Source organism: Pteronotus mesoamericanus, unplaced genomic scaffold (assembly GCF_021234165.1).
Source record: "Pteronotus mesoamericanus isolate MK-2021 breed Mesoamerican mustached bat unplaced genomic scaffold, CSHL_Meso_final scaffold_31, whole genome shotgun sequence".
Lineage (NCBI taxonomy): Eukaryota > Metazoa > Chordata > Mammalia > Chiroptera > Mormoopidae > Pteronotus > Pteronotus mesoamericanus.
Window position 1 is genome coordinate 29,185,342 of NW_026555312.1, and position 144,179 is coordinate 29,329,520.

The 144,179-nt window shown below is 41.5% G+C and overlaps 2 protein-coding genes, 1 non-coding gene and 1 pseudogene across 3 annotated transcripts; all 4 read right to left on the minus strand.

Moving 5' to 3' along the window:
• Window positions 1-3,432: 3,432 nt before the first annotated feature.
• Window positions 3,433-3,596, minus strand: LOC129085790 (U1 spliceosomal RNA). Its single transcript, XR_008530738.1, has one exon. It is a non-coding gene; the product is annotated as a U1 spliceosomal RNA (small nuclear RNA).
• An 11,135-nt stretch (window positions 3,597-14,731) lies between these two features.
• Window positions 14,732-19,895, minus strand: FOXF2 (forkhead box F2). Its single transcript, XM_054592123.1, has 2 exons — window positions 18,713-19,895; window positions 14,732-15,336 (listed from the first exon to the last, which is right to left on the minus strand). The coding sequence occupies exons 1-2, from the start codon at window positions 19,893-19,895 to the stop codon at window positions 15,170-15,172; spliced, it is 1,350 nt and encodes a 449-aa protein (XP_054448098.1). The 3' UTR covers window positions 14,732-15,169.
• A 22,536-nt stretch (window positions 19,896-42,431) lies between these two features.
• On the minus strand, window positions 42,432-86,398 carry LOC129085585 (major facilitator superfamily domain-containing protein 8-like; annotated as a pseudogene).
• Window positions 86,399-132,237: 45,839 nt separating this feature from the next.
• Window positions 132,238-134,841, minus strand: FOXQ1 (forkhead box Q1). The gene has a single exon (XM_054592125.1). The coding sequence runs from the start codon at window positions 134,243-134,245 to the stop codon at window positions 133,076-133,078; it is 1,170 nt and encodes a 389-aa protein (XP_054448100.1). The 5' UTR covers window positions 134,246-134,841; the 3' UTR covers window positions 132,238-133,075.
• Between the last annotated feature and the right edge of the window lie 9,338 nt (window positions 134,842-144,179).

Sequence of the window (144,179 nt, forward strand, 5' to 3'; positions counted from 1 at the left end):
GCCAGTTCGATCCCCCTGAGGAGAGTGGGGTCTAAACCAAAAGCGAGGATCTCTAGCCCACAGCACCCGAGCCCAAAAAGTGCACAGAAAACAGCCAGCTGCGAAAAGCGGCAGGGTTGCTCTCTGTCAGAGACAGGCGGCTGGAGATGCAAAGAACTGTTTAAAGGGCCAATGAATAAATTTTTATTTTCAGCCACTTACCTGGTCTCCAGCAAAGTCAGGGACAGGGTGGGCTAGAGATGTCTGAGGAGAGACTGGGGAAGGAGGCTATGGGGAGAGAACTGGGAGTGTAGCCAGCAGGATCTTGGTGCTGACTCATCTCCAATATGGCAGCAGCCACCTTGCTCAGGCAGAGACCACTCCCCCTGAGCAGCACCAGCACCAAAGGACCCAATAGCTCCACCCCTAAGTGGGATTCCACCCCGCACTGTGCTGTCTAAGCTGCCTGCTGAGTGAAGAATGGCAGCCACAAACAGTAGATCCCTGGCTAAAGGAGGTGAAGAGAGGTCTGGTGACACTTGAGGAGAGACTGGGGACGGAGGCTTTGGGGAGAGAACGGAGAGAATAGCCGGCAGAATTCCAGTGCGGACTCCTCCCCCATACGCACCAGGGTGAGAGGACCCAATAACCCCACCCCCAGGAGGGACTCCGCTCCTTCCTGAGCTGTCTAAGGCAGCCTGCTGAGTGCCAAGTGAATAGATTAATAGCTAAAGGAGACAGCTACAGATAGTAAATTATTGGAAGTCTCAAACAGACTGCCTAAGGTCAGACAGGGTCAACATCTGACATTATCAGAGGCAGATCCAGAAAGTGAAAAAAAAAAAAAAGCAGTCTCCAACCATAGAAGTTCTCCACAAAGTCAGGAAATCAAGACAGATCAACTTAAGAATCAGAAGCAAAAGAGGAATTTCACAAATAATAGAAAGACAAAGAAATACACCCCACTCGAAGGGAAAGGAAGAATCTCCACAAAGAGAACTAAATGAAATAGAGGCAAGTAAACTATTAGATATTGAGTTCCAAACAACAGTTATAGAGAAGCTCAATGAGCTCAGTGAGCTCAGAGAGAATTACAAAAAACTACAGGGAAACTATGAGGAACTTACTGCAAACTATATCAGCATGAAAAACGACATAGGAACTATCAATAAGAGACAAGAGGAAATGAAGAATACAATTTCTGAATTAAAGAACACAGTAGAAGGAATCCAAAGCTGGCTAGATGAAGCTGAAGACCAAATCAGCAAGCTGGAAGACAAGGTAGAAAAAAGCTCCTAGAAAGAGCAAGAAAATGAAAAAAGACTCAAAAAGAATGAAGATGCATTTAGGGAAATGTAGGACAACCTGAAACATAACAATATCTGTATAATAGCGATATTATTATATCGCTATTAATATAATAGGTGGTATTATAACAGGAGTGGTATTATAGGTGATTTGTTTTCTTTTTTTTTTTTTTTGAATTTTAATTAATTTTGTTTCAAAAATGTTTTTATAGCAATGAATAAAAACAATATAATAATGAGGAAGGGATAGAGAACCTGTTTGAAAAAGTCATGATGGAAAACTTCCCTAACTGGAGGAGAGGGAAAAAAATCACATTAGTCCAGGAAGCACAGAGGATCCCCATCAAGAGGAAGCCAATGAGGCCCATTCCAAGACACATCATCATTAAAATGGGAAATATCAAAGACAAACAGAATCCTAAAGCAAGCAAGAGAGAAAAAGGTAACAACATAAAAAGGCCCCAATATGGCTAGCATCTGACTTCTCAACAGAAACACTGCAAGCCAGAAGGGAATGGTAAGAAATATTCCAAGTCATGTAAAGCAAAGGCCTGCAACCAAGACTGCTCAACTCGGCAAGGCTCTCAATTAAAATGGAAGGCGAAATAAGGAGTTTCCCAGACAATGAAGGCTGAAAGGATACGCCTCCACCAAACCAGCACTGCAATATATGCTAAACGGACTGCTTTAAGATGAAGAAAAAGTTTCTATGAATACCTAGTTCCTTTCAGAGTTGCCAATACTTGATATTACCAATATTATTTTTTGGTGTCAATTTTAAGATATTACCAATATTTTTAATACTCATTAATCTGATTGTGACAATGATGTCATTTTAATTGTTCTTTTACTATTTGTTGAAACTAAACCCGTTTTAGTATATTTCTTGCCTATTTCTATTATTTAAAAAAAAACTTCAAATGACTTTTTGGTAGTCTTATCCATTTATTGAAAAGTTTGTAGAACTTTTTTCCAAAAAAAACAAGAACAAAAACAAAAAACCTATTAACCATGTTTTAGATTTGTTACAAATACATTTATATTATATCCCTTGTCCTTTAACTTTTTTTATATGTATATTACTATATAGTTAAATGTTTAATATAGTCATATTGTTAATATTTACTTTATAGCCTCTGGGTTTGAATATTTTACTTCAGGGTAAGAAAAACATTAGTTCTATTTTCTTCTAAAACTCCTTAGATTCTACATATTGATTTTTAACTCACCTGAATATTTCTTGTATAATGTGTGAAATAGGGCTCTATATTTGTTTTACTTCAAGTAATAGTGGTCCATGCACCTTATTTGTTGAATAAGCCGTATTTTACCCATTGATTTGAAATATCTACTTAATCATATATTGTTAGACAGATATATACATTTGTCTCTAGAATGCTCATTATATTTCATCGATCTACTTGATTATTTCTGTGCTGGTGTCATGTGGTTTAATTGCTGAGACTTTATAATGGGTTTAAACTTTTTAAATATTTTATAATTAACTTTGACATTTAAAAAAATAAATAAAATCAATCTGCATTTAAGAAGAAAGAAAGAGAGAGAGATGGAACTCCTACCTTTTGTGACAACATGGATGGAACTGGAGAATAGTAACCTAAGTGAAATAAGCCAGTTGATGAAAGACAATTACCATATGATCTCACCTAAAAGTGCACTCTATTCAACAAAATAAACCAATGAACAAAATAAACCACAGGCACGGAGACATGGAGCAGACTGAAAGTGACCTGAGGTGATAGTGAAGGAGGACAATGGTGAAAAGAAGGGGAAGGGACTAGACAAAGAACATGTATGAATGACCTATGGACACACAACAGAGTGGGAATTGACTGTGGGAGCGGGGTGTGGGGGTTGGGTGGATGGAGGTGGATAAAGGGGTAAAAACTGAAACAACTGTAATAGAATAAACATGATTTATAAATTTAAAAATAAGTAAATAAATAAATAAAATCAAAGAGTGTCTTTTCTTTAGAATATTAAATCTAAGCTTATTACTCAAAAAATTATAAAAATATATAAACACATCTATTTCTTCTCTTTACCCTTATATGGATGTAAAATTATATATCAAAGGTTTTTTTTTGTTGTTTTTTTTGTTTTTTTGTTTTTTTGTTTTTTTCTTCAGGGGAGAGCGCGAACGCAGTCCCCCACTACCACAAATTATGCAGTCGAGTTTCCCACATTTGGGGAAATCGCAGGGGTCAGCACATCCGGAGTGCAATGGATAAGCCTCGCCCTGGGAAAACCACCTTCGTGATCATGGTATCTCCCCTGCCAGGTAAGTATATATATCAAAGGTTTTTAATTGATGAGCTGTCATTTGAATTTAACCTGTAGCTGTGTTTTATTTAGCTGTCACAGTGCTTTAAAAAGTATGATCTAATATTTAAAAATTGGGAGATTTTACATAATAATCTGGATTTGTGACAATTAGCATACCCTGTAGGTCCACACTGACCACAGCGTAGGGCTTCTGCTAGGTCATGCCTTCTCCAGTTTGCAGGCTCACTCTGCCCTTCTAGCTCTTTATGTGTTTATTGTTGAAATTCTTGAAAGAGTGGTATTATAGATGATTTGTTTTCTTTTTTTTTTGAATTTTAATTAATTTTGTTTCAAAAATGTTTTTATAGCAATGAATAAAAACAATAGCTTTTGAGGCACTTGTTATAGGTTTAATAATTAATCTTTCTATATTCTTCTTAGTCAAATGGCACTTCTAGTATCAGTGTACATTTTAGAATGGAAAAGTAAGAAGAGAAATGAAATGATAGCAATTTAGATTGCCAGAGGCTTTCTTGCTCATTTCTTTGTTAGCTAGTTGAGTTATTCTGTGTTTGACTTGCGGTTTCTAGTAATGCCAGATGTAAGAATGCCCTGGAGTAAAGACAGGGGAAGCAGCCATGTTACAAACATCTCCTTTTTCATCTGGGGGAGGATGAGCCGTCACTGTGCTGGGACTCCTCTCGAGTCCCCTGGGGTTTGTTCAGCCCAAACTATGTCTGTGCCTGAGATAGATGTGGAATTTTGATAAACTAGCTGCCATCAAGAAGTGATGTTAAAATCCATGATAAACTCAGGGAACTCTGGGAAAACATTTTATTAAGACTCCCTAACAATTGCTATCATTTATTAGATGTTTTCAAAGTCAAGATGCTTCACGCACAAGAAGTGCCCTGCTGTCTTGTTATGTATCCCATCCTCTCCCTTGCTGTGCAGTGCTGACCCTGGCTGATAGTATCCATATTCATGTGAAGTTTCTCCTTCATCTTGTGGTAGAGATCTGCAGCAAAGCAAGGAATGTTTCTTTAGGTAGGTTGTATTGAGAATACACTTATTTGGGCAACAAGATCTCCCATGATAGGAGCTAACAGAAGTACATCAGTCACCAAAAGACTCAGAAAACTTAATTTGGGGGATACAAGATGACCACAGAGGAACATATCTTTTTAAAGATCTATAACACTTCTTAAAAAGTTTGACTTTTTTATGCCCATATACCAGAGTTTTTTAAACTCTGTAAACTGTGTGATATCTTGGGGCAAATAAGACCTGTTGGGGGGTTGTCCTGTGCACTGTAGTATGTTTCCTGGTATCCTGGAATCTGTCTACTAGGTGCCAGTAACAACTACCCTCCCCTGCAGCATGACAGCCAAAACTGTCTCCAAAGATTAACGAATGTCTCGTGGGGGGCAAAATTGCCCCTGGTTGAGAGTCACTGCTGTAGACCCTCTGAGATCTTTTGGCTTTTACAGAATGGTTCAGATTTTGTCTTCAAAGATCTCAAATGGGACTGGTAAGTCAGGAAAACTGTGTTTCCTCTCTGGACCCCTGAAGGAAAATGGGCACACTTTCAAAGTGGAGAACCCATTTTCCCATCCTGTGTCTTTACTAACCTGCCCTTTTGCCTTGGGTTGAGTTCCTTCATCAGTCCTAGCCTCTTGACCTTTCATTAAAATAATAGAAGACCTAATTCCCAAGGCTGACTGAAGACTAAATGGGGTAATATACGTGAACTGGCAGCTATACTGTAGGTACTTTGGTTCTTCTCATTATTGCCCCTTATGCAGTGCCTATCAGCTCCTACACAGAATGATCTTTTTTAGGTTAAAGCATAACAGAACAATAGTTTCCTGTCTCCATGAGCATGCAGTCAACCTTGACTACTTGGCTACCCAGACAATGAGACCTGGAGCTCCTCTCTCCTTAAACCTGGGTGGATTTATTACTTTCTGAAAAGGCTACTTGAGCTCACCTGAATGGTAACCATGATGACTCAGAGCCCAGGCCCACCACTTGTCATTGCACCCTCCCATACTCTCCTGAAATTGCCATTTTATAATGCAGTTCAATGGTTTCAGATAAATAAAGTGTATTTATTTTTATGATTTTTGTAAAAAAAATCCTAAAGACACAAGATAGTGTTTGAAGCTCCAAAACCTGACTTCAGGTTTCCCTCTCATAGCGCATTCCCTTTCGACCACATGAACACAGCAACTACACAGACTGGGGTCTATTCTAGTGGCATTCTTGAGGCTGAGAGGCGAGAAGTCCGAGGGAACACACTGGGCTTCTAATGTCCTTGTGCTTCCTCTGCTAGTGCTGGAAACCTAACCAAGCTTTCAGAGATGGATGGAATTGCTTTTTTTTTTTTTTTTTTTTTTTTTTTTAAGATTTAGTTTATTTTTAGAGAAAGGAAGGGAGAGAGAGAAAACATCAATGTGCGGTTGTATTTTGTGTGCCCATTGCTGGGGATCTGGCCTGCAACCCAGGCATGTGCCCTACACTGGGAATCGAACCAGTGAGCCTTTAGTTCGCAAGCTGGCACTCAATCCACTGAGCCACACCAGCGAATTCTGGAATTGCTTTCTGAGCCACCTTCCCCTGCAATATGCTACAAAGGCTGTTTGAATTCCTTTGCTTCATGCTCCTTTCCTCTTTCCAGATTCTGAATTTTGTTTAGTTAACAGTTCAGGCAGAAAAAAATCATCAATTTCTATACAATTTCTAAAACATAATTTGTGTGTGCATATGTGTGTTTTTAAGAAAATTCATAGCTCTTTTCATTAAGACCTCTAAGTCCTCATAAGTAAGTACAGAAGAATAAAATGGAAATAATCAATTGGGAAATTTTTGACTGTTTTAGTACATATCAAAATCAGAATAAAAAAGTTAAATTCAACCCTGACCAGTGTGTCTCAGTTGGCTGAATGCTGTCCTGTAAAGCAAAAGGTCTCTGGTTCAATCCCTATCAGGGCACATGCCTGGATTTTGTGTTTGGTCTCCGGTCAGGGTAAGAGTGAGAGGCAACCGATTAATGTTTCTCTGACATCGATGTTTCCATCCCTTTCTATCTCTCTCCTTTCCCCTCTCTCTAAAAACAAATAAATAACATCTTTAAAAAAAGAAATTAAATTTATTTCTATGTATATGCTTTTTAATGTAGACTGTCTCTGGGAGATACAAAGATCATTTTTGCTGGGGAGAGGATAGTGCAGGGAGGAGGCTTAGCTTTCATTCTCTATACTAATGGACCTCCTGCATGTCTGTGATGCCAATGTGTTTGTTAAAAAATATAATAAAGTTTAAAACATAAAATAACAAATAAAAACACTAAATATTAAGACAGAAGCTTCCTAAGATAAGGAGGAAAAAATAAGGAGGGAAGGTTGAGGCAGCTTGCAGACATATATAGGGTGGTGCAAAAGTTTATAATTGATCATATGGAAAATAATACAATAACTAATAAATAATAATACAAAAATAAATTCTGTGTTTCACATAAAACTGGCAAACTTACTTTTGTCCAACCCTGTATTTAACAAAAGAGAGGAAGTCAGTGTTGAGGAAAGATGCGTAGGGCCCAGGATACAAAAAGTCATACCAAATGGAGCTCTAGAGTTGAGGGGGGGTGGCTTGAGGTTGGGTTGAGTTCAGAAATTTTCCCGTGGCCAGAACTCAGAGTGAGATGTGACCATCTCTAGGTGATTCATCGCCCTTGTTTAGAACCAGTGCTTAAATCTGTGCTATAGGATGCCTCAGTGAAACAGGATATATTCTTAACAACTATTCTCCAGTAAATGTGCTAGTGAGAGTTGTTTTCTGTAAGGTCCCTCAATGTGGGCTTCAGGCTAATGCCTAACTATCACACAGAGGGGCAAGTCTTTCCCAAGGTCTTAGCTCGCTGGTGGGCTGGTAAGCTAAGGATGGAATGTAGAATAGATGGACTGCATATCTTTGTGTAATCTCTTATAAGTGTTATTTCTTAAAAACTAGCTTTTGCTAAGACTTGGATAGGAGAGATTAAAGTTATAATCTCTGGCAAGAACTTCAATGTAGAGACTCTGAACTGTCCATAAGGGGCAAATCTATATACTTGTATGATCACCCACAGCCCATGTTAACTGTTGGCCCAGAGAAACATAAAATGATTGGATTTTCTCTCATATGGAGAGGGACAGAGGGGAAAGTGTTTTGTTTTTTAACCTGTCAAAGGCAGACAGAAAAATCCTGACAGCATGTAAAACCAGACTGTGCTTTTCCCGAGGAAGTCAGAAGTGTGCCTGCTACAGGGAGCTGTAATGGTGAGCTGTATGTTTACACAATTAAATCTGGTTTTACCACAAGTTCTTGCATCAATCAATATTTTGACTTAGCAAAGCCTACTCCATATCAGTTAATCAGTATTATATCCTGCTTTCCCACGTTCCTTTGTCAATCTGGCTGTGCCCCCAAAGGTGGGTGTTAGTATAAATTGCAGATCTGCCAACATCAGGTGCTGGGGGCCCCAAGGAGAGCCCCAGTTCAATCCCTGTCAGGGCACATGCCTGGGTTGTGGGTTTGGTTTCTGGTCAGAGCAAGAACAAGAGCCAACCAATTGATGTTTCTCTGACATCGATGTTTCATCAGTACATTTTGCTGTAAGTCCACCTGACCATAGGCTGTGAAGTGGCGAGGGTCATTGCTGCCTTCAGAGTGCAGGGATGCTGAACTGCTTTGGGGGGTGCTTATGTACCATAGGGAAGCTGAAGAATTTAATCAATCTTTGTAGCCATTTACTGCTTCATATATCACAGAGCAGAAGAGATTATGTCATAATTACACGCTCTTCATTCTGAAAGGCTCGGTACATCTGTGGTGGCCACTAGCACTTAAATCTATGGGAAACATGTGTACCACAATGGAGGTTAATAATGAGTGGACACTTTTCCAGGAGCTGAAAAGGTTTCTGTAATCATGGACGATTGCTACACTGGCTTAAAAAGAGTGACAAGCTGAGTCACTTGACTGCAAATGAGTTGTGGGGAATGTCTGGGTTGGTCTTGAGTTTCTCATGGTGTTGAGGGTGGATATGCTCTGGGGATCAGTCCCAGGGCCTGGCTAGAGGAGCTAGGGTCCCTGCAGGGCTGTGGCCAGAGTGCAGGGCTCTCCCACAGGCCCTGACTTCTCCCCTCTCTGAGGAAATGCAGCAGACATTTAAACATTTCCAAACCAAACAAGACACCCTGAAGGATTCTCCTCCTGTGGCCCCATCATCTGCCTCAGGCCGGATTTGAAAATATCAAACAAGGCAGTGACAGAGGCTGCTCTGCTAGGAAGAGGACTGGCAGGAAGACAGGACAACAAAGGCCGTCGCCGCCCCGTGCTGAGCATCTGCGCTGAGATTCACGGGCTGCGTTTAAAAACTCTAGAGGCAAGAACACAGGGTGGTCTTCCAGCCACAGTCCAGGGAGGGTTGTGATCTCCCACCCTTCCTCCACTGTCCAAAATAAAAGCGGGGGTGGCACTGAGGATTTCAATTTCTCTTATCAGTTCTTTTTAACCGGGGCATACTTGCTTTCAGATTTTTAATGCTTATTTCTCAGAGACCATTCTTGTACCCTAATTTGTTCTAAAAAGCCTCTTCATGCTCTATCCTGCCTTAATAGCTCAATTAGATTTAACATTTCACCTGGGCTTTGATGGTAAAGGAAATAGAAGCCCCAGAACCAAACCTTCTATTTCTCCTCGCAGTTGCCGCTTGTTCCATGAGAACAAAGCCTGCTCAGAAATTCTGAAAAGCCTCATCTGATGTCAGCACTGAATTTGGGGAAGAAAAATGAAAGTTGTAACTTCAGCCTTGTTCTGCATGTAATTGTTAATAGAATTGTGGTTTCCCTTTTACTTTTGTAATCTTGTTTTCCAAATTAAAATCCCTCAGTGACTCAGTCTCTGCCTGGTCTGAGAAACAAAGAGCCCTGCAGGATCATCCAGGAGCACCAGGTTGTGAGAGTGCTTGGGCTTCTGATGCACACAGCCCCTCAGGACCCTAGCAAGCGCTAGACCCTACCCTTTCCATGGGGCTTGGCACACCTGATCTCCTCCAGGCCCGTGGGATGTTTTAATGGTGTGAGCTGTGCCTCGGGTGGTTTATGTGCTTCCTGGACACACAGCTAGATACATGCCATGTGCACCACATAACTTGTCAGGGTGGCTGTTGTGGATGCCCTGGCACAATAGGGATGCCTGCCCTTTCAGCAATGCCTCTCCCATTTCGGCTGCCAGCTTGTCCTCTCTTGACCACCCGATCCAGATGTGTGGAGTCTGATGGATTCAGGTTGGAGTTTCAGCCCTCTCAGTTACTAGCTGTGTTGTGGTGAACAAGTCTGCCCATCTAGGAAATGGCTTTAGCAATATGAACCGCATAAGGCTATTTGAAAAACTTACAGATTTTGCATGCAAGTTAGCAGAGAGCCTGATGCATCAGGAGCCCAACGGAGAGCTGCTTCTCAATATTCATCATACATTAGGAATCATAATTCTTCCCCAGCTCACAAGGGAAACAGCTTTTCCCTGATCTTTCTTCTCTTTGGGAGGTGTGATTCTGGATGCAGGGACTATATCTGATGCAGTTTCAGGAGCAACATGGCCTCCCACAGGGGACTGCGGAGCAGAACCTCTGAGGCTTTGCCCAAAAGAAGGAGATTGGCTGTGGTTGAGCTTACTTACATGCTGGCTCTAGAGTGTTTTCTAGCTGAAGGAAAAAATATCTGGCTTCCAGATCATACAAGCAAGGGGACATGCACAGGTTGCCTTGAGAACCCTGTGCTGGAAGCTTTTCTGGGCTTCGCCTCCATCTCCTCCACATGAAACAATATAAGTGTGACAATAATGGCTTCACAGGCCATGGGAGAGACACCGTGGGCAGTGCTTAGGAAATGGGAGTGGGGAGGTCCTGGATAAAGTACAAATGACAGTGGCTAGAGCCCCTAAAGTGGAGAGTGGAGGGAGCAGCCAAGCTTTCTCCACAGATCAGGGCTTACTTTGGGGGAGCAGGAAGTGGAATGGCCCCCAGTGATTACCAGGAAAGAGAGAGAAAGGAGGTCGACCGTTCCATATATCTTGGGGCCCAGACTCAGTGAAATTCAAACTTCTGGCAGGTGACATGTGCTGTCTGAAGAATAGAGTCTCTGCCCAGGCCTCTTGGGAGTCTTTTTATCTGTGAGAAAGCAGCTCCCAGGCTGGAAGGTAGGATGGAGCCCTTCCGGAAGGCACTGATCTCCCAGCTGCTCCTCAGACCTCCTCTGTCTCTTGCATATACTTATGCCAAGGGGACTGGTGATTCAGCCCTGGGATGGACATAGCCCCTTGGGACTGGAGAGTTGAATATTTATCAGTTGGATTGTTGTGGAATCAGGGCACTCTGAACTCCAGGACTTTTATTTTTTCCCAAATGATCTTGGTGACTGTGTGCCGTGGCTCTCCCTGGCCCAATGTCTAGTCTGTGGTGTTTTTCCTTGCTCAGATAGTGTTTCACAGAGGCAGGTTTGGTAAAATGTATTTCCGTTCTGATAAAATATATTAAAATATATTTCCATTCTAAATAAGTTGGTGCCTGTTTTGAATTAATCACCTTGATGCACAGTAATTAGGTATAGATGCATCAACAAGAGAGTTTTTTCTTTCAGGAAGGAGGTACTAATTCTATTTATTATAGTATAGTGGCATATACTATGGGCCTGAAGATTTTCCCCTAAATGAGACTTCCACTTTCTAAAATGATCCTCCCTAAATTATCTAGAAGTGGCTTTAGCAGTTTAGAAAATTTGAGCATGCACAACTAGAGAATTCTCTTACTTCCCCAGAATCCAAGCAGATGCCAAGTAAAACAAAAGTACGTGAGCCTTTCAGCCAATGCCTGGCAGTGGAGACTTGGAGAGATAACTGTGGCCTCAGAGGACTGCAGTCCAGCTTCAAAGACTGCTTTGCTAACTTTGGGACAGGAACTCTTGAGATATTTTTTTGATTCCTCTTCTCTAGATCTCTCTCTCCTCTCTCTGTCTCGCTCCCTCCCCTTCTCTTCCTACCCTTCTTTCTCTTTTCATCTCTCTCTATTCTTCCATCTCTTCTTCCCTTTCTCTCCTCATTCATTTCCTCTCTCTCTCTCTCCCTTCTCTTTCTTTATTCATCTGTCCTTCTCTCACCCTCACTCTCTTTCCTTCTCTCCTTGCTCCTGCTTCCCTTCCCTTCCACTCCCTGTATCTCTCACTGGGTATCCCTCTTCTCTCTGCCTCCCTTCCCCCGGTTCTGCCTGATTCATTTGTATCTAGGGATCATTATTTGTGCACACTAAAACCTTTCTTTGCCTTTCTTTGCCTTCTTTCTGGTCTATCCTCAAAAGGTTTTATATCCAATAAAGGAATTTTTTTTTTGCCTCACCTGCTGCAGTCATCACATCCTTTGTCTGGAGAATTCTGACACCACTGCTGTGTTTAAGTACCTACACTTACAACTCAACTGAGGCAGGGAGACTTCAGCGATTCCACCTGACTCTTCTTTGCAGAGTTTGGTAGAATAAAACAAGGGACTTCCTTGTTTTGAATAAAAATAGTGAGGTTGTGTTTTGTGGTGCAGGACTCAAAATTAGTCTTTGCATTTCCCCAAGGGCCAGTAATTAATCATAGAAGTATTTGGGTGGGCAAGATATTTTTTAAAAAAACCTTTTAGGTTGCCTAACTAATCAATAGATAAGCCATAAAACACACTCTCCTGAACCTGAAAATATTTGTAATTCCAATTGCGTTTCTAGACCTATGGTTTTCAGAGCGTGGTCCCTGGACCGACATCAGCATTACCTGGGAACTTAAATATTAGGAATACTAACTCTTGAGCTCTGCCCCATATGAACTGAATCAGAAACTAGGGTTGGGCCCAGCAGCCTATATTTAACAAATCCTCCAAATGATTCTGATGTGCACTGAACTTTGGGAATCCCTGCTTCAGAGCGAAGATCGATCGCCTTTAAGCCGGTGTCTGCAATGTTAGAAGCAAAGTTCTTATACGAGATGTTGGCGAAAACGTATGAAATAAACGGAAATCAGAAAACATGGGTTGCACTCCTAATAGAAATAACCTAGTGAAGATCTGTAAATAAGACCAACATCCCCACGTCATCGCGATATGGAAAAAGTAACACAAAATGAGTCTCCTGAGTCCTGAAAGAACTGAGAATCACGGAAAGCAGGTTGGAGGTGGGGAGAGCAGTATGCTTCTTCGTGCCACTAGGGGGCGCGCTGGCTTTTCCAATGTGGTCACTTCCAGAGACGCAGCGTTTTTTGTCTTTGAGGTCCTGTCATTCTTTGTATAAACAAGTTACGTTCAAGTGTTTAGGATATAAATTACGACCATGCCGGCAGCCTCGGAAGGAATGTAAACACAGCACTGTGGTCGGAGCAAACTCTGAAACTGACTTCATAATTTATAGCAGGCCTTGGGTAGCTCAGTATAAAGGGAGAAAAAAGACCTATTTAACTGCAAATATGATAATGGAGACACAAAAAACTTTAAATCACTGCTAAATTTTGGGAAATACAGGGGGAAAAGCATAAAGATTAGAAAGATAGTGAAAACTTTTTAAGAAAAGAGGTTTGACTAGGGAGAAGTCTTTGGACTGAAATTCACTTGGAATACAAAAACCTGTGTGTGAGACATCTACTGGGTGGTATTAGTGCCTGGTAATTGGTTGGGAGAGACCTTTCAGGGAACGAGTAACAAAGGAGAGTTTTCAAAAGCGAAAGCAAAAACAAAACAAAAACCTACCCCGGAGCTGGAGAAGAAAACCAAAGCGTGATTTTGAGAGAGAACCTCTACTCCCGAGATCTAGGTTGCCACTGCCGCTGTTGAGTTTGAAGTGCTGCTGAGACAAGGCTGGGCTAGGTAAGAACAAGTCCTCCTGCATCGTGGGCCTATATTCTCTGTCATTCATAGCTTCACCAACTCCTTGCCCTTAGCATTCATGATTGGGAACTCTTGGGAGGCTGATCAAGAAAAGAACCAGAGCTGTGAGGGGATCCCTGAGGGAAAGCATCAAAACTCTCATGAAAAGGAAGGAGGGAGTATAGGGCACAAAGAAGAGAAATGTGGGGGTTAGAGGGTGCCAAAGCTAAGCAGGGAGAGCCAGGCTCTGAACTGGAGGGTGGGGACAGAGGGCAGGCACAGAACATCTTGTGAGGGCCAGGTTCTGTTATCTCCAAGAAAGGTAAGGAAACCAGGACAGATGCTAGAGACTGCCCACTGCTGCTCCTGGAGGCTTCCCTCCCCCCTGCTCCCCACCCCCATCACCTATTAACAAAATGTGATCGGCATCCATACAAGCTTTGGTCTTGCAAAGGGGAAGCAGGTATTGTTTTTTGGCACCTAATCCTCACTGGCTGCTCAGTCTGGCCTGTCACTCCATGCTGGTGGGTAAGAGGAAAGAGCAAAAGGCAAAACTTTCCTTGAGCTCAAGAAAGAGAACAAAAGGGGCACTTCATTTCTTCAAATCAAACAAACTCTTGCCTTTCATTATCTTGCCTGGGTTTCCTTTAAGTTCCTTTCACCTTCTGGTTTTTGTTTAGCCAGAAAGAGTTAGGGTGAAGGAAAAAAGGAAATAACAGAAAACGTTCCTTCTTCTCTTTCTCTTCTGAGAAGACCAACAATCAGAACCTGGCCTGTGTTACTCACAGCACAGACTTCACACCATGTCAATTATACAACTTGGAAGGGGGGTGGGAAATGTAGAGTTGCATTGGCTGGGTGGTGGAGACAACCTGGTGATTTCAGGATGCTGCAGAGAAAAATGGGTCCCTAAAACGACTATTTGTTATATACATTTTATTGAAAAAATTTTACATCAAAATAGTTTGGCAAACTGTAAAAGTATACATAAGTGCAAATATATCCTCCTTTTAAAATACAAGCAAAGTGTGAGTATACATGAGATAATAAAAATATCTTTAAAATATGGTGGTAAAAAATAACCTGGTAAAAAAAAGTTGTATTGTCACAATACTGAAAACCACATTCTCAAACTAGACACATTGTTCCTAAATACTTTCTTAATAATGTTCTTTGGCACCTATATCCAAACATAGTGTTTGGAGAAACAGAATTCTCTCCTTAGCTGGGCAACAAGGTGCTGCTTTCTTCAAATCTTGTGTTTAGCACTGCCTTTTTGAAAAGCATATAAATTTTCATAGACAGAAAAACACACAAACAACTCGTCTGCGTTTCTCAGACCCTGATAACTGAAGGCAACGAAGATCCCAGAGTTACATGTTTATGTTTTTCATATGGTAACTTTTTACCATCTCTGCTAAGAAGTTGAGTTCTCAGCTCTCCCCCTCATTGGCGCCTGCACACATTTAGGGCACTACCATGCCAGGGCCTGTCCTTCTACCAATGGAGGACAAGTGTCAGTGAACAATGCTTGCCTGGGGATTCTAAGTGACTGGTGTGCTACTGACTGCTATCGGGTGTACTTTATGTGGTTCCATGTCAGCTCATTCAGCCCAACCCCCACCTCCATGGAGAAAGAGGCCATGGCATGGCCTCCATCCCTCCATTCACATGACACAGGGCTTAATATCCTGACATACACTCTGGTGGTGGTGGTGGTGGTAATATGGCCCACTTGCAGAGGGGTGGAAAGAAGAAATGCCGTTAAAGTTGAGGACGAAATCTTTTCTGTCACACACTGGGGTAGAGTGATGCTGGTATCGAGGCAGTCCCACTGAAAGAAAAAAATAAAAACTCTCTTCAGAAACAAATTTGTCCAGGTGAGGTTGGAGTGTATTATTTTTAAAAATTTAATTTAATTGGTGTCTTATTTTGGCTCAGGATGAAAAGGGATGGGTCTGTTGCTATAAAGCTAGTAGAGAAAACCAGCTCTGGAAGTTTTTCAGAGTTTTAAGTTATAAGTCGTACGACAACTCTGGAATCATGTTTTGTTTCGATGTACCCACAAACACAGAGCGCGTCCCCTCTAAACCAGGTTTTCATGTGCTTGAACTCCCTATCAGTCCTGGGGGCCCAGCCGAACGATTCAATCGCAGGAGGAGCAGGAACACCGGACATCGGGACAATTTGACCCAGGCTCTTGTACGGGGTTCCTGAGCACAGGGCTCCTTCCAGAGCACAAGCCCTCCACCCCAGAAACACCACTGTCGCCCTCACATCTTGTTTCTCAACTAACTAGCTCCGTCAGATTAGTAGGCCGCAGCAGGGATATTTCCTGTGCCTAAAAGGGGGACAGAAAACAATCCCAGCGCTCAAGACAGGCCCAAGAAAGAAAGCGCGGTATTCATAGGTCCGGAACGTCTGGAGCTTCCTCTGGAAAAGCCAGGACTCCAGGGAGCAGAGAACGCCCTTGGGTAAGAGCTCAGCTGCAGACCCATCCGCACATCCAGGCGTCTGCCAGCGTGGGGAGCCTCTCAGAGAGGAGGGAGAAGCCCGCAGCCCTCTTCCCCGGGTCGCTCCTAGGCCGAGAGGAAGCCTGAGCCAGGCAGCCACTGCGGACCCACCAGCCAGCCCTTTGCTGTCGCGGCGCCTGCGAGTCCCGAGGCACAATCGGCCAGGGGTGTGTGGCAAGCGCCGCGTCTCCCGGACCGCAACTCTCTCGGTGTCGGACTGGGTTAGGCCTGCTGGCCTGCTAGTCATCCGTGTGGTGTGGGAACCATAAGTTGTACATTGGTGCTGGGTCTGATTAAGTGTTTGAATGCGTGAAAACCATACCTGTCACCCGCGGCGCGTGTGTCCTGCTCGCTTCGCCTCGGCCTGGCTGCATCCCAGCTCTAACGAAGACACCGGGCTGCCAAGTAGCCGGTGACTGGGTCTACGCTTATTGCCTGATAACACCTAATGTTGCCAAACGTGAGTTGCGGTGCTCTCTTAAAGCAGCAACTGGTCCACGCGTTCCCGATGTGCCCCTGTGGCTCTGCACACAGGTGCACTCGGCCAGCAAACTACAGTACACATCGCGGTGCCAGTTTATGGATCTCCAAGTAGCAGGCCCAGCAGGACTCCGAACTAACGCTCACAAAGGCTCACAAAGTCGGCGCTCTCAGCGACCCGAAGGACGATAAAAACTCTGTTTTTTTTGTTTTTTTGTTTTTGTTTTTTGAAAGGCTCGCAAGATTTAAAGAAGGGCCTCTCTGAGCACACGGGACTAAGCTGCCCTGTCCCGAGTGGGAGGGTGCAGCCTTCGTGCATATGCTGAGGGAGGGGGTCATGCTATGCGTGTGTATGGACACTCAAGCGCTGGGGGTGAGGGTACTCCCCTGCCCACGGCCTCAGATCTTGACCTCCCCGCTCCTCCCTGAGCCCTTGACTCCCAGGAGGCTGTGGTCCCCGGAGGGTGGCATATTCCGAACCAGGCCCTGCAGGGCGCAGCGCACTTGGTCCGCTGAGAGATACCAACAAAGGGCTGGGGTACGGGGTAATATTCAAGAGGTACTGGAGCCAGGGGACCAGAGAGTGAGGTGCAGAGCACCCTTCTCAGGCTTGGGCCGAGGCACGGCCTCCCTGTCGTTCCCAGATTAGGCCCAGAGGTCGTGAGAAGCTCCCAAGGAAGGCCGCCGCTGAGGCCTGCCTGCTATGTTCTCTCCAAGGCAGAGTCGTGTTTCCTGATCCCCGCATTTCTGGGGCTTTTAAGCGCGCCCTGTGTGTGGAGTGGGGAGAGGGCAGCCACACGGAAGGTCCTTAGTGTCTTTCCTGAGTGTTTTCTTTCTTTTTTAATTTTAGAATACTCATTCACAGCGGCTGCAAACCTTTAGAGCCTGGGTTCAGGTTGAGTAGGGCCTGCGGTGATGGGGGTGCGGTGAGGACTGCCTGTGGAGCCAGGAGAGCAGCGGGTGGGCGGGTGAGTTGACCAGTGGGCTCCGCCAAGGGTGGGCGGTGAGTGACAGCCAGTCCTCGAGGATAAAAAATATAAGAGGGGAGGGTTGCCTGTATTGGTTACTTGTAGAAATTCCCATAAAATTGAACAAGACTCTGCTTTCAGAGACTTAAGTCAGGCTAAAATCCTCTCCGGTGTGGTCCTGCCGAGACTGTCTTTGTTTAGTTAACCCCTGAGACCCGCATTTAAAAGGCCTATTTGGGAAATTTTACCATGCAGGGAACCAACGTCTTTTGCTCATTTCTGGGTTTCCCTTCACCCCTGATGCTCTTGTGGTACACCAATTCGCAAACATAAAATATATGCATTATCCTGCGAATCATTTCTAATAGAAGGGGAAGGCAATGTAAGTGAGAGCACCATTTGACGGAAAGACATGCCAGATATTAATATGTGGCTATGGGTGCCCCAGGGGAGGTTAATATAAGAAAGTTTATCTCCCCTTTCTTGATAAATCTGGTTAAATATTGAAAGTTCTCCTCCACTCTGTCTCCTCCCACGATAGATTTGGCAAGTCAATAAATTTTCACTATCCTTCAGCAACACAAGTGTTGTCTGAGGGGCGGACATTTCTCGAGGGAGTCATAGTATGGACCTCAGGTCCTGCTGGCCTAAGACAGACTTAAGTGTCATCAGGTGGGTCATTGTGTGGGGAGGAAGGAGACTCAACTGCCTGTGAAAGATCCCAGCACCCCACTCTGCTTTCCTCTCTTTCCCTCCCTCACTTCCCCGTGTCTCAACATCAGCTCAGTTGCAACCTCTCCCCACCCACACCCCCAGCATGCAGAACTTGTCTTTCTGACACTCACTTTTGGACAAAAAATACAGCAAAACAAACTTTACAAAAGGCAAAAGGAAACAGACAGAACTCCTTGGCCAAGGCCCTCAAAGGCTACATGCCTTCTCTCTAAGCTAAGCCAGGCCCGAGAGTTGAGATCTCCAGTCCCTAGGGACACCCAGATACCCCAGGCTGTCAACTTTGCACCATCTTCCTAGGAATGCAAATTCTAGAGGCCCACCTCTGGGCCAAGGGTATGGGGGAGAAAGGTAAGACCACATTCCTCTCCCCTCCTTGAATAAGGTGCAGCTCCCCCCAGCATCAGCTTCTCTCAATGCCTTCAGACCCCCAGGCTGAGGCGACCCGTTGCAATTTGCAGTAGCCAGGGAACCTGGAATCCTAGAGGCAACGCCCCCAGCGGGCTTGGTGCGTTACCTGACAGCTCCTCGCGGGCGTTCTGGTGCAGGTAGCTCTGCTCCAGCGAGTAGGAGGACATGCTGGAGTGCAGGCCTGCCGAGGCCGCGGGGTTGCTGCTAGCCGTCAGGGTGGCAGGCTGCTTGAGGTAAGGCGAGGCGCCAGGCGAGCTCCAGTGCGTTCCGGGGCTCGTGTAGGGAGAGTGGCACTCGATGGCGCTCGCCAGGGCAGGGGATGAAGGCACGGGGCTGCTGCTGCTGTCCGGACCGTAATCCCCACCGCCGCCGCCGCCCCCAGCCGTGCCTACACCCCCAGGCCCGGCGGGCACGGGGCAGCTGGCCATGTAGGTGGAGCCCGGGTTGGGCGACATGTGCGGGACGTGGTGGTGGTGGTGGTGGTGGTGTGGATGTGCGTGTCCCGGGGTGCCTGCGCCAGCGTCGTAGCCCGCGGGCATCATGTCAAGGCCGCCGTAACCGCCCTGCCCGTGGCAGCCCAGCGGCGCTGACGGCGGTGCCTGGAAGTCGAAACTCTGGGGCAGCAGCGAGGCCCCGAAGCCCAAGCCACTAACCACGCGGTGGTACATGGGCTTGAGCGCCTGGCACTTCCGCCTGAAGCCGCGCGGCCGGCGGCGGAACGAACCCTCCTCAAACATGAACTCACTGGCGGGGTCGATGGTCCAGTAGTGACCCTTGCCGGGCCGCCCAAGGCCCTTGGGCAACTTGATGAAGCACTCGTTGAGCGAGAGGTTGTGGCGCACGGAGTTCTTCCAGCCCTGGTAGGCGCCGCGGAAGAAGGGGAAGCGCGCCTGCAGGAACTGGTAGATCTCGCTGAGCGTGAGACGCTTGCTGGGCGAGCTCTGGATGGCCATGACGATGAGCGCGATGTACGAGTAGGGGGGCTTCTCCGGCCGCCGCAGCCCGGAGCTCGCCTTCTTGGCGCCCCCGCTCCCGGCGCCCGCGCCGCCCGCACTCTTGCAGGCAGCGGACGCGCTGGCCGGATTGGAGGAGGAGGAGGAGGAGGCAGAAGAGGAGGAGGAGGAGGCGCAGGAGGCGGACGACGACGACGACGACGAGGTGGTCTCCAGGGTGGCGGCGGCGGACGACGGGCTCATCAGAGCGGCCTGGAGCGCGCCGGGGGCCGGGCTGCACGCGCTGCGGAGCGGGGCCGGCGGTGGGCGCGGTGGCGGCCCGCCCTCGGTGGTCATCTGGGACACGGGAGAGAGGCCGGGCCGCGGGGGCGGGCCCGGCGCCGGGAGCGGAGGCGCTGGAACGGGGTTGGCCCAGAAGCGCGGCGAGCGCCCTAGCCCGCCACCGGGGCTGTAGCCGTGGCCACTCCGAGCCAGCGCTTCGGCGTCGCCTCCCTCAGCTCAGCTGGAGCTTCTGGCGGCGGCGGCGGCGGGGAGGAGACAACGCCCCGCGCATCACTCCCCTGACCCTCGAGTCCCTGCCTTGCGAAACGGCCTCCGGGGCTGCGGAGCCGAAGCGGCTGCGCACCCGGCAGCCGCGCCGACGAACGGGGAAGGCGGCCGGGACCCGGGGGACGAGCCCGATGTCTCCCTTCAGGAGCGCTCCTTGCTCTGTCTCTCAGACTTCCTCCCGCCCGCCGCTCCCCCCGGCCGCCCTCCCTCCCTCCCTCCCTCCCTCCCTTCCTCCCTCCACCCCTACCCCGCCTTGTCCCCTCCTCGCGCCGCCGCCTCGGGGAGGGCACGCTCCGCCTAGGCGCTCAACCTCACCCCCCCAACCCCAACCTGGCGGCAGAGTCCCTCTCTTATCTCTTTCCTCCCTCTACAGGGTTCCCTTCGGTCTTTTAATTCCTCTCTCGGCCTTTTTCCTCTTTCTCACCCACCCTCTTTAAAAGGAAGAGATCACAGACTAATCCCTTTTTTGTTAGGATGACCCCCACCCCAAGCAAAACCGACCACCTATGGCTTTATAAAAACTTTCTCTCTGCCCCTTACAGAACCCCTGCCTCTTATCCCAGACACCAACCGACCCCAGTAGAGCGGACCTACCCCTCCTCTCCTTCCTTCTCCCTCCTCTCTAGCCCTTCCTCCCCCACTCCTCCCCTCCCCCTCCCCCTCCCCCTCCCCCTCCCCCTCCCCCTTCCCGCTCCCGCTCCTCCTCCTCGCCCATCCTGGGCCTAGTGGTGCTGCCGCTGGTGCCTCCGCCGCCGCCAGGAGCCTCCTTAGCTGCCTTACCCTGGGTGCCCGCACTGACACCATCTGTCAACTTCATTTAGACATTGCAGCCCTCAGCACTTCAGGGTGCCAGACGCCCAAAGGTAACGTGCCAGTCTCCTCTCTTTCTGACAGGGCTTGCAGGCCTCACAACGATTGTTAGTAGAGGGTGAGAAGCCAGGGCACCCTAGCGCCCCAGGGTTATGTCCTGGGGCGGTCATTGGCATTTGCTGAACTTGGAGAAGAGGGGTTTAGAAAGAGAAAACTAAACCAAGTTTCAGAGAATCAGAGAATCTGGTCGAAGATTAGGACTCACTTTGCGTTTGTTTCCACTTCCTTTCCATTTTCCACTTGACGTTTTATAAAAAATGGAAAAAGAAAACGGGTGCTGAGTGAGATAAGTAAGATAGCTGTATTTATGTTCAATCCTGAAAGTATGTGTTACTGTCACTCACATCCTTAGTCTTAATGTTGCCCACCAAAAGAATTGTGCATCGGAAAGTTACCTTGTGTGGCAGAATACTCCACGTCAATGTGGCTAATTCCTCTCTGAGTCAGAGTCTGGCTGGGAGAGAAGTTGTGCCCTCAGGAGGAATTACTTCCAGTAAGACTGGACAGTTAGTTATTGTATTGCACGTGCAAGGAAATGTAGTCTCACTAGAAACAGGGGCTGGAAGTGGGAGGTGGAGAGCAAGAGGCCTGGGAGCTGACAGGGCCATGGGGGAGGCCCCGGGGGAGGTGCTGCAGACCTGAGGACCTCAAATGGGAGGCAGTGCTGGGCACACTTCTGTGTCTACTCTGAAAGGATCAAGGTGCAAGTATAAGTGCTGGGAAACCTGGAGAGATGGTGGGGTGGGCAAGACAAGGGGAGACTGTGCTGAGATCCTGTGAAAGGTGGGCAGCAAAGAGCCTTGGGTGGAACAGAACCAAGTCAGGCCTCTTGGGGCCAGCATTAGTGGTCTGTGCCCCTAGAGTACCTGGGGGAATGCTCCTGGCTGAGTGTGCTGGTGGGACTGTAGAAGCAGAGGAGAGGGAAGTTTGGGAGGGGAAGATTGGGGGATGGGCTGGGTCTGGCCCCAGACAGTGACCTGAAGTTGAGTGGAAGCAGGCTTTTTCCATCAAACCCTGCCTGGATACCACACACAGAGACTGAGTGTCAGTTTACTGCCTTGAGCCGGGCTCCTTTTCCCTAAGCTCCACAGTAATTAGACAAAGAAAACCTAAATTAGTTGAACAGGCGTCGACAGCTTCCTCCAGAGCACCCCTGGTACCTACATGGGAATGTGTCCGAAAATGGCTTGATTGTAGCCGAGAGTCAGCTAAGAAAACACGGCCAGAATGAACTCAGTTTACCGCCCATTTCCAATAGAAAAAAGAAACAAGTCGTTCTTTTCCGGATGGGATGTTTTGGTTGAGTTGGGGGTGGGGGGGTTGCAGTGGTTTTCACTTCTAAGAATTTCTGAGTGACTTGTGAGCATTTTTTTTAAAGGTGGGGGAATGGGTCTCTATTTATTTCATAGTAGTTTTCTCTTATCCCCTTTTTGTCACTTTGCATGGAATAATTTAAGTATAAGTAACTAAATATAAAAATAAATATAGCATGTTCACTAAATTAATGCTGTAGATGTCTAAAACGTAAAATAGAAAGTGGAGTGAGTACTGATAGTATCTAAAAGGAGCTCCATTCTGTTTGTGTGTGTGTGTGTGTGTGTTGGGAAGAGAACTGGCCCAGCTAAGAAGCATGGAAAGAAAGAAGGCCACCATTTCATTCGTAGAGGAGGGGCAATAGATTATGAGAAAATTCAGGAAGTGAATGTCACTATCACTAGACCCTCCCTAATTTTCTGCACCTGGGGGATTCTATGTACATTGGATTTCAGGCCCGAAAAGGTTTTAGGACTCAGAGACTGAAGAATAAAGAGCACCAATCTTAAAATGCAGGCAGGGCTAGGAATATTCTATACCAGTAGTTCCCAGTTTGGGTGTTACAAGTGTTTTTGAGAATATAATGGAAGTTTTGGAATATTCCCTCAGAATATTCCCATTTTTGCCTGTGGTATTGGGAGGGGGGTCCACAGATACTCTAAAAAAAAAACCCCTACTCTACATATTGTTAGCTTCTACAATTCTGCTGGTTAAATTATCAAGGGTTTTAACGGTTTCCTTCCCCATCCAAGTGACAGTGGTATCCATTTTATACAAATTGTCTAAACTTGAAAGAAATACCATTGATAGTTTGATGACTGTTACAAGAGGCTAGACAAGTCCTGGAAGGGCAGTAGACATTGGAGAGCGGTGAGAGCCCCAGCCAGGAGCAGGTCAGCTGACTTGGAGCCTTTCCCTTTCTCCCTCTCTCCCTCTCTCTCTCACTCTCTCTCTCTCAGTATTGCCCTCCACTCCAGAAAGATAAAAAGGTTGATGACCTTCTGAGCATGAAGGGATTCTTTGCCAAAACTCTTTCTTGGGGATACCACTTCTACCTATGGAAACTGTGCCTCTGGCAGAGACTCCCATGTCTACAAAAATAAATCTTGGCATTTGTTCCTCACAGACTGCACTGGGTACCTTCACATGATTGTTATCTGCGCCCCCCCCCCCAGCCTTAGAGGTAAGGAAACTGTGTCTTAGAAAGCCCAGATGATTCCCTGAAAGTCACACCTGAGCAAGCCACAAAGCTAACCAATACCCTATACCGCAGGCCTGAGGTCCCGCTCCCATTCTGCTTCCACTATATGGTATTACGACCTCTCTGAACTTTGTTTTAATTACCGATTTATACAAACCTCCTGGGTAAGAATGCATGCCATAATAAATTATGTCAAATTCTTTATCCCTGGCAAGGATATCTGAATTTCTGTTTAACATATGGTTTAAAAGGGAAGTTGTGTTTGTCTCTGAAACAGAGACAAACCATCCTTAGGGCGCTTCCCTTTCTCAGAGTCCCTTCTTCTGGTGGTGAGATCTTCCGGACTGACTTTAAATGCTTCACAAATAACAAAAAACTTGATCTCTTTTCCTTACGTGAAGTAAAGGTATGGCTCGTTAAAATGAGTACAGATCAGCCCAGCCGCTCCTTGGTTAACCAGAAACACACAGCCTCGGTCGGTGCAGCCGGTCCCCTCTCCAAACCGGTGCTCTACCCTCCCCTCGTCCCCCTCCTCCTCTTTGGTGATTGTCCCCGTCTGGGCTGTAGGTTCCCCGCCAGCTCCAAACCCCAAAGCCCCGCCCATGCTCCAGCGCAGGGGAGTATAAACTTCGGGAAGTTTGGATTTGTCCGATTTTGTTCTGCAATCAGCGTTTTATTCTAGGAAATCTCGTCATTATTGCGGTTTAAATTTTGTGTTCTTAGCATGCTTCCTCTGCTTCGTGGGTTTTACATGAAAGGGCTTAGACTAAACCAGTAACCCACAGGAGATGCATCCGCACCAAAGCTGTTTACTGCATCTAAGACCTCGCCTCCTCAGGGCACTTCTCCATCTTCTTGTCCCTCCCTTCCTTCTATCAGCCCCGCTGGAGAAAAAGCGTCCTCCCAACTCAGTTTGAAAGTATTCTATTCACCCTGCGTTTTGATACAAAGTTAATGTGTGTAGAGAATTCTCTAACTCGTGAGAGGATTTCCTACATGGGGATCTTGGAAACTCTGTGCTGAGGTCTAGGGGGTGTCAGCATGTTTGAGGAAACCAAGGAGGACCACGAGCCTGCGCACCACAGAATCCCCTCTAGAAAGTTTAATTTGCGATAGAAAATCCGGCCAGAGGGCCAGGAAGAGGCTCCGAGGCTGGAGTTTGAGAGGGGAACTAGGCGAGGAGGGATGACTGTGAATTCTATATCCTCAGCGTCTGTTCTCCTTCCTCGGTACAGAAACCCAGACCTCCGGGTATGAACGAACATCAGCCACCCAATTCTAAATGTTTATTTGGGTAGATTCTTCCACTTTTCAAATGCCCGTGTCCTGGGCAGGGCTCTTTTTTCACAGGCTGCGAATTCTGCCGATAGCCCCAGATCTCCTGCGCCTGGAGTGAGTATGACTCCATCACCCACTTGGTCTGGTATGAGATGTTTGGCGAGAAAGGCAAAAGGGTCGAATTTACCAGAGCCCCATGGGGAAACCTCGCTTCTTCCTATCCCTCTGTTTCCCAGATTGCGTTTCCTTCGGTGGAGAGACACAACTATGGGGGCCTCCGACAGCCGACCCAGCTGCCCACGGGCCCTGACCGAAGTTCGAGCAAGGAGGTACCAGATGTGACACCTGCCTTAGACATCGGCCACAGCCTGCTGCATTTATTTGTAAGGAGGCCGGGGGTCTGAGAAGAGGGCTTCCATGGCAGAAACGGCCATTCTTCCTAAAAGACAGCTCTAGTGCCTGCGGGAAGGAGAGAAATGACTCAGTGCTGGAATAAACACAGTCTGTGTGTCTCCCGTGGGGGCAGGAATGAGTGGGCTCCCAGTGGCTAAGGAGAACTAGAGAAGCCTGTACCACATGCTCTCAGTCTCAGGGGAAAAAAAGGCATAAGCAAGTGTAGGTTTTGGTGCCCCCCAGCACTTTAATTTTGGGTCCACTTGTGCTTCTGGGAGAACAGTCACTCCTGATGAGACGAAAACTGGCAGAACCGGGCCTTGTCTTGGGAGTAGGACACCTTGAGCTCAGCATCCCTTCCCCTGTGTCCACCTGGTTGTGCGTCTGGTCCGGGTGGCCCCGGGGCCTGCGCCCCGTGCAGTGCGTCCCCAGGCCTTGGGAGGCCTTGTGCCCACTGCTTCTGACTGCCTCCCCAGGCTGGGAGGAAGGTGGTTGAGCCGAGCTTGAGCGGGGCAGGGCTGAAGGGGCCCAACCCTGGAGTGTTTGTGGATCTGGAGGGATTAAGCCCAGGCACAGAACGAGGGAGGGTGAGCACTGAGGGCTGCAGAATGCACCAGCCAAAAGCGTCCGCTAGGTCGAAAGGCCGTGCCTGGGACACCCTCAGACCGAGAGGTGAGGCCGGCCTGCTTCGGGTTCAGGGGCGGGAAGACTACTCGGAGGTCCCAATCCCACACCGGGTAGGGTTTTCTTTAGTGTCTGGCTGGTCTCCTCTTCCCTGACCCCGCCACCCCAAATAAATAAATATCTCCTAAGGCAACGAACTCTTGCAAGGCGCTGGGCCCTGCGTGCCGTGCCTCTAGAGATGAATTTCCTGGAGCATCAAAACTCCCCTCCCGTCCTCCCCGCTGAGCTCAGGATATGGGGCGCGCTCTCTTCTCTTCAGAAAAGGAAACGTAGCTCTTCCAAAAATATAAATCAGCTCTGACGTCCAAATATTTCTTTTGTCCTCCAGCATCCTCTGTGGGGATAAATAAAACGTGCTCGGCGCCCGGAGCCTTACTCAGGACCTGGGGGCGCCCAGACGCCGCCTTGGGGGAGCTGACTTTCGGGAGCCTCCCCTCCGATCCATTCCCCATTACTCCCCTACCCGCCCCCACCCTCAGTCTGGCACTTCGTTCCCAATTCGGGCTGCAGCATGAACCTCGGTCGCGAGAAGGAGGAAGACAGCTCCTTGGTACAACCCCGAAGCCTGAGAAGGCCAAAGGCCCGTGAGGCCGGCGCAGGGGGGAAGGGATTATGCACTGCGCCGGTGCTGGGACAAAAGAGGAGGCTAGGAAAGCACCGAACACAGCGGCTCTCGGTATCCCAAAGCTGCCTCTCCAGGCTGGCCTTGCCTTGCCTTGCCTTCGAGGTTTCGAGTCTTACCAAGCCACTACCACATTCCTCATCGGAGGTCCCAACCCCAGGGCAGCCTCGTCTTGGGGACAGGCCCAGAGGAACCCACGGTTGGAGCCAAGAGAACATGGATTGGGGCATCTCGGATGGGGCACGAGAAGGAAGCGAGCTTTGCAGAATTAGAGGTGGTGTTGGAGTCTTGATCCAAGGGGTCTGAACCCATCAGACCGGGAGGGCTTGAGCAGGGTCATCTTATACCTACCCTCTCCCTCATCTCCCCCCTCATTTGGGAGAGGTGGACAGGTTTTTGGCTGGGGCTTCGAAAAGAAACCTGTACCACGGGAAACCACATGCAGTGAGAGTGGCTGAGGAGTTGGAGTAGGAATCTAAAGGGGTGAAAGTAGAACACTTCCTGGATTAAGATAGCCTGAAGTTGCCTCTGGCACTTCCACTTTCTTCCGGCTCCCCTGACACCCTGGTGTTGGGAGTTCACCAGCCTTTCTGCTGTCCCCTAACCCCTCCCCAAATAAATCACTGCACAGCATCCAGACATCGCAGTCTCAAAGGCTTCGGCTGAAGGTTCCAGGCAAAGCTTAGTCTCCACCTGCCCGGGGCTCACCACCCTTTCTCTCTCACTAGCCACCCTACCCCCCTCCTTCCTTGGCCAGAAGGACTCTTTTCCAGGCCCGGGGCCTCTGGCCTCCGAGGTAGGGGCTGTTCTCCTGCCGTCCCCTCTCTCTCCAGGGGGGTCTTATTGATGAGCTGCCTCAAAAGCCACCGCCCAAAATGTCCCCGAAGGGTTTAGACAATCCATCACCCACCACTTCAAGAATGCTTCCTCTCTTTCAAACACAATCCTCGCACACCAGACGGGCTGCGGTGGGGAGGGGCGCGCACTTGAAAAGAGAACAGCTATATAATCAACGTCAAAGCCATCCCCGCAACCTTTCGGAAACAGGGACTCAGGCCAAAAATCCCTCCAAATAATTTACGCAGCCCTCCTCGCCCTCTCCCCCACCTTCTACTTTCACTATCCCGGGTGCCTGCTGCTACTACGAAGGCAGGAAGGCCAACGCACGTTTCCCTCTCTGCGTAGAGCATTAACACTAAACGCTTCTCCGTGGGAGTAGTTTGCATTTCAGGAAGGCACTTTTCATTTGGGGGTTCAGGGGAAAAAGGGAGTCACGGCCTAGCCGATATGCTGTTGGGGCCTGGTCATGGTGTCTTTCTCGGTGGAGAACATTGAACTGCAAGAGGGGGGCGTGTTTTTTTTTTTATAGTGGTCAAACGGGCGTCAACTCCCTTCCCAACCAGAGTCATCCAATTTTTGAGTGTTGCGGCCTGTCTCGCGTTTCCCTTGGGCGCCAGCACAGAGGAGGCAAGAGTTCTCGCTTCCGCTGGGTGGCGCCAGGCTCTCGGGAATCGAGGTCCGTGAGGCTGCCAGGCGCGCATCTATCACCGCAGCTCCCCTTCACCTGCCTAAGGCTCTCCACGCCCACGGCCAGAATTTGATCGTCAGGTGGACAGATCCTTTCATTATTGTAGCTTACCTCGTGCTCTGTAGGCCACCTTAGGACATACTCTTTTTGTACGCCTCCACCCCGTTAAAATATTAAGAAAACCAGCCACGTCTTTGTACATCTCTATTGAAAAGAGCTCTGTCCGTTGCGAACATGCTTAGGAATGTTTGAAGAAATTCAAATTTGCTGAAGAAATTCAGGGTTCAGTTCAATTATTTTGGTTGCCGAAGCGACAAGGTTATACCTGGAACGGTCCTGAGGTCCCATAGAAAATAAACAGACCACTGGTCCTCAGGAGAAGCCAGTTTCGGCTTGGTTCTGGAGCAAGGTATCCTGGGGAAGGTGCTCCCATTCCGGACCTCAGCGTTGTCATCGTGAAGTGGCTCCAAAACCACTCTTGTCTTCTGGGTACACACAAGTGGACAGGATATACAGCAAGCCCTCCCTCATATACACATCACCTAGATTTAACAGTTATCGAAGTTTCCTCACAGTCACTTCATTTATCTTTTTTTCTATTTTCATTTCTTGCCGAAATATTTTAGGGCAAATCCAGACATTGTGTTCTAAAAGCGCACCTCATTACTCCTCCCCATGCCCTCCAGTTCTAGCTTTCTCATACTTAAAATTACATGTGGTGCAGACAAGTACACTTCCTTGGTGAAGTCCGAAATCGGGCTGGAACGTTGTTCTGGCTGTGGGCTTTACAAAGAGAACTCTCCATCTTGCTTCCCCCAACCCCCAAGTGACTTCCAGCCCCTTTTCTTGGCATTTTCCAGGCTTTGTCCCTACCCTACCCTCACTGGGGCCAGGGGCATGTGCTTTAGCAGTGAACTCTGAGGAGTCCTCCTCTGTTCAACCAGGAGAGTCAATGCCACACCTCATCCATACATCATGCATACCAAATCATACATATGATATTTATTTTGTTGCAAGATCACATGTGTCCTTTGAATAGGGGTGTGTGTGTACACCATATACCATATATGTGTGCGTGCATGTATGTATGTGTGTATATACGTGTGTGTATATATATTTCATGTGGACCATAGAATAGTTTCCACATTGTTTACACAGGCAGTGGCTAACCAGGAAAGAACTTTTTGTATTATTTCAAAGTGCCTGTGGGAAGATTTTGGGTTAGGCTGGAAAAGTGCGGGGGGTCCTGTGTGGGAAGGGACGGTGGACCATGAGGCACTGCCCTCAAACCAGTACACACTAGGACTTTGTACAAATATTTTATTGATTTGTTTGCCTTTCTGCACCCAAACAGTACATTTTACCATAGTTCTTACCGTTTCCCTCACCTTCAATGCAACACTGATCAGATGAATAGCCATGCAATCATCATAGGTATCCCTAGATCATTTTTGGACAACACACCTGCTTCTGGTGACCTTGGGTTAGTCTCTGAGCTTCAGTGTCTTTTTCTTTTTTGTAAAATATAAATAATGAAAATAATAACAGGCTCCTTCCCACGGGGACTATAAAGAAATAAAAATTGTAAAAAAGCATTAACATTTATTGATGTACACACATTTACACTGTTGTTTTTTGACCTCCCACAAAAAAAAAACAAAAAAAAAAAACGCTGTTTAAGCTACCCTGCGTTTCATGTATACCTGGGATCTGTCCTCCCCTGAGCAACCTCTGATATCCACGTTGGTTTTGTCCTTAATAAACAAAACATGTGTCCATTGTCTATAAGTTTAAGCTTCCCACTGCTGGCCTGGGGTCTTTCGGGGTGTGTTCGCGCTGTGAGCGGGGCTCCACCGTGAAACGCGAATTCTCATGGGGTCGGGAGATGTTTCCCTTGGTGGGGTTCACACAGCCAGAGAGGGATCCTACTATTTCGCATCACCCGGGGCAGGCATGGACACTGGCGCTCGAGGCGCTGTAGGTCAGTGCCGGAAGCTCACGCAGGGCACCTTGACCACGGAGGGTGGGGGGCGGGGTGTGTGTGTGTGTGTGTGTGTGTGTGTGTGTGTGTGTGTGTGTTGTTGAGCGCTAGGAGAAAAGTTCACTCCGGCAGGGTCTAGAGCATCACTTGTCCCAAGCAAAGTGTGCCTCGGGGTTGCACTTGCGTTAACCACGCCAGGCATAGGAAGCTGGGCTGTGTGGAACCTGCGCTGACTCACTGGGGGTCCAGCCGCAAACAGCTGAGCTGCACTGGAGGAGTGTCTCGGCCCTTAAGTATCACCGGGAAAGCGTGAAAGAGCAGCAAGAAAAACCTGCCCGCGTGCTGCTGCATGAAGGGCAAGGGCGCCTGGTGGGTTCTTCTCGGGCGTGCGCTGCAAGCGAAGCAGCCATCGCGCGTGTTTGTTTCAGGCGGATATTTCTTCCTTTCCGCCCCATTTCCCATTTGCAACAAGCGCAGGCTCGGGACCGCCCTGTGCCAGGCGGTGAGGAAGGCAAAGTTCCTTCACAGTCCATCCAGACTACAAGGCCCCGGGAGCCTTGCGTGGCGGGCGTGGGTCCCTCAGCCTGCGATGCGCCAGGATACAAAGGGCCACGGCTGGGCATCCCCACTCAAACCCACACGTCTCGGACAACTCTGATTCGGAAATGTAATCTGCGATTTTCAAATACTAAGATGATAAATGCTTTTTTTTGCCCCCATAGATGCATTCTTTTTTGCTGTGTACCTCACGGCCCCAATACACCTTGCACTCACTAGTTGCATGACCTTGAGCAAGTTACTTTATTTTTCTGGATTTCAAATTAGTCATTTCTATAGTGGGGATCATAATAGCTACTCCATAAAGTTGCTGGGAGGATTAAACGAATTAATACACGACAAGCGCGTAGAAAAGTGAGCAGCACCGTGGGGGGTGCTCAGCAAACACAGGCCGTGAAATTGACCGCGCAGATCCCTCCGACCTTGGACCTGTTTTCCCGGTGGTGACTTCCGGTTGTAGCCTGAAGGGCCTGGGGATATTCGGGCCCCTGCGAGCGTTCCAGGCCTAATCAAAATCCTAGGCTTTGTTTTTATTTTAAAACTCGATTAAGAATTAAGAGTTATAAACGGAGCTGAAAGTACTAAAAAGCCAGGGCAGGATCTCCTTGTCCAAGGCTCAAATCCGGATCTGTGGTTGCCGAGGCAGGTGCGCGCGGAAGCAGGACGCTTCTGGGCGTCGACGCTGGCTCAGCTCTGCCAGAAGGGGCCTGGTGACCGGCATCAGACTTGGTTTAGCGCTACCTCTCCGCGATTCAGCGGCGTCATCCCGACGGCTGAATGCGGGCCAAATTGTTTGGTGATGGGTGCTTTGGACCGCGGTGCGCTACTGCGCCCTCAGAGCAAAGGTGTGTTCTGATCGGGTAGGAGTGAAACAGAAATGGGGCACAGAGGGCGACAATTTAAGAAGCTAGGGCGTGGAAACCTGGGAGAGTATTTTCGTTTTAGTGCCTTCCAAGTCTCTGCATTGTGTTTGGTCAGGTTCTTCTCCGGCTGGGATCTGTCTTCAAACACTGCTTGGAAAAGCACACAATAAAGGGCCGCTCTTGGGCTTGAGATGAGCGCGGGCCTCCCCTGGACTGCGGAAGAAAGCGCGGGGCCGAGTAAGAAGGGCAGGCTTGCCTCTCCATAGGCAAAACCAACACCCTGCAGCGGCCGCAGGGCGAGAGACGAGAAACCTCAGGTAGAGCCGCGGCTCCAGGGCACTGACACCCGGACAGTGTTCAGGAGGGGGTCCGGACGCGGCTGCTCAGCTGGGCCAGGACGGCGGGGTGGAGGGGAGTGAGAGGGGAAGTGACCTCTTGAACCTCTTCAAATACAAATCCTATAAGAGGTTTTGTAAGGAAAGAAAAGCGGAAGGACAGGAAAATGGAGAAGCAGCGGAGTCCATCTGAGGCTTGAATGGCCTTTTAAGAATTTTAGGTCCCTGGGGTTTGCAGACTTCTCTGCGGTAGACCAGCCATTGGTAATGAACTTTGGATTTCCCCTCAGGAGCATGAAGCGACCAGCTGACTTCCTCCAATATGCATATTTTATAAATATAAACATCTGCGTAGTTTAATAGCCATTTAAATAAATCATTCACATAAACTCTTACCCTTAAAACGACCTGACACAAATTAGCTTTCCTTTAATTTTTTTTAATTAAAATTATTTTCTTTTACTGATTTTAGAGAGAGAAGAAAGGAGGGAGAAAGAAAGGGAGAGATTCATCGATGTAAGAAACGTTGATCTGTTACCTCCTGCACACACCCCGACCGGACCGAACTCTGCATCCCAGGCGTGTGCCCTCTCGCGGAATCTATCCTGCGAACTTTTGGTCTGTGGGATGACTCTCCAACCAACAGAGCCACACCGGCCAGGGCAAATAGCTTTTCTTTACCCCCAGTCTTTTTCTTCTTTTCATAACTGGCTTTTGCAGCTAAAGTCTTATTTCCAGACTGGTGGCCAGAGTGTTTTTACACTTTGCTGTCTGTTCTATTGTAACGTTCCACCTATCTCACTCTCCCTATCCAAAATAGATTCATAATTTTATCTTTTCCAGTTAGAGAGAGAATATATTTTTTTGGGGGAAAAAGGTCCCTTTTCTTTGGCATTTGTTGGTTATATGCTAGCAAATGACCATGGGTTGGGTGTTCACTGCAGCAAGCCTAATGAGGCATTCAGCTGCTACTAGTTCTCAGTTTTAAAGAAGACTGACACCCCTTGATGAGTCAGATATTCACCTATTTACTTTTCTAGTCTCTGGAGTTAAAATGTAAAGAATTTGAAAAAATGTAAGTTGTTTACATTTGTCAACTTTTCATTCAGCAAAAGGGGCCCTTTTAAAGTTTTCTTCTCCCATTGAAAGGAGATTCTGTTTGGGGACGTGCAAATATAAACTAAACCATTAGAACCCAAATTTTGGAACAAAATGGGTGTGCAACATTAAAACAGACCAACTAGACAGATAGGATTTGGGGGTGGAGGGGACTATGTATGCCTTTTGGACAGAGATCCTCATTTGAATAAGGGGACAGAACATATTTGTGGCGTGGGCTGGTGTTAGAGAGGGGCAAAATAAAGAGGGTAGTGAGTAATAGATTGTCTTTAGGGAGCATTTTCACCTAGACAGCAGGTTTAAGCATCATCCATCTTTGGTCTGCTGCTTTGTGTAAGTAGAGGGTAGGTGTTGGCATCAAGCTGAGGGGATTTGCCCTACTGAGCTTAGCAAAAACAGAATTTAATAAACTTTTTGTTTTGTGGTTTCTGCCTATGGAAAACTTCTGCAGTTGGAGGGTTCTCAGAAAAGATCTGAGCCTGAAAAACTTTCCATCTGTAAATCAGTTACAAAAAACAATGAAGTCAAATTATTGTGCATTTTATGGACATAGGAATTTAACAGAAAAGAAAAAAATGTGAATGCATATAGCAGGTAAGAGTGACTGGAGAAGAAATTTCTAAAAACATGTATAAATTCATAGTGATATGAAAATAATAAATAATTTGAGTGTCTTGAATTTATCACAATGTATTCCCAATCCCTTTCTAACTAGGAAATTGTTTTGAGGCCAAGACTTGATTGATGTCTGTTTTTTGGGTGTGCCTACAAAGTAAAGATCAGATTTGGGCAGTGTAGGTAGCAACACTTAAAAATATTTTTTCCTGGACAATATTACTTGTACGTTTTCTTCTAGTTTTCATTTCTTTTTCTGATATAATGACAGTGCAGTTTACCTTCATACCTTGAATTAAACATAGAATTTCAATTGATTGGACTAGAATAAATGTTACTCAAATAATGCAGATACTTCATTTGCATAATTAAAGCTACCTTTGTCTAAACTATTTCTTAAAGTTTTAAATATTACTTTAAAAAGGAATTTAACTTTGAAAATTTAAATAATTTTAAAAATTCTAAATTTTACTTTCATATTTATGTGATAACTTTGTCTTTTTGAGATAACATGAACAACTTTGCAACTATCTATTAACCATTCAATTACTCCTTTAAAGAGGAAGCAATAAACACATTCTCACTCTTTAAAACTAGGTGAATAGAATCATCAGAAGATTAACAGTAAACTCTGAGGTCAATACAGTTTGAAACTTTCATGAACAACTCAGAGTTTCAAAGGAGAGCAATGTTTTGGAGAATAGGATAAAATTTATTTAAAAAAAACTTGTATTTAAAAAGTGTATTTAAAAAACTATTTAGAGAAATTTTTGCCTGGCATCTTTCCTTCCTTCTACTTGTGACAGCATCTCTTATCCTTAAGAAGAACACTCCTCACTCAGTGTCATCCCAGTACCATCACATTGTTATGACACCCTCAGATGTGGGTTGATGTGACCTATGCCTGTCTATACCACCCATTCTTTGGCCACCCATCCTTTGACCATCCTTCCTGGTAATAGTGTAGGGAAAGAAAAGTAATTTTTCCTTTATCCTTCTAGGTTCTGTTGCTGAGACCCTTCTTAATAGAAGACTGATAAACAAGAGATAAAGGAACACAAGTTTAACAACATGTGTGCTTCCTATATATGTATGAGAGACCCAAGATAATTGAGTGCTCCCTGAAGTGGCCCAAGTCACCACATTAAATACCATCTTTAAATACCAGCTAAATTAAATATGACCACATTAAAATAAATACCAGCTAAAGACAAAAGAAAGATGTTGTGGGGTGGGGGACCCAGTTAAGGAATATCATTTAAAAAAAGTCCAGTAAACAAGGGCAAGGTTGGGTTTTTCCTTAAGGTTTTATTTATTTATTTTTAGAGAGCGGAAGAGAAGGAGTAAGGGAGGGGAAGAGAAGGAGAAAGGGAGGGAAACATCAAGGTGTGGTTGCATTTCGCACACCCCCTCCTGGGGACCTGGCCTGTAACCCAGGCACGTGCCCTACATTGGGAATGAACCAGCAACCCTTTGGTTCGCAGGCTGGTGCTTAGTCCACTGAGTCACACCAGCTTGTACAGTTGTTGTATAGATTTAAGTAAGTGCCTTCTCCATTGCAAAGAGTTTCTTGAGATTTAGCATCACTCTTTTCTTCCTGGTACAGAGAGGGAGACATTGACAGATGGGTATTTGCAGTATAAATGTAAATGTCCCTTACAGAGGGTAATTTCTGCTCAGTTTTCAGAGTGTCATCTGTGTCTTCTGTTTCTTCAAAATGATCTCTGTGTCAAAGGGGCATATTTTGGGGTGGCATATTCTCTGCCCTCTCAGTAAGAAGTCAAGATAATATGAGAGGGAGACGCAATAGAGAAATGGGTGTTGATGGTGGTAGGTCAAGGAAGTCTACCCTGGGGTGACATTGATATGGAACTTGATTGAGAGGAGTCAGCTATGGTAAGATCTGGGCAGGTGGAGCAAAAGATATTAATTCAATGCAAAAGCCCAAAAGAATGAACTTAGGATATTCAAAGGTTATTGAGTGGACCAAAGTACCTGGACTGACATTCTCCACTCTAGGTGCTGGTTGTTCAGAATGAGAAAGACAGTGCTAATAAACAGAGATAAAGTCTGACTTCTGAGCTCTTCTTTTTCTAGACAGTCACCCTGTAAGTACCCACTGTTCTGTAATGGCCACATAACAGTATAGACTTTTTACAATGTAGCACAGTAGATTACAATGCTTTTAACAAATACTTGACTTTCTCCATTTTTCTATGAGGTACTCACATTTTAGTGGAATATGTTTGTAGATATGCTGATTTTTCCTATTTTAGTCACAGTCACATTATTCCTAAACTCTGTAGACACTGAAGTCTGGCTATGGAATTAACATAGATAAGTGATAGATTGAAGGAGATTCTTAAGTTCAGTACTGTTCAAATTGTGGTAGGTAATGTGTGCAGGTCGGGTACTCACAATGCTAGGGGGAGACCTGGAGTTGATTCAGAAGAGGATTATGAGTGATGAAAGGGATGAAGGATGACACTGACGTTGCAAAGATAGCAGAGTTGAGGAGCATTCAGTGTTGAGAAAGCTGAAGAGGAGTTTTACTGGTGGCCTTTAAGTAGGTGAAAGTCATACTTTGAAAATAAAGCTCGTTAGCCCTGGCCACTGTGGCTCAGTTCGTTGAGCCTCATCCCATGAGATGAAAGGTCACTGCTTCAATTCCTGGTCAGAGCACATGCCTGGGTTGCAGGTTTGGTCCCCAGTACGGGTACGTAACAATGGATTGATGTTTCTCTCTTGCATTGATGTTCCTTTCTGTCTGTTTTCTTCTTCCATTCCCCTTCTCTAAAAATAAAGTTTTTTTTTTTTTAAAAACAAATCAAAGTGAATTTTTAAACTATAATAAAAGGAACAGAGAGTGTATCAGGGTGATTCAGACTGCATGGCACTGAAATCCCTACTAATACACTAAGCACACTATCTTACATAACCAAAAATCTTAGTATAGGGCTGGTTCTGGAGCTGGTTGTTTTAGCAGCTCAATGGTATCAGCAAGGCCACAAAGTCTTTCTGTTTTTCTACTCTGCTGGCCGCAGAATCCACTTCACCTTAGAACTTGTTTATGTTCTGGAGCGAAATAAGCCAGGGGGCGAAAGACAAATACCATGTGATCTCACCTATAAGTGGAACCTAACCAACAAAACAAAGATGCAAGGAAAATAAGACCAGGAACACTGAAAGAAAAAAAGAAACCAACAGACAAAAGGGAAGGAGGGAGGGGTGGGGGGGAAGGAAGGGAAAGGGCAAGTCAAGGAACACATAGCAAGGACTCATGCACAAAGTCAAAGTGGGGAAAGATTGAGGGAGGGAGGGGGGAGGGGGCAGGGGAAAGTAGTGGGGTGAAGGCGGAGACAAATGTATTTGAAAAAATTAATTAAAATTAAAAAAAAGATAGCATGTGCTTCACTGTTTGCATTTAGAAGGATATATATGGAAAAAAATCTCAATAGTGGAATGAAAATTATTCATTTTTTAAAAATTTATAAATCATGTTTATTCTGTTACAGTTGTCTCCGTTTCCCTTTACCCCCTCCACCCATCCCACCCCGACCCCCCCACAGTCAATTCCCACTCTGTTGTCCATGTCCATGGATCATTCATACATGTTCTTTGTTTAGTCCCTTCTCCTTCTTTCCACCATTGCCCTCTTTCCTTATCCCCTCGGTTCACTTTCAGTTTGCTTCATTTCTCCGTGCCTGTGATTTATTTTGTTTATTAGTTTATTTTGTTGAATAGAGTCCACTTATAGGTGAGATAATATGGTATCTGTCTTTAATCAACTGGCTTATTTCACTTAAGCTGATTATTTTTTTTTAAAGGAGAGGTTTGGATCCCATGCTTCTCTCTGGATCAGGAGCAACTTCCAGTGAAATGTAATTCACAGATTATCTAAGCCAATGGTAGTCAAGTACAGTGGGATTGACTTGGACTAATGACATCTCTCTGGAACTAGGAATGGGGTAAATCTCCTCTAAGTCACATAGTCTCATGCGTATCATGGGATTAATAAATGAAATTTGGGTTCTTTAGAAAGGAGGGAGGGGAAAATGCATGCACGAGGCATTCAGGGTAGATATAAGGAAGAGTAATCTAATAGAGATGATGTTGAATGCTGGAAAAATGTAGCATGGGAGGATATGGAATCTCTTTCTTCGAAATTATAGGATTCTATTTGTCTGAATCCTGTTATTTTGCTTCTGTTCCTGTCTCCTTGTCAGGCATGGTGGGGTAGAAGCAAAAGAGAGTGCTTCCTAAAATTACCATTAGAGTTACCTGAAATTGCTGGTTAACACACAGATTCAAGTCTCACCTCAGAGTCCTGGCTGGTGAGGCTCAGTGGATTGAGTGCCAGCCTGCTAACCAAGAGGTCGCTGATTTGATTCCCAGTCAGGGCACATGCTTGGGTTGCAGGCCATGTACCCAGTAGGGGGTGCACGAGAGGCAACCCTCGCTTCCTCCATTCCCCTCTGTCTTAAAATAAATAAACAAAATCTTTAAAAAAAAAGAGTCTCACCTCAGAGATTTAGATGTATTTTAGGGTGAGATCTATGGCACTTTGTTTTTAAATAGTGATTCATGTGGATCTGATGTAGCCTATCAGCTGAACTCCATTTGGAAACCACTGGTAATAAATACAGAATAGATATATATTGTTTTTTATCACATAAGGGACAGTCACAAAAATTGACCATGACCTACACCACAAAAGAAGTCTCAATAAATTGCAAAGAATTAATTCTGTTTGAACCATATTCACTCACTACAATGCAATAAGTTAAAGACATTGAGTTACAAAGCTTATCAAAAGGGAAATCATGAAATACTGAGAGATGATGACAGAAAAAGCATTCCATGTCAGAGCAGCTAAAGCACTGCTTAAAGGGTAATTTATAGCTTTCAAACCAATGATCAGAAATTAAGAAAGATTGAGAGCAAATACATTAATGGCTCAACTCAAGAAGCTGAAAGTGAAGTAGTGGTATAGTCCAGAGAAACAATGCATTGGTCTGAATTTTTGCTCAGAAACAGCAAAGCTCACAGTGTCTAGATTCAGCAGAAAGTGGTATTTATTAGAGAATATTTAAAGACTCTGGTTTTGGAGGGCTGAAGAGTCCATTTTGGAGGATGCATTACCAGAACAACATCAAATCCCACCAAAAGACAGCTGCAGAAAGACCCCTCTGTAGTTCTTGCCACTGCTGGGCACCGCTAATAATCTTAAATGTCAGGGTCTTCTTGATCAATTAATGCCCCTGAGGTCACCCTGGCCAGAAAGGAGTTTCTACATTCCATGCGTGGTGCCTGATTCCCCCAGTCTCGTGCACACAGAAATCTCACACAGGTGGTTCTGATTGACAGAGTCTAAATCACAGGTGCAAAGTCTAGCTATGGGGAGGCTGGGAAGAGAAGTTTCTGACTTCCAGCTTGGGAGGCAGAACTCATTATAAGGGAAATTCACGACTTGGGATGGAAGGGTACATGGCAAATATCTTCTGTATTCAAAAAGGAAGGAAATTGTAAAGATGATGACAGAAATCACTGAAATGGACAATCTTCCTCTGTAAAATTTAGATAATTTAAAGAGCCAAAAGATATTTCTTTAAGAACAATAATAAAATAGATACACCTCTGATGACATTTAGGAAAATATTGATGTTACGTGCACGCGTGCGCGCGCACACACACGTGCACACACACACACACAGAAACTCACACCCGGGAAATAGCTAAGGTAGCAAGTTTATAATTTATAAACTAATACTTTCTCATTAGGTCAAGATTCAAAGTCCTGAGAGAGAGAGATGATGATTGTACAAGTCTGATTCAGATATCTGCCACTGGGCATGCTGTGGAGTAGAGAGGTTTTGGCTCTCCCTATTTTTGAGTTGGCAGGCCCTTTCTCTAAACAAGACTGTATACAGTAGGAAATATCCCAAAGGGGCAACCAATCAATGACAGATCCTAATATCTGTAATGTGAGTTATTTCATTGGTATCTTATTGATGGATATTTATATTCTTTCCAAAATTTCATTACTATAAATGCTTCAAAAATATTTTATGATAATTTTTTCCCTAGAACTGAAAGTCCTGGATCAAAAGATATGATTTTAAGTCTTTTGACTGAGCTGTCAAGTTCTTTTCTCTAAAGTTGTAACAATTACAGCTTCACTAGCTGTAAGATAGGGTCATTTCATTGTATGTGTCCCCGCCTTGTTTATTCCATAATGGAGGTTGTATCTCACAGCTGTTTTACTTTGAATTTTTAAATATGCCTGAGGGTAAGCAATTTTCATATATTATCTAATTTAATACATACAATATTTTGTAAGGGAGACATCATGATCTCCATTTTACAGAGGAGAAAACTAAAGCTCAAGAAAAATGAAAAGACTTGCCCTTCCTCAGTCCTTCATTTATTCAGTAGATGATATAGGATTCAAACTGAGATTTTTTTTGACTGTAAAGTCCTCATTTTTAACTGCTGTTTTAGTTCTCAGAAGATAGATATATTAAACAAAATACATAAATTTAAATATTTAAGGGTCAGAAACAAATGTAGTCAGAGTTTCCCAAAAAGTGTTTCAAGGAACGCAAGACTTCGCAAATTCTCTGAGAAAAAACAAGCAAACGATGCAGTGTTTAAAGTGTTGGGAAGTGCTGGATGTGTTCATTTTTGGAGATCCATAGTAAGTGTTAGGATATTTAAGGCTTTGAGAAGTCTTACAACACAGAAACTGTTTAACTCTGTTTAACAGAAAAGTAGTGTTCCAAGGATGATGTTTTGGGAAATGATGCCAAACACTGTATTTCTTATTTGTGTGTCAATTACTCTCGCATTGGCTAAACAATGGTAAATGATATTGGGGATAGTAGATATATTATTTCCACCATTATTTAATGAGAATATTTCTGCTATTTCACCACTATTATGTTGGCCTTGACTTTGAGACAAATGTAGTCTTTATTATCTTAAGAATACTTTTTTATTTTCTGACTTAAAAAACCAGAAATATGTGTTGAATGTGAGTAGTCAGCTTCTCATATAAGGGGGAAAAGTTCAGTAATAGTCTGTTAGTTCAGCAAATGGACAGTATTTTTGATGGACTAGGAGACACTTACCAAAGCTCTTGCAATAACATAGTTCCTTCCCTGGACTGGGGAAAGGCACATGCATTTTCTGTCGGAGGAGTGGCATTTGGATTTTTCACCTTCACTGTAGGCTAGAGAAAAGGGTAAGCACCTACCTTGCTCATTGTTCATTCAGCAAATGTTTTTGAGTGCGTAGTATGCGCCAGGCAGAGTTTGGGTGCTTTGTCTCTAGCAGCAATGCAGCATTTAGCACATGGTGGGGACAAATAAATACTGTCAGTCTAAACCAATTTTTAAAGAATTGGATTTGATGTGGGGCTGTCTGCATCCCCCCTATTGGCCCCCATGTAAGGAGGACCTAATGTGATTTTCTTCTGTTTCTGATCTCTTTCCTCTCTTCCCATTATCTCTCCTCTTTCTCCTTCCCTCACCTTTTCCATGTCTGAAGTCTGCTGACTGCAGGCATTGAAGACATGGATATGTGTGTATCTTTTGCCTAGAGACACACACTCTGACCTAACTGTGGCTTAGCTTTGGCATAAATATTCAAAATGGAACCAGGAAGGCTTTAACTACTGAGAACACAGACCTTTCTTTTGGCCAGAGAAGTGGTTTGAGATGGACTTGATGGTTCTTGGGGAGCTGACAAATGAGTGATTGCTTTTTAGCTTTGGAAACCTTTTTTTTTTTCACCACCAGTTTCCTTGTCTACACATTTATGAGGCAGTAAACAGTCCCCGTATGCATAATGAGTTCTGACATCCTAGGTCTATGCACTTAAAACAGCAAATTAGCCAGCACTTTCAACAGCAGTACCCCCTGAGGCTGCACAGCTAGCCGTCCCTGCCCGAATGTTTTATTATAAACTTTACTATAAAACATTCCCTGGCTTTTTCTCTGTCTTTCTGTTTCATGGCTCAAGTCATTTCCTCCTCTGCCTCTCCAGGACTGATAGAATGATGCAGTTGGATTTAAAAAACCTTGTTTAGACACCTACCTTCCATTTTGGCTGAGGGTGCAAGGTGTTTTTTTAGAAGAAGTTGTGTAATCCTAATCTAATAGGGAGACAGAGTAAGAGCTTTTTTCTCAGATATCTGACAAAGCTGATGACTTCTACCTTCCCTCTTGCTCTTTGTCAGCCAACATGAGATCTGTGAAATTTTGGAAGTTTTATTTGAATGAATGAAGAAAATATAAGTTGAAAGAGAGGTGGATGGGGAAGGGCTAGAAATTAGTGATGAGTTATTAATTCTTAGTCTTCATGCTTTTGTGAGGTTGAAAATGTTTCAAACAGACTAGTATCAGAAACTAATAATTTTCTTATGAGTGGAAAGATCTTCATTTTAGAATTGACAGTAATGACAGTACAGAGAGAGTTGTAACAATGAGATTTTCTATCATCAAACCTGGCTTTCCAACCCCTAAGTTCTTCTGGAACACTAATGAAGAGATGGCATGGCAGGTTGGAGTTTATAGAAGTGAGTTTTTAGTGAATCTTGTTGATATTTACATATTGATCACACAAAAATATCCAACCATTACTTATTAATCACTTAGAATATAAACTTTGGTTTATTATCAAGTGAGCATAAATTCTCCTTTCTTTTTCTGTCCAACTTGATAGTGCTTCTCACTTAAAATGTTATTCAGAAAGTCTCTGTTTTTCAGTTTCTAGATTATAAAATGGCCTTTTTATCTTTCCTTGAAATTAGAAAAGTATACCTAAGGGTCCATACTTTAAGATTGCAGACAGATTACAGCTTTGTGTGGAGTGAATAGAGGGATAGGGGTAGGCTAGTTCAGGATTCCCTTTCTTCAGGCTTGGGAGGGGAAGTTGATAACAATCTGAGCCCTGGTTTCACTCAGTGGTGGTCCCAGTGCATCGAGCTGTTCTTGGGTTGGCTGCTGGGCGGAGTCGTGTCTTTTACACCTGTTTCTCCAGACATGAATACCTGGTGAGGTGAGGGGTCAATGGTGATGGGTTCCTACCACACAAGGGAAGAGTCGAGGAAGCTTTTTCACCTTTGTTTTGCTATGTTTGGCTCCCAGGAATGCAGCCAGTGCTTGTCTGTCCAGTGTCTGCTTTGTTCTCTCGATGTCCTCATTTTTTACTGCAAGTTGCTTTTTTGTAGAAAGACTTCTACAGCCCTGGTTGGTGTGTCTCAGAGAATTGAGTGCCAGCCTGCAAATCGAAGGGTCACAGGTTTAATTCCCAGTGTAGGGCACATGCCTGGGTTGCAGGCCAGGTCCCCAGGAGGGGGTGCTCTAGAGGCAACCACACATTGATGTTTCCCTCTTTTTTCCCCTCCCTTCCCCTCTCTAAAAATAAATACACTCTTTAAAAAAAAAGATTCCTACATAATTTTTGCTTCCCACTTTGAATTAGAGAGAACACTCATTCTTTAAGGTTGTTATTCTGAGGCCCAGAGCCACCCTCCTCACTTTGTTTTTAACATCTTGATGAAAGTTTGCTAAATTCCTTATTTATAAAAGAATTTCCTCTGTATTAGGGACAAAGATTAAAAAAACCCAACCAAACAAAGAAATCAAAGGTTTCCTGTTTTTATAGGTTATCACAATTTGAATGTGAAAATGTGATTTTCAAATACTTTTTGTTTTGAATGAAATTCAGATAAATGGTCATCTTGCCATTGGTGTTTCCCTGAAGCAGAGGGAGGCTTCCAGTACTCCATACATAGTTCAATTTCCTTCTCCTCTTTTGCTCAGGTCTGAGCCTCTGTGGTCTGCACTGCTGTCTTTTTTCTCTAAGAATATGTCTTATCTTGGAAAGTCTGCAGGCTGCATAGTAGTTTCCGTTGGTGGTATCATTACTACTATTTACAGGGGATGGGCACTTAGCAAACAATCTTGATGAAGATCCTCTGTGCACGGGAGGTGAAACTGAACTCACTGCTCCTCTGCGTTTTGTGCTGAGCTTTGCTGAGGGGGTTTCCTCACTTCAGAGCCCCACTGTGAGTTTTCACTTCCTAGTTACTTATGTACTCTGGGAAAATCACCTAACCAAGATTTCCAAAACAGAGCAGACCCATTAAGGCAGAAATCAGAACTATCTGAGATTTCATTGACTTAGTTCCTGAAATACGGAAACACTTTTTTAAAAAGCTTCTTTTCCCTTTTACTTTTCCAAAAGAATCTTTTTTTCACGTTTCATTGTTGCTGAATAGGTTATCTGTAGGTCAGTGTGTTTCCAGGTTGTTTGTATTTCCTAAAATTGTGCCTTTCCCCAACTGTAGCACAAGAGATCGCAAGCTTCTCTGTGAAACAGGATGGCAGACCAAGGCCAGCAAAACTCTGCTGTTTCTGTTTCGGATTCTCCCAATGCAGGTATTTTAGGACTCTTCTGGTGGTTAAGGAGACAAAAATCGGCAGAGAAAAATCCTGTACTTTTCAGCTTCCGGCTAATTTGGTGGTGCTCAGAACAAGTTTTTTTTTTCCTTTAAAGATTTTTTTCCCCCCCATGACCTTTAAGAACTGGCTACATTTTGCAGTACTTTTCCTTTTGATGAGTCATTTTCCAGATACAGTGTGAGGATGACTTTCAGTTTAGATACAAAGACCATACAACTACAGATTCTCATGCACATGCTAATAAATTCATAGAACAGATGATTTAAATGTTCTGTCTTTGCTGGATGCCTTAAAAAGATTATTTTCTTTTCCCCTAGAGAGGGGGAGAGAAAATCCCCCCACCAGATTTGCTTAATTTCCAGCTTTAAACATGCACTAAAGGAGTTCATTTACACATGAAATTGAGTCATATGTGAAGAAATTTTGACCTAAAATGTTTTCTTTTAATCTGTGGATTAAAAAGCATGTACTAACATGTAAACTTATTTCTTTTTTTCCATGTAGAAGGCTTTAGTTCATGTAACTTTACTCAGCAACATTGTAAACTAGTCCTAAGCCTCATTTTGAAAATAATACTTTAAAAGTTTATTTAGCTTTTTTATCTTTAAAATAAGAGTAAAGAGCCCTAGCTGGTGTGGCTCGGTGGATTGAGCACAGGCCTGTGAACCAAAAGGTTACCTGTTCGATTCCCAGTGTAGGGCACATGTCTGGGTTGCAGGCCAGGTCCCAAGCAGGGGGTGTGTGTAATGCAACCACACATTGGTGTTTCTCTCCCTCTCTTTCCCTCTCTAAAAATAAATAAAATCTTTACAAAGAAATAAAGTAAAGACATTAAGTAAGTTCATAGAATAATTTTGTCACCACCAAGAAAATAATTTAAGGCTTATAATTCCATCATGTAATAGTTTTTTGGCTCTAATGCTTTGAGGTGTTTCGTATGAGAATAAATGATTGTTACTATGATGTTATAGAGCTGAGTCACTTCAAGATAAGAGTTCTAGGTTTTGTTATTTTAATCTTTATGAAGCTGGTGGCTCCACAAGTAAATGTTTGTAAAATCTTTATATTTTCAAGGAATATGCATTGAACCATTGCTATGCACAAAGAACCTTTGCTAAGTGCTGTAGACTCAGAGGTGAACAAGGTGAAAAAATTCAAGGGATCATAAAGGGAGAGCAGGAGAGACAGTGATCTGCATTGAATCATGTTCCCTAAAATTCATATGTTGGGGTCCTAATCTCCAGTACCTCAGAAGGTGACTGTTTTTGGAGGTGGGATCTTTAAAGTTGTACATATACATAATAGAATACTACTCAATTATAAGAAAAGATTAAATACTGCCATTTGCAATAACATGAATGGATCTTGAGATTATCATGCTGAGCAAAATAAGACAGACAGAAAAGGTCAAGAATCATGATTTTACTCATATTGGGACATAAAACAGAAAGCAACAAATGGACAGACAAGACAAACAAACAAAACTCAAAGACATAGGCAACAGCATGGTGGTTACCAGAGGGGAATGGTAAGAGGTAGTAAAGAGTAAATGGGGTCAGATATATGGTGATTGAAGGAGACAAGACTTTAGGTGGTGAGCACACAATACAATATATAGATGATATGTTATAGAATTGAAACCTATATAATTTAAATAACTAATGTTACCCCAATAAATTTAACAAAATTAAAAAAGTGGTGATTAAGATACAGTGAAGTCATATAGTGGTCCCTAATCCAATCTGACTGGTATCCTTAGAGAAATGAGGAGATTAGGACCCACACACAGAGGGAAGTTTGTGCGAACACACAAGGAGAAACACCCATCTACACACCAATGAGAGAGACCTCAGAAGAAACAACCTTGTTGACACTTGGATCTTGGACTTCTGGCTTCCAGAACTCAAAGGAAATAATTTATGGTTATGTATGTCACCACATCTGTGGTGCTGTTATGGTAGCTCTAGTAAAGTAATATAGGTAGAGAGTTCCATTATGAAACAGAAAGGCAAATAATGCTTAAAAATGATGGGTCACTTGTCAGTCTCTGTAATCTTGTGGGTCAAATACAATACTGTACAAAGTATGTGCTCAATAAATGCTGATACTTGCCAACCAAGCCTGCACTTCATAAGGTGATGCCTTACTAGTGCTTTCTCTTCTATTAATATTATTGTTTGCAGAGCTCCTGAATTATGGGACTAATGTCATGTGCTGGACCTTATCCTCATAACTTCAAGTTTAAGGATAAGAAAGTAAAGGGGGCATTTGATACCAATTGTTAAGACAATCACTTTCAACACTGAAAAATTCTGTAATGAGCAATGGTATGTTCTTTTCAAGTAAGGGAGAAAGGCAGGTTTTTATTGTGAACACTGGATTCTCCCAATGCAGGTATTTTAGGACTCTTCTGGTGGTTAAGGAGACAAAAATCGGCAGAGAAAAATCCTGTACTTTTCAGCTTCCGGCTAATTTGGTGGTGCTCAGAACAAGTTTTTTTTTTTCCTTTAAAGATTTTTTCACACCATCTCTTTTACTGGGAAGAAGTTCAAGTCCTTTTCAGTCATATTTTTGCCCATGGTAAGTGGATAAATGTAGTTTGCATCATTTAGAGCCTTGCATATGCCTTATGGGATATTTCTGAAATGGGCAAAGTTCAGCAGAGTCTGGAGCCAAAATATCTCTATTACTGAGCCAATATAGTTCAAATGCTTATGATCCACCTCCAGCATAGTGTGCCTATGTATGTCGTTGACAGTGCAGTTGAACTGCCCCTCAAAACTGAGGGAGAGCTGCACAGGAGCAATAATGATATGTGAGCTGCCCATGGAGGTCTTTTCTGTTTTGGGAGACAGAAGCTTCAGGAGAAGTCCCGGCAGCACATGAGTATTTATAATACTTATCTTTTTCAGAGATTCAAGCCCCTGAAGCCTGTTTAGAACCTCAAAGGCTGTAGGAAAGCCCAGGTTCCCTTTGCCTTGATTTTCCTCTTTTCCTTGGATTTCACTTTTAGGACCAGTTCAGTCCAGCACCCCTGAAACTTTTAAAGGGAGTCATCTCAAAATGTGGCCTGTTAACCTCTGGGGTCTCTGGGACCCTTTCAGGTGGTCTGCAAGGTCAAAACTATTTTCATAATAATATCAAGACAATATTTACTCTTTTCACTATCATTCATGCACAAGTGTATGATGGTTTTCCAGGGGCTGCATGGCATGTGAAAACAACATTGCTCACATGACTAATGAAATGTGTATTTATCTATTATGTTTTCTAGAATGTTCCAAAATAGTAGGGTTAAGGGGCATGTGTGCATTTTCAGAGGTAAACTCAGTTCTTAGTATCTCTGTGTTCTTACTACTTATTTTTTATTATACCTACCCAAATCTTCATAAACCATTGTTTTGAAATCTCAAGCATTTTTTGCTAAGAGCTATCATTAAAATTATTTATATTGTGAAATATTAGGATTATCTCTCTTAAAATCAGGAATTAGAGAGGTAACTTCTATAATTTCTAGTATTCAATATTTTTAAAGATCTACTAATAAAAATAGAATTTTTAACTTACAAATAAAATACTGCATACACAGAAAATCCAAGAGATTCAATATCAAAGCATTTAGTTTTGAACAGAACATTTAATATAAATATAAGGGGGAAGGATTCTTATTCACTGCAACAAAAAGTTTTAAGTATATAAAGAGGTCCTGAGATAAAGTGTGAAAAACACCTTTCTAGAAATTTGATGAGACCAGATCAAGTCAGTCCCACTAATTTTAGGAAATGGACTTATTCTTTGAATAGTCTCTAACCACTCTTGACCCAAACCTGTTATTTCAATTCAATTAACATTTCTTAACTCCCACTAAGTTCCTGTCATAATAAGTGATGGTACAAAACCAGAAGTTTGAATTGAAATTTCAAGGAGCTATGCAAGAGTGGTTATTGGATCACAAGAGAGGTTGACTACTTTGAGAACTGAAGGCACAGTGTATATAGGTACAGATTCAGGCAGGTTGATGTATTTGGTATAGTGGGATGAGGAAGGCTATATTTTTTGTATGGTTTCTATTTTCAGAATGAGAATAAGGAGATGGGGGGGTATGGAGGTTTAAGGAAAGAGGAGGTATGAAATAGTCTTGTATATTTCTTGCTTTTACAAATTATTCAAGCCATAATGTAATAATATACATCAACATTTAAAAATACAGACACCAAACTGACAGTAACCAGAAGGGAAGGGGCAGGGGATAATGGGGGAAAGAAGGGGAAGAAGGGTCATCAAGAAACATCTATAAAGGACCCATGGAAAATGTCAATGAGGGGTAGGATTGAGGGTGGGAGGTGGGGGTGGGTAGGATGGGGGAAAGTAGTGGCAGGAAAATGGAGACAATTGTAATTGAACAACAATAAAATATATATGTATATTTAAAATACAGACACCATAAACAAAAGGGGGTGAACTCTGTAATGTATAAGATAGATAAAAGTTTAATACTCATATATAAAATGTACAAAGAGCTCTTATAAGTAGTTAACACAAACTACCTAATAGAAAAATAAGCAAAACACACAATTTGGCAATTTATAGTTAGGAAAGTCCAAGTTACACATCAATATGAAAAGAAGCTCAATGAAATAGGGAAAATGCAATTTAAACAGTGATATTGTTTTCACCCATCAGTTTGATAAAATTTGAAAAGAGTGAGACAGACAGAATTCAGAGAAATAAATTCTGTAATACATTGTTGCTGAGAGTGTAAATTAGTGTACCACATTTGGAAAACAACATGGTAATGTCAGAAATTGGGGAAAAACCCACCCAACTTTGACACAACAATCCCATATTCAGGAATCTATCCTTTTTTTTCCCTCTTTTTTAAAAAAATATAAATATAAGGGGGAAGGGTTCTTATTCACTGCAACAAAAAGTTTTAAGTATATAAAGAGGTCCTGAGATAAAGTGTGAAAAACACATTTCTAGAAATGTGTTTTTTCTTTCTTTCTTTATTTTTAAATACATTTGTCTCTGTCTCCCCCCCACCACTTTCCCTTGCCCCCTCTCTCCTTCCCTCCCTCAGCTCTTCCCCTTATCCTTAATGAAAATTCATAGTATGTAACAATACATGACATGCATAAAAGTGTTCATTACTGCATTTTTTCTTTTATTGCAATGCAATTCACATTCTATTCACATTCATTTAAAATGTACATTTCAGTGATTTTTTTGATTTTTAAATATGTTTGACTTTTTAAAATTAATATTAAAAAATGAAAATTATAGTTGACATTCAATATTACATTTGTTTCAGATGTACAGCATAGTGGTTAGACATTTATATAACTTATGAAGTGATCCCATGATAATTCAATATTGCAATACTATTGTCATTACAATATTCCCTATGTTGTATATTACATCCCCGTGACTATTTTGTTACTGTAAATTTATACTTCTTAATCCTTTCAATTTTTTCACCTAGCCCTCAACCTCCCTTTCACCTGGCAACCATTAGTTTGCTCTCTGTAACTATGAGTCTGCTTCTGTTTTGTTTGTTTATTTTGTTTTTTAGATTCCATATGTAAGTGAAAACATGGTATTCGTTTTTCTCTGTTGGACTTATTTCATTTAGCATAATACTCTCTTGGTCTATCCATGCTATTGCAAATGATAAGATTTTATTATTTTTTTTTATGGCCAGGACATATTCCATTGTATTTATGTACCACATCTTCTTTATCTATTTATTATTAATGGATATTTAGGTTATTTACATATCTTGGCTATTATAAATAATGCTGTAATGAACCTAAGGATGCATATGTCTTTTCAAATTAGCATTTGGGGTTTCTTCGGATAAATACCCAGAAGTAGGATTGCTAGGTCATAAGGCAGTTCTATTTTTAATTTTTTGAAGAACTTCCATACTGTTTTCCATAGGGACTGCACCAATTTGCAATACCACAGTGGTGCATGAGGGACCCCATTCTCTACATCCTCGTCAACATTCATGGTTTTATTTATTGATGGTAACCATTCTGACAGGATTGAGGTGTCAGGATCTTATTGTGGTTGTAATTTGCATTTCTCTGATAATTAGCAATGTTGAGCATCTTTTCATATGCCTTTTGGCCATCTGTATGTCCTCTTTGATGAAGTGTCTATTCAGATCATCTGCCCATTTTGTAATTTTTTTTTGTACTAAAACTCATAAGTTGTATGAGTTTTTAAAATAAATTTTGGATATTAACCCCTTATCAGTTATATCATCAGTGAATACCTTTTTCCATTTAGTAAGTTGTCTTTTTGCTTTGTTGATGGTTTCTTTTTACTGTTTTATGTAGTACCATTTGTTTATTTTGTTTCCCTTGCCTAAGGAGATATACAAGAAAAAATTTCTAAAAGCACTGTCAAAGAGTTTGCTTCCTATGTTTTCTTCTAAAAGTTTTAGAGTTTCAGGCCTTATATTTAAGTCTTTAATCCATTTTGTGTTTATTCTTGTACATGGCATGAAAATATGGTCTAGTTTCACTTTTTTTTGGTAAATACCTGTTCATTATTTTTCTTTTTAAAAGATTTTTATTGATTTATTTTTAGAGGGAAGGGAAGGGACGGAGAAAGAGAGGGGAACATCAATGTATGGTTGCCTTTTGCATGCCTACTGCTAGGGACCTGGCCCACAACTCTGGCATGTGCCCTGACTGGGAATCAAACCAGCGACCCTTTGGTTCACAGGCTGGTACCCAAGCCACACCAGCCAGGGCCTGTCCAGTTTTTTCAACACCATTTATTGAATAGACTATCTTTACCCCATTGTCTGTTTTTGCCTCCTCTGTCAAATGTTAATTGAGTGTAAAGCCACGGGTTTATTTCTGGGCTCTTTATTCTGTTCTCTTGACCTGTATTTGTTTTTATTCTGGTACCATGCTGTTTTGGTTATGGTAGCCTTGTAATGTAGTTTGATATCAGGTAGTGTGATACCTCCAACTTTTTTTCTCTTTCTCAGGGTTGCTTTGTGATTTCATATAAATTGTAGGATTATTTGTTCTAGTTTTGTGAAAAATGCCTCTAGTGTTTAAGAATTCCATTGAATCTATAGATTGCTTTGAGAAGGATGGATTTTTTTGTTTACTTTCTCTTAATATTTATTTCTTATTTATTTATTTGTTTATTGTTTCAAATGCATTTGTCTCTGCCTACCCCCCACCACTTTCCCTTGCCCCCTCCCTTCTTCCCTCCTTCAGCTCTTCCCCTTTGGTTTTGTCCATGAGTCCTTGCTATGTGTTCCTTGACTTCCCCCTTCCCTTCCTTTTCCCTGCCCCCACTCCCTCCTTCCCTCTTGTCTCTGTTGATTTCTTTTCCTTTCAGTGTTGCCGGCCTTATTTTCCTTGCATCTTTGTATTGTTGGTTAGGTTCCACTTATAGGTGAGATCATATGGTATTTGTCTTTTGCCCCCTGGCTTATTTCGCTTAGCATAATGCTCTCGAGTTCCATCCATGCTGTCGCAAAGTTTAGTAGTTCTTTTTTTCTTTCTGCTGCGTAGTATTCCATTGTGTATATGTACCAATACTTTTTGATCCAATCATCTACTGATGGACACTTAGGTTGCTTCCAACACTTGGCTATTGTAAATTGTGCTGCTATGAACATTGGGGTGCATAGGTTCTTTTGTATTGGCGTTTTGGTATTCTTAGGGTACAGTCCGAGCAGGGGAATCACTGGATCAAAAGGCAGTTCCATTTTCAGCTTTTTGAGGCAATTCCACACTGCTTTCCACAGTGGCTGCACCAGTCTGCATTCCCACCAACAGTGGACAAGGGTTCCCTTTTCTCCACAGCCTCACCAGCACCTGTTGTTTATGATGAACATTCGGACCGGTGTGAGGTGGTACCTCATGGTGGTTTTGATCTGCATTTCTCTGATGGCTAGTGATGCTGAGCATCCTTTCAAATGCCTCTGGGCTCTCTGTATCTCCTCCTTGGAAAAGTGTCTGCCCAGGTCCTTTGCCAATTTTCTGATTGGATCATTTGTCTTCTTGGAGTGGAGTCGCATGAGTTCTTAATACATCTTGGAAATCAAACCTCTATCTGATGTATCATTAGCGAATATATTTTCCCATACGGTTGGCTCCCTTTTCATTTTGCTGATGTTTTCTTTAGCCATGCAGAAGCTTCTTATTTTGAGGAGGTCCCGCGTGTTTATTCTTTCCTTTATGTCTGTTGCTTAGGAGACATATCAGTGAAAAAATAGCTGCATGGGATATCTGAGAGTTTCCTGCCAATGTTCTCCTCTAGGACGTTTATGGTGTTGCGACTTATATTTAAGTCTTTTATCCATCTTGAGTTTATTTTTGTGTATGGTGTCAGCTGATGATCCAATTTCAATTTTTTGCTTGCAATACATTCCAAAGATTCTTCACCATGATCAAGTGGGATTCATCCCAGGGATGCAGGGATGGTTCAATATACACAAGTCAAGAAATGTGATATATCACATAAATAAAAGAAAAGACAAAAACCATATGATCATCTTGATAGATGCAGAAAAAGCATTCGATAAGGTACAGCACCCATTTATGATCAAAACACTCAGCAAAATGGGAGTAAAGGGGGCATTCCTCAACGTAATAAAGGCCATATATGAAAAACCTACAGCCAACATCATACTCAACGGGCAAAAACTGAAAGCTTTCCCACTAAGATCGGGAACACGACAAGGATGTCCACTTTCACAACTTCTTTTCAACATCGTATTGGAAGTCCTAGCCACAGCGGTCAGAGAAGAAAAAGAAATAAAAGGTATCCAAATAGGAAATGAGGAAGTAAAGCTATCATTGTTTGTAGATGACATGATAGTGTACATTGAGAACCCTGTAGACTCTACCAAAAAACTCCTCAACCGAATAAATGAATTTGGCAAAACAGCAGGATACAAAGTCAACATTCAGAAATCAAAGGCATTTTTGTACACCAGCAATGCAATAGAAGAAGAAAAAATCAGAAAAAAAATACCATTCTATATAGCAAGAAGATAACTAAAGTACCCAGGCATAAATTTAACCAAAGATGTAAAAGACCTGTACGCAGAAAACTATACAACATTGAGAAAGAAATTAAGGAAGACACAAATCAATGGAAGCATATACCATGCTCATCGATTGGAAAAATTAATATCATCAAAATGTCTATACTACACAAAGCAATTTATAGATTCAACGCAATCCCTATTAAGATACCAATGACGTATTTCACAGAAATAGAACAGACATTTCAAAAATTTTTATGGAACGATATACGACCCCGAATAGCTGCAGCAATTTTGAGAAAGGAAAACAAAGTAGGAGGGATCACAATACCGGACATCAAACTCTACTACAAAGCCACTATACTCAAAACAATCTGGTACTGGCACAAGAACAGACCCATAGACCAGTGGAACTGAATAGAAAGCCCAGAAATAAGCCCAGGTCTCTATGGGCATCTAATATTTGACAAAGGGGGCAGAAGCATAAAATGGAGCAATAATAGCCTCTTCAACAAATGGTGTTGGGAGAGCTGGATGGCTACATGCAAAAAATATTTGTGGATTTCTTGTAAATGCCTATATTAGGTCGAGAAGTTTACTTTTTTTTTTTAGTGCTTTTATTGTGAAAATGCATTGAACTTCATCAAATTGTTTTTTCTGCATCTATTGAGATGATCATGTGGCTTTTGTACTTTATTCTATTGATGTGGTGTTCTACATTAATTAATTTTAGACGTTAAGTCAACCTTACATTTACGGAATAAATACCACTTGGTCATGCTATGTAATTCTTTGTACATGTTGCTACATTTCATTGACTAGTGTTTTGTTGACAACTGCTGTTCCTATATTTATAAGAAACATTCATCTATAGTTTTCTCGTGTTGTCTTTGGTTTTGGCCTCCTAGAATTGTTGGGAAGTGTTTCGCTCTCTTCCATATTTTGGGAAGAGTGTGTGAAGAATTTGTATCAGTTATTATTTAAATGTTTGGTAAAATTTGCCATTGAAGCCAACTGAATCTGAATCCTTCTTTGTGGACTCAGGACCAATTGGACTCATTTTGATTACTAATTTTATCTCTTTATTTGTTTCAATTTTACTGAGATTTTCTAAAATCATTTTTGGTAGTTTGTGTCTTTCTACAAATTTTTCCTTTTTATATAAGTCATCTGATTTGTTGACATATAATTGACTATAATATTACCTTCTAATTCTTATTTCTGTAATATAGACAGTAATATCTCCTGTTACAGTCCTAATTTTGGTAACTGAGTCTTCTGTTTTTTACTTGATCAATTTAGCTATATGCTTTTCATCTTTGTTCATCTTCTCAAAGAAACAACTTTTGTTTTATTGGCTTTATCTATTGTTTTTCTAGTCTGTACTTCATTAATTTCCACTGTAACCTTTATCATTTTCTTCCTTATATTTTCTTTTTGGTTTCCTATTTTTTCCTAATTATTTTTAAATATAGAAGGCTAAGTTATTGACTTTAGATCTTTTTATTTTTTAAATATAGGTATTTGTATGTATACATATTCTTTTGGAAAGTGATTTTGCTGCATCCCATAAGTTTTGATATGTTTGATTTTGAGTTTATTCATCTTAAAGAATTTTATAATTATTTTTGTGTGATTTCTTTTTGACTGATTGGTATCTGAGAATGTGTTACGTAATTTTCACATATTTGTAAATTCTCTAAATTTCCTTCTATTATTGATTTCTAATTTTATTTTATTTTGTTCAGAAATCATATTTTATATAATATCAATTCTTTTACATTTACTGAGACTTGTTTTATGAGCTAACATATTGTTAATCCTGGAGAAAGTTCCATATGTGCTTGAAGAAAAATATGTATTTTGCTATTGGCTGGAATTTTCTGAAGATGTCTGTTAGGTCCAATTGTTTAATAGTGTTGTTTACTTCTTCTATTTTCTTACATCAATTTTTCTATCCACTTTTGAAAGTAGGATATTGAAGTCTCCCAATCGTATTGTTGAACTATTTATTAACCCCTTCAATTCTGTCAGCTTTAACTATACATATTTTGGGGGCACTTTTGTTAAATGCATATGTGTTATATGCATATATGTTTATAGGTGTTATATTTTTGATCAATTGTTTTGATCAATTTGTTATATTTTTATCATTATAAAATGTCCTCATTTATCTCTAGCAATACTTATTACTCTTAAAATAGTATTTTATCTAATGTTGGTATAGCCACTACTGCTCTCTCTTTATTGTTGCATGTTATACCTTCTTGCATACTTTTACTTACAACCTTTTTGTGTCTTTAAATATACGTTGTGTCTTTTTAGACAAATTATAGTTGGGTCATGTTTATCAAATCCATTCTGCCAATCTCTTTCTTTTGATTGGACTTTTTTTCCATTTATATATAATTTAATTAATAAGGTAGGATTAATGTCTACATTTTACTGTCTGTTTTCTATATGTGATACTTCTTTTCCCTTATTCTACCAGTATCACTTCTATGTTACATAGAATTTTCTAAGGTGGTATTTCAATTCCCATGTTATTTCTTTAAACATGTTTTTTGACTTATTTTCTTAGTGTTTCCTCTGAGGATTATAATCAACATTCTAAGTTTTAACCATCAAATTCTGATTAATACCAAATAATTTTGGTAGTATACCAAAACTTTGCTACTGCGTAGCTTAATTCACTTCCCTCTCCTTTTTCTTGTTACTTTTATCTAAATTAATGATGTATGAAGATGTCATACATAGAATGCTTATCAACACAGAATTATATTTAACATTTTATAGAGTGTCTTTTAAATTAGGTAGGCAAAAGAGGGTTACAATAAACATATTTTTATATTATCTGTTATATTGACGTATAGATTAGTGGTGGTCCTTAGTTTTTCATGTGGTTTTGAATTACGGTCTATTGTACTTTCTTTCTTCTGTCCTTTCTTCATCCCCCCTCACTTTTTTTTCTTCTTTCTCCCCTTCCTCCTTCCTTTATTTCCTTCCCCCTTCCCCCTTCCCTCCTCCCTCCCTCCCTCCCTCCCTCCCTCCCTTCCTTCCTTCCTTCCTTCCTTCCTTCCTTCCTTCCTTCCTCTCCTTTTACATCCTTGCCTCAGACAGTATCATCATTAAAAATGATCACAATAATAATATGCTTTGCAGTTTATCAAGGGGTACCTGAACAGCTGAGTACCCTATGAACATTATTTAATTAAGCTTTTAAAAATTCCATGAAGATAGCTGGGAAACTGAAAGCCTGACTTAATCTCTGAATAGATAAGGAGACCTGCCAGGAGAAGCAGGTCAATGGTGAAGAAGCAGAGAGGCTAACAGATTAAGTTGAGAAGGGCTTGATGGCAGATGAGCACAACAAATATTTCTAACCAGACACCAGTCATGTACCTGGAGGAAATACTCATATCTGAATCCTTTTGAAATGTACCAGTAGAGTTTTATTTTTGTCACTCCAAAATAACAGCAATATTTATGTAATTCAATGTTAATTGAATAGACATTAAATAATTAGTTAATTGAATAATTAATATATTTCACAACCCTCTAATTGTCTTTATAACTAAGTGGATTGAAGAGCTAATTTGGCCCTGAAACTATCAGTTACTTACCCAGAAACTAGTTAATTCTTTCTTTTTCCTTGTTAATATAACCTTTATTTTACTCAGGATTTGGGCTCCCTTGTTTTTGTTTTTTTCCCATCTCCCTAACCCTCCCCTTTGGCAAATATCAGCTTGTTCTTTATATTTATGGGTCTGTTTCTTTGTTGTTTATTTTATTTTTTATTTTTTTAGATTTCACATATAAATGAAATCATACAGTTTTGTCTTTCTTTGAATTATTTTACTTAGGTAATACCCTCTAGGTCCATCTATGTTGTTGTAAATGGCAATGTTTCATTCTTTTTTTTTTTTTATTGCTGGATAAATGTCCATTCATTTTAGCCTAAAGATATTCCCATGCTATTGTTCTAAGGCTGGACTTCTAGCAATATATTCTCTCAATTTTTGTTTATCTGAAAAATGTTAACTTCTCTTTCATTTTTGAAAGACAATTTTGCTGGGTATGGAATTTTTGGTTAACAGTTATTTTTATTAAACACTTTAAATGTATAATCTCATTGCCTATGACCTTTATTGCTTTTGATGAGATATCAGCTGTTAATTTTATTAAGAAGTCCATATACACAATGAGTTCCTTCTTTCCTGCTACTTACAGGATAACCTGTTTGTTTTTTACTTTAAATGGCTTGATTTTGATGTATCTAGGCATTGATTTTTTTGAGTTCATTCTACTTGGAATTGGTTGAGCTTCTTGGATGTGCAGATTGATGTTTTGTAAATCAAATTTGGGAAGATTTTGGTTGTTATTTCTTCAAATATCCCTTTTTTTCCTTTTACCTTCTCTCTTTTTTGGATACCCATTATGCATATTTTCATTTACTTGATGGTGTTCCAGAGGTCTCTGAGGCATTGTTCATTTTTCTTCATTCTTTTGTTTTTCTGTTTCTTCTTCCTACTCTAATTAGTTGTTGAGCTCCTCTAGAAAATTTTTAGTTAGTGTAACTTTTCCTTCTAGATTAGAAAATTAGTCTTTTAAAAATAATTTCTCTTTATTGATATTCTATATTTGGTGAAAGATCATTCTCATACTTTCCTTTAGTTGCTTAGTATATTATATTTTACTCTTTAGGCATATTTAAAGTTGCAGATTTAAAGTTGTCTAAAGGAAACAAAGATACAATGTGGTAAAGACAATCTATTCAATAAATGATGTTGGGACAAATACATGCAAATAAAATAAAACTTCTTTTTTTACAAAATGTAAGACCACATTCTTACACCATATACAAGAGTAAACTCAAAATAGATAGACTTAAGTGTAAGACTTGAAACCATAAAACTTCTAGAAAACATAGGCAGTAAACTCTCTGACATTTCTCTTAGTAATATTTTTAATATATTTCATGAAACAAGAGGAACAAAAGAAAAAAACAAACAAATGGGAATACACCAAACTAAAATGTTTTTACACAGCAAAGGAAACTGTCAATAAAACAAAAAATCAACTTACTTAATGAGATAAGGTATTCACTGCTAATATAGCCAATAAGGAGTTAATTCCAAAATTTATAAAGAACTCTTACAACATACAACTTAATATCAAAAAAGATACAATCCAATTACAAAATTGGCAGAGGACATGAATAGACACTTCATCAAAGAGGACATACAGATTAGCAAAAGACACATATGTCTCAACATTGCTAATCATCATAGTACAAATTAAACCACAATGAACTATCACCTCACACCTGTCAAAATGACTGTCATTAATAAATCAATAAACAATGAATGTTGGTGAGAATGTGAAGAAAAGTGAACCTTTGTGCTCTGTCAGTGGGATTGCAAATTAGTGCAGCCACTATGAAAAACAGTATGGAGATTCTTCAAAAAATTAAAAATAGAACTGCTTTATGACCCAGCAGTTTTACTTCTGGGAATATATCTGAAGAAATCCAAAACACTAATTCAAAAAGATATATGTACCCCTATTTTCATTGCAGCATTACTTAGAGTAGTCAAGAAATGGAAGCAATCCAAGTGTTTACATACATACAAGGGGATATTACTTGGCCGTAAAAAGAATGCACTCTTACCATTTACAACAACACAGACGGGCCTAGAGGGTATTGTGCTAAGTAAAATAAGTTATACATAGAAAAACAAATACCATATTGTTTTACTTATATGTGCAATCTAAAGAACAAGATAAATAAATAAAAGAGAAACAGACTTAGAGAGAACAAATTAGTGGTTCTCAGGTTGGAGTGGTGTTGTGAAGCTGGATGCTAAGAGGGAAGGAATTGAGAAATACAAATTTGTAGCTACCAAATAGTAATGGGGATGTAAAGTACAGCATAGAGAATATAGTCAATAATATTGTGATATCTATGTATGGTGCCAGGTGGGTACTAGAATTATTGGGAGGTCACTTCATAAATTATATAACTGTCTAAATACTATGCTGAACATCTGAAATGAATAAACAATACATTAAATGTCAACTACAGTTAAAAATAAAATAAATAAAATAAAATAAACAAAATAAACTTTTGTCTGGTGATTTTAATGTCTGGGCTTCCTCAGATATTTTTTCTTTTGATTGCTTTTCCCGTGTGTGTGAACCCTAATTTCTTGTTTCTTTCATGCCTTGTAATTTTTTTTCAAAACTGGATATTTTAAATACAATGTGGCAATTCTGTAAATAAAATTCTCCCCCTACCTAGTGTTTGTTGTTGCTCTTGTTTGTTTAGTGGATTTTTGTGCTAATTCTGTAAAATCTGTATTCTTTGTCTTGTGTAGCAACTGAAAAATCTGTTCAGTGATCATGTCATGATTGGATGGCAATATTCATAAATGTCTACAAGCAAGAACCTTCCAGTTTTTGCCAAGGGGCTTTTTGTACATGTTTGGGCATGTCTTTAATATCCAATAGGGCAGATTACATCTCTGTGTGAGCCATCGCTCCAGCCAGCAGGGACAATTTAGGAACTTCTCAGGTCTTTTCTGGGATGCACAGGGCCGTGCATGTGCATTTGGCCTTCTAGACTCCCAGGAATATGTTAGAGCTTTTCAAAGCCTCTACGGACATCTCAGGCTCCAGTTTTCCTTTTAACCATTATTGGTTTGCCTGAATTTTGCTCCACCTTTTACCACTATTTTAAGCAGTCATTATGTATTATAATTGCTACTGATTTGTCTTTCATAAATACCCCTGGGAAAAAGGTTTTTAGCACTTTCAGTTGGGTCAAATAAAGTGGGGTCTTTCAGAGAACCACCTGAGAAGCCACATAATGACAGTTTTCTGAGATTGGGACTATGAAGAGTTTCAATTACCTTTCAACCTCCATTAGCAGCTGCCAGGATGCATATTTCACCATGATTTTGGGCTGTTTTCAAGGCTTCAAGAAGATGGGGAAGATGGGGAGAAGGGGAAAAGTCTCCTCCACAGAGCTCTCTATTCTTACCAAGATTCCACTGTTTTACCTGAATAAAAGATACAGCCTTGGCTAATTTCCGGAGGTCAAAGAGTGTTGACGATGACTATTTTTTGCCAGTGTTTTTGTTGCTGATATGGAGGAGAGGATAGTTAGAGGTTTTTACTCTGCCATTCACAGTGACATCTGCATTATTTTTAACAACAAAAAACAACTTTATAACCTGACGGTTCATCAGCAAGAGAGTTTAACATTCCTTGGAACATCCACATCACAGGATATTGTGAAACCTCTTAGAAGAATGAGTTAGAGTTGTGTCTCTTGACTTGGAAGAGTGTTCATGATGTTTTAAATTAGACAAATTGGAGACAGATTAAGTCCATGTGTTTGTGTATGTATGTAGGTAGGTATTTATCTTCCATTTTAAAAAAACCTAACCAAAATCTCCTCTAATTGTGTTCCTTTGAGTATAAGGACAAGTGTGTAAGGATAATATTGGGATGTCAAGATTGATTACAGTGAGATTTTGGGAATTAGTGGAAAGAGGGTGTGTGGGATAGCTTATTAACTTTTTATTATTTTTGCATTCTTTCAAAGACTGTGGTGAGTGTGTGTTTACATTTTCCATTTCTTAAGATATATTAAGAAATATTTATGAGGATAAAGCTATCCACTATTATTTAATCTTAAGGGGTTTTACATTTATAATTTTCTCTGCTTTTTATATCCAGATTAACACTTTTTCACAGTTACAGCATAATTTGTATTATTTTTCGTGTATACCAGTAAACTTCATAGTTCAAAAAGCTAAATATTGTACTGGCTCTCCATGTTTGTTAAGACTTTTTTAGACTCAAGAGAAACGAGCTATTCAGTTGATTCCCAAACACCCAGCTGTGCTTACAGTAAAGCAGAGATAGTCTGAACAATTGGCAGGGTCCTTTGCAGCTTTGCTGTCTGCCAGCCACTTGAAATCTTCAGGATGTAAGGAAAAGAAGGGTAGCTTTTCACGGAGGCTGGGCTCTGTATTGTAGAAGTCTTGGATTCCTGCAGGACTTTGTGTTGTCCTGTATACTCAGCCCTCAAGTGACCACTCTAAAACACTTAGTTACCCAAAACCTCAAAAAGGTACACTTTACTTGGTAACAGGAGAAACCCAAAATGTTACCCTGACCTACCCCTGCTTTTCTGCATGGGGGACCCGCCTGTCCTGTATGTCTGTGCGGATTCCTGGAGCAAGTCAAAGAAGTGCTGAGAGCACTGCCCTACCTAGTGCTCAGCTGGGGCCTCTGCTGTATCTGCCTGTGGTCTCTGGTAAGCCTTTGAGCAACATTTGCTTTCCCCTGACACTCTAGCTGGTTCAGAGAGCTGTATCATGTCTCTACCACATTGGTGTCTATGGATTCATTACATAGCAGGTGTATATAGGTCATAACAGACACTGTAGTACTCACTATCTCCCAAGGCCACCACAGCACCTGTGGCATGGCACTGTCATTTGAGAACTGTGTTTCATGCTGTTACTCTTTAATGTTGCTTCTCAAGCCACATTTTTTGTACCTTTCTTTCTCTCCAAACTCACACATCTCTTTTCTTTTGGTTACAGCAAATATACTATTTAAATGGTGCTACATTCAGGACAATTATGCTGTTCATTATGTTGCTTGGATCTCATTTTTCATCATAAACACTGTTTTGATGTTGATAGGGATGAGGTGGAGGGTGGCTTGTGGGCTGTGGTGGCTACTGCACTGCTACTGACAGGATGTGAATTAGGATCACATTCCAACTCACCACTTCTCTGGAGAAATTCACAGTGTCAACTAGGTGAGGTCTACAATGCAGATGTGAATATGCTAGCATATTGACTTGGGCCCAGGTTGAACCTGGAGGACCATGAGCACGTCAGAGCTGCCAACTATCTATCTGAAGAATTTGTCAGGTCACAAGAGTCAGCCAGGTTAGAAACCTTTGGGAGCAGAGTCTATGACATTTGTTCCACTGGAGTCCCAGCTGAGAGCCTGCCCTCATTAGTTGTTTCATGTGATGTTTTCTGTTATGATAGTGATCACATTTCATAAAGTGTCAACAGGCAAACTCAGTTCCACCTTCCTTATGAGCAGGGCTGCCCTCAGGATTTTGGGGGTCCATGGGCAGGACAACTATATGTTGTAGCTTACAAGATCAGTGTCAATTTTAAACACCTTTCCTGTTATTTCTACAAGTACACCTGTATTTGTTGACATACGTCTTAATTTTGAAACTCAGAAAATATGGTTGGTTTTATGGGTAGGATTTTTCTGGACACTGTTCTCCAAAATGTCTTACCCATCCTATTGGTTTGATAATGTTGGGGTGCGTGGAGGGGTATGTATGTATGAGGGATGGAGGGGAGGGATGGACTGTGGTAGGAGCTAGCTAGAATTTTAGCATACATTTTACTTGACTTTGAGGTTAGGGTTATTTTTGTTTTCTTCTTTATCGTGTTCTGCCATTTATTATTTTACTTGAAACATTTAGTATACTTATTATTAGGTGAGAAAACAGAAATTTTAAATCACTTTCTTCTAAGAGGAATCACACATTGAAAAAAATCTATATGCTTTACATTTTTCTTTGAAGGAAACAATCATATTTTATTCTGAGAGTAGGTTTTGTGTGGGAAAAATGAAGAACACCTTCTGATGCTCTTGAGTAGATAGGGATGCAGAATGAGACATCAGAGTTAACTTTGAAGAGCAATCAGGAACCCAATAAAAAGAGCATGGGACTCAGATGAAAAAACAAAATTTTATCTGTGGTCCATCTTATTTATAAAAACATGAAATTTTACCCTTCATAAGATTAAAACTCAGCAAAAGATGGTAACCACACAGTCAAATGCATACTTAATTCAGAAATGTCCACCAATCATTATTATGAGGATGATTTTGAAAGTTCACCACAAAATCCTTCTAGCATAGTGTCTTCAGTATTTTATTATTTTTATTAACACAGTGTTTTCTCTGCAGTTGAACGTAGTTTTGACTTTTCTTAAGTTTTCTTTTCTTTTTTTTAAATATCTGTGTTCAAAATTGTCATCTTCTTAGGTGGATTTTTGAAGTCATTCTTCTTAGGCAATGGTTTTCAAAATGTGAGTTTTGGATGGCATCATCTACATCACCTTGAACTTATTTGAAATTCAAGTTTTTGGGCCCCACCCAAGACCCAGTCCAAGAATTATAATTTCTGGAATGAGGCCCAGAAATATGTGTTTTCACAAGCCCTCCAATGGTTCTCATGCAAGCCAGAATTTAAGAACTACTGGTCTAGAGGTGAAAAGTAACAGTGTAGATAACAGATAAATGATATACTAGCTACTCCGAATTTGTGAGATATACATACATACATATGTATATTTATGTACACATACAAGGTCTATCCAGAAGGTATCCAGCCATATAACATGAAAAATAGAGATATTTATTGCAGAAGATACAAGATATAAGAAACATTGTACATAGAATAATGACAATTCAGTCCCCTTCAAAGTAGGCACCTTGGGACCTTATATGTTTCTCCCAATCACCATCAGCTACCCTGTCATATTTTCCTGAATCTCATTGATAGTCTGAAATTTCTTCCCTTTCAAAGGTGATTTTAGTTTTGGGAAAAGCCAGAAGTCACAGGGCGCCAAATCTGGGCTGTAGGCGGGGCTGAATCATCTGGGTGATTTGATGTTTCATCAAAAATCACAGCACAAGACATGATGCATAGGTGGGTGAGCTGTAGTGATGAAGCTGCCAACCACCAGTTGCGCATAGCAGCAGTCTTCTGAATCACCTGAATAGTTTCCATGGAAGAATGTTCAAGCTTAATGCAAAATATGATGCAAATTCTTTGCTCTACTCACTCAGCCATTTTGAATGTGACGGCCACACAGTACACATGCTCACTCAATGGTGTCTACTGCCCCCACTAACTAGTATAGTGACGTTGTCATTATCCTCCCATGTGCACTCCAGTACACTCTCCTTGACTGCCAGGCTACATCAATGTCATGCAAACCATTTTCATTATCTTGCTAATGGCTAGACTTTTTCTGGACAGTCCTTGTATATCCACACATAGGAAAAAGAGAAATGAGAAATAGCATTGTTATTCCATAAATGTTTGCCCATAATGAGTAAGCCTACATTCTTGGAAAATTCAGAGCAGAAATGCATGAACAGTGAGGAGGGAATTTGTTTAGAAAAGTCACAGAATTCCTGTAGGGCTTCATCAGGGAAAAAACCTATGACAAAAGGGGACAATTGTACAGAAAACACATTATTAATAATAATTTTAAAATTTAATTGTAAGCTTGTGGCTTTAACAAATGGGTGGCTTAATATGGTATCAATAATGTGTTTATCATGCTAAATTTTCTGCTTTGAGAATTTTAACACTCATTAAAGATATTGGGAAGCTGATGGAGTGATGGGGCAGGAGGAAGAGAAGTGGTTAGAGGAGAATGAAAGTGTGCACATGACAGCGTGTCTACTCATTTCTGGTTCAGAAAACAAGATGAACATACATGTTATTCACAGCCACAGGGAATGTTGACTGGAGCTTTCTATTTCACATGAGTTTCCCACTTTTGAGCTTTCTGTGGGGCAGAGATGGGTCTATGCTGCCACTTTCATTACTTTTTCAAACATGATAAGTTGACAACTTTTGCTGAATATTTAGCATTTCCTTTAAGGAGCATCTTGGCTTCATGTTGGGGTTGGCGATCAGTACTCATTCACTCACTGGTGAAAAGTACTTAAGAGAATATTTTACAAATATACAGATGATGATACAAGTCTCACCTGTGTTAGAATATGAAGCTAGTTAGTTAGGATAAGTTGGGTGTTGAAAAGCAGACCTCCAGATGTGTTTTCTGGGGGAGGGGGGTCATGTCCTGGTTATTCAAAATGTCTGCAGAATTTAGATAGTCAGTTTCTCTGGAGCTTATCTGCTTATTTGCCCTTCAGAAAACTAGCTCTTGGTCCTGGCGCGATCAGTTAATTCATGAAATCACTCAAGAAGTCTGTGCCAAGTGCTGTGCCACTTGCAAGGGACACTGCAGTGAACAACAAAGAAGCTTGCATGCTGTCTAGCCATCCTGAGTTTTCATAACAATAGGCTGAGCTGCATCCCTGCCCTGAAGTGCTCTCCCAGGCAGTATGCCATTGTGCTTTAATACATGGGTCTGGGATTCAGGAAGCAAAGTAGATGCAAAATTGGTTCCTGTGCACAAAGCCTTGGAAAAATTACTTAACTTTCTTACATACAGATTCCTATATATAAAGTGGAGACAATAGCAGTACTGAGACCCAGGGTTCTTAAATTATTAAAAGAGATGATATATGTAAGAACTTAACACTGTGCTTAGCACATAGTAAGCTCTCAATAACTATCAACTATTATTTTTGAACACAAGGCTGGGAGACAGGGTGAAAATGAATTTGCAAAAATTCACCACTACTATTAGAAGCATCAAAAGTCATATTATTCTTTTTTTAAAAGAAAGATTTTTAAACATTATTTTTAGATAGAGGGGAAGGGAGGGAGAAAGAGAGGGAGAGAAACATCAGTTGGTTACCTCTTACACCCGTTCCAATCTGGGAACTAACCTGCAAACCAGACATGTGCTCTGCCTGAGAATTGAATTGGCAGGTGACCATTTACTTTGCAGAACAATGCCTAAGCAACTTAGCTACACTGGTCAGGGTGAAACCATTGTTCTTTTTGTGTGCCAAAAACTGATTATTTGGGCTCCTGTCAATAAATGACTTCTCAGAATTTTGAGAAAGGTTCACTTATAGTGACATAAATACTTACTAGGAGAATTAAACTGAAAATGTAGGGTCTCTTTAAAAATTGACTCTCTCTCATATGTATATATGTATGTATGTATATATGTATATTGACAGAGAGTCAATATATATAGTGACATATCCTTTTTGTCCTCCCCCCATACCACCCTTCCCTTCTGGTAACTAACACTCTGTTGTCATATCTCACTCTGTTCATATCTCACAAATGTGTGATATCTACCATTCTTGTACTTAACCATCTGACTTATTTCACTTAGTGTAATACTCTCAAGATTCATCCATATTGTTGCAAATGGCAATAGTTCATTTTTTATGGCTGTGCAGTATTCCAATGTATATATGTACTACATCTTCTATATTAAATCATCTGTCAAAGGACATAGGTTTCTTTTCCCATATCTTGGCTATTATAAATAATTCTGCAATGGACATAGAGGTAGATTCATTTTTATAGATGTTTTCTTTTGTTTGGAGGTAAATATGCAGAAGAGGAATTGTTGGGTCATATGGTAGCTCTATTTTAATTTTTTGAGAAAACTCCATACTATTTTCCAGAGTGGATGCACCATCAGCAGTGTACAAAGATTCCCTTTGCTCCTCATCCTCTCCAACACTTGTTATTATTTGTCTTATTGACAATAGCCATTCTAAGAAGTGTGAGGTGGCATATCATTGTGGCTTCAATTTGCATTTCCCTTATAGCTAGTAATGTTGAGCATCTTTTTATGTATCTGTTGGGTATCTGTATGCCTTCCTTTAAAAAATGTCTATTTTGGTCCTCTACCTATGTTTTTATCTGATGGGTTTTTTTTTGTCATTGAGTTGTATGAGTTTTTTATATACTTTGGATATTAGCTTCATATCAGAGGGAACATTTGCAAATATCTTCTCCCATTTGGTTGGTTAACTTTCTGTTTGTTGATGGTTTCTTCTGCTGTGAAGAAACTTTGTAGTTTGACATAGTTCCATTCATTTATTTTTGCTTTTACTTTTTTTGTCTTTGGAATCAAATTCTAAAATTCTCTCTGAGACCAAAGTCCATAAGTTTAGTACCAATATGGTCTTCTATGCATTGTATTGTTTCAGGTCTTAAACCTAAGTGTTTGTTCCATTTTGAGTTAATTTTTATGTGTGGTGTCAAATAGCAGTCTAGTTTCATTCTTTTGCATGTGGCTTTTCAATTTTCCCAACATCATTTAATAAAGAGGTTTTCTTTTCTCCATTGTATGTTTTTGTTGAAAATTAGTTGCTCATATACATGTAGATTAATTTCTGAGATTTCAGTTCTGTTCTATTGGTCTGCATGTCTGTTTTCTGCCAACCACATACTGCATTTATTATTGTAGCTTTGTAGTGTGATTTGAAGTCAGGGAATGTGATACCTCTGGCTTTTTTTCCCCCCTCAGGATTGCTTGACTGTTTGGTGTCTTTTGTGGTTCCATGCAAATTTAATGACTTCTGGTTCTATTTCTTTGAAAAATGTCATTGGGATTTTATTGCATTAAATCTGTATGCTGTTTTGGGTAATATGGCCATTTTAACTATGTTGATTCTTTCAACTTATGAACATAGAATATCTTTCTATTTCTTTGTGTCTTCTTCAGTTTTTTTCAACAGTGTCCTATAGTTTTCAATGTAAAGGTCTTTCACATCCTTTGTTAAGTTTACTCCTAGGTATTTTATCATTTTTGTTGCAGGAGCAAATGGTATTGTTTTCTTCATTTTTTCTATTTCATTGTTAATATACAGATTGTACATTGATTTTTATATATTGATGTTGTATCCTGCAACTTTACTGTGTTTGTTAATTGTTTCTAATAGTCTTTTGTGAAGTCCTTAGGGTTTTTTATTTTACATTTATAATAATCTTGTTTATTAGCAGAATGTACATTTACAATGTAAAATACATTAAATAACAAATAAGTCTGCAATAATCGAAAATTGTAAACAAAATATCCTCTCAAAATAATTTAATTCTTGAACAGATGCTGATAAGTAATTTATCCTCTTCAAAACAACAAATTACATACAGATTACTTTATGCAAGAGAAAAGTTTTGTATGAACTGGAGCTTATTTTACATATAGCCAAGTTTAACAAGATAGTATGAGGAAGATTTGTGAAATCAAAAATCCCTACATGTATGATAATCACTTTCTTTTTTAAAAAGATTTTATTTACTTACCTTTTAGAGAGAGAAGAGAGGAGAGAAACATTGATGTGAGAGAGAAACATATATCGGTTGCTTCTTGTATGCCCCCAACCGGACACCTGGCCACAAACCCAGGCATGTGCCCTGACTGGGAATCAAATCATTGACCTTTTAGATTGTGGGATGATGCCTAACCTACTGAGCCATAACAGTCAGGGCGATAATCACTCTTCTTAACAAGCTTAAGTTTAGGTTTTCAAAATACCTTTTCTTGAATATATAAGTATAAAACCATAAAAGTAAAACCACTTTTAGTTTTTCATTCTTTACAGTCTCCTGTCATCTTTTTTCAGTTTAAACTTAACTTGTCCCACCCAAGATGTAAACTAGGAGATTTTTTTTCTCCCAAACTTTCTTCCCTGCCCTCTTTTCAGCCTCGTGTCACTTCCTCTTCTTTTGTGCCAAGATGTACATTGGTATAATCCCTGAGAAGCAAGTAGTCTCAATAAAAAGGTGGTAGTCATTTTTACAAGGTTATAGTTTATCTGAATTTTGTTTAATACTATAAATCTTTAGAAGTTGGGAAACTTTCCCAAGTTTATTCTTGCATGGAAACAGGCTAACCATTAAGATAAGATAGCAGCCCTAGTCAGTGGGCTTCAAAATATGTTTCTGCTAATAGGAGTCACTGGTATAGGTAACTTAATTAACCCTACAATTAGCAATTAGTTAACTGCTACTGCAACTTTCTTTTTTTAATCTTTCTTATTTTTTTTTATTTTTTGTTGTTGTTCAAGCACAGTTGTCTCCATTTTCCCAGTACCAATTTCACCCACTCCCACCGCCCACCCTCAACCTTTCCCCCCTTTGGCTTTTCCATGGGTCTTTTATACATGTTCAATGGTGACCCTTCCCCTTCTTCCCCCTGTTATCACCCTCTCCTTTCCCCTCTGGTTACTATAAGTTTGTTTTTTATTTCAATGTCTCTAGTTATATTTTGCTTGCTTGTTTATTTTGTTGATTAGGTTCCACTTATAGGTGAGATCATATGGTATTTGTCTTTCATCGCCTGGCTTATCTCACTTAGCATAATGCTCTCCAGTTCCATCCATGCTGTCCTGAAGGGTAGTAGCTCTTTCTTTCTTTCTGCTGTGTAACATTCCACTGTGTAAGTGTACCACAGTTTTTGATTCACTCACTTATTGAAGGGTACTTAAGTTCCTTCCAGCACTTGGCTATTGTAAATAGCCAAGTTGTGCTGCTATGAACATTGGGGTGCATAGGTTATTTTCTATTGGTGTTTGAGGGTTATTAGGGTATAAAACCAGTAATGGGAATGTTGGATGAAAAAGCAGTTCCATTTTTAGTTTTTTGAGGAAATTCCAAGCTGTTTTCCACAATGGCTGCTCTAGTCTGCGTTCCCACTAACAATGTAGTAGGGTTCTGTTTTCTCTACAACCTCGCCAGCACCTGTTGTTTGTTGATTTGTTTATGGTGGCCATTCTGACTGGTATGAAGTGGTATCTCATTGTGGTTGTTTTAATTTTCATGTCTCTGATGGCTAGTGATGTTGAGCATCCTTTCATATGTCTCGGCCCTGTGTATGTCCTCCCTGGAGACGTGTCTGTTCAGGTCCTTTGCCCATTTTTTTAATTGGGTTGTTTGTCTTCCTGGAGTGGAGTTGTGTGAGTTCTTTTTATATTTTGGAGTTCAAACTCTTGTCTGAGGTATCATTGGCAAATATATTCTCCCATATTGTTGGTTCTCTTTTCATTTTGTTGATGTTTTCTTTAGCCATGCAGAAGCTTCTTATTTCGATGAAGTCCCACCTATTTATTCCCTTTATATCCCTTGCTCTAGGGGACATAGTGAAAATATTGCTGCATGGAATATCTGAGTTTCCTGACTGTGTTCTTCTCTAGCACTTTTATGGTGTCACAACTTATATTTAAGCCTTTTATCCATCCCCAGTTTATTTTTGTGTATGGTGTAAGCTGGTGGTCAAGTTTCATTTTTTTGCATGTAGCTGTCCAGCTCTTCCAACACTATTTGTTGAAGGCGCTATTTTTACTCCAATTTATGCTTCTGCACCCTTTGTTGAATATTAATTGACCATAGAGACATGAGCTTATTTCTGGGCTCTCTATTATGTTCCATTGATCTATTTGCCTGTTCTTATGCCAGTACCAGGCTGTTTTGATTACAGTGGCTTTGTAATATAATTTGATGCCAGGTATTGTGATCTTTCCCACTTTCTCGTCTTTCTCAAAAATCCAGAGGCTATTTAGAGTCATTTATGGTTCCATATACATTTTTGAAGTTTTGTTCTATATCTGTGAAATATATCATTGGTATTTTAATAAGGATTGGGTTGAATCTATAAATTGCTTTGGGTAGTATGGACATTTTGATGTTGTTAATTCTTCCAATCCATGAACATAGTATATGCTTCCATTTATTTGTGTCTTCCTTAATTTCTTCCTTCAGTGTTGTGTAGTTTCCTGAGTACAGGTCTTTTACCATCTTGGTTGAGTTTATTCCTAGGTACCTTATTTTTTTTGTTGTTGCTATAGCAACTGGGATTTCCCCCCCTGATTTCTGTTTCTGATATTTTGTTGGTTGTGTACAAAAATGCTTTTGATTTCTGAATATTGACTTCATATCTCTCTGTTTTGCCAAATTTACTTATTAGGTCAAATAGTTCTTTGGTGGAGCCTATGGGGTTTTCTATATACACTATCATGTCATCTGCAAACAATGATAGTTTTACTTCCTCCTTTCCAATTTGGATGCTTTTAATTTTTTTTTCTTGTCTGTCTGCTGTGGCTGGGACTTTCAATACTATGTTGAATAGATGTGGTGAAAGAGGGCATCCTTGTTTTCATCCTGAACTTAGTGGGAAAGCTTTTAGTTTTTGTCCATTGAGTATGGTATTGGCCGTACATTTTTCATATATGGCCTTTATTATGTTGAGGTATGCCCCCTTTACTCCGACTGTTCTAAGTGTTTTTATCATAAATGGATGCTGTACCTTATCAAATGCTTTCTCTACATCTATTGATATGATCATGTGATTTTTGTCTTTCCTTTTGTTTATGTAATATATTACATTTATTGATTTGTGAATATTGAACCATCCTTGCATCCCTGGGATGAATCCCCCTTGATCATGGTGGATGATCTTTTTAATATATTGCTGGATGTGGTTTGCCAATATTTTGTTGTTGAGGATTTTAACATGTATGTTCATCAGATGTACTGGCCTGTAGTTTTCTTCCTGTGTTTTGTCTTTATCTGGTTTTGGGATTAGGATGATGCTGGCCTCATAAAAAGAGTTTGGGGGACTTTCCTCTTCTTGGAGTTTATTGAGTAGTCTGAGAAGGACAGGGGTTATCTCTTCCTGAAATGTTTTGTAAAATTCTCCCATGAGCTCATTCACTACAGGTTTTTCTTTGTGCCGGGAGTTTTTGATTACTGCTTCAATTTCACTATCTGTTATCAGTCTGTTCAGGCTTTCTGCTTCTTCTTCATTAAGTGTTGGAAAGTTATATTTTTCTAGAAATTTGTCCATTTCACCCAGGTTTTCAAATTCTTTGGAATATAATTGTTCATAGTAATTTCTTACAATCATTCGTATTTTTCTGGTATCAGTTGTAATTTATCCTCTTTCATTTCTGTTTTTATTTAATTGTGTCCTCTCCATTTTTTCCTGATGACTGTTTAAAGGTTTGTTGATTTTATCTTTCAAACAACCAACTCCTAAGATTTATTGATACTTAGAATTGTTCTTTTAGTCTCTATGTCAGTCATTTGTGCTCTGATCTTGATTATTTCCTTCCTCCTACTGACTCCGGGCTTGATTATTGTTGTTTCTCCAGTTCTTGTAGACATAGGGTTAAGTCATTTATTTGAAATGTTTCTATCTTTTTTATGTAGGACTGTATCATTATTGTCTTTGCTCACAGGACTGCCTTTGCTGTGTCCCATGGTTTTGGACTGTTGTGTGTTCATTTTCATTTGTTTCCAGAAACTTTTTGATTTCTTCCTTGATCTCATTATTAATCCATTCATTGTTTAATACTATTCATTATCCATGAATTTGAAGGTTTTTGAGTTTTTTCCTTGAGGTTGGTTTCTAGTTTCAAGTCACAAGCCCTTGTAGTCCAAGGGAATGCTTGATATGATTTCAATTTTCTTGAATTTGTTGATGCTTGTTTTGTGTCCTATCATGTGGTCTATCTTTGAAAGTGTTCCATGTGCATTTGAAAAGAATGAATATTTTGCTTCTTCAGGAAGAAAGGTTCCATATAAGTCAGTCAAGTGCATTTGATCTAATGCATCATTCAGTTCCACCACATCCTTGTTGATATTTTGTTTGGAAGATCTATCTTTTGTTGACAGTGGTCTGTTAAAATCCCCTACTATCAGTGTGTTGCTGTTTATATCTTTCTTGAAGTCTTCCAAGATTTTTCTTATATATTGGATGCTTCTATGTTGGTTCCATATATGTTTACAATATTCATGTCTTCTTGGTGGATTCTTCTCTTGAGTATTATGAGGTGTCCTTCTGTGTCTTTTTAAATGGCCTTTGTTTTGAATTCTACTTTGCTGATATAAGTATTGCTATGCTGGCTATTTTTCATGTTCATTTGCCTGGAATCTTTTTTCTAACCCTTCACTTTCCATCTATGGAGGTCTTTTGTTCTGAGGTGGGTCTCCTGTAGGCAGCAAATATGTGGGTTATGTTTTCTTAACCATTCAGCTATACTATGTCTTTTGATTAGCATTTAATCCATTTACATTTAAGATTATTATTGACAGGTACTTATTCATTGCCATTTTACCCCCTTTGTACATGTATTCCTCTATCACTGTTTTTCTTCATCTTCTAAAAGCAGTCCATTTAGCACATCTTGTAGTGCTGGTTTGGTGAAAGTGTATTCTTTTAGACTTCTTTTGCCTGGGAAACTCCTTATTTCACCTTCTATTGTAACTTGGAGCCTTGCTGGGTACAGTAGTGTTGTTGCAGGGTTTTGTTTTTTCATTATTTGGAATATTTCTTGCTACTCCCTTCTGGCTTGCAGTGTTTCTGTTGAGAAATAAGCTGCTAGCTGTTATGGGGCTTGCTGTGTGTTACTTGCCATTTCTCCCTTGCTGCCTTTAAGATTCTCTCTTTGTCTCTGATATCTGTCATTTTAATGATAATGTGTCTTGGAGTAGGCTTCCTTGAATTCCATTTGACTGGGATCCTCTGTGTTTCCTGGACTTGTGTGACTTTTTCTCTCCTCCAATTAGGGAACTTTCCATCATTACTTTTTAAAACAGGTTCTCTCTCCCTTGCTCCTGTTTTTCTGGGATCTCTATTATACTGATATTATTATGTTTCTAGTTGTCCTGCAGTTCCCTTCATTCTTTCTGAGTCTTTTTTCATTTTCTTGCTCTTTCTGGGAGTCTTTCCCTACCTTGTCCTCCACCTCACTGACTCTATACTCTGCTTCATCTAGCCTGGTTTTGATTCCTTCTACTGTGTTCCTCAATTCAGAAATTGTATTCTTCATTTCCCCTTGGCTCTTGTTGAGAGTTTCTATGTCCTTTTTCATGCTGATATAGATTGCAGTGAGTTCTTCATAGCTTACCTGTCATTTTTGGTATTCTCACTGAGCCCATTGAAATTCCTTATAACCATTTTTTTGAACTGTATATTTGATATTTGACTTGCCTCTATTTCATTTAGCACTCTTTCTGAGGATTCCTCCTTTCCTTTTGAATAGGGGTTGTTTCTTTTTCTTTCCATTATTTGTGAGACTCTTCTTTTTTGCTTCTGCTTCTAAATTGATCTATTCTGACTCCTTGACTTTGTGGCGTGAACTTCCGTCGTAGGAGACCCATGAGATTCAGTGGTGCGGTCTCCTTGATCTCCTGAATTTGGTGCTCTTGGGATGAACATTAGGCTATTTATGTTGGCTTTCTGGATGTAACTGGGTATTGATTGTTGTTTGGTCATTCTTTGGTAGGTGTTTCCCTCCAGCTGTTTGACTGAAGGTCACTCTACCCACCATGTGTTGTATCCTGTTGTGCAGATGCTGCCAGAACAAAACTACAAAGCCCAGGAAACAAACCCACACCTGCAAAAATAGCACCCCTCAACCCCACTATCAACAGCAAATAAACCAGTATTAAAAAGGATGTAAAGATATTAAGGCTATTAAAAAGAGAGTGAATATGAAATGACCTGCAGAAAGAAATATGATTTTTGAGAGGGAAGAAAGAGGAGCACTAATAAAAGTTGGGAGTTGGAGCAATATTAAGAGAGAGTAAGATTTACCTTATGAATAAAAAAGGGAATGAAGAAGGCAGAATATGCACAAACTTGATGAACAAGAAGTGAAGGTTAAAAAATAACTCAAGTCAGAAAATATCACAGATCATAGAGAAGACCACAGTGGATTTCACCTCAGTAGCCTCCAGTATTTACAACTGTTTTTTTCTTTCTGGATCTGCCTCTGGTGATATCAGTTGTTCAGCCTGCCTGACCTTAGGCAGCTTGTTTGAGACTTCCAGGGATCCACTGTCTGTGGCTGTCTCCTTCAGTTGTTAATCTAGTCACTCTGCACTCAGCAGTCAGGCTGAAGCACCATAGGGCTGGGGAGAATCCCTCCTGGGGTTGGGACTATTGTTTCCCCTCAGGTTTCTGCTACTCTGAGGGACATGGTCTGTCTGAACAGGATGGCTGCTGTCGTATGTGGGATGACTCATAACCAGGATCCCAGTGTCTACTCTCTCAGTTCTTTCCCCAAAGCCTCCCTAGTCCACTCTGCCCCTTCTTTACCAGGGATCTACTGTCTGTGGCTGTCTCCTTCAGTTGTTAATCTAGTCGCTCTGCACTCAGCAGTAAGGCTGAAGCACCACAGGGCCAGGGTAGTGTCCCTCCTGGGGATGGGGCTATTGTTTCTCCTCAGGCTACTGTTGCCCAGAAGGGAGTAGTCTTCTTGAGCACAATGGCTGCTGCCTTATGGGGGATGGCTCAGAACCAGGATCCCAGTGTCTACTTTCTCAGTTCTCTCTCCAAAGCCTCCATCCCCTGCCTGTCATCAGGTGTCTCCAACCCAATCTGACCCCAACTTTGCCAGTGCCCATGGTAAGTGGCTGCAAATGAAAATTTGTGTCTTGGCCCTTTAAATGACTTCTGCATCTCCAGCTGTTCGTGTAGGACAGGAAGCAACCTTGCTGCTTTTTGCTGTTGATTGTGATTTGTGTGCTATTTGGTACTCTTGGCTGGGGGTCTCAGCTTAGGGATTATACCCTAGTCTTCTCAGGGGAATTCAACTAGCTACTTATTATCCCTCTGGCACTGGTGTCTGTGGGCACCCAACCAGCCTTCTTAAGTCTCCACACACTCTTTACCAATCAGGTTGTGTTGAAGCTGATTCATCTGTCCGTCTGAGGTTATAAGGCTTCTCTTTTGCTATTGTTCAGTTGTTTGTTTTGGGTGATTTCTCCACAATTTAGTTGTAATTACCGATTGGTCTTGGGAGGAGGTTAGTGTGACTTCCATTCACTCCTCCACCATCTTACTGATTGCTACTGCAACTTTCTGGGCTATTTTTCCTACTATTAAACATATAGTGGTTAAGAATGTGAACTCTGAAGACAGAGTGTTACTTCAACATGTACCTAAACTTTCCTGTGCCTTTATTCCTTAATCTGTAAAATCAGAATCATAATAGTACCCGACTCTATAAAACTGTGAATTAAACTGTACATCACACATTACCTGGGATATGAACTCTGTAAGTTTTCACTATTATCATTATGTTATTACTATTATTGCTGTTATTTCTATAATTCACTGTATCTAAACCAAAAGTGGAGTTTACTGTTTAGGACTAGTGTGCCCCCAAATGTAAGACAGAGCAAGGAACTGTAGACCATCAGGGAAGAGGGATTCCAGGGCTTGACCAAACATGCCAAAAATTGGCTATGGTTCTAAGTCTAACTGAAGGAGTCTTGCTATGAGAGGTGAAGAAGAGTGAAAACAATCTCTAAAGTGTAAACATAGGATGATTTTTGTTATATTAAGCCTTCTATTATAGCTGAAGAAGTTGGAGGTAAGAATATAGCAAATACCAGTAGTAAAAAATCCTCAACGATCTGATTTAAGAAAGGGCAGAGGACCTGAACAAATATTTGTCTACAGAAGATACACAAATGTTGGCCCTGCCTGGATAGCTCAGTTGGTTAGATCATTGGCCTGATATGCCAGGGTTGTGGGTACTATCCCTGGTCAGGGTATATACAAGAATTAACCAATGAATGCATAAGTAAGTGGAAAAACAAGGTGATTGCTCTCTCTTCCTTTCTCAAATTAATAAATAGAAATGAAAAAAGACACACAAATGGCTATCAGGTACATAAAAAGTACTCCACATCACTAATCCTCATGAAACTGCAAATCAAAATCACAACAAAATTTTATCACATGTGTTCTCTGTGTATGTGTATTTGAGTATAAAATGCAATATTATTCAGCCATAGGAAAGGAGATCCTGCATTTATGATGACAAGGATGGACCCTGATGGTATCATGCTAGGTATGATACCATTTGTATGTGGAATCTAAAAGAGCTGAACTATTATAGGCAGAGTGGAATGATAGCTGCCAGGGCCTAGGGAATGGAGTAAATTTGGAGATGTTTGTTGAAGGGTACGAACTCCCTGTAATAAGATCAATGAGTCCTGGGAATATAAGGTACAGCATGGTGATTATAGCCAATAGTACTGTATTATATACTTAAAAATTACTAAGAGAGTAGTTCTTAAATGTTTTCACCACAAAAGGAAATAGTAATTATGGGATGTGATGGAGCTGTTAGCTAATGCTATGGTGGTAATCATATTATAATATATACATGTATCAAATCAACATGTTGTGGACTGTAAACTTACACAATGTTTATGTCAATTATATCTCAGTAAAGCTGGAAACAAACAATCAAAAGCCACAGGGAGAAAATATCCATCTACAAGCCAAGAGGGGAGACCTCCAAAGAAACCAACCCTGCCAACACCTTGATCTTGGACATCTAACTTCCGGAAACTGTGAGAAATAAATTTCTGTTGTTAAAGCCCCCCCAAAATATTGCAAATTTAGTATAAAATGCAGAATGCAGTGTCTACTCCCAGATTTGAAAATATTTACCCTGTAGAAAACATTTGGAAAAATATTTTGAAATATGTTTATTTTTTTGGTAATATCGATTACCCAGGCATAGGAAAACATGGCTTGCCTCCTCACAAAACCATATCAAAATTACAACTAAATTATAGGACAACCATCATTCAGAAACATCAGAAACTGAGTTGAATGGAAGTCTGACAACTACCAAATAGAAGAAACCATATCTGTCCAGACTGTGGAGAGACGTGGAACAGGCTGGTCCCACATCCGCATGTGGTGGATTAAACTTCAGGATGGATATCTCAGAGTTGAGGAGTCCCAGGCCCACACCAGGCTCCCCAGACCAGGATTCCAGTGCCAAGAAGATAAGTCCCCATAACTTCTGCTGCAAAAATCAGCAGGGATTGAGTCAGTGGAAGAAAATTCTAGAGCCCCAAGCAGTTCCCCTTAAAGAACCCAAACACAGACTTACTCAGACTCACTCCCTCTGAGCTCTAACACCAGAGTAGCAGCTTGAAAGGCACCAGTAGCATACAGGGAGGAATTTAAGTGTCTGGCACGAAGGCAGGAGCTGGGGGACAGCTTTCTCCCAGACAGAAAGGTGGGCAGAGGGCACTGACCCTTTTCTGAGTCCTCCTCCCACAGAGCCACCGAGCTAGCATGGGGTGCCATATCTGAGACTCCATGAACCTGGCTAACACTGTTTGCCCCACCTTGTAGATCCCCTGAGGCTCTGTCCCACTCAAATTACAGCTGTTAACAGTGCCTTTCCCATATAAATGGCTGGTCTTGGCTCATTCTTCACAGCTTCTTAAATACTTTCAGACAAGCAGTAGTTGGCCTCAGTGAGCAACAGCCCCTGTACCACCAGCATGGCACTAGCAGCAGTTAGCCTAGATTCACAGTTTGGCTTTGTCTGGGAATCTCCAAGCCTACCTCAATTAGCAGCCATCTCAGATTGCTTTATAGAACAAGTGGGGTATCCCCAGACAAACGACACAGGGTGGCAGACCTTGGCCTGCACCACCTTGGAAATATCAGGTCTTTGCATCTAGTGGACAGCTACAGACAATGTAAAGGCACCACCACTCTTCTCCTGCACAGATGATCCTCCACACAGGACAGATGTTGGTTGTCAGTGGTCACAGCTTGTCCTTATACTTGACAAGCCTGGGTAAATCTCTCCTATTGACCTGCCAACAGCAACCAAACCTCAACTACCAGAAGAAGGTATACTCAGCCCACACTAAGGGCATGCCTTGAGTACCCAGCTTGGATGATAAGGCAGGCTGTGTCACTGGACCCTACAGGACACCTACTATATTAGGCCACCAAGACAGGGAGTCACAGCAACTCTATCTAACATGTAGAAACAAACAAAGGAAGGCTACCAAAATGAGGAGGCAAAGAAACATGGCTCAATTGAAAGAACAGATCAAAACTTTGTTTAGGCGAACTAAACAAAATGGAGATAAGCCACCTATCAGATACAGAGTTCGAAACACTTCATAAGGATGCTCAAGGAACTTAGTGAGGACCTCAACAACATAAGAAAAGATCCAGTCAAAAATGAAGGATACATTAAAAAAAAACAACTTTAGAGATAAAACATAATCTCAATATTTTGAGGATCTTACTTCTGCAGATCTTTCCTTTGTCCTCTTTCTTTTCTACAGTCTTATTGAGAAATAAATGACATGTATCACTGTAAAAAAAAATGAAGGATACATTAATTGAAATAAAGAACAATTTACAGGGAAACAATAGTAGAGTGGATAAGACTGATAATAAAATCAATGATTTGGGACATGTGGAAGCAAAGCAAAACAAACAAACAAACAAACCAACCAACAAATCCCAAAATCAGCCCCCCTCCAAAAAAACCCCAGAACAACAAGAAGAAAAAAGAATCTAAAACAATGAGGGTAGTGTAATGATCCTCTGGGACAACTTCAATAGTTCCAAAATTTGAATGATAGGTGTACTAGAAGGAGATGAAGAAGAGCAAGAAATGGAAATCTATTTGAAAAAATAGTGAAAGAAAACTTCCTTAATTTGGTGAAGGAAAGAGACATGCAAGTCCAGGAAGCACAGAGAATCACAAACAAGATGGATGTAAAGAGGTCCACTCAAAGACGCATCATACTTAAAATGACAGAGGTTAAAGATAAAGTGAGACTCTTAAAAGCAGCAAGAAAAAAGCGGTTTTTTAGTTACATGGGCAGTCCCATATAACTGTCAGCTGATTCTCAAGAGAAACTTTCCAGGCTAGAAGGGATTGGCAAGAAATATTGAAAGCCATGAAAAGCAGGGACTTACAACCAAGGTTGCTCTAATCAGCAACAATATCATTCAGAATGTAAGGGTACAAAAGAGCTTCCCTGATGAGAAAAACTAAAGGAGTATGTTAAAGAAATATCACCAAAACATTATGTTCTTGTACATTTTACTGATTCTGCTATTACAGTTGTCCCATTTTTTTCTCCCCTTTATTCCCCTCCGCCCTGCACCTGCCCCCCAACCAGCATCCCCCCACGTAGTTCATTTCCATGGGTTGTACATGTAAGTTCTTTGGGCTCTCCATTTCCTATACTATTCTTAATCTCCCCCCTGTCTATTTTGCACCTACCATTTATGCTCTTATTCCTTGTTCCTACCCCCCCATTCTCCTCCCTCCCCACTGATAACCCTTCATGTGATCTCGATTTCTGTGATTCTGTTCCTGTTCTGGTTGTTTGCTTAGTTTGTTTTTGTTTTCTTTTTCTTTTAGGTTAAGTTGTTGATAGTTGTAAGTTTGTTGTCATTCTACTGTTCATAGTTTTGATCTTCTTTTTCTTAAATAAGTCCCTTTAACATTTCATATAATAAGGGCTTGGTGATGATGAACTCCTTTAACTCAACCTTATCTGGGAAGCACTTTATCTGCCCTTCCATTCTAAATGAAAGCTTTGCTGAACAGAGTATTCTTGGATGTAGGTCCTTGCCTTTCATGACTTTGAATACTTCTTTCCAGTCCCTTCTTGCCTGCAAGGTTTCTATTGAGAAGTGAGCTGAGAGTCTTATGGGAACTCCTTTGTAGCTAATTCTCTTGCTGCTTTTAAGATTACATCCTCATCTTTAATCTTGGGTAATGTAATTATGATGAGCCTGGGTGTGTGCTTCCTTGGGTCCAAGTTCTTTGGGACTCCCTGAGCTTCCTGGATCTCCTGGAGTCTATTTCCTTCACCATATTGGGGAAGTTCTCCTTCATTATATGTTCAAATAAGCTTTCAATTTCTTGCTCTTCCTCCTCCCCTTCTGGCACCCTTATGATTCGGATGTTGGAGTGTTTAAAGTTGTCCTGGAGGTTCTTAAGCCTCTTCTCATTTTTTTGAATTCTTATTTCTTCACCCTATTCTGGTTGGGTGTTATTTCTTGCTTCTGTTCCAAATTGTTGATTTGAGTCCCTGTTTCCTTCCCTTCACTGTTGGTTCCCTGTGTATTTTTCTTTATTTCACTTTGCATAACCTTCACTTTTTCCTCTATTTTGTGACCATACTCAACCATTTTTGTGAGCATCCTGATTACTAGTGTTTTGAACTCTGAATCTGATAGGTTGGCTATGTCTTCATTGCTTAGTTGTATTTTTTCTGGAGTTTTGATCTGTTCTTTCATTTGGGCCATATTTCTTTGTCTTGGAGTTCCTTTATATCAGAAAGGGCAGAGACTTAGGTATTTGCCAGGATAGAGCAACACACATCAATTTGTTGTGACACTATATGTGGGGGAGGGGTCCGAGAGGGGAACAATGACACTTCCTTGGCCCTTGACCATCTTGCAGTCTCTTCCTCTGCTACCCACAAGAAATTGGGCCCCTCTGGTGCTAAAGCCCAGGTGGGTGGGTTTGTGTACATTCTAGGAGTGGGTCTCTCCAATGAACTTTCCTGTGAGGTGGGATTTTTTTCCCCACTTCCACAGTCTCCACAGATTTTTACAGCCAGAGGTTTTGAGGTTGTAGTTTCCTGCACTGGAAACCTGGGTTGCTCTTTCTGTCTTGCTCCCTAGTTGTTATTCTCAGCTAATCGGCATGCAAATGTGGAACCACTTGGTCCATCACCTTGCCATATGTCCCCTCAACCCGGCTGCATGTCTCTGCACCTTCCTACCAGTATGGATGAATGTTTAACTCCTTGGTTGTTGGACTTCTATAAAGTTCAATTTTCTGGCAGTTCTGGTTGGTTTTTGTTTTTAAATTTATAGTTGTCCTTCTTTTGGTTGTGTGTGGAAGCAAAGCTTATCTACCTATGCTTCCTTCTTGGCCACCAAAACTATTATTATATGAAATGTTAAAGGGACTCATTTAAAAAAAGAAGATCAAAACTATGAACAATAAAATGGCAATAAATACATACGTAACAACAACTGAATCTCAAGAAACAAACTAAGCAAACAATAAGAAGAGACAGAATCATGGATACTGAGAGCATTTTGATGGTTACCAAATTGGAGGGAGTGGGGGAATAGATGAAAAGGTGAGGGGAATAAGAAGTACAAATAGGTAGTTACAGAATAGCCATGGGATATTAATTGCAATATATGAAATGTAGTAGCCAAAGAACTTACACACACGACCAATGGGCATGAACAGTGGTGTGGAGATTGCCTGAGGGAGTGGGGGTGTTGGGTCTAGGGGAGCAAAGAGAGAAAATTTGAGACAATTGTAATAGCATAATCAATAAATATAATTAAAAATATTGATTATCCATATACATAACTTTGTACTATTTCCTTTTACCAAGTTTCAAATTATGTAGAGGTGAAATATATACATAGAGACTGTATACTCAAGTAAACTCAGCAAATTGTTAGATTAAAGTCATTTTGCCTCAAATAATTATTTACTAGCTTGTTTAGTTTGGGGCCAAATGGCCTATTCAAATGTAAAATTCTGCAGTTCTGAATGGCAGACATAAACTGAAAACTATCATGTCTGCCATGCTACTACAAAGATGGGAAAGTAAACAAAGTGATAGTTTTTCTCCAGAATTTAAAGGAGTTGAAAAATGCCAACAAGTAATATATATGTAAGTAATAGCACATACCTGTCTTATGTTTCTAAGGTGAACTCCTTATTAGCACTTGAAAGAAAAAAGTAGTTGACCCTACTAAAAGTAGTTAAGTCCATCTTGATCTCTTAGTCCTCTTAATTGCTCAGATATTACCATTATTCTTATTCAGCCATTAACCAAGAGGTTAGTTAAGGAGATAAGATAGAAGGTGTATATTAAAAATAAATTAAAAAGGAATCAAGATGGCAGAGGTGTGAGTGGAAGTCCCACTGACCTCCTCCCAGAACCACTCTGGAATTACAACTAAATTGTGGAGAAAACACCTGGAACAAACAACTGAACAATAGCGAAAGAGGAGCCTTACACCCTTGGAGACAGAAGAATCAGCTTTAGAGCAGTATAAATAGTAAGGAGTGTGATAGAGACTCAAGGAGGCAGGTGGGGTGCCCATGGGCACCAGCACCAGAAGGATATTGAAAGGGCCAGTTGGATCCCCCTGAGGAGTGGGGTCTAAACCAGAAGAAGGGATCTCCAGCCTACAGTACCAGAGCCCCCAAAATACACAGACAACAGCCAGCTGCAAAAAGCAGCAGGATTGCTCTTTGCCAGAGACAGGTGGCTAGAGACGCAAAGAGCCGTTTAAAGGGCCAACACATAATTTTTTATTTACAGCCACTTACCCTGGTCTCCAGCAAAGGTGGGAGCAGAGTGAGCTAGAGACTCCTGAGGAGACACTGGGGAAGGAGGGAACTGAGAGAGTATCTGGTGGGATATTGGTGCTGCCTCATCCCCCATATAGCAGCAGCCATTTTGCTCAGGCAGAGACCACTCCCCCTGAGTGGCAGCAGTATCAGAGAACCCCATAGCCCCATCCCCAGGCAGGATTCTGCCCTATCAGGTACTGTCTAAGCCTCCTGCTGAATGCAGAGTGGCAGCCATAGATAGTAGATCCCTGGTTAAAGGGGACACAGAGTGGTCTGGAGACACCTGAGGAGAGACAAGGACAGAGGCTTTGGGGAGACAGCAGAGAGAGTATCTGGTGGGATCCCAGTGCTGACTTCTCCACCATACGGCAGCAGCCATCTTGCTCAGGGAGAGACAAATCCCATGAGAGGGAGCAGCATGAGAGGACTCAATAACGCCAGTCCCAGGAGGGACTCCACCCCACCCTGTGCTGTCTAAGCCTGACTGCTGAGTGCAGAGTGACTAGTTTAACAGCTGAAGGGGACAGCCACAGACAGTAGATTCCTGGGAGTCTCAACAGACTGCCTAAGGTCAGTCAGGGACAATGTCTGACATTATCAGAGACAGATCCAGACAGTAAAAACAATGGTCTCCTACCATAGCAGTTCATACTACAAAGTCAGGAAATCAAGACAGGTCATTTTAAGAAGCAGAAGCAAAAGAGAAGAGCCTCATAAATAATGGGAAAACAAAGAAATAACCCCCACTCAAAGGGAAAGGAGGAATCCTGAGATAGAGAACTAAATGAAATAGAGGCAAGTAAACTATCAGATATTGAGTTCAAAACAACAGTTCTAAGGAAGCTCAATGAGCTCACTGGGCTTAGAGAGAGTTACAAAAAACTGCAGGGAAACTACGAGGAACTCACTGCAAACTATATCAGTATGAAAAAAGACATAGAAACTACCAATAAGAAACAAAAGGGAAATGAAGAATAGAATTTCTGAATTAAAGAACACAGTAGAAGGAATCCAAAGCAGGCCAGATGAAGCAGAGGATCAAATCAGCAAGCTGGAGGACAAAGTATAAAAAAGCTCCCAGAAAGAGCAAGAAAATGAAAAAAGACTCAAAAAGAATGAAGATGCATTTAGGGAATGCAAGATAACCTGAAACATAATAATTTCCATATAATAGGGATACCAGAAGGAGAAGAGGATGAAGAAGGGGTAGGGAATCTGTTTGAAAAAGTAATGATGGAAAACTTCCCGCATTGGAGGAGAGAAAAAGTCACACAAGTCCAGGAAGCACAGAAGGTCCCATTCAAGAGGAACCCAATGAGGCCTACTCCAAGATACATTACCATTTAAATGGCAAATATCAAAGACAAACAGAGAATCCTAAAGGCAGCAAGGAAGAAACAGGTAGTAACATATAAAGGAGCCCCGATACGGCTAGCAGCTGACTTCTCAATGGAAACACTGCAAGCCAGAAGGGAATGGCAAGAAATCTTCCAAGTCATGAAAAGCAAAGGCCTGCAATCAAGACCGCCCTACCCATTAAGGCTCTCAGCTAAAATGGATGGCAAAATAAGGGGTTTCCCTGACAAAAGAAGGCTAAAAGAATACACCTCCACCAAACTAGCACTGCAAAATATGCTAAAGGGGCTTCTTTAAGATGAAGAAAAAGAGTCTTTGAATACCCACTTCCTTTCAGAGTTGCCAATACGTGATATTACCAATATTTTTAATATGTATTAACCTGATTTTGACAATGATGTGTCATTTTATTGTTCCTTTATTATCCAGAAAGTAAAAACAATGGTCGCCAGCATAGCTGATAAGAGGAACTGGGCCAGATCTTCTCTTGGAGACCTCCAAAGAGTAAAAATAATTTCACCAAATGTGGTATTAAGGATTCAATTACAATGTAAATCTTTCCACTGTATTTTGGGAAATTGATTTCCCCAAGATAACAAGATAAAGAAGCCAATCCATACAATGATGAGTCTTCTCAGTAGAATAGCATGCTAGCATGCTATCCAATCTTTTAGAAATAATTTAATCCCCATTAAAATAACAATTGCCTCAACTAAAAGAGTAGCAAGGGTTGGGTTGGCCAAAAGGTCTATTACATTTTTTTCATAAAAGATACATTTTTCATTTTTACCAATAACTTTATTGATTTGGATATTTTAAATATGTCAGCTATCTCCCGCTATTGGTTTCTAGTGGGCAGAGGCCAGGGGTGTTGCTAAACAACTTCCAGTGCATAAGAGCAATAATTATTCCAATACAGCAAAGAATTACTTGGCCAAAAATGTCAATAGTACCAAGAAATTTCACAAAACACTTTTGACATATTCGATCAGTCGCAGCACCTTCTCCATACACTGCACAAATCCTTTTTTTCCATTTTAGTTGTGTTTTTACCTTTCTTTAAATAATAAAGCATAATACACCAATAATGTTGCATACCTTCTTCCATCTTCAGTATAAATTACTGCACAAAAATTTACCAATTTTGATAAGTTTTTAAAAAATGCACAGTGATATGACAGCTGTCACAATACAATCTAACAAAATTGTTTCAAATAAAGTTAAAGACGACTAAGCACTACTAGAGCCATTGTACAAAGAAAACAATGGACTTTTTGGTCAACCCAATATTATTCCATTGTATAACACAGTCCAGACATGCATATCCATTATTAATGTGGTAAGGATGGCTTCAAACAAGGGCAAAGGTACATAGGATCATGAAAAACAGAACATTGAGAGTTATAACAGCAACTTGATCAATTTTTCCCCGGGGAAGTTGAACTTCATCTATACTTGCTTTTTCTAGATTAATATTTTTACTCTGTTGTCCTGAGTCATCCATGTGGTGTTTTGTTAATATTATAAAGATCAGAAAAATATTTAAAACTCCTAGGAAGGCACTACATAACACTGGTGTTGTATATATGCTTATCTACAGCTTTACAGTCTCCATGTCATGCCCTTTTCTCCAATGAGTACAAAGCAGTTCTGAAAAACTGGACCTAGAATAAAACCCAATGCTTGGCATACATTTGTGTTTGCCACAGAACTTGTTCTTTCCTGAAGGGAAGTAGCACCAACAATATATCATCTTTTAACTGTTACTTTTCCTACTCTGAACCCCACTAATTTATTAGCAACCAACATGAAGTATTTATTATGAGAAGCTAAGACATGGACATATGTATAGAGGCAGTTGACTGCCACTGAAATGAAGGTGGGCACAAAGAGAAGTTCTTTTCTTGGTCTGTAATTATACCACAAACCAAATGTAGGTGAACTTACAATTTGGCCAAGGCTTAATTAAACAACTCAGCCCAAAAAACTTGCATCTGCGGTCTGATCGATCTTTTGAAGATATAACCATGTTGACATTATAGCAATAGGAAATCCTACACTACTCAGAAACATAACAAGATACAGAATCCTAATAGAACTCCATTGGCTCTTATAATGCTCTTCAGTTTCTATAATATCCCATTCTCTTAGGTCTCATGTGAAAGGCTGTCCGCTTCTACTGCCCTGGTGCCACTTATTTTGCCCAGTATGGCTAATGCCAGTTAAGGATTCAGTCCCAATAGCAGAGGAGGGTGAGGATGGCTTCTCCTCAGACCTACTTCTAGGGTTTTCTATATAAAGAATCAAGTCATCTGTAAATAATGATGGTTTTACATCTCATTCCCAACTTGGATGCCTTTTATTTCTTTTCTTGACTGATTGCTCTGGCTAGGACTTCTAGTACAATGTGTAATAAAAGTGGTTACAGTGTGCATCCTTCCCTGTTCCTGGTCTTAGAGAAAAAGCTTTCAGTTTTTCACTGTTAAGCTTCATGTTAACTGAAGGTTTGTCATATATGGCCTTTATTGTGTTGAGATACTTTCCTTCTATACCCATTTTTTGAGTGTTTTAATTATAAATGGATGCTGTATCTTGTAAAATGTTTTTTCTGTATCTATTGATATGATAATATACTTTATCTTTTATTTTGATAATTTGGTATATCACATGATTGATTTGCATATGTTGAAAAATCCTTGCATCCCTGGAGTGAAGCCCACTTGATCATAATATGTCGTCCTTTTATTATGTTGTTGTTGTTGATTTGCTAATATTTTGTTTAGAATTTTTGCTTCTCTGTTCATCAGAGATATTGGCTAGTAATTTTCTTTTTATGTGCTGTCCTTGCCTGGTGTTGATATCAAGGTAATGTTTGACCTGTAAAAAAGGTTAGGAAGTGGTCCCCTCCTCTTCAAATTTTTGGAAGAATTAGAAAGTGATAGATATTAATTTTTGAATATTTGATAGAATTCACTAGTGAAGCTATATGGTCCTGGAATTTTTTTGAGGGAATGCTTTGATTACTTTTTCAATTTTCTTACTAGTTATCAGCTTATTTTGGTTTTCTAATCTTCATGGTTAAGTGTAGGAAGTTTATATATTTCTAAGAATTTGTCCCTTTCTTATAGGTTATCGAATTTTGTGGTGTATAACCTTTCATAGTATTCTTGTATAAACCTTTATATTTTTGTGGTGTCTGTTGTAACTTCTTTTATTTCTAATTTTATCTATTTGAATATTTTCTCTTTTTCTTTAATCTAGTCAGAGGTTTGTCAATTTTATTTATATTTTCAAAGAACCAGCTCTTTGTTTCATTAATTGTTTATTTATTTTCACTCTAGTTTTTATGTCCTATCTTCTACTGACTTAGAACTTTATCTGTTCTTGTATTTCTAGTTTTTTAAGATATATTATTAGATTGAGGTTTATTTTTTGTTTGTTTGTTTCTTGAGGTGGGCCTGTCAAATACAATACTTCCCTCTTAATACGACTTTTTCCTTCTTAATTTCCCAATTTTTTGTGTATTTTATTTTCATTTTCATATATCTTTCTGTATCTTTTGATTTCTTCTTTTATTTCTTCTTTAACCCAATAGTTATTCAGCAGCATGTTGAACATATTTGTGGTTCTCCTTGCTTTCTTGTAGTTAATTCCAGTTTCATATAATTGTGGCAGAAATAGGTTTGGTATGACTTCATCCACTGAAATTTATTGAGACTAGTTTTGTGCCCTAACATAAGGTGTATTTTTGAGACTGTCCCATGTGCATTTAAGGAGAATGTATATTTTGTCATTTGGGGATGAAAAGTTCTATAAATATTGATTATGTGTGATTTAAGGCCAATATTTCCTTATTGACTTTCTGTTTGGGTGACCTTTCTATTGCCATCAATAGGGTATTCGTGTTCCATACTACCATTTGTATTTTTGCCAGTTTCTCCCTTTAGGTCTACTAGTAACTGCTTTATATTTTTGGTGCTCCAGGTTGGGTGCATATATATTAATGTGTTATGTGTTCTTGATGAATTTTTCCTTTATCATTATAAAATATCCAACGTTGTCTCATGTTTTTTTCCCCCCTCTTGCAATCTCTTTTGTCCAATATAAGTATGTCTACACACACTTTTCTCTTGATGTCATTTTCTTGGAGTATCAGCTTCTACCCCACCTGTGTTTGATTTTGTAGATGAGAAGGGTCTCCTGAAGGCAACATATAGTTGGGTCTTGTTTTTCAATCCACCCTGCTACTCTGTGCCTTTTGATTGGTGAGTTAAGTCCATTTACACTTAAGGTAATTATTGGTATATGAGGGCTTACCACAGCCATTTTATCTTTTGTTTTCTGGTTGCTTTGAATCTCCGTTTTTTTCTTTTCTCTTGTGCTTCTGTATGCTATTTTAGTTTGGTGGTTTTACATTATTTTTTTCTTTTTTATGTTAGGTGTCTCAGCTGTAGATTTTTGTTTTATGGTTATCCTTAGGTTTATGTAAAAAACAGTTTCATACATACAATAGTCAGTTTTCTTCTGATTGCATCTTATCTTTATTCACCTGTGCAAGTTGTGTCCTTTTTCTCCTCTCCTTTCATGTATTTTTTTTGTCAAAATTATCCCTTTTTATGCTGTGTGTTCATTTCCCAAGTGGAGAAGTTAGTCTTCTAAAATGCTTTCCCCCTCCTTTAACCTTTATGTTATACTTGTTTAATATTATATTCTGAGATGGAATTGTAATTTTCTGTTTCTATCTTTACGTTTGTCATCTTACTCCAAGTTTTGTATATGTCTGTCCTGTAGTTACAGGTAGCAGATCTCCTTTTTACATTTTTTGTAATGCTGGTGTTGTGGTGGTACATTTCCTCAGCTTTTGTTTGTCTAGGAAAGCCTTTATTACTTCTTCATATCCAAGGGATAACTTTACTGGTTATATTATTCTTGGCTGATGATTTTAGTCTTCCAATACTTTAAATATTTCATTTCACTCTCTCCTGACTTGTAAGATTTCTGCTGAAAAGTCTGATAATAACCCAATGGGGTATTTCCTTTGTAGGTCACAGTCTTTTTTCCTCTGGCTAGAATTCTTTCTTTGTCATTAACTTTTGACAGTTTTAATAAAATGTGTTTTTGAGAGCATTCTTTTGCACTGAGATAATTAGGTGTTCTGTTAGCTTCTTGAACTTGAGGGTCCAGATCTTTCCTCAGGTTTGGGAAGTTATCATTGATTATTTGTTTGAATAAGCTCTCTTTCCTTTCTCTCTCTTCTTTTGATATAGTCATTATTTTTATGTTGCCTTTCTAATGGATTTCAGATAATTCTCACAGAGTTCTATTATTTTTTTAACTCTCAGTTCTCTCTCTTGTTCCACTTAAGTTATTTCTAGATTTCTATTTTTGAGCTTGCTAATTCTCTCTTCCACCTGGTCTGCTTTATTACCAATGCTCTCTAATGCATTCTTCATCTCATTTTTTTATTCAGCTTCCAAAATTTCTTTTTGTTTTTTTATAGATTCAATATCTTTGCTAAAGTACTCCTTTTGTTCATTGATTTTCTTTTTGAGCCTATTGAACTGCCTTTTTGAGTTTTCTTACATCGTGTTGAGTTTTTTCATAAGTGCTGTCTTGAGTTCTTTTTCACTTAAATTACTGTGTTTCATGAATTGGAGTTTGGTTTCTGGAGACTTTTTACTTTTTTTATGAGGTATCTTGTTACCTTGGTTATTCATGATACTTGATGGATTGTTTCTCTGCCTGGGAATTGGAGGTAGTGAACTCTTTTTTTAAAGTACTGTTTTGCTTTTAACAGCTCAGCAGGTTGGTAAGTAGATGGTCTTCTTTTGTTTTCCAGTAGATGGTGCTATAGTGCAAGTTTTTGTTTACTTTCACCTGCACTATTCAGTACCTCTGGGATCTCAGTAGGACAGTGTCTCACCTTGGTTGTGAAATGTGCCCTGTATCCTTCAAAGTGGTGGACATCCTCTCTGTGTCTGTGTTGCCCTGGTCTCAGGTCCTACTCTTATTGTGGGATGTGGCATGTGATGGGGCACCAGGTCTTCAAGCATCCTGTCCTACCTCCTTGTAACCAGATACTGCCTGCTGCTCTGAGACATCTCCACAGCCTCTACTGGATTCTGCCATGAGGGTTGGGCAAAGAGTGTCTGTGTGGGTGGGTGGGAAGGCTGGTTCTTAGGATGTGGCTTTTCCATCTAGTCAATAATGGCTGCTGCTAGTTCATGGCAGCCACATTATTGTGCTGTGTGTCATCTGTTACCAGCTATACCTGCATTGTCCTTTATTTATTCAGGCCAGAATGTTTGTCCTGCTCTGCCTACCCTCAGTTGCTGTGTGAGGGCTGCAGCCCAACTCCTACACTGCTAGATCAACTGTAGGAAAGCCATGGGCACTGTACTGCATTTGCAGACCTCATCTGTTTTTTTCCATTCTGCCTCCTCTACTCATTCTGATATGCTGACCTGCAGATGTCTGGATGCATGGATCTCTCAGATGTGTTTGTGTGTTGATCAGGGATCCTTGTTGAATTATAGTTGTCTGACTTTTAACTTGAAGGGCAGAAATGAAGTAGTCTTCTCACTCTGCCAAAATGTTGATTTCTCTCCCCACCATTTGTTAAAAAGACTCCACTTTCTTCATTTTATTACCTTTGCTTCTTTTTCAAAGTTGCCTATATTTGCATGGGCCTATTTCTCGACTCTCTTTTATGTTCTATTTTTCTATTTGCCTCTTCTTTCACTAATATTATACTGTCTTGATTACTACAGTAGCTTAATAGTACATCTTCAAGTTGAGTACTGTTAGTCTTCTTTGTCCTTTTCTTTCAACATTGTGTTAGTTATTTTGGGTCTTATGCCTCTTCAAATAAACTTGAGAATCAGTTTGTTGATATCCCAAAATAACTTGCTCTGATATTGATTGGGATTGCACTGAGTCTATAGATCAAGTTGAGAAGAACTGACATTTTAACAATATCAAGTCTTCCTATCACTGTACATGGAATTTCTCTTCATTTAGATCTTCTTTGATTTATCAGAGTTTTGTAGTTTCCCTCATATAAAATTTGAATATACTTGTTGGATTTATAACTGTTTTATTCTTTTTTTGTGCTAATATAAATGATGTTTTAATATAAAGTTCCAATTGTTTGTCATTGGTGTTTAGGAAAAGAGTTGGCAATTTTGTGCATTAAATTTGTATGCTATAATCTTGTAAATTGTTTATTTACTTTTTTGTTCAAATACATTTGTCTCTGCCTTCCCATAACCACTTTCCCCTGACCCCTCAGATAATAGAAATCTTTCACCTTTTACAGTTCTATTTTTGCTTCATGTATTTTGACACTATTTTTAGGCAACTACACAGTAGTTATGTGTTCTTATAGACTTAACCTTTAATCATTCTGTAATGCCTCTTCTACCTCTGATAATTTTTCTTGCTCTGAAATCTGCATTCTTTGAAAATAATATAACTACTCCAGGTTTTTAAAAATTGTTATTAGTATTACTTAATACTAATAACAGATGGGGGCAATAAGCACTAGTCCTCGCAAACACTTCTCTGTTTGCCAGGAGCGGGGACAAGACAACTTCCCTCTAGTCGAGGAGGAAGGCCCCAAACCCCCATGTCCAAAGGCTTTTATTGAGAACCATATGCACAGGGGTATGCAAAGCAATCAATGTCAAAAGACTATGTTTACAGAAAACAAATAGCGATCATAGCTAACAATTGGAGGAACACAAGAGATCTGCCTCAGGTCAAGGTCTTTAAATAATGTAAACCTTCTTCCCCATATGAGCCAGTTGTCTTAGCTTTTGAGGGAAGAACAAAGCATGCTTAAGGAACTTACTTCTAGTCTGATTGTCCCCTGGGAACTGCCCAATCCAGTTTAGAGTTGGACTTGCCATTAGTATTGTTTCAAGCCTGAGCCAGGCAGGTGGGGCAGAGCCACCAAGAGATAAGAAGACTTCTTTCAGATAGAATGAGAACACCGGCCATGTCCAAGCTGAGCTGAGGAGTGTAGGTCTTTTTGCTCTTTCTCTGTGTCCCCTAAGTCCTTATCTGCTGCCCATACCAGCCAATGTCTGGCTTGGGTTGCCCCTCCTCACAAGAGAACTTACTCATCATCAACCACCAACCATCACAGGGCCAAGCAGGGTTATATGAGGGGGGAAGGGGCTGCTCCCCTGCCGGGAGGACAGGTTTTATATCCTCAGTGGCCTGTTTCCCTGAGGCCTCCTTGATTATTTCCAGCCTTGGGGCCCTCCTGCTTGGCAGCAGGGCTACAGTCCCTGAAACCAGATGGGGTGTTTCCCAAAATTTCTTTTTCAATCTTTCTTAGAGCTTCCTTTTCTTTGCTGGCATTACCCATCTTCTTTTTTTTTTTTTTTTTAAATGTTGCCTGCTCTTTCCATATAAATCCTTAGCATATAAATCATAGGTGTTTTATTTATTTACATACATTTTTTAGAAAGATGTTATTTATTTATTTTTAGAGAGGGGAAGGGAGGTGAGAAGGAGAGGGAGAGAAACATCAATGTGTAGTTGCCTCTCACATGCCTCCTGCTGGGGACCTGACCCGCAACCCGGTCATGAGCCCTGGGAATTGAACCTGTAACCTTTGATTCACAGGCCGGCACTCAATCCAGAGTCACACCAGCCAGGGCAAACCATAGTTGACTTAGATTCCCAGTCTAATAATTTCAACATCTTTAATATATCTGAGCCTGGTTTTGGTGCTTGTTTTATCTTTTTGAACTGTGTTTTCTATTTTTTTTAATGTGCCTTGTCATTTTTTAGTTGAAAGCTGACATGATGTACTGGGAAAAAAGAAACTGGTCCTAGCTTTAATGCTGGGTTTTTACTCTTGATTTCTGCTCCAGTGAACTATAAGCCTCTGTATCTCCCTGTCTGTCTCTCCAATTTTAGGAGCAGCAGTTTTTCTTGTGATTGGAGGTGTGTGGTAGGTCTAAGAAAAGCTATTCATTTTCTTTTTATTTTTTAAATTATATTTTATTGATTCTGCTATTACAGTTGTCCTATTTTTTCTCCCCTTTATTCCCCTCCGCCCTGCACCTGCCCCCCAACCAGCATCCCCCCACGTAGTTCATTTCCATGGGTTGTACATGTAAGTTCTTTGGGCTCTCCATTTCCTATACTATTCTTAATCTCCCCCTGTCTATTTTGCACCTACCATTTATGCTCTTATTCCTTGTTCCTACCCCCCCATTCTCCTCCCTCCCCACTGATAACCCTTCATGTGATCTCGATTTCTGTGATTCTGTTCCTGTTCTGGTTGTTTGCTTAGTTTGTTTTTGTTTTCTTTTTCTTTTAGGTTAAGTTGTTGATAGTTGTAAGTTTGTTGTCATTCTACTGTTCATAGTTTTGATCTTCTTTTTCTTAAATAAGTCCCTTTAACATTTCATATAATAAGGGCTTGGTGATGATGAACTCCTTTAACTCAACCTTATCTGGGAAGCACTTTATCTGCCCTTCCATTCTAAATGAAAGCTTTGCTGAACAGAGTATTCTTGGATGTAGGTCCTTGCCTTTCATGACTTTGAATACTTCTTTCCAGTCCCTTCTTGCCTGCAAGGTTTCTATTGAGAAGTGAGCTGAGAGTCTTATGGGAACTCCTTTGTAGCTAATTCTCTTGCTGCTTTTAAGATTACATCCTCATCTTTAATCTTGGGTAATGTAATTATGATGAGCCTGGGTGTGTGCTTCCTTGGGTCCAAGTTCTTTGGGACTCCCTGAGCTTCCTGGATCTCCTGGAGTCTATTTCCTTCACCATATTGGGGAAGTTCTCCTTCATTATATGTTCAAATAAGCTTTCAATTTCTTGCTCTTCCTCCTCCCCTTCTGGCACCCTTATGATTCGGATGTTGGAGTGTTTAAAGTTGTCCTGGAGGTTCTTAAGCCTCTTCTCATTTTTTTGAATTCTTATTTCTTCACCCTATTCTGGTTGGGTGTTATTTCTTGCTTCTGTTCCAAATTGTTGATTTGAGTCCCTGTTTCCTTCCCTTCACTGTTGGTTCCCTGTGTATTTTTCTTTATTTCACTTTGCATAACCTTCACTTTTTCCTCTATTTTGTGACCATACTCAACCATTTTTGTGAGCATCCTGATTACCAGTGTTTTGAACTCTGAATCTGATAGGTTGGCTATGTCTTCATTGCTTAGTTGTATTTTTTCTGGAGTTTTGATCTGTTCTTTCATTTGGGCCATATTTCTTTGTCTTGGAGTTCCTTTATATCAGAAAGGGCAGAGACTTAGGTATTTGCCAGGATAGAGCAACACACATCAATTTGTTGTGACACTATATGTGGGGGAGGGGTCCGAGAGGGGAACAATGACACTTGCTGAGCTCTTGGCTGCCTTTCAGTCACTTCTCCAACCACCCACAAGCAAATTGGGCCCTTCTTGTGCTGATTCCTAGGTGAATGTGTTTGTGTATGTTCTAGGACCCTGTGGGTCTCTCCAACGAACACTCCTGTGAAGCTGGGAGTTTCTCCCACTGCTTCAACCCCACAGATTTTTACAGCCAGAGGTTTTGAGGCTTCTTTTTCATGCGCTGGAACCTTGGGTTGTGCGGTCTGTCTTGTTATCCAGATGTTCCTCTCAGTGTATTCGCACACAGATGTGGGACCATCCAGTCCACCAGCCGCTGCCTCACCCAGTCCTCTCCTTCCTGGCTGTGTGTCTCCACCCCTCCTACCAGTCTGGATGAATGTTTTTTCTTTAACTCCTTAATTGTCAAACTTCCATACAGTTCAACTTTATGGCAGCTCTGGTTTTTTCTTGTTTTCAAATTTGTTGTTATCCCTCTTTTGGTAGTGTGGAAGCAAAATGAATGTACCTATGCCTCCATCTTGGCCAGAAGTTAAGTTACTAATTTTCATTTCAGTTTTTTTTTGTTGTTGTTGTTGTGAGGACAGCAGTAATGACTTCCAAACTCATGCCAGACCAAAACTGGAAGTCCTCCACCTATTGCTGAGGTTTTAACACAATGGATAAACAAAATTTGTCAAAAGATACCTTGTTGTATCTGAATTGGTACTTAGAACATTCTGTTGAATTCTTCTATCATTTCCTGGTACAAGGTCTTCTCGCTCGAACAGAGGAAAGTGGCGGGGTTGAGGCAATGCATAGAAATGCGTGGTTTATAGACAGCAATGGCTTTGAGACATACTAAGAGATTTCAAAGTAATAATTACTCCCTCTGAAATAGAGCACTTGATCCTAGGGACTATAGCTTCTTTGACCTTCTTTTGATTTTGAGGAAGAAAAGTCAGGGAAGTATCTTTATTACCTGAACAGCAAATATAATTTTTTTGAAAGCATGGAATTCAGATTTGAACATTCTACAGGTGATGGAGGTTTGACTACAGAGTGAAAAATAGGCTAATCACTTCTTTAGTATTGGCGCTGAATATTCGTTAAATAAGGTATAAAATTATGTGTTAAATAAGGTAGAAAAGTATTTTATTTACTTATAATTTAAATTTAATTTTTGACTAGATGGCACTTACACATGGTGTCAGATTCAAGAAGAACCACTTGATGAAATGTCTCTTTGCCACCCCTGTTCCCCATCATTGGTTTACTGGAGTCTTACGCCTGTGTGTTTAACGGACTTATGCTTCACCTTTAAGAAAATGTTAGTATACTGACACACTGTTCTACATCTTGCTTTTTCCACTTCAGCATAAATGTTGGAGGTAAGTATAGCTTTTCAGAAAAAAAGGAAACACTGGATAATAAATATCTACATGCTAATCTCAGATTAAAATTGTATAGAAAAAAAGTGTTTCTTTGATGGAGGACATGCATTAAGTAACAAAGATGGATTGATAAACCCTCAGTTGGGTTTTACATCAAAGCAATGCACCTCCACAAACTTCCTGATTGAACATGTTGCCTATACCTTCTAAAGTTTTATAAACTTGTGATTTAACAACTCTTTTATTCTATTTCTTATAATGAACACTGCTTGTTTCATAGTTAAGTCCAGCAGATCTTGATTATTTATGAAGTAAGTCAGAAAGATTTTAACACTTTTTTTTTCTTGGAATGATTTGTCTTTCAGAGTGGGAACTTTTTGATCCCCGGGCTACAGATCTTATAGGATGCTACCAAATTAATGGGACCTCTCAGACCCATAGCAACCCCTGAACAATGTGGCCCTCATTCCTCTGGCCAGTGACTGTAAGGCATGAATAAAATCTCACGTAAACTCCACATTGCACAATGTCAGTATATGTGCTTTGCTTTCTGGCTCTTAAATACTGATAAGGTAAAAGTCACAAAGTGCAATCTTTGCCAAGGTTGGGCATGTAGCAGAGAATGAAGATGTGAGAATGGCCAGGTGGCTGAAGGAAAAGAAATTCAACTTAGGTATTTTTAATTATTAATTCTAGGAAGACAAGATGAGTAGCATAAGCTGATAGCTCCGTGATGGGTGGGTTCCCATTCTGACATCTGTGCTGCTTGGTGCTTTCATCAGTTTCCTAATTCTGGCAGGTGGAGGTGCCATGCTGTGGCTCAGAAACCTTGAATTTGGAAAGAATATCTGGGTTATTTTGAGATTAACCTTGCCTGTTGTATATCCTTGGAGGAGAATGTGCAGCTGAAGCTGGGTTTGTGTCAGGTGGGCTGAACATTTAGATAGTGACAACTGAAAATTAACTGCAGGCCAACAGGGCTTGGTGGTAGTAGACTTCTTTTTTTTTTTTTTTTTTTTTAATTTATAAAGTTTTTCTCATATTTTGTATTATTTTTTTTTCTTTTTCTTTTTTTTTTAATTGATTTATTTACTTTTTAAATACATTTGTCTCTGCCTTCCCCCCGCTCTTTACCTTGCCCCCTCCCACCTTCCCTCCCTCAGCTCTTCCCCTTTGGTTTTGTCCATGAGTCCTTGCTATATGTTCCTTGACTTTCCCCTTCCCTTCCCTTTCCCTGCCCCCCCTTCCCTCTTGTCTCTGTTGATTTCTTTTCCTTTCAGTGTTGCTGGTCATATTTGCCTTGCTTCTTTGCATTGTTGGTTAGGTTCCGCTTATAGGTGAGATCATATGGTATTTGTCTTTCGCCCCCTGGCTTATTTCGCTTAGCATGATGCTCTCCAGTTCCATCCATGCTGTTGCGAAGTTTAGTACTTCTTTTTTCTTTCTGCTGCGTAGTATTCCATTGTGTATATGTACCATAATTTTTTGATCCAATCATCTACTGATGGGCATTTAGGTTGCTTCCAACACTTGGCTATTGTAAATTGTGCTGCTATGAACATTGGGGTGCATAGGTTCTTTTGTATTGGCGTTTTGGTGTTCGCAGGGTATAGTCCCAGCAGGGGAATCGCTGGATCAAAAGGCAGTTCCATTTTCAGCTTTCTGAGGAAATTCCACACTGCTTTCCATAGTGGCTGCACCAGTCTGCATTCCCACCAACAGTGGACTAGAGTTCCCTTTTCTCCACAGCCTCGCCAGCACCTGTTGTTTGTGGATCTGTTTATGATGGCCATTCTGACTGGTGTGAGGTGGTACCTCATGGTGGTTTTGATCTGCATTTCTCTAATGGCTGGTGATGCAGAGCATCCTTTCAAATGCCTCTGGGCCCTCTGTATCTCCTCCTTAGAAAAGCGTCTGCCCAGGTCCTTTGCCCATTTTTTGATTGGATCGTTTGTCTTCTTGGAGTAAAGTCGAGTGAGTTCTTTGTATATCTTGGAGATCAAACCTCTATCTGATGTATCATTAGCAAATATATTTTCCCAAATGGTTGGCTCCCTTTTCATTTTGCTGATGTTTTCTTTCGCCGTGCAGAAGCTTCTTATTTTGATGAGGTCCCACTTGTTTATTCTTTCCTTTATGTCCCTTGCTTTAGGAGACATATCAGTGAAAAAATTGCTGCGTGGGATATCTGAGAGTTTCCTGCCAATGTTCTCCTCGAGGACTTTGATGGTGTTGCGACTTATATTGAAGTCTTTTATCCATCTTGAGTTTATTTTTGTGTATGGTGTCAGCTGATGATCCAATTTCAATTTTTTGCATGTAGCCATCCAGCTCTCCCAACACCATTTGTTGAAGAGGCTGTTATTGCTCCATTTTATGCTTCTGCCCCCTTTGTCAAATATTAGATGTCCATAGAGACCTGGGCTTATTTCTGGGCTTTCTATTCTGTTCCACTGGTCTATGGGTCTGTTCTTGTGCCAGTACCAGATTGTTTTGAGTATGGTGGCTTTGTAGTAGAGTTTGATGTCCGGTATTGTGATCCCTCCTACTTTGTGTTTCTTTCTCAAAATTGCTGCAGCTATTCGAGGTCGTTTATGGTTCCATATAAATTTTTGAAATGTCTGTTCTATTTCTGTGAAATACGTCATTGGTATCTTAATAGGGATTGCGTTGAATCTATAGGTTGCTTTTGGTAGTATGGACATTTTAAGGATATTAATTCTTCCAATCCATGTGCACGGTATATGCTTCCATTTATTTGTGTCTTCCTTAATTTCTTTTTTCAATGTTGTATAGTTTTCTGCATACAGGTCTTTTGTGTCTTTGGTTAAATTTATCCCTAGGTACTTTATCTTTTTTCGTGCTATATCAAATGGTATATTTTTCCTGATTTCTTCTTCTTCTATTGCATTGCTGGTGTACAAAAACGCCTTTGATTTCTGAATGTTGACTTTGTATCCTGCTGTTTTGCCAAATTCACTTATTAGGTTGAGGAGTTTTTTGGTAGAGTCTACAGGGTTCTCTATGTACACTATCATGTCATCTGCAAACAATGATAGTTTTACTTCCTCCTTTCCTATTTGGATGCCTTTTATCTCTTTCTCTTGTCTGACCGCTGTGGCTAGGACTTCCAATACGATGTTGAAAAGAAGCGGTGAGAGCGGACATCCTTGTCGTGTTCCCGATCTTAGTGGGAAAGCTTTCAGTTTTTGCCCGTTGAGTATGATATTGGCTATAGGTTTTTCATATATGGCCTTTATTACGTTGAGGAATGCCCCATTGATTCCCATTTTGCTGAGTGTTTTGATCATAAATGGGTGCTGTACCTTGTCAAATGCTTTTTCTGCATCTATCGAGATGATCATGTGGTTTTTGTCTTTTCTTTGATTTATGTGGTGTATCACGTTTACTGATTTGCGTATATTGAACCATCCCTGCATCCCTGGGATGAATCCCACTTGATCGTGGTGGATAATCTTTTGAATGTATTGCTGGATGCGGTTTGCCAATATTTTGTTGAGGATTTTAGCATCTATGTTCATCAGCGAAATTGGCCTGTAGTTTTCTTTCTTTGTAGGGTCTTTATCTGGTTTTGGGATCAGGGTGATGCTGGCCTCATAGAAGGAGTCTGGCAGTCTTCCCTCCTCTTGGATTTTTTGGAATAGTCTGAGAAGGACAGGGGTTAGCTCTTCCTTAAATGTTTTGTAAAATTCTCCTGGGAAACCGTCTGGCCCTGGACTTTTGTGTGCTGGGAGTTTCTTGATGACTGCTTCAATTTCCCCAACTGTTATCGGTCTGTTCAAGCTTTCTGTTTCTTCCTCCTTCAGTGTTGGAAGATTATACTTTTCTAAAAATTTGTCCATTTCATCCAGATTTTCAAATTTCTTGGCATATAATTGTTCATAATAGTTTCTGATGATCATTTGTATTTCTGTGGTATCAGTTGTTATTTCTCCTCTTTCATTTCTGATATTATTAATTTGGGTCCTCTCCCTTTTATTCTTGATGAGTCTGCTCAAAGGTTTGTCCACTTTATGAATCTTTTCAAAGAACCAGCTTCTGGATTGGTTGATCCTCTGAATTGTTCTTTTTGTCTCTATGTCATTCAGTTCTGCTCTAATCTTGACTATTTCCTTCCTTCTACTTGCTCTGGGATTTATTTGTTGTTGTTTCTCCAGTTCTTCAAGTTGTAGTGTTAGGTCTTTTATTTGAAATGTTTCTATCTTTTTAAGGTAAGCCTGTATTGCTATGAACTTCCCTCTCAGGACCGCCTTTGCTGTGTCCCATAGGTTTTGGACAGTTGTCTGTTCATTTTCATTTGTTTCCAGAAATTTTTTTATTTCTTCTCTTATCTCATTATTGACCCATTCATTGTTTAAAAGTGTACTGTTCAGTCTCCATGAGTTTCCAAGTTTTTGAAGTTTCTCTTTGAGTTTGATTTCGAGTTTCAAGGCCTGTGGTCTGAGAAAAAGTTTGGTATTATTTCAATTTTCCTGAATTTACTGAGGCTTGCTTTGTGTCCTATCATGTGGTCTATCTTTGAAAAACTGCCATGAGCATTTGAAAAGAATGTGTATTTTTCTTCTTTGGGATGTAAGATTCTATATATGTCAGTTAAGTCTCTTTGATTCAGTGTTTCATTCAGCGCCACGATATGTTTATTAATGCTTTGTTTGGAAGATCTGTCCATTTTGGACAGTGGGGTGTTGAAATCCCCTACTATCAGTGTGTTGCTATCTATATCTTTTTTGAAGTCATCCAACAATTTCCTTATAAACTTGGGGGCTCCTATATTGGGAGCATATAAGTTGACAATGTTGATGTCTTCTTGATAGATTCTTCCTTTAAGTATGATAAAGTGCCCCTCTGGGTCTCTCTTTATGGCCTTTGCTTTGAAATCGACTTTGTCTGATACAAGTATGGCAACGCCAGCCTTTTTCTCATGTCCATTTGCTTGGAATATTATTTTCCATCCCTTTACTTTCAATCTGTGTAGGTCTTTTGCTCTGAGGTGGGTCTCTTGTAGGCAGCATATGTGTGGGTCATGTTTTCTTATCCATTCAGCTACCCTGTGTCTTTTGATTGGGGCATTTAGTCCATTCACATTGAGAGATATTACTGATAGAAACTTACTCATCTTTTCTCTTTGTACTTGTGTTCCTCTCTGTCTCATTCTTTTCCTTCATCTGCTTAAACCAGTCCCCTAAGCATATCTTGGAGTGCTGGTTTGGTAGAGATGTATTCTTTTAGCTTTCTTTTGTCTGGGAAACTGCGTATTTCTCCTTCTATTTTAATGGAGAGCCTAGCTGGGTAGAGCAGCCTTGGCTGTAGGCCCTTGCTTTTCATGGCTTGGAATATTTGTTGCCATTCCCTTCTGGCTTGGAGTGTTTCTGTTGAGAAGTCAGCTCCTAGGCGTATCGGGGCCCCCTTGTATGTTACTTTCTCCTTCTCCCTTGCTGCCTTGAGGATTCTCTCTTTGTCTTTGACATTTGCCATTTTAATGATGATGTGTCTTGGAGTGGACCTCCTTGGGTCCTTCTTGAGTGGGGTCCTCTGTGCCTCCTGGATCCATGAGAGCCTTTCTCTCCTCAAATTAGGGAAATTTTCCATCATTACTTTTTCGAGGAGGTTCTCTATTCCTTGCTCCTCTTCTTCTCCTTCTGGTATCCCTATTATACGGATATTATTGCGTTTCAGGTTGTCCTGCATTTCCCTAAATGCTTCTTCATTCTTTTTGAGCCGTTTTTCCATTTCTTGCTCTTTCTGGGAGCTTTTTTCTACCTTATCCTCCATCTCACTGATTCGATCCTCAGCTTCATCCAGCCTGCTTTGGATTCCTTCTACTGTGTTCTTCAATTCAGAAATGGTATTCTTCATATCCTCTTGTGTCTTCTTGATAGTTTCTATGTCCTTTTCCAGGCTGATATAGTTTGCTGTAAGATCCTGATAGTTTCTCTGCAGTTTCTCATAGTTCTCTTTGAGCTGGCTGAGCTCATTGAGCTTCCTTAGAACCATTGTTTTAAATTCCATATCTGATAGTTCCCTTGCCTCTATTTCATTGAGCTCTCTCTGTGGGGAGTCCCCTTTTCCACTCATTTGGGGAGAACTTCTTTTTCTTCCCATTTTTGTGAGAGTCTGTTAAGTATTTTTGTCCTTTACTTTTCTTTCTGGGCTTGCCTCTGATGATGTCAGTTGTTGACCCTATAGGGCCTTGGGTTGTTTGTTTGAGCCTTTCAGGAGTCTAATGCCTGTGTCTGACTCCTGCTTGGAGTAGCTCTGTGACCCCTTCGGTCAGGGCTGGGCTATTTTTTGGGATCTCTCTGCGCTCTCACGAGAGCTCCTTGAGCGCGTTCCCAGCGCGGCAGGGTCCCCCACCTGCCTGGGCTCGCATGTGTTTGCCCCAGACCAGGGGGCTTATTCGCGACCTCCCGTGCTCATCTGACCTCCCTGGCACGCGAGCTTCGCGGCACTGGTCAGTTTAGAGTCTTCTATTGTGTGTTTTCCCCGCTTTTGGCTCTTTTGGTGCGTTGCTTGCCCTCGCCAAATGGGGACTACGGAAATGGGAGGAAATCAGCTCTCCGGTTAATCCTGTTTCTGGTCTCTCCTCCAGGGACTCTGGGCAGCTCTACTTATTTTGTGGGCTGCTCCGCAATCGCGGCGGGTAGGTCAATTTGTGCCAGCCCTTGCCCCTCTGTGCAATCCCTCGCAGGCCGTATGGGTGCCAGTCTGCGTGAGGCCTTGCCGGCAGGTGCAAGCGTTCGCCAGCCCGCGTGGGTCACACACACGCTCGCCAATCCTCGCCAGTCACTCGGCGCAAGTGTGCGCGCCTGCTCTGGGTGTTTTGGGGGTGTCTATGTTTGCTTTTCGGCTTTTGGCTCTTTGGGGGTGTGGCCTCTTCCCGCGCAATGGAGACTTCGGCAAGGAGAAGGAGTCAGGACTCCCTGGTTCCTCCTCCCGTTCTTTCTCCAATGCCTCCGTTTCTAGTCTCCCCTCAGGGGCCTCTGGGCAGTTCTGTGACCCCTTCGGCTGAGGATCCAACCCCTGTGCGGACTGCGTTTCAATCACAGGCAGTCTGGTTCATGCGCGCCCCGCTTCTGCCTCTTTGGGGTCGCGCCTTTCCAGCCCACAATGGAGACTACAGAACGGGGAGGGAGTCGGGACTCCCCGGTTCCTCCTCCCGTTCTTTCCCCAACGCCACTGTCTCCAGTCTCTCCTCAAGGCTCTCCCAGACAGTCTGCACTCAGCCCCGCAGGTCACACGCGCACAAGCTGTGTGCGGAGCGCACAAAAGGCAGGTTAATTGATTCCCTTATGCCTGAGCGAGATGGTAGCTGCAGAGTGGGAAGTGCGCCATCACCCGGGCTCCACCGGCCGCAGAGTCAGTTCTCTTCACAAAGTTTTCCTCACCAGTCTTTTCCCAGGCACCAGCCCACCCTGCTGCCGCCTGTACCCAGCGATCAAGGAGGGTGGCTGCTGCTGCAACTTTTGCGTTTGCCCTTTAAATGTCTTTTTGCATCCCCAGCCACCTGTCTCTGGCAGAGAGTGCCCCTAAGCTTTTTGGGGTTGTGTTTTGTCTGTATTTTCTCGGCTTTAGCGGCTGTAGTTTAGGGGTTCCTGTTTATGATTCAGACCCCGTTCTTCCCGGGGGGACGCTAACTGGCCGTTTCAATGTCCCTCTGGTGCCAGTGCCCGTGCGCACCCAGCCCACCCTCTCGAGCCTCCACCGCAATTCTCACCCGTTGGGATGTGTGAGAGTCGAATCCGCTGTCCGCGGCACCAAGGCTCCTCTCCCACTATCGCTCCACTGCTTTCCAGGTGATTACTCCATTATTTAGTTGCAATTCCAGTTTGGTTTTGGGAGGAGGTCAGCGTGACTCCCTTTCACTCCTCCGCCATCTTTTTCTCCGGTAGTAGACTTCTTGACCTGAGCAGTGTGATGTAAGAAAATTATCAATATTTTTACTCACATATATCTCTGCAGTAGGCAGAGTTTGGCAAAGCAAAATCAGTTGACATTTGTGTCAGCTCAGCCATGGACACTTTTGAGTTAATTGAGAAGGATGATCATACAAAATCCAATGTTTCTGCCTAGATCAGTGTGATTCAGTAGGTTGTAGTGTCATTCTGTAGACTAAAAGATCATGGGTTCAATTCGTGGTCAGGGCACATGCCTGGGTTGTGGGTTTGGTCACAGTTGGGGCACATTCAAGAGGCAGATAGTGGATTCCTCACATGGTTGTTTCTCTCATCAATGTTTCCCTTCCTCCCTTCCCTTGTCTTAAAAAATCAATGGGCAGCCCTGACTTGTGTGGCTCAGTGGATTGAGTGCTGGCCTGCAAATCAAAGATTTGCTGGTTCAATTCCCAGTCAGGAAACATGCCTGGGTTTAGGGCCAGATCCCCAGCAGGGGGCATGCAAAATGCAACAGCACATTGATGTTTCTCTCCCTCTCTTCCCCCCTCCCCTCTCTCTAAAGATAAATAAATAAATAAATAAATAATCTTTATCCTTGGGTGAGGATAGGAAAAAATCCAGTGTTCCTGAGAATGTCCTACAGAGTCTTTTGGGTATGGATGCAAAGCCATTGGAATGCTAGGGGTTCCCTGGCCACTAGATCAGGAAAGGGAACTGCAGGAAGGGAGGTTGTAGGGGAACGGTGACCAGGTTCTTTTCAGGGTGTGGGTACATTGAGTCAGGCTAGATGAAATTTGTTCTCTAAAATAGTACTCCTTGAAAGTAAATGTTCAAAGAAATCATTTGGGAACCTTATTAAAATGCAGATTCTGTTTCATTAGGTCTGGGATCGGACCTGCTACTCTGCATTTATAACAATCTCTCAGATGATGCTTAAGCTAATGGTCAAAGATCACTCTGAGTAACAAGGCTTTAAATTAAATTTAAATGAAAATTGGCATTTATTTCCTTTTTTTTCTTAAATTACTTTCTTTCTCCCACTTGTGTATCTGCTTTAGAGACTGCTCTGGATCAGTACATTAAGAATGTCTCCATTTTTATTTGAAGACTGTTTTGTATCCTATGACTAGATTTCCTTAATTTATTTAGCCAGTTTCTTGCTGATGGACATTGAGGTGGTTTCTCATCTTGGCCTTAATAGTCAGGCTGTGAACCTCGTTCACATAGGTGTTGCAGGTACATATGAAAAGATGAAGGAATTATATTGTATACTGAAAAGTATAATTATTTTAATTAGTGATATCACCAAAGATCACACTTTTTTTGACAGGCTGGTTTTATTTTTGACTCATACTGAGTTGGCAGTCACCCGAAACCCTATCAGTTTTCCATGTGCTATTATTTAACCAAATTATCTTTCCCATCTTGTTCTTGTGCAATTGTTTTTCTGAAATCTAAGTGTGGGATTGATTTACACAGCCGGTTAAATTCCATTTGCTAGCTTCAGACTATCATTCCCACCTGTCAAGTTAATTCTGGTTGTTGACTTTGTCATCTAATATTTTCCACAGCTCTCCTGGGTTTATGTTATCTTCACATTAGATGATCATGCTATATCCATTCACCCATCCATGCATCCATGCATGCATTCATCCATCCATCCACCCAGTGACTATACGTTGAATACCCTACAAGAGACTAGGCACTTTTCTTTATATATATATATAAATATATATATTTGTATGTATGTATATATGTATTTATTTATTTTATTTTTCAAATACATTTGTCTCCACCGTCCCACCAGTACTTTCCCTTGCCCCCCTTCCTCACCTCCCTCCCTCAATCCTTTCCCACTTTGGCTTTGTCCATGGGTCCTTTATACACGTTCCTTGACTTGACCTTTCCCTCCCCTTTCCCCGCCCCCTCCTTCCCTCTTGATTCTGTTGGTTTCTTTTTTTCTTTCAACGTTGCTGGTTATATTTTCCTTGCTTGTTTGCTTTGTTGGTTAGGTTCCACTTACAGGTGAGATCATATGGCATTTGTCTTTCGCCCCCTAGCTTATTTCACTTAGTATAATGTTCTCTAGTTCCATCCATGCTGTCGTGAAGGATAGTAGCTCTTTCTTTCTACTGCATAGTATTCCATTGTGTAAATGTACCATAGTTTTTTGATCCAATCATTTACTGATGGGCACTTAGGTTGCTTCCAAAACTTGGCTATTGTAAATTGTGCTGCTATGAACATAGAGGTGCACAGGTTCTTTTGAATTGGCGTTTTGGGATTCTTAGGGCATAATCCCAGTAGTGGAATCCCTGGGGCAAATGGCAGTTCCATTTTTAGCTTTTTGAAGAAATTCCAAACTGTTTTCCACAATGGCTGCACCAGGCTGCATTCCCACCAACAGTGGACTAGGGTTCCCTTTTCTCCACAGCCTTGCCAGCACCCATTGTTTGTTGATCTGTTTATCATGGCCAATCTGACCAGTGTGAAGTGGTATCTCATTGTGGTTTTATTTTTTTACTTTATTTTTATCTTTTTTGCTGGAATAACTTTTTTAATGACATTGTTCTGTGTTTTTTTTTTTTTTTTTTTTTACTTTGACTTCAGAATTCTCTGTGTAGAACTACTCACTTAGATCGCAATTTGATTTCAAGAAATTGCTTTAGGAAAGTTAATAATGAGTATATATCTATGCTTATGAAAACTTTTTTTAAATTTTATTTTATTTTTTCAAATACGTTTGTCTCTGCCTCCCCCCCACCACTTTCCCTTGCCCCCTCCCTCCTTCTCTCCCTCAGCTCTTCCCCTTTGGTTTTGTCCATGAGTCCTTGCTATATGTTCCTTGACTTTTCCCTTCCCTTCCTTTTCCCCGCCCACCCTCCCTCCTTCCCTCTTGTCTCTGTTGATTTCTTTCCCTTTCAGTGTGGCTGGTCTTATTTTCCTTGCATCTTTGTATTGTTGGTTAGGTTCCTCTTATAGGTGAGATCATATGGTATTTGGCTTTCACCCCCTGGCTTATTTCACTTAGCATAATGCTCTCCAGTTCCATCCATGCTGTCGCAAAGTTTAGTAGTTCTTTTTTTCTTTCTGCTGCGCAGGATTCCATTGTGTAAATGTACCATAGTTTTTTGATCCAATCATCTACTGATGGGCATTTAGGTTGCTTCCAACACTTGGCTATTGTAAATTGTGCTGCTATGAACATTGAGGTGCATAGGTTTTTTGAATTGCCATTTTGGGATTCTTAGGAGATAGTACCAGCAAGGGAATCACTGGATCAAAAGGTAGTTCCATTTTTAGGTTTTGAGAAAATTCCACACTGCTTTCCACAATGACTGCACCAGTCTGCATTTCCACCAACAGTGTACTCGGGTTCCCTTTTCTTCACAGCCTCGCCAGTACCTGTTGTTTGTGGATCTGATTATGATGGCCATTCTGACCGGTGTGAGGTGGTACCTCATGGTGGTTTTGATCTGCATTTCTCTGATGGCTAGTGATGCTGAGCATCCTTTCAAACGCCTCTGGACCCTCTGTATCTTTTCCTTGGAAAAGTGTCTGCCCAGGTCCTTTGCCCACTTTTTGATTGGATTGTTTGTCTTCTTGGAGTGGAGTCCAGTGAGTTCTTTATATATCTTGGAGATCAAACCTCTATCTGATGTATCATTAACGAGTATATTTTCCCATATGGTTGGCTTTCTTTTCATTTTGCTGATGTTTTCTTTTGCCATGCAGAAGCTTCTTATTTTGATGAGGTCCCACTTGTTTATTCTTTCCTTTATGTCCCTTGCTTTAGGAGACATATCAGTGATAAAATTGCTGCATGGGATATCTGAGAGTTTCCTGTCAATGTTCTCCTCTAGGACATTGATGGTGTTGCGACTTATATTGAAGTCTTTTTATCCATTTTGAGTTTACTTTTGTGTATGGTGTCAGCTGATGATCCAATTTCAATTTTTTGCATGTAGCCATCCAGCTCTCCCAACACCAATGTTGAAGAGGCTATTATTGCTCCATTTTATGCTTCTGCCCCCTTTGTCAAATATTAGATGTCCATAGGGACCTGGGACCATAGTTTTTTGATCCAATCATTTACTGATGGGCACTTAGGTTGCTTCCAAAACTTGGCTATTGTAAATTGTGCTGCTATGAACATAGAGGTGCACAGGTTCTTTTGAATTGGCGTTTTGGGATTCTTAGGGCTTTCTATTCTGTTCCAGTGGTCTATGGGTCTGTTCTTGTGCCAGTATCAGATTGTTTTGAGCATAGTGGTTTTGTAGTAGAGTTTGATGTCCGGTATTGTGATCCCTCCTACTTTGTGTTTCTTTCTCAAAATTGCTGCGGCTAGTCGGGGTCATTTATGATTCCATATAAATTTTTGAAATGTCTGTTCTATATCTGTGAAATACGTCATTGGTATCTTAATAGGGATTGCATTGAATCTATAAATTGCTTTGGGTAGTATGGACATTTTGATGATGGTAATTCTTCCAATCGATGAGCACGGTATATGCTTCCATTTATTTGTGTCTTCTTTAATTTCTTTTTTCAATGTTGTATAGTTTTCTGCATACAGGTCTTTTACGTCTTTGGTTAAATTTATTCCTAGGTACTTTATTTTTCTTCTTGCTATATCGAATGGTATTTTTTTTTTCTGATTTCTACTTCTTCTATTGCATTGCTGGTGTACAAAAATGCCTTTGATTTCTGAATGTTGACTTTATATCCTGCTGTTTTGCCACATTCAGTTATTCGGTTGAGGAGTTTTTTGGTAGAGTCTACAGGGTTCTCTATGAACACTATCATGTTATCTGCAAAAAATGATAGCTTTACTTTCTCCTTTCCTATTTGGATGCCTTTTATCTCTTTCTCTTGTCTGACCGCTGTGGCTAGGACTTCCAATATGATGTTGAAAAAAAGCGGTGAGAGCGGACATCCTTGGCATGTTCCCAATCTTAGTGGGAAACAATTCAGTTTTTGCCTATTGAGTATGATATTGGCTGTAGGTTTTCATATATGGCCTTTATTACATTGAGGAATACCTCATTTATTCCCATTTTTCTGAGTGTTTTGATCATAAATGGGTGCTGTACCTTATCGAATGCTTTTTCTGCATCTATCGAGATGATCATGTGGTTTATGTCTTTTCTTTTATTTATGTGATGTATCATGTTTACTGATTTGCATATATTGAACCATCCCTGCATCCCTGGGATGAATCCCACTTGATCGTGGTGGATAATCTTTTGAATGTATTGCTGGATGCGGTTTGCCAATATTTTGTTGAGGATTTTAGCATCTGTGTTCATCAGCGAAATTGGCCTGTAGTTTTCTTTCTTTGTAGGAGCTTTATCTGGTTTTGGGATCAGGGTGATGCTGGCCTCATAGAAAGAGTCTGGCAGTCTTCCCTCCTCTTGGATTTTTTGCAATAGTCTGAGAAGGACAGGGGTTAGTTCTTCCTTAAATGTTTTGTAAAATTCTCCTGTGAAAGCATCCAGCCCAGGGCTTTTGTGTGCCGAGAGTTTCTTGATGACTGCTTCAATTTCCCCAGCTGTTATCGGTCTGTTCAAGCTTTCTGTTTCTTCCTCCTTCAGTGTTGGAAGATTATACTTTTCTAAAAATTTGTCCATTTCATCAAGGTTTTCAAATTTCATGGCATATAATTGTTCATAGTAGTTTCTTACGATCCTTTGTATTTCTGTGGTATCAGTTGTTATTTCTCCTCTTTCATTTCTGATATTATTAATTTGGGTCCTCTCCCTTTTTTTTTTGGATGAGTCTGCTTAAAGGCTTGTCAATTCTATTTATCTTTTCAAAGCACCAGCTTCTGGATTGGTTGATCCTCTGAATTCTTCTTTTTGTCTCTATGTCATTCAGTTCTGCTCTAATCTTGACTATTTCCTTCCTTCTACTTGCTCTGGGATTTATTTGTTGTTGTTTCTCCACTTCCTGAAGTTGTAGTGTTAGGTCTTTTATTTGAAATGTTTCTATCTGTTTTAGGTAAGCCTGTATTGCTATGAACTTCCCTCTCAGGACCACCTTTGCTGTGTCCCATAGGTTTTGGACTGTTGTCTGTTCATTTTCATTTGTTTCCAGAAATTTTTTTATTTCTTCTCTTATCTCATTATTGACCAATTCATTGTTTAATAGTGTACTGTTCAGTCTCCATGAGTTTGCAAGTTTTTGAAGTTTCTCTTTGAGGTTGATTTCCAGTTTCAAACCCTTGTGGTCCAAGAAAAAGTTTGGTATAGTTTCAGTTTTCCTGAATTTGCTGAGGCTTGCTTTGTGTCCTATCATGTGATCTATCTTTGAAAAACTGCCATGAGCATTTGAAAAGAATGTGTATTTTGCTTCTTTGGGATGTAAGGTTCTATATATGTCAGTTAAGTCTCTTTAATTCAGTGTGTCATTCAGCGCCACGATATGTTTATTAATGTTTTGTTTGGAAGATCTGTCTATTTTTGACAGTGGGGTGTTGAAATCCCCTACTATCAGTGTGTTGCTGTCTATATCATTTTTGAGGTCGTCCAACAATTCCTTTATAAACTTGGGGGCTCCTATATTGGGAGCATATACGTTTACAAAGTTGATGTCTTCTTGATAGATTCTTCCTTTAAGTATTATAAAGTGCCCCTCTGGGTCTCTCTTTATGGCCTTTGTTTTGAAATCTACTTTGTCTGATACAAGTATGGCAACCCCGGCCTTTTTCTCATGACCATTAGCTTGGAATATTTTTTTCCATCCCTTTACCTTCAATCTTTGTAGGTCTCTTGCTCTGAGGTGGGTCTCTTGTAGGCAGCATATGTGTGGGTCATGTTTTCTTATCCATTCAGCTACCCTGTGTCTTTTGATTGGGGCATTTAGTCCATTCACATTGAGAGATATTACTGATAGAAACTTACTCATCTTTTCTCTTTGTACCTGTGTTCCTCTCTCTCTCATTCTTTTCCTTCATCTGCTTAAACCAGTCCCCTTAGCATATCTTGGAGTGCTGGTTTGGTAGAGATATATTCTTTTAGTCTTCTCTTGTCTGGGAAACTCCGTATTTCCCCTTTTATTTCAATGGAGAGCCTAGGTCGGTAGAGCAGCCTTGGCTGTAGGCCCTTGCTTTTCATGGCTTGGAATATTTGTTGCCATTCCCTTCTGGCTTGTAGTGTTTCTGTTGAGAAGTCAGCTCCTAGGTGCATCGGGGCCCCCTTGTATGTTACTTTCTCTTTCTCCCTTGCTGCCTTGAGGATTCTCTCTTTGTCTTTGACATTTGCCATTTTAATGATGATGTGTCTTGGAGTAGACCTCTTTGAGTAGACCCTCTCTGAGTCCCTCTTTAGTGGGGTTCTCTGTGCCTCCTGGATCCATGAAAGCCTTTCTCTCCTCAAATTAGGGAAATTTTCCATCATTACTTTTTCGAGGAGGTTCTCTATCCTTTGCTCCTCTTCTTCTCCTTCTGGGATCCATATTATACGGATATTATTGCGTATCAGGTTCTCCTCCATTTCCCTAAATGCCTCTTCATTCTTTTTGTGTCGTTTTTCCATTTCTTGTACTTTCTGGGAGCTTCTTTCTACCTTATCCTCCATCTCACTGATTCGATCCTCGGCTTCATCCAGCCTGCTTTGGATTCCTTCTACTGTGTTTTTCAATTCAGAAATGGTATTCTCCATGTCCTCTTGTGTCTTCTTGATAGTTTCTATGTCCTTTTTCAGGCTGATATAGTTTGCTCTAAGATCCTGATAGTTTCTCTGCAGTTTCTCATAGTTCTCTTTGAGCTGGCTGAGCTCATTGAGCTTCCTTAGAACCATTGTTTTGAATTCAGTGTCTGATAGTTCCCTTGCCTCTATTTCATTTAGCTCTCTCTGTCGGGATTCCTCTTTTCCACTCATTTGGGGGAACTTCTTTTTCTTCACATTTTTGTGAGAGTCTGTTAAGTATTTTTGTCCTTTACTTTTCTTTCTGGGCCTGCCTCTGATGATGTCAGTTGTTGACCCTATATGACCTTGGGTTGTTTGTTTGAGCTTCCAGGAGTCTAATGTCTGTGTCTGACTTTTGCTTGGAGCAGCTCTGTGACCCCTTCGGTCGGGGCTGGGCTATTTTTTGGGATTGCTCTCCATTTTCACCCCGGCTCCTTGAGCGCACTCCCAGTGCGGCAGGATCCTCCGCCTGCCTGGGCTCACATGTGCTTGCCCCAGACCAGGGGGCTTATTCGCAACTTCGCGTACTCATCTGGTCCCCCTGGCCAGCGAGCTCCGCGGCTCTGGTCCGTTTAGGGTCTTCTATTGTGTATTTTCCCCGCTTTTGGCTCTTTGGGTGCGTTGCTTGCCCTCACCAAGTGACGACTATGGAAATGGAAGGAAGTCAGCTCCAGGACTCTCTGGTTAATCCTGTCTCTGGTCTCTCCTCCAGGGACTCTTGGTAACTCTAGTAATTTTGTGGGCCACTCCGCAATCACGGGCGGGCTGGTCAGTTTACGCCTGCCCTTGCTGCTCTGTTCACTCCCTCGCAGGCCATATGAGTGGCAATCTGTGGGAGACCTTACCGGCCGGTGCAAGCATTCACCAGACTGTCCGGGTCACACACACGCTCGCCAACCCTCACCGGTCACTCGGCGCAAGCGCGCACGTCAGCACTGGGTGTTTTGGGGTGTCTATGTGTGCTTTTCGGCTTTTGGCTCTTTGGGGGTGTGGCCTCTTCCCACGCACTGGAGACTATGGCAAGGAGAAGGAGTCAGGTTCCTCTTTCCGTCCTTTCCCCAACGCCTCCATTTCTAGTCTCTCCTCGGGGGTCTCTGGGCATTTCTGTGACCCCTTCGGCTAAGGATCCACCCCCTGTGTGGACTGCGTTTCAATCGCAGGCAGTCTGGTTCAAAGGCGCCCCGCTTCTGCCTCTTTGGGGTCGCGCCTTTCCAGCCCACAATGGAGACTACAGAACGGGGAGGGAGTCGGGACTCCCTGGTTCCTCCTCCCGTTCTTTCCCCAACACCTCAGTCTCCAGTCTCTCCTCAAGGCTTTCCCAGCCAGTCTGCACTCAGCCCCGCTGCTCACACGTGTACAAGCTGTGTGCCCAGTGCACAAAAGGCAGGTTAATTGATTCCCTTATCCCTGAGCGAGATGGTAGCTGCAGAGTGGGAGGCGCGACATCACCCGGGCTCCACCGGCCACCCACTCAGTTCTCTTCACAAAGTTTTCCTCACCAGTCTTTTCCCAGGCACCAGCCCACCCTGCTGCTGCCTCTACCCAGGGATCAAGGACGATGGCTGCCACTGCAACTTTTGCGTTGGCCCTTTAAATGTCTCTGCATCCCCAGCCACCTGTCTCTGGCAGAGAGCGCCCCTAAGCTTTTCGGGGTTGTGTTTTGTCTGTATTTTCTTGGTTTTAGCTGCTGTAGTTTAGGGGTCCCTGTTTATGATTCAGATCCCGTTCTTCTTGGGGAGAGCTAACTGGCTGTTTCAATGTCCCTCTGGTTCCAGTGCCCGTGGGCACCCAGCCCACCCTCTCGAGCCTCCACCGTACTTCTCACCCGTTGGGATGTGTGAGTGTTGCATCCACTGTCCACAGCTCCAAGGCTCCTCTCCCACTATCGCTCCACTGCTTTCCAGGTGATTACTCCACTATTTAGTTGCAATTCCAGTTTGGTCTTGGGAGGAGGTCAGCGTGACTCCCATTCATTCCTCTGCCATCTTCTCTCCTCTCATTGTGGTTTTAATTTGCATTTCTCTGATGGCTAGTGATGCTGAGCATCCTTTCATATGTGTCTGGGCCCTCTGCATGTCTTCCTTGGAGAAGTGTCTGTTCAGGTCCTTTGCCCATTTTTTTAATTGGATTGTTTGTCTTGGAGTGGAGTCATGTGAGTTCTTTATATATTTTGGAGATCAAACTGCTATCTGATGTATCATTGGCAAATATATTTTCCCATAGAGTTGGCACCCTTTTCATTTTGCTGATATTTTCTTTAACCATGCAGAAGCTTCTTATTTTGATGGGGTCCCACTTGTTTATTCTTTCCTTTATGTTCCTTGCTTTAGGAGACAATCAGTGAAAATATTGCTGCATGGGATATCTGAGAGTTTCCTGTAGACTAAGTACTTTTCTAAGTTTGGGGGATACAGTAGAGAAAAAAAACAGAAAATATATCTTTGTTCTTCTGGAGATTTCATTTAAGTAGGGAAGACAGACACTAGTAAAGAAGAGCAAGTTATGTGTATGATATGATAGTGACAAGTGCCAAGTAGAATAATAAAGCAGGGAAGAGAAATAGGAAGAGAGGGAGGGATGTTTTGCAAGTTTAGATAGGGTAGCCAAAGAAAGAGACTTTCCTATAATGTGATGTTAAGCCATTAACTGGCATCTTTGGGGTACAACTGACAAATCGGTTGAAACTCTATCACTTAAGTATCTAGCTTGCATTTCTCTATGCCATGCTTAAAGATATTTTGAGATGTATTAAAACCTGGATATTCAGTATCCATGGCATTTCTCTAGGTTAGTGCTTAGTCTAGTCAAACTCTTACATAAGGGAAAAAATTTTGATGTGAAAGGCTATTTTTTCCCTTGTTAACTTGGAGTAGCTCTTAGTGATTAGCAAGTTCCATGTCTGAGTAGCAATGGCTGCTGTGGGCAGAAAGAGATTCATGGGCCATTTTCTACCCTCATGGGCCTCATCTATAAAGCACAGGTGAAAAAGCTAAATTCTCTTAACAATATTGTGGGAAATTAAACCTTTTTTCTCAGTAAGCTTTGTTAAATGTTATTCTGAATAGCAAACCACGTCCTTGGCTCCATCATTTCAGTCTAAATCCAAAGTTTGCCTCTTTGATGCCATCTCTCCCCCCAATTTCTTTAGGCTCACCTTTATTTTTGCAGGAACTGAGGCTGTCAGGAGACCAAGGCCCCTGTGCTCTCAAGTAGCTCTACCCAGGTGTATGGCTGTTATCTTCAAACTTACCTGCAGGCTGCAGTGTTGCCGTAATTATTTCTTAGTCCATACACAAGGCTGAGTTTTCCAGGTGTACAAACAGGTTGGGTGGAGGTTTCAAGTAGACACTGAATTCATACAGGAGACAAAGAGAGCATATGAGGTTAGCTATGTACTCCATGAATAAAGGTAAACCCAAATGCCTTCATTACGTCCCCAAAATGTTTGTGACTAAGCTTATCCCTCTCCTTTCCCAGTCTCAGTGTCTTTGTTGGTACATCAGTTGACTAGACGAGACTATTTCTAAAGCTAGTTTTCTAGCTCTAAAATTCAGGTTTTGCGTATTTATTTAATTAAGTGACCAAGGCAATAATAATTTAGAATGCTGATTTCATAAATATTCAGTCTGATGAAAAATAAAATCTGTGACATATAGGGATAGTGATTTTGCTAACAAGGGGAAGCCTGCAACAGGACTAGAAACCAAGGAAGGCCAGTGGGAGGTACAGTCTCAGTTGGTGAGCTGAGGCCAGTGTGGTCAGAATGGCACACCTGTGACTCAGTAGATTAAACACAGTGGCAAAAACAAGAAATGCAGCAGCGGGAACAGAAAATCTCCACAAAATTTGTGTTCTGTAGCAAACTCTTTGACACGGTTTTTTTTTTTCTCCCCATAACTCCAACTTTCCTTCCTAACCATATTTACACTCTTATACAAGAGAATGTGCAAGAAATGTGTCCTTTCTGGAAAACAAATACAGACAATATTACTGTACCTCCATGGTCAGAATGGCCCTTTGTTCTGCTTCTTAATGACTAATTATCACGCTATGAAAAGGGTTATGCAACCCTGGTATAGTTGAGCCCTCATGCCAGAGCGGCTGGAAGTGTGTAATTTTCAGAAAGCTATGACTGCGGCCTTGGAGTTGCGTAAGAAGTCATTACTGAATCCAGCCGAGGCTTGCTCCTTATTACCGGCTCCAGGCTTTTACCCCCAGTAGCTTTACATGCTTGTTAATATTTAAACTGTTGAGGAGTAGTAGAATATTTTGTAAGCTTTAGTCATGTTTGCAGAGTTCAGTGTGGGGCTAGGAGCAGAACAGGCGGGGCAGGAGCGGGGTGTAAAGAAGGAGGTCTCATTTTGTTTATCTTACAGGATTTTGTCCTTCTGTTGGCCCTTGGGAAGGTCTAAAATTTTCTCCTTTTTCATAGGAAAGTTAGGAAAAAAAGAACTCTTCAAGTCAATTTTTAAAAACCAGTTCTTAAAAAAAAAAAAAAAAACCTCTACAATAACCCATTATTTAAAAAAAAAAATCTAAAATATGACTTTAACTTTTAAAAATAAGTTGAAAAAAATCAGTGTAGCTTCTGGTCAGCTACCAGAATCTTAGGGGAAGAACAAAGCTATTTTATCTGGTAAAACCCCACTCACACTAGCGACAAAGACTGACAGGCTAATATGCCCCAGACTCAGTCCAGAGAAGCTCTTCCTCAGAACCCTGATGGGCTCCTTGCCCTTTAGAAAAAAAGACTATTGACCTCCACATGTCTGTCTCCTCTCTGCAAAATCAGGGCAAGTTCTCTGTCTGTCTGTATACTTTTGTGGCGCCTATCACTGTGGGATCTAGGCACAGAGACAAAAACATCAGGCAAAATACAAACTTGTGTATTATGGGAGGAAATGCCGTCTGGCTTCCTGGAGTCCCACTTGGCTTACACTGCCCAAGGACTTGATCCCAAGGTGGTTTGCAAAGACCCAGAAAAAGTGTAGACAAATCCAGCAGTATGATACTTCCTTGTTTTCATTTATAAAAGAAGTAACAAAGTGGTGTTTGTGAAGTATGGTAAAATTGCTAAAGTTTTAAAATGTGCTAATATCTGTCTCCTCTCCATCAAAACAACTAAAAGGGCTCATATGCTCAAAAGAATAAGAAAGTAATTCTTCTTTCTCCCTCCCCTGGCCCCCACCCATGCTCATTACCTTATGCCCTCCCTCTCTGCTCTTTCTCTTTCTTTTTCTCTTTTGTTTTCTTTCCCTTTTAGTAAAATATGTGTGTTTAAGTTTTAAGGTAATGCACACTAATGGTAAAAAAAATATTTCTTCCAAATAAAATAAAAATATATAAAGTGAAAGAATAAAATATTTTCTCTAGACACCCCCCCCCCCCAATCTCTTCAGTCCTATCAGTTACCTAGAGGTAACTCTGCAATTTAAGCATTTCTTAAAATCTTTATGAAAGTTCCCTCTACATGTACAAGTATTCATACACAAAGATGTTTAATGTGAATGGGGCTGTAGCTCTTGCATTGTTCTGCAGCTTGCTCTCTCCCCGCCCCAACATAACAGGTAGTTTTCCATTAAGCACAGAGACCCACCCATTCACTTTATAACTGCTTAGTAGTCCATTGTGCAATTGTACTCTAATTAATTTAACCAATGCCTTAAATTGGGATTAAGTTTTTTCCATTTTGGAGGATTACAAACAACAATTCTGCTACATACATCCTAGTACACATGCACATTTTGCACAGTTCAGAGAGCATACCCTTAAGATAAATTCTTAGCAATAGAATTGCTGGGTCAAAATATATGTGCATTTTACATTTTAATAAATATTGCCAAGTTGCCCTGCAAAACAGTTGCGCTCATTTATAATCCCATTAACAGAGTATGAACAGCCTATTTCCTCAAAACTTCATGAAATTCATGTTCTATCAAACATAAATCTTTGCCACTAGGCAACAAATGGCAAGTCATTATTGTTTCCATTTATATTTTAATTATGGAAGATTGAATATTTTTCACATATTTATGATCTACTTGCATTTTTTTTTTGGTGTGTGTGGAAACTATCTGGTCTTACTGCTATTCATTTCTGCATGATTTTTAGTAATGTAAAAATTGATTTTTAAAGATTCAGTTTTTTTGTCATTAGCCTTTATTTTTCAGATAGGTAGGTCACAAATACAGTTCCTGTCTATTTTTTAAACAAATAGAAGTTTACAGTACTTACGGTGTCAGATTTACCCACCTTTTCTTGCACAGAATTTTGGGTTTACACCTTGTTTAGATGAACCCTGAATGTGCAAAAGCTAAAACTATTGCATGCTTTCTTCTAGCACTCATATAGTTTACTTTATACATGCAAATCTTTGCTATTTCAGACAATTATTTTGGTGTATGGAGTGAGGTGGGGATTCAGCTTGAGGTGATTCTATGGGTTCTATGTAGTTTTGCCAATCAACCTATCAGCTATGGTGACATGCTGCCAAGTGAAAGCTTTGTACTCCCTTGGAAACAAAAGAATTCAGTCAGGCTTTTTTGTAGAGTCCAGGCAGGAACTTGGCAAAGTACTTGGCTGTACTTTGAAGGAGGCCGTAGTGTAAAGGAGAAGCTGGCAGGAAGATGGAGAGAAAAGTGGAAAACTGAGGGATTCTGGTGGGAAGAGAGAAACACTGATTTAAAATGAGGTTAATCGTCTATGTGCATCAGCCATGGGGCTAATGTTTCTCCTTGAACAGCATGAGCAATGAAGAGAGAGAGTTACTGGGATGAAAAAAAAAAATGGAGCAAATGAGTTCTGTTTATCTTTCCTTTATTTAGCTCTGTTCAAGATGAAAAGAAGGAATATACAAAGTTTTTGTTACTTTAATTTTAACAATATTTCTGGAGTGAGTTTTCTTGGTTTAGCAGATAAAAATTCTTATTTCAAGGTCAAAAGATCTCATTTACTACATTCACTAGGTTTTCAATGTTTCTCTCATGGTTCTCAAATATGTGGGGTATTTTTCCTTTAAAGACCAAATAAGTTAATTGCACAATCAGTAACATTGGAGGTTTGTATTTCTTGGCATGAGTGATATGATATGCATATTGGCAAAGACCTACCTGACTTTGATTTGCAACATAAATAATATCCTGTAGTTCAAATTTTGGCTAATTTAGTTAAATGGTACTGAAGAACTCTTTACCCTCCAGGTGTCTACCTCAAGTTAAATTGTGTAATTTGTATAATAATTGTAAGTTGATTGATGAAGATTGGAATTCATCATTAAAGGCTAAAGTATACTATCACTACTGTTAATACTGATTAACATTGGTGCCATATACTGTACATATACAGTATGCAACAAATAGATGTGTGTGGTGTGTTCTTATTTAATCCTAATGCCCCCTAGGAGGCCTACAAGACTAATTTCACTATTTCTACTCTACAACTGAAGAAACAGAGGCCCAGGTTGACTAAGAACTTAGTGCAAGATCACAAAACCTTTGAGTACAGAGCTGAAATTTAACCCAGAATTTCATACTATGCCTCACCTCAAAGAAAGGTGCAGATACAGTGAGACATAGGACAATTTCCGGTGGAACTTTAATTCCACATGAGCTTAAGGAATCAAAATTGCCTACGCTCTCTCCTTCTCTCCCCCTTTCCCCACCCCATCAGATCTTCCATTTCCTTGCTGCTGTAGAAGCCTTACCTCTAAAATCCCAAAGAGCCTCCACCTGATCCCCCACTGATATTCCAACTGATACTCCAACTATCCCAAGATAGTCCATATGAAGCCCTGGGCAGGGCAGGGAGCCACTCCCATCCTGGCCACATTTAGCTTCAGAAAGAAGTAAGGGCTTGTGCAAGAACAACGGGATGGGGTGGAAGAGGTCTGACAGTGGCTGTTAGATCTCTACCACCAGCCAGGTATCTGTGATTAGCTCCTGTCAGAGGCCTTGGTGTCTTGATTATAACTGCCCCCCAATCTAGCTCTTGCTACTTCTTTTTGACCATCTGTATCCCCTTCTCTATCTATCTCTTCCCCAGTAACACTAAAGAATGTTCAGTATTTGTTTTTCTTAAAGAGGAATAGTAAGCTTTTCTGGAGTCTTTTTCCCCTCAGGATTTCCCTAATCTGTCAGTGCTCCCGAGATGATTTGTCATGGTCACTGGATCCATCCCCAGCCCATTGCCATTTGGCTCCTAGCCCCACCCAATTTCTCTGCAGTGGGGCTTCCTAAGGTCGCTATTGGTCTTGCTGGGAAATTAAATCTGATTATCGTATTGGACATATCCTCTCTTCATAAAATGTATTTTTTCATAGTTTTTATGATTACATACTCTCCTGGTTCCCTCCTCTCCAGTGTCCTTTGCTCATGTATAACTATCAGTATTGACCCTGGCACTCTTGTCTTCTAGCTTTGCTCAGGAGCACTTTACTATTAGCCTCAGGGGCTGTGCTATTTCCCGTGTTCTTCCCTCACCCCCTGACCCTTCCATACACACACACACACACGTGTACATTAAGTTATATATATATAAACACTAAGTTTGAGTTATATATATTTCTTATGTAGGCTCAGTATGGTATTGTATATTTCCTTCAACTGATTCCCATAAAAGTACATCATACCCCCCAGTTAAGCTCAGCTCACACTACCCTGTCTTCATGCTTATAAAAACTATATGCTGTGTTTCCCAATATATATCTCTAGCCGACATCTTTTCTGAACTTGAGATGTGTACGTTTAAATGCTTAGCTGATTGCTCCACTTAAATATTCTACAGGTAACTCAAACTTAGTGTCTTTGAAGTGAAACTCCAAACTGCACCGAAAGCCATGGTTAGCCTTTGAGAAAATTAGAAAAATATACATTTCTCAAACACTTTACTTTCATTTGATAAATATTGTTGTAATTTATATGCAAAAGTATTATGACTGTAGTATGAACATAGCCCCCTTTATTTTTGTACTGTATTAAGGATGGAACAGCTGTATGCTCACCCCACCTCCAATGTGTAAGCAGAGTTGGCCCCTTCTTGACACCTTTGCTGCATGAATGGCCTCATACCCACCCAGGGTGCTTTTTCTGTTCCCCTACATCCAGTCAGTCTCCAAGTCCTGGTTGTCCACCTCAAAGCTCGTGGGAACCTGCCTACCCTTCATCCCCACTGTGGGCACATTGACCACAGCATATCACCTGTACTGTTGGAGCAGTCTCTAGCTTTCCTCTGGTTGCCTCCCACCCATTCTGTTCTTCACAGAGCAGCCAGTTTCATCTTTACAGGGGAGAATAACAGTGTTTTGCTAAAAACACTCCAGTGACTCCTCATTAGCCTCAGAATGACGACTAAGGTCCTTCATGATCTCTGCTTTATATTTTCCTCTCTTCTTGGTCTCCTTTTCCACACACAGGTTCTGTAGTTCATGTAAACAGACAGTTTACTCTTGCCTGACTGCTGTCCTTTTTCTTGCTGTTTCCTCTACCTGGAAAGCTCCCCTTTCACCCATATCCCTTTACCTCAGGCTTATTCATAGTTCAGGATTGAGTGGAAATACTACAAATTACAGGAAGGCTTCTCTACATCCCTGCTGCCCAGTAATGAGGCACCTCTTATATGGCCACATGGTATCCAAGACTTGCTTCTGGTATAGCACTTCCATAAGTATAGCACTTGCCAGCTCACAGTGAGATTTGGAGGGCAAGATCTGTGTTTTGCCCTTGCTTCACCAGTCCTGGCTGCCTGACATATAAGAAAGTGCTCACAAAATTTTGGAATTGAACAAAATCCATGAAAGAACTTCATTGTGACCTTAGATTTCCTATTCATATAATTCAACTGGAACCTCCATGATTTATTGAAAGCACTCAACAGACCAAAAAGTATAAAAGAAAAGTAAGGCATTTGCCATTTAAAAATAGTTTTAACCTGAGGTTGGTGCAGTGCAACACCCCCCCACCCCCCACAAATAGGTCTGCTTTCTCAGACTCAGGTTAAAACGTCTGTTCCATTGCTTGTGGCATTTTCTCTCGTCAAGAGGAGCTTCTCTCTCTCTTTCTTTCTCCTAGGATTAGGGTATAATTCCATCTGATGGAAAAGCATCATCTTCAAGAGGAACAAGACAGCTTCATTATGCTCTTAGGTTCCTGGCTTATCAATTGCTCTCTCACATTTCTAAATAATAATAAGTAGTGCTCACAAACTCTAAGTATGTACCAGACACTATTCTGAGTGCTATGCATATAATAATTCACTTAATCTTTACAAGAACTTTGTGAGGTAATTACTATTATTATCATTATTATTCTCATTTTATTAGTGAGGAAACAGGAACAGAGAGGGTAAGTAACTTGCCCAAGGTTACAACAGATAATACAAGGTAGAGCTGAGATTCAAACCTGGGCAGTCTGGCTTCAGACTTCATGCTCTTAACTATTATAGTACATTGACCCTGAACTTTAAATATCAGTTCTAGATACAGGACCTGCCCCTGGGTAAGGATCCCATTGTAGGGGTCACAGTGACCAGGAGATTCTGTCTTCAGGTAACAGCAAATGATGTCAGGTGAGAGTGGCTCAACACCTGAGCACCAAGGCTTGGTGATCCCCACCCCACTCTATGGTGTGTTAGAACAGGTTCCTACCAGCTTAGGACACAACAGCCAGTTGCTAAGTAGTCAGGAAAGTTGTGTCCAATGTTAGACTATTGATGGTTTGAAATCAGTCATGGAAGGAGCATTTACACCATTAAAATTGGCAAACACTGAAAATCAGAGGCCACACCCCGAGCAGTGTAGTGTCCCTGTTAGAGGATCTCAGTCTTGACTGAAGGAGCTTGATGTGGGCCCAGAGGATGATTTTTGTTTTCCTAGGGCCTGGCTATGCTGAACTGGATTAGATTTTTTTTTTTTCTTGTGAGATGTTTTCAGTTGCTGGTATCACCATGAAGCTCTTTTTGACAGCATGAAATGCCACTCAGGCTAATGTATTGCAGTTCAGAAATGCCAGTAAATCAACATTTCCCTGCCCCTTCCAACCCCAAAACCTCTTCACCAATGACTCTCTTGTCTTTCTTGGTCACTAGTGGCCTCTTTCTGAGGCAGGGATTTTATGCTGTTCTCAGAATTTCCACATGGCCTTAAGCTCTAATTACTCATACTCACACTTGGCTTGATAACTCATCCTTTACTTGCTGCCCTCAATTTATAGACTCAATTCCTTGTGCCCATTCTGGTATTTCTTGCACTTACCAAATAAAGTTCTAGTCCAATTCATTTCTGAGAGTACTTCTGGAGGCACCCCAATTAAGAGGGGCTGTGTAGATGGGCACTGGTTCTGGCATTCAAAGGTTGGGAATTCTGGCCTAGGAGCTATGGGGCCTAAGCTCTCCCTCCAGTGCTGGGCCTGCCTCTGGGCCCCTTGTTCTGTTTTTCAGAGACTCATTTCTGCAGTTTGCTGAAACTGCTGCCCTGTTTCATTGTGTGGGCCCTGTCTGCCTCTAGTGCTCCCATGGGTGAGGGTGCATTGCTGACTGCCCAGCCTGCTCCCCAGGGGAGTGCCCATTTCTCCAAGGAAGACCTTGCTGGCAGCTGAAAGAGTTTTCCTCAGTCAAAGAGTGACATGAGCTCATTATTATCTGACACTACCTGAGAATTGCTTCCCCCTGAGCCCATGTAGAAATTGCCTGAGTCTCACTCCAGGAGGACAGCGTGAACTTTGCTGGAGGAAGTACCAGCTCACATGGGTGCGGCCATAGCAAACATCTCCAGCATAATGTTTGGGGAAGCAGTCTGTTTGAACTGGTCTGTTCTTTGGTCTGGCAGGAAATCGAGATTTTGAGCTGATGTGTTTGATTACACTGATCTCGTTTGTTCTTTAGATTATTTCTGACTTAGAACTAAAGTCTGTCTTTGGCTACTGGGGGTGCTCAGTGCTAACAACATGTTTTCATTTGGCAGAAGGGCAAACCATGGAAATAAAGGGTAATTGAGGAGCCAAAGACTCAGAGCTGCAGCTGACCCAAAAGCCAAGCTGGAGGGGCAAGCAGGGGTACGGCTCATCCCCAAGTCACTAACATCCTGTCCTGGCTGTCCTACATCACTTTCATTTCCCTGGAGCCTGACTTCTAAACGTGGATTATGATTTTCTTGCATTTGATCCCTAACTTTGGTAAAAAGCAAGGAGCAAAATAATCTGTGGAAGAGATTTAAAAGTAAATATATTCAAGTACAAAATGTGGTATTATTTCATATCCTAAGACAAAGGAAAAGTGACCATCAAGAGGGAAAACTGATTGTGCCTATGGGCAACAGAACCTAACATCATAGTGACTGCATGAATTGAATTCACTGCTGGTTACCAGAAGTGTTTTATTCATACCTAATATTTCTGCTAGTGAAATTTCTAAGATAAAACCTTAACATTGGCACCAGGAATTTTTTTGTGTTATGTTTGTCAATGGACACATGTGTTTTATATATAAACCCTATGTACTCCAAGGCTAGCAAGTGGGTCCACTTGGGCCCTGCAATTTCAATTAGCAAAGGTGCGGGGAAGGGAAGTTTTGTTTGTAATGGAACAATAATTACCTCTCTTTCCCCACCTCTTTTCCATTTTTTACCTTTTAGTAAAATTTAAGCCCCATTTTTTAAAATTATATAACTTAGAATGAATCCAATGGTGATATTTTAGAAAACAGAGTGAGCCAAGGAAGGGGGAGGGAGTAGAGTTGGTGGGCAATCAGAGAAGTGTGGGGAGAGAAACCCTATCCAGCAGAGCATTTTGGCTCCCTTCACAAATTACCCTGTGTAAGCAACCAGCCAGTGGCCCCACATGTTGAATCAACTGTGAGTAAAGACACACCAGTTTTAATTTCCTGTTACTCATTAGGAAAGCCCTACTAGGCAAGCTTTGTTTCTCAGGCCGAATCTCTTAGCACAAGCACTTTGTTGCTGTACATGGGCTCTCCTTGAAGAGGTGACTTGGGTCATCAGATATCTCTTTTTAATCACAAGTCATTCTGGGGTTACATATTGGAAAATATGGATACAGATTTATTTTTACTAGTTCCAAATCGGCTGACATCTCTTACTGACTTCAAGCCCCTTAGTAACTTCAACAAGCATTTATGAAGCAAATGCTGGAGCTTGTGCAGACAAGTGGAGAAGGTTTCAGTCACAGCCTTTCCCCTTCTTGAGTCTAGGCAGAGGCACTGCATGGGCTGGAGTTCTGCTTCAGCCAAAAATCCAAAATGATCCACATCGTTTTGCACACTGAGCAATGATGAGGTCTTTTATGCACTTATGAATGTCCCCAGAGGCCATTCTCAAAAGGGTTCAGCTAATAAATATGAGAACTAATAATTATCTTGTTTCAGATTGCTGACTTGTGTAACTACTGTTAGGGGTCAAGAGTGTCCAGTTTGCTCGACATTTCCCTAGTATTCTGACACATGATCACAGAATTGAAGTGCAGGTAGTGGTCAGGAAGCAAAGGGAATGAATTGTGTTTGCATGATCTTTTTCATTTTGGGGCAGCTTTCTGAAATTTGGTGTTGTTAGGTGAGTATGTTTGATAGGTTTGGGCGATGTCATGAAATACTGGTAGTTTCACCTTGGGTTCCTCTCTCAGTGACCTTTCCTTGTGGGAGTGCTGGACACTGATCCAGGTTTTAGAGTTTGTAGTATCCCCCAGAAGTTGCTTGGTCAACTAATCTGGGCTTCAGGCAGCCAGTGGGACTACAGTAATCCTATTTTCTTCCCCACTTGGGCTGTCAGCTCTTAGTCCCTTGTCCGTTCTCAACTAGTCAACCAGATGAATCAAACAGCATGTCTGAATGTGGGAGGAACACTCACACGGTGAGTCTCTTGGCATGGTGTCCCTTTTGGATGGTTGTCCTTGAGACAGTTCCCATGTTGAAGAGGAGCGGGTACCAGAGCCATGGGCTGCATTGCCCAGAGTAGGAAGGGCCAGCTGGGTGCTGTGTGTGATTTCAGATGCACTGCAAAGGTTACTCTTCCTCCAAAAACACTCCCCTTAACTAGTATATCAGTTGAAATTCTATAAATAAAGCTTTATTTCCTTCAGTTTAGGCTGTTATTCGGAAATAGCCCTGGTTTGAACAATACAATAAGTCTTACCATTCATTCTTTATATGAATGAGTTTATTTGTTGGGTTATATTATATTGAAATATAATCTACATATAGCAACGTACTTTTTAGGTATACAGTACTGAATTTTGATCAGTGTACACAGTCATGAAACCACTTTAATGATCAAGATGTAGATTATTTCCATCACCCTCTAAATTTTCTTGTGCCCTGTAGAGACCCTATCTTGGTCCCTGGCAGCCACTGATCTGATTTCTGTCTTGTTTGCCTTTTTCAGGGTGTCATATACATAGATTTTATGGATGTAACCTATTGGGACTACTCCTTTCAGATGTTTGGGGATGTTTTGGAGTGTCCCTGTGACACTGAGCTCAGTGGCCCATGCCTTTGTTTTGCTAAGTAGCCATTCATAGTGTGGGGTCCCCTTTACTTGTTATTTGTGCCCCTGGAAGGGGAGAGAGCTAGCCATGCTGCACTAACTGCCTGGACTCCCGCTTCACACTCCCCCTACCTTCTGTGACACCTACATCTTCTTACTGGGGTTCTGTGGGTGTCAAAGGAGGGCCAGCAAGAGGGAAGAGTTCACAAAAGAAAGGGGGCAAGAGCATGAAAGCTACCTTGACTGACTCATGCTGTACCTGGGGTGACCTCACAGGACGATGAAATGGTTACCAATGACAGAAACTCTGATGAATGTGAGGAAAATGGGACTGGATTGGAAGGATTTCCCTGAAAAGGAGAGGAGCCAAGGGGTCCCATAGCAGAATCTGATAGACCACTTTATTGGGGCACCAGGAGTAAGTCAACCCAACTCATGCTTGGTCCTTGAATCTCTCTGCTCCAGGTTCAGAGTCCTGGGGAAGAGAAGGCCTACTTGGATGCCTTAGGCTGGGAAATGAACCTGCAGAATGACATACTACAGGGAGAGATGGCTCTTCTTCAGGAAGTCAGGGTACTGGGACCAGGGCAAGGGGCAGATGCTGGGATAGCAGAGACATATGTTGACCCCTCCAGAAAAAATAGCAGCTCTGCCAAAGGAAGGGGAGTCTATCTGCAGGGATCAGGTAACCCTTATCATTTATGCTTTAGTTAGGCCCGGGAATGTATCTGGAATATACTTTATTATTTTCAGGGCTTTTCTCTAGTTTCCAGATTTTCCCTCATTAAGTGTTCCCACACTTATTTTAGTATTTAATGTTAATATTTTTGTTATATTTGTACACACGCATATGCATACATTCGTTTCCATGTCTTGAGTCCCTTGGTACTAGTTGCATTTTTAGGTTGTATTGACTTTGCTACCCTGAGAATTGCCTTTGATATCTTTGAACTTTGTTTTTAAATAAGCAGATGAAGGACTGATCAGATCCTCTCATCCCAGGATCCCTGGCCGGGGAGCCATTGCTGAAGTCAGGAAAGTACCTTGGATGCCTTGCTTATGATGAAAACTACTGAAAATGGCCCAACCTCTCTCAGTCTTAATGTTCTGTCTGTGAAATAAGATGTGTTGTACACCTAATTCTGAAAGCTAGGATTCTACAAAGTTTAAGTTGTTGAGAGCACATTGGGAAAAAATGTTATTAGAAATACATATTATGATCAATTAATATGACAAGATGCACATGTCCATTGCACCTTAATGGTCTCAAATATGTTTTGTGGTGTATTGAGTATTTTATTATGCTGAATAATTCTATAATGAAACTTGTTCCTGAAGTACACATTTAATCCCAAGTTGATTGAATTTAAGGGAAAGGAAAAGCATCTATTTGCATGATATCTTGGACATTCTATGCAAGTTTTCATGGCTGTGAACTGTGAGAAGAGCTGTGTGTCCATGTTCTGTTTCAAAACCTTAGTCATACTGAGTCTTAGAGGGGTGACCCTCCTCCCTAGTCACCCAGCTATGAAAGCCCGAGCCATAATTTGGACTTGGGACTTCTTGGAGTTTTTACTTGAAGCTCTTTCTTGAATGGACTACTTCTGTGATTTTGAGTGTTACCAGACATTTACCTATGATGACATAGTTGGTCAAAGGTGGGAAAGCTTTTCTGCCTTTTCCCTTAGTGGTTAGAAATTGGTGATCAGAAAAAGCAAATACATGTCAGTGATGTTGAATTCATATATTATTTTGAGCTTTGGATTTGATAAGAAGTTTCAGTTATGGCAAGTCTTCTAAGTTAAGGTTTTCCTGGCAAGAGTGAAAAAGAGGGTCCCGGGTTTGCAAGGGAAATGCTGTATTATATTAATGTTTATATTTGGCTGTAGCTCATCAAAAATGAAGGTCAATACATATAGTTCTCTCTTCTAGTCTGTATAAGTTGGCAAATGACAGGAACAACATTTGCTTCTAATCTCCCATCCATTTTAGTAATGCCAAACAGATACAGTGCAGAAACTACTGCATGACAACCAGCATTTCATGACATCAGAAACTTTGCCAATTTGAAAGAGATCCTTGTATCTAGGAAAAGTTACATTTTTATGCTTTTGGTCATGATCTTAGAAGATACTTATTAGGTCCATTGTTAATTAAGCATTAACAAATTATGTTGCTAAAGTGTAAAAGTTTAATGGTTTCATTAAAGAACTATACTGCAGAGCTTGAAAGCAGAAAATATTTACTAAAGGACTCTTCAAATTTCTAGAACCAATGCAAAGCTCAGCTATTATGATCTAAAGAATTAAAAAATACAACAACATAAAGAATTCATGTGTGATACTAAGAAAGTTCCTTAAGAACTCTAAGAAAGTTGGTAGTCACGTGGATGCTTTGAGTTGGCATTTTCTTTAAAAAGCTAGGGGAAGGCAAATTACCATGAGAAGTTTTAGTCTCTTTCGAATGTGGGAAAGGGGCCATTTTTGTTTTGGGCCTGGTGTGGGAAAATAGGAGAGATGGGTGTCAGCGAGTGCCCTTCAGTTAGTGCTTGTCACCAAAGAGCAGGGACTGCTGAGTCACACCCAGTCCTCTAGCAGACCCGTCTTTCTCAGCACAGACTTCTTGCTGCCTTTGGCAGGGGCAGGTATTTGGTGCTCTGCACAAGTGGAAGAAAGTGGTACTACATTCCACTGTGGTAGCATGAGCACTCCCTAATACACTGAGGCTAAAAGGTCTAAGACATCCTACATGCAGATCTATCAGACAAGGGGTGACAGTGGCCCTTTCTAGAAAAGGACAATTATGGGGGTTGGGGAGGAAAGTTCTTTCCAGTTTGGGAAATCTGCCTACCATTATGATAAAAGTGAACTGAGACAATTATCTGAATAATTCAACTAAGTTCTCACAAGACATGTTTTGGTCTGAATTATCCAGATATTTGTGTTATAGTAGATAGAATTGTGAACTGGAAGTTGGATCTTGGTTTCCACCTGGGTCTGCCACAAAGAAATGTTTAAGCTATTCTATGGGCCCCTGTTTTTCATCTATAAGATTAGGGTCAATCCAAGACAGTGAATTTAACTTTGTATTTTGTGTGTGAACACACATTCCCTCAGGCAGAAAAAATGGGAAGTTTGAGAAATTGTGCACTAGTGGAACCAGGGTGGGCATAGGTAATTCTCTTTAGGCATGCTTCCAGCTCAACAAGGTAAACCCTGGGAGGAACCTGTATTTACCTGCTGGTGATGAACCTTTCTCTGATTTCTCTCTCTCTCTCTCTCTCTCTCCCCCCTCCGCAACCCCCCTCCCCACTTCTTCCCTCCCTCACTCTCTTCCTTAGAATTCACGTGGGATTAAGAATCTGGTTCACAATCTAAAAGGAGCCTTAGTTAAGTTGATTATTCATAAACTAAGGAACTTGAAGTCAGCCAGCCAGAATGATGATTGGAGTTGTTCACTGCCCTGGCTTACAGGCAACAGAAGTGGGGCACCGAACCAGGGCACATCCACCACCCAACCATATGCTTCCATATTTATAGAAATTGTCTTCTACATTAGAAAAGGGGGGTTTAGACTGATCAGAATGTTGGGTGTCGCTAACCAGAGAAGTTTTCAGCCCCCAAAGGCAGCAGTCTTGATCCCTGGTTGTGAGAAGGGTCTGGTAGGGAGACTGGAGTAGGTCCCAGGCACTGAGATGGTGCTTCAGTGAGGGCGGGCGTCCCGCAGATGCTCATTTCTCTCTTCCACTTGCCCAGCGTGGCTTGAAAGGGTCTTCCAGGGGTGAGGGAAGCGGGACTGTAAAGTACCAACGCGGGGGCCAGAAGAGGGTTCTCAACCCTTGTCCCTGACTCCAGGCAAGGCTTATCAAAGGTCATTGACCAAAGTAAACAGACCTCCCACCTCCACTCCACAGTTCCCTGACCCCTGCCAAAGCCGCAGCGGAGGTTCAGCTCCGGCGCTATTTCCAGCCTGGGAGGGGCGAGCTGGGGGCTAGAAATGAGGTGTGGTTTGTGGGAAGGGTGGGACGTGTTGGGGGTTGGGCTGAGTTACAGGGTTAAGCTGGAGGTTGGGGGAGGGACAGGCCCTGCCCTTGGCCCACCCACCCGACGCGCGCTGAGCCCCAAGCGTTCTCTGGCGCCACCGAGGAATCCAGTTTCCTGGGCGGATGCCAGAAAGAACAGTCTTGGCGGGGTCACGTCGTCGTGGCTTCGGTCGGAGGTCCGGGTCCTCCGAGCTCCGCTGATCCCCTTCCCTGAAGGCCCGGTGTTCGTCGCATTGTGGAGTTCTGCGGAATTAGAGCCTCGCTGACACTTAAACATTCCTGCAACTTTCATCTTTTCACGTAGAAAAACCTGGCTTGTGTGGTTTCCCTCTGTCTGGGCCTCCTCCACTCGGCGTGTAGAGGCCGAAACTGCTGGAGCTGGGGCGGGGAGTGGGGCGTCAACAGAGCGCCTGACCCTCTTCTTTTCCATCCCTTTCACTTCCCAAAGTGATTGTCATTTGTGTCGTGGACGTAGGGGCTTGGACACGGAACACCGAACGGGCACAAAAGTCAAGCGACCCTGACCACTCTAGAAAACCGTACTGTACCTGGGGAGACACCGCAGGGGATCAGACGTTGAGGAGCGCACCCCAGTTAACCGGACTCAAGACTCCTAAGTATTCTTTCGGAAGGAACGATTTTTTTTTTTGAAGGGAGAACACCTGTGATTTTAAAACATCATTTAGCCTTCTTTTTTAAATTTCGTTTTTCTGTGCCTTCTAATATAAATCAGTGGCGATTTAAAATCTCCATTTTCAGAACTGTCGTCATGCACCAATATAGAAATGAAAATAGTACTTTACAAAACCTATGTAAGAGGTAACGCCCTGCCAGAGGCAAGGCACGTAGTTGGAGAGAAATGGCTACTGAAAGCAGAGATGAGAAGCATCTGAAGGTGCTGACTCCCGGATCACCTTCAATCTTAAGAGTGGGTTTTCAAGGGAGAAGCAAATAATTGATCATGGGTCCTGATCATTACAATCCGGTGAACTCATTGCCTCTCCTCCCCTCAGTCTGGTCTTTCCGTTTGATTTTCTGGTCTAATAAATGCCTACATTTTTGTCATAATTCAACACTTTGTTTAAAAAAATCACTCTTCATGATACTAAGTAGGCAGAAAGAAAATCAGTTAAACCCGCTACTTGTTAACTAGACCTAGGGATGGGCTTCCCGCGCCACTCCCCCCTCAACCCATTCCTGAGCAAAGACAGCGTCCTGAAATAAACTCCACTTTCTTTCCCCACCTCACAATATGTTGGTCCAAATCCTTCTCTTGGATGAGATGAGATCTATCCAAGAATGGCAGGAACAATGGGGCCTACATTTCTAGTCTCTGAATTTCTCATTTTTTTATTACTCTTTAGAATATTGCAATCCATAAATTGTTGGAGTCCAACTGCCTATAAATTTATTGAGAAACAGGTGTTCACAATTTTCTGGTACTTCCTCTGATCAAAACCTCACATTTTAATTTTGGAAATTGTCTCCGACCAGTCTGAGTTAGCATTCTCTCTTCAGATCACAACTGAAATAGGCCTGGCAGCCTCACATCTACAAGTGCCTTCTTCATACAAAAGAGCAGAGTGAAAAAAAAAAATACTAATAGGACTTTTTGCATTCCTAAAATGATAGGATTTGTTTTGAAAAACACATTGACATTCAAATTGCTCTTAAACCTGCCCTGAGGAAATCTTTGATGTTTGAGATGCCAAGATTGTTTCCCAGCTTTTTGAACCTCAAATCAGTATCAATTTGCCTGAAAATGTCTGCTTGACTAAAAACTTGTTAATAATGTCGGCTAGAGGATTCTTGGGCACACATATTATGATTTGTTCTGGTAACTCTTAGGAGAATTCTTACAGAGGTCATTGGTTTGAAGATTTAAGAAATCCCATTGTTGGAAGTCCCATCCTGGCTGGATATATGCACAGCATTTTTTCGGATCAGGAAACCTGTAGACTGCCTTTACTTTTAATGAATCATTCAAGATAATATTTTGACCCATGTGGAAGTTTCTAGAGGCTCAAACCTAAACTGATTTGGGGGGAGTAGGAGCTAATCCATCTCCAGTCTGTCACTTCAAAGCATTAAAAGTCAGTTGTGAGTTTTATTTAAAAATAAGCACTATCCCTGGGTTTCATAAAATTTATACACGAATATGTACATGGATACAAATAAAATAATATTAAAAATAAAAATCACACTTGCTTTCACGCGGCAGTGGTGCTGGCACCCCACATACACGCTAACTTTTCCTTTGAAGAAACTGCTTGGCCCAAGGAGGCCAGTTAGAGATCACCAAACCACTAATAAAGCTGTAGCCCGTTGCCTGCAACATTCAATTCAGGTTTCAAAAATATATAAATAATTTAATTACAAAACCCAACTCTATACATATATATATATTTAAATCTTTTGGCACAGTGAAGCATTTTTGTCAATAGCAGAGAAATGACTTAAGATTCTCTGACACCTCTCTCACATTCAGTCATACCTGTAAATTACACATACATACTCATGGAACAGGGCCCAGTAAACCCCGAACAGTAGTCATATCATTTATCATATGGAATGGTTCCCTGATGTACTTTTTCCTGTTTTTTTTTTTTGGTTAGTAACAAATCAATGGAACGTGCGACAAAAATCGTAGGAATGAGGGGGTTCCTGGGGAGTAAAAAGAGAGGAAAAGTCTGTGAAGGGAGGGAGGGAGTTAGGGAACAGGCTTGGTAAAGAAACTCTAACAATTCTGAAAAATTGCTTTGGTCCTCTGTAGAGTTACAAAAGAGGAAGGAAATATTCTGGACTAAGTTAAAACTTCTGTCAAAAATCCTTTAGCTTTAAGGCATGTTTGATGGAGAATTTTCTTTTAAAGTCTTACTTTCTCTGGACAGAAAGTGCACAGCCCTTAACCTGCGATACCGTCTTCCTCGATGGAGCCTACCCTGGCGGGGTTCAGGCGCGCTGCTCAGGCCAAGAGCGTCTCCGCGGGGTAGGGCAGGTGTGGGCCCGGGTTGCGGGCCGAGGCTGCCTGCAGGGCCGCGGGCAGCCTCAGGGGGCAGTACAGGTGCGTGCCGCCGCCGCAGTTCGCCGGGCCTCGGAAAGGCTTGGCAGGGGCCGAGGCGGAGAAGGGCGCAAGCAGAAGATGCGGCGCTGGCGGCGGCGCCTCGGCTTCGCGAGTGCACAGCAGCGCGGGCTCGGCCGCACCGTACGCGCAGAGCGGCAGTAGTGCCCCAGCCGACGCTCTGGGGAGAAGTGCGGGATATGCGGGCAGCGGCGCGCAGGGCGTGGAGCCCCAAGGCAGCCGCACTTCGGAAGCCGTGTCTGCGTCGCGACGGCTGCGGAAGGGCTTGCTGAGGATGCTGTCTATGGCAAAGGAGCTGGAGAACTTGCCCATCGGGCTGACGCGCCCCTCCTGTAGGGCGGGGGACCTTGCTTGGGGCGAGCCCAGGTCGGCGGGCGCCGGTGGCGGCGCCGCAGCCTCCTCTAGCTGCAGTCCGGGTTGGGGGGCCGCGGCCCGGTGGCTGAGGCGCTTGCGGCGGCGGCGAAAGACCCCGTCGGCGAAGGTGTACTCGCTGTTGGGGTTAAGCATCCAGTAGTTATCCTTGCCCCAAGGCCGCGAGGGGTCGCGCAGCACCTTGACGAAGCAGTCATTGAGCGAGAGGTTGTGGCGCACAGAGTTGCGCCAGCCCGTGTAACTGCCGCGGAAAAAAGGGAATTTACCCATGAGGTACTCGTTGATCTCGGCCAGCGTCAGGCGTCCACCCGCGGAGTCGCGGATGGCCATGGCGATGAGCGCGATGTACGAGTATGGGGGCTTGGGCCGCCTTGTGTAAGGCTTGCTGCGCCCGCCCTCACCGCCTGCCGCGGTCTCCGCCCTGGGCCCAGCCGCTCCCGCCTCTACGACCCCCGCCGTCGCTGCCGCCGGGCCCTCCTCCTCCGCCGCAGGCTCACCTCTCGCATTCCGCTTGCCACCGCCCACAGTTGGGCTGTTGGCCGCACAGTCCCCGTCCGAACCCAGGGAGTCGTCTCCGGCTGCCGACAGCGGGGAGGGCGCGTCGCTACCGCCTGCGCCCTCCAGGTCACTACTCGGCTTGTCCCCGTGGGCCGCGCGGGGGCTGAACACCTCCAGCTTCATACCCGCACACCCTGTCCCTGCCCAGCGCCGTACCCTTTTCTTCTGAGCGGTCTTGGGAAGCTGGTGCGGAGAGCAGGCAGGGGTGGCGATTCCTGTGCCAGGAGTCCTCTACTTCCTCTACCGAGAGCTTTCCCTGCTCTTGGCGAGAGACAGTCACTTTTCCATAGAAGAGACCTCTTCCGCTGGAATTTTTCTTTGGAGGGCTTGCGCTTATTGGGTGAACTAAGAGGGGCAGCGAGGGAGGAGTTGGGTGGACGCTCTCTTCAGTTAGAGGATAAGACACTTTAGGGTGACTGTGTTGCTGGGGTACGGTTTTAACCTCCGGTTTCCAGGCATAAGAACCTTGGGATTTCCTGCTGGAGAAAACGTACGCATCTGCTCTTGGTCCAAGAGATCAGGAGGGTTTCTTCACTGGACTTTCCAGGTCCCTTGCAGAAGTCCTCGGGTACGGAAATGATGGAGGCTGTTGTGCGTGCCACACTTGGGGGAAAGTCCGATGTCTTTAGCCTTGAGCGCTCGCGGAACCGAGTTTCTGAGGCCGTGGCTCCCGCAGCCGTCTTCCTGTCCCCGGCCTCCAGAGTAGCATCTCCGCACCAGCTGGCTGCTGTTTAGTCTGGCCTCCACCTTCCGCCCGGCCCAATATAACCCTGTGGCGACTCCGCAGAGGCGGGGCCTGGGCGCCAACGGCAGAGGGGTGGAGGAACGTGGTGGCCTAGGTAGCAGGGGTTCTCAGACGGGCCCGCACCAGGTTAAGGCCTGGAGGTTGCTCGGCAGGCAAAGTCGAGGCGCGCAGGTTGTTTGTTTTGGGTCTGACCAGCCCCGCCCTCCGCTTCCAGCCAATGGGGTGCGTGCGCGCGGCTGGGGGTGTGCGAGTGACTGTGAGTGTGCCTGCGTCCCACTGTCCCGGCCCCGCCCGCCAATTCCTCGGCTCAAGTGGGAGCACCCCGGCGCCCCGAAGAGGTCTCTGTGCCCTGGAGCGATTTGAACGAGAGGGCGTGGCTTGGGGGGGGGCGGGACGGGGAGCGGGGACGTACCTGGAAGGGCTGGGCCGGGTCAGCAGGGATTTTGCTCAGGCCTGTTGCCTTTCTAAGTTGCAGTCAGTGTGTAGTTGTTTCTCTGTAGTGAAAACCGTGCTTTTTCCGAAAGTAATTGCCTCTAGCCCCTGACGTGGTGCCGAACTACACAGACTGAACAGGATACACTTTGCAGTGACCTCTTAGGGAGCCGCGTGCTGTGCCCCTTCCTGTGATTTCCTTTTAAGAACTATTTTTGTCTCCTTTTATAAAGAATGAAATACTGGACTTGAAATTGTATACGCGTTTTCGGATGAATGTCTCTTGCTTGCTAAATGACCTCCGACTTTCACTTTTCTTTTGCGTTTACCTTTTTTTGTACCTAGCTGGTGGCCCTAGGGGAAGAGCAGCAGTGTCCCCTCTTTCCTTGGGGTGGCTGTGTCTAGAGTCTAGAGCAGGGTGCCAGGCTTTGCTTTCGCACGTGCTCCTCTAGACTCGGAGCCGCTTGGTTCCTTCGTTCCCACAGTCAACAGGAACTACTGGGAGGGCGTGTACTTGGGGCGGGGGTCGGGTGCTTAGAGCATGGCGTGTTTGCAGCCATTTCTTTCCCATTCTTCTGATGAGGACTTTTGATGTCGATTCGGTGGCATTGGTGTCTGAGAGCCAGGAAACGGGGGTACCTTTCTCCGCCCTAGGAAGGTCAGGACCTGAGGCTTGGCAGTGTAAATACTTCAGGGAGGGGCTCAAATACCCAGAAAGTACATTTCTTACCCACTGCCCTTTCACACTGAGGTTTCCTCCTTTTTCCTGTCTTTGTTGCAAATAGAGAAAGCACTACCAGTACGTTGGAGCTCACCTATGATGTTTATTTTATTAGTTTCCACCACTTGTGTGATGTACCAAATTGTCTATTATCTTCATTCAGGCAGTTTTAAAGGCTTTCAGCATGGGTTGGGCAAAATGACAGACCCATGGACAGCTCTGTTATTTTTGCGTTTGGGGAAATGACACGTTTAAAGATTAAACTGATGCTTATTGTGTGTTCTAGTGGGGAGCAGGTAGTGAGTGGCTTCTTTTTTTTGCCATGTGCTGCCCGAAAGAGGAAATGCTCAGCACTAGGTCTGGGAGTTCATGGTCCCCTGGACCTAGAGAGGGGAGTGAACTTGGACAAGAGAGCAGCCAGGTGGAGGCTTCAGTTTGACTAGGGGTAATAGGCATTCATAATGAATGTTATCCTCGCTTGAACTCTAGAAGTGGGCAGGACACTGGAATGAAGGACTGTTTTATGAAGGAGATAAGCCCCTCTAGTTGAGGTGTGGACCCAAGTTCACTAGAGTATAAGGAGGCCATTGAGAGGCCACTGGGCCAAGGTTTTGTGCTTATCCCCAGTTCCATCTTGGAGACCATGCAGGTGAGCTGTCCTGCAGGCATAAAGCCACCCATCTACCACAAAAACTCTGTCCCCATGCAACCAAAACACCCCCAGGTTTTGGGCAACACCTGCCTCAGTGTTTACAGCAACTTTGCTCCCAGACTCACCCACTGCCTGGCTTCCTTCACCCCACGAAGCACCCTCCTATCTCTATTTCACTTCTCTCACCAGATCCCTGAGCTCAGCTGCTCCAGGGTCCTCAGGTTAGCCTGGGAGGTTCCAGTGAGCTTTGGCCTGCTGATAGGTACATTGTTCAGAGAGGAGAGAAAACTGTGCCATGATAGGCCCTGCTGACACTCACACATGATTGCATGGCCTTGGGGCTGCTGTTCATGGACCTTTTCTCACCTGTAAAAAGATGCCAATCAGAGTGTTTTCTTTCAGCTCCTGCACAGTTTTTAGGCACTAGTCTTTTCTTGGGTTAACGTACAGCAAGTACATTTTCCCCTCGTTGTTGACTTCTTTGTGCCATCTGGTGTGAACTCCCAGCTAACCAGACTATAGCAGCCCAGAATACAGGCCTGGGGAGAAGGGTGATGGGATTGTTGTTCTCCATGGCAGGCAACTTGGGGTTGGGGGTTATATCCCCCAGCTACTCCCCTCCTGCAGACCAAAGGGGTACTGGTCACTGAGAAGGAAAGTATATTCCCCCATTCCACTTTCCCCTTTTCTTACACAGAGACCTCCCCATTACACAGCGGCAGCCTCTCCTTACTCCTTTCCACTGATCTCAGGTAGGGAAAGGATCTGCCAGTAATTCCTCTGGGATAGGTCTTCACTTGGCCTCAGGGCTGAGCCACTGGTGGGCTGTTGTCTGTAGGTTTGAAGCCTATAAAAATTTAGGGAAAAGGGAGTGGTATAAGGTAGGAGAATTCTCAGCAGGAAAACCTTTTCTACTTTCAGAATGACTTAGAGCATTGAGAGATAGCCAGCCAGTGGACTTTTGGAAAGGAAGGCCCCATGTTCAAATGACTGGCAGGGGGTCCCTAGAAGGATTAAAAGATCCCTAGGAACTATTATGTAAGACCTATGAGGATAGAAGTTTTGTCTTTTTCCTTCACTACTGTACCCCAAGTCCTTGCCTTGAGAATGACGATCACATTGTGCCACATACTGGGAATATGTTGCATTTATCATCAGTTAATATCAGAAATAAAACCACTCTTTCTATTTGTGGTTGATTTTGTTGTTATTATCTTTAACTGTTGTTTTACAGCTGAGAATCTGTTCACCTTTTGCAGATATAAGGAAAATGGGAATGGATGGGAAATTCATCCATTCACTGCACCTCTATCCATAACATCCTCAAAGCTAGAAACAGTGTAAGAACTCAGACACTGCAAACAAATTTCACATCATATTTTGTTAGTTCCTGAGTTCCCCATGAATGCTGGGGGATTTCTGTCCCCTAATTCTCTATCCTTTTTACTTGGGAGGTATTATTGATGGGTTATAATAAATGCCTATGGGTGGAGCAGCTAATTTTGACTGTTGCCCCTTAATTTCCATGGAAATAAGCGAATAAACTATGGCAAAGGATGATTTCACATTTTCATGATTTCCTGGCCTCTCCTAAGTGGTTTTAGGCAAAGGAAGACAATGCATTTTTCTTTAGATACCAAGAACTAACTTAATTAACTATGGGAACTATCTGCCATTTTAAGACTTTCTATAATTTGATAATGCTTCACTGATCCAGTTCCTGAACACTGATGTGGGAAGGAAACAATTTAATTTCTAACATACCTAGACCACTTGGTAGACTGGAGGTTGAGTCCTACTAGAAATGTTGATGACTTGTCCCATCCATTAGAAGAGCACACAGGCTCCCAGAACAAAGAGAACTATGGAATCAACTTGATAACATACCCCTGGGCAATCTGGGAACAACTTTGAGTTTCTTGCCATGGTAACTTATGTCAGTAGAACCACACTCTTGCTATCTGGGTCTGAAGGGAAGGTGAACTTAAAATTCCCTTTCTGTGAGGACCTGCACCTCTGGAGAAGTCTGCTGGAATGATGTTAGGAACTGAAGAGACCCAGGCATGCCAATGTTGAGAGCTCCAGGACAAAATGAATGGTTTTGAATCTATGCAAAATCTCTCATAGAGCAGAGAGGGTTGAAAGTCAGGTTGCAGTGCTGGTACTCTTCAAAGATAAAGCCTGGCTCCCTCTCTATGTCTTTTTCCTTTGTGAAAACATATGGGAAGAAGTAGAGTATTTTCTACTCTGTTCTAACTCTCAACTCCACAATCTGGCTGGTTTCTTGTAGATGCTGAACACTTGAGAAGAATCCTGTAGAGATGGAGGGTCAATGTGATAGTAGATACATAGAACTTAGGTTTTTGTACATATCTATGTAATAGAATCAGGATGGTTTGTTTGCATGTCTGCTGCATTTGTTTGAGTAGCCCATGATCAAGGCTTAATCAAAATCCCAGGATATGTCTGGGGATTGTTGACCAGGTACAAATCCAAGGACTGTACCTAAGGTTTCTCTCCAGGGGTCACAACGAGTAAGAACTCTCTTGGACTTCCATTGAGTTGCTGCATGAATGCTACCTCTAGGCAGTGGGTCTGAGAAGGAGGAATGGCAGGGAGGCAGGCCTTATGGTGGTGCAGTAGAGAAAAAGCAACTTACAGGCACACTGTGGGAGCTGAAGGGGAGGAGAGAATGTGGAGATATAAAAGAGATCAGCCACAGCATGACAGGGGTTAGAGATCACTGAGAAAGCTGCCTCATTGTGTAATTCATAGACAAAATCCTGCACAATGTGTGAAATGTTACCAGAGAATGAAAGAAAGACCCCCAGGATGATTTATCATAATAAGATGACAGCTTTGATACTAGGGTCATGGAATCCATTCCTTCAAAGCTGAACATGTCAGAGGAGCCTTCCTTGTCCATTTTTAGTTCAGTTTCCCTATTAATGAAGTTCTTTAAATTGTAAGTTTTAAAAGCAGAGCAAGAAAAATGGAGCTTCCCTGTACAATGAATTATCCAGTCCTCTCTTTTTAGCTTTGATGTAACTGAAACAAACAAACAAACAAAAAATTCAGGCTCTGCTGCCTGCCACAATGAAAGCCAAACTCATGAGGCAGGTGTTGGTAAAAAAAGAAAGAGGTTTATTCAGGTTCTGCACCTGAGAGAATGGTGGATTCCCTTCTCAAAGACCATCTCCCCTTCCTCCTCAAGCCCCTGGTTCTTATAGGGCTAGGGAGGAGAGGGTTTTTCTCTTTTTCTATGCAATTATCTTGCTAGCCTTTTGTGCGCTGGGGCCCTATCCATTCATCTTTCTAGCTTTTGGCCAGTTCAGTGTAAAAACTTGCCCCTGTGCCATCTTGGCCACTGAAGGAGACCCCCTGGTGTTCTGACTGTCCATAACAAGTGATAAATCAGAACCTCTCATATCAAAGGAAAGACACTATCTCTCTTTCTATGAGGAGAACAGAAGTCATGATCCTCACATTTTTGAGTACTGCTCCATTGTCATACTGTCAACAAATTTGATCAAGAATGGGGCAAGTGGTGAGTGAGATATAGTTAGTCTTATTGGATATACAAATATCAGGTGAACAGAAAAACAAAACAAAACAAAAAAAATGAAAGTCTTTGCTGGGCTCCCACTCAGCCATGTAGCAAGGATCGATCTATGTCATTCTTGGTTTGGCCAGCAGTTTCCAGCTCTTGGACCCACAGTGTCTGTTTGTTCATATGGGGTGGAGGTGGTATGAACTCCCCCATTTAACTCTAGAGGAGACGTTGTCACCTTTGATAGGTGTGTACTTTGGAGAGGAGTGACCTTTGGTTTGTATCTCTGCTTTACCAGGCAAGTTACTGAACCTCACTCTCTTTTTTTAATCTAGAAAAAGAACTGTTGTCAGAATTTTAACAAGTGAACTATGAGATTCTAAACCCTTATTAAATGTTCTTTGTCTTTCTCATTCCTTTTCATCCTTGGGGATGTTGTCTTGTAAAGGTAAACTGTCTTCTTCTGCCCAGATGGGCAAGTTCCCTGGGTTCGACTAAGCAAAGTTACCAGGTGAAAGCTGGAAAAGTGTAAAAAAGTTCTTGGGTGATGGGAAACTTCCTGGAGTCATTTAGATCTAGAGTATGTGGCTATTTCCTTAGCCAAAGTTCCAGAAGAAAGAGAAAAGTCTGAAGCCACTTCTTATAGAAAATTCAAAACAGTTGCGTTGCCCAAAGAGGATAAAACTTATGGTAGGAAATCTCATAAGAAAGATTGTGATTGAGCTGTGATGAGATTATCTCAACAATCTATATCTATCTATTTATCAATCATTTTATCTATGAAAAAGTCATGCACATGCAAAAGTGAAGAGAATAGTATAATAAAGTCTTATGTAACCATAATCTTGATCAATATTTATCAATTTATGGCCACTCCTGTTTGATCTATATCTCCCCCACCACTACTTGCCACCTTTACTAAGATTTTATGAAACAAATCCAAGAAATCATATTATTTCTTCTGTAATTACTCCAATATCTATAAAAGTTCTGGACTTCTTTTTTTAAAATAAAAACATAAACACAGGACCATTATCAAACTTAAAAAGTGGCTAATATTTCCATAATGATACCAAATATATAGTCACTATTTAAATTTCCTCAATAATTTCATTTTTAATAAACAACTAGTTTGATCCAGGATCCAAATGAGGTCCTCTCATTGTGTTGGTTGAGAAGTCTTCTAAGTCCCTTGAATCTATCCTCCTTTTCTGTTTTTTATTTGTTGCTGCAATTTAATTGTTAAATAAGTCAGGTTTTTTGTCCTGTAAAATTTTCCTACAATTTGGACTTTGCTGATTCTGTAGTGTCAATTAACCTATTCTTCTCTCCACCATATTTCTGGTGAATTGATAGACCTATATGTTTGACTATCTTCAGTTTTGATTTTTTTCCCAAGGATATTGATGATCTTGTGGATTTTTGTCAGGAGATTCAATATGACTGGTAGTTGCTCTTTTTGTGAATTAAGACTAATTCGTGAATTTGAGTGTAAGCTTGATTTATCTATTACAAAAATCTCCATCAGTTTTTCACCTCATGGTCTTTGCAGCAATTGGAGACAATTACCTGTCACCATGAAGAAGTGCAAGATAGTGACATTCTCATTTCATCACTTCTTTCTTCATAAGCTCAAATAATTATGTAAATAGAAATTACAAATAGCTATTTGTTATTTGGACATATAGTTTGTGCAGAAAGGAAGGCTAAATATTTGATTACTTTTATTTATCTCTTTTCAAATATTTTTTTCTAAGTGCTAGGAATGTTGGTGGTTCTAATACAGTTATGCAAAGGACACACACACATCAACATAAGAGGTATGTCCAAAAATATCCAGCCGTATAATATCCTATAATATGATCAGAAGATTTCCATCTCTGATAAAAACAATAAATCCACATATCTAAGAAGTTCAATGATAAGCAAAATGGCTAAACCCAAACCATAGCAAGAAACATCTTGGTCAAATTGCTGAAAACTAGTTTTAAGTAAGAAATGTTTTAAGTGGACAACAAAAAAGAGATAAATATGTATATTCCTATTTTTACATATTAATATAAATGTGACAAAAAGCAGATTAGCTCTTGTCTGGGGCTGAGAATGGGGAGGGGAGGTGGAATTGACTGCAAGAAGCATGAAGCCAATTTTTGCAGTGATGAAAATGTTCTATATCTTGATTATGATGATAGTTATAGGAGTGTACGAGGTCTGCCCAGAAGATATCCAGTCATGTAATATGAAAAATAGAGACATTATTAAAGAAGACGCAAGATACAAGAAACACTGTACATAGGACAATGATACCTCAGTCCCCGTCAAAGTAGGCACCTCGGAACTTCACACAGTTCCACCAGCATCTTTCCCACTGTTCAAAACACCCTGCAAAAGCCTTTGTTGGAATCACCATGAGCTGCCTGGTCATATTTTCCTCAATCTCATCAATGGTCTGAAATATCTCCCCTTTCAAAGGTGATTTTAGTTTTGGGAAAAGCCAAAGGTCACAGGGTGCCAAACCTGGGTTGTAGCGGGGCTGAGTCACATGGGTGATTTGATGTTTTGCCAAAAACTCTGCATGAGTCATGACGCATGAGTGGGCACATGGTTGTGATAAAGCTGCCAATCACCAGGTGCCCGTAGCTGCAGCTGTTTTCATTGTATTGCCTCTCTCAACCGACAAAGAACATTGAAGTAGTACTCCTTATTAATTGTTTTATTATTAATGTTTGGCCTGGAGGAGCGTACTCATGATGGACAACACCTACAAAAGCAAAATACACAGCTAACATAGTCTTGATCTGGCAGCGACTTTGCCATGCCTTCTTTGGGTGTGGAGAACCAGGAGACTTTCATTGGGACAACTGGGCCTTTGTTTCCAGATCACAGCTGTAGACCCATGGTTCATCCTGGATTATGACCTTCTTGAGGAAACCTGGTTCATTGGTAGCGGTTTGAATAAAGTCATTAACAACTGCAGCACGATGGTCCTTCTGCTCTGGCAGCAGAAGCCGTGGACACTGAACGAATTTCGCCACTGCACGTTTCATGCCAAGATCCTGCCTCAAAATCTCGGACACAGTAGTTTTTGGAATCCCCAGATCACCTTCTAGTTCCTGCACTGTCAGTGGCCAGTCTTTATTGATTGCAGACCATACACGTTCAACATTCTCAGGTGTTCTGCTTGTTGCAGGCCTTCCGAAACATGGATGACTTTCAACAGGTTCTTGACCATCTTTGAAGCATCTGTGCCACACTTTTATTTGCACTGCACTCATTGCATCATCCCCGAAATCCCTCTGAGTCATCTGAATAGTTTCTGTGGAGGAATGTTCAAGCTCAATGCAAAATCTGATGCAGGTTTTTTGCTCTACTCACTTGGTCATTTTGAATATGATGGCCACAGAGTGCACATGCTCATTCAATGGGCATCTATTGTCCCCACTGATTAGTACAGTGAAGCCATCATTGTTCACGCATGTGCATTGTATTCCAGTCTCCTTGGCTGACAGCTTATATCGATGTTGTGCAAACTGTTTTCATTACATTAACAATGGCTGGGCTTTTTTTCACACAGACTGGATATATTTTCCATGATTCATTAAACTGTACACTTAAAATAGGTATATTTCATTGATATTAAACACTCCTCAATAAAACTGACTTTAAAATAATATATTTTTTAGATAATTAGAAATTTCAAAACCTATTGAGTACTTAATCATATTAAAGACTTGCTATTAATTTTGTAGGTATGATAATGATTTTATGGTTATGTTTTTTAAAGAGTTCTTATCTTTAGAAGTATGTAGTAAAATATCTATGGATGCAATTATATGCTGTCTGAGATTTATTTAAAAATATAGGTGGCAGGGGAATGGGAAGAAGTATGGATAAATCAATATTGGCCATCAGTTGATAGTTGTTTTTTTTTAATTATTTTTTATTTTTTTAAATTTA

What these genes read in the sequence shown, in the direction of transcription:
- FOXF2 (XM_054592123.1), bottom strand. Translation starts at nt 19,895, where the DNA reads ATGACCACCGAGGGCGGGCCGCCACCGCGCCCACCGCCGGCCCCGCTC. An exon ending in CGCCCGCGAGGAGCTGTCAG is followed by an intron (nt 15,337 to 18,712) that starts GTAACGCACCAA and finishes TTTTTCTTTCAG; the next exon opens with TGGGACTGCCTCGATACCAG.
- FOXQ1 (XM_054592125.1), bottom strand. Translation starts at nt 134,245, where the DNA reads ATGAAGCTGGAGGTGTTCAGCCCCCGCGCGGCCCACGGGGACAAGCCG.